Source organism: Schistocerca americana, chromosome 9, assembly GCF_021461395.2.
Source record: "Schistocerca americana isolate TAMUIC-IGC-003095 chromosome 9, iqSchAmer2.1, whole genome shotgun sequence".
NCBI lineage: Eukaryota > Metazoa > Arthropoda > Insecta > Orthoptera > Acrididae > Schistocerca > Schistocerca americana.
In genome coordinates, this window is record NC_060127.1 from 201,847,022 (window position 1) to 201,991,200 (window position 144,179).

A 144,179-nucleotide genomic window follows, 5' to 3' on the forward strand; every position below is an offset into this window, starting at 1 on the left:
GTTTATGGTAAAGGGAAAGTTAATTCAGGTATAAATAACAACAGTAAATAACTTTATGCATACGCAAAACTTCAGCATATTAGATAATTACGTCGGTAAAAAGTGCAGTCATTAGGTTTACTACTTTGCAATTGGTTATTGGTGAAATGCGCGGACTGAAGCGGGAGAGTGTTGTTTTGCGATTGGCTGTTGAGTAAACAGACCAATGGAAGAGCAGTATTCTTCGCGCGCCTTTCTCTGCTGGTAGAGAAGACAGAGAATTCTGGAGAGGAGTAGCCGGCCGGGGTGGCCGGGCGGTTCTAGGCGCTACAGCCTGGAACTGCGCGACCGCTACGGTCGCAGGTTCGAATCCTGCCTCGGGCATGGATGTCTGTGATGTCCTTAGGTTGCTTAGGTTTAAGTAGTTCTAAGTTCTAGGGGACTGATGACCTTAGAAGTTAAGTCCCATTGCGCTCAGAGCCAATCTAGAGAGTAGTCAGAAGCCTAGCCATGAAAGAGATCGGACATGTGTAGTAGTAGTTCCGATGGAAATGACAAGTTGCCGGATCTAGCAGTGTTTCATACATCAAAAGTGTTGGGAAGCGACGGCATAATTATTGCAATGTGTGTGTAGAAATTTCGGAATTTTTAAGTGAATTTTGTGACGAGAAAAGACGTATATTGCGCGTGGCGTATTCAGCAGGTCGGTGGCTAAGAACTGTGACTGCATTAGGTACCGACAGACTTAATATTTGGCGAGCATTCTCAATCAAAAACAATCAGTATTTTTGTAACTATTACGTTTTCGGGAAATGCAACAACATAAACTTGCTAACGTGAGTGAAAGGGATTGCGAGTGACTGTGTTAAGACTAGCACGGGCTTGGCAGTGATACTTGTTCACCTAAGTTTCAGAATATATTAATTGAGGACAAAACTTCTAACCTTTCATTTCGTGTGAAAATTTTCTCCCGAAACGTAGATTAGTGACTTTAATTGCAGCCTGGTTCACGTCGAAGCACAGTAGGTTTCACTCGGCTTCCCTACTGATGATCTGCTGAGACAATGCTCACAGGTAGGTGCAGGTCCGTCGTAAAGGGACGGAAAGAACCGCGCCGCCGCAACGTATCTCTGTATTTGAATAGGCATGCCTATACCAGTTTCTCTGGCGCTTCAGTGTACTTTTAAACGCGCTGTAGAGCTGACCTGGTTGTGGGCGGCGGCGCCTTCCCGCGCCGCGGCGGCGACGCCTGGACGCGCTTGGAGGGCCGCAGCGGCGGGGGCGGCGTCTCGGAGGAAGTGTCGGTGGCGACGCTGCGGCAGCTGACCACCGGCGCCGCCTCCAGCGCGCCGCGCACCGCCTCCAGCTGCCGCCTGGCGTCCTCCAGACGCCGAGCAGCCCCCTCCGCCTCGGGGGGCGGCGTCGGAGGCGACGGGGGCGGGACCGGAGCCCGCGGGGGCGAGAGGGCGCGCACCGCCTCCAGGTCGGCCAGCTGCCGCCGCTGCGCCCGCAGCGCCACCTCGGCCTGTTGCAGGGCCGCCGCCGACAGGCAGCGCGGGGGCGGCGGGGGCGGCCTCGTCTCCTGCGGCACGCCACAGAGCCGCCAGTCACTCCAGTGCGCTCCACATTCGCTACGAAATAGGATGTCAAATCAAACACCTTTCAGCCGTCAATTTTCAATCTTATTTTATTTGGCAACCAGTTTCAGCCTTTTACTACGCCATCTTCAGGCTCATGACCGATGCGTTGGAAGAATCTACCTCGGTTGTGATCAAAACAGGGGCCAGCAATACTGGTATTAGTAGATATTTGCTACAGTGATCACTTCAGCCATCATCTACCGACCGTTGGCCCCTTTTTTGATCGCCGGCCGGAGTGGCTGAGCGGTTCTAGGCCCTTCAGTTTGGAACCGCGCGACCGCTACGGCCGCAGGTTCGAATCCTGCCTCGGGCATGGATGTGTGTGATGTCCTCAGAAGTTAAGTCTCATAGTGCTCAGAGCCATTTGAACCATTTGTTTTGATCACGACCGAAGTAGATTCTTCCTACACGTCAGTCAGGAGCCTGAAGATGGCCTTAGTACAAGGCTGAAACTGGTTGCCAAATAAAATAAGGGTGAAAATTGACGGCTGAGAGATGTTTAATGTGACATCCTCTGTCGAACAGCCGAGTCCCGCAACCATCCTTAATAAGACGGAAATACAGAGACTTGCAACGAATGGCTTAAGTCGCAACGTAAGGCTCTCACCATACCATGCGATTTACTCTGATAGATAACATTCGAATAATACTAGCAAAGGAAATTGCAAAGTTACAAGAAGCGATAAACGATATGGAAGATTAGCGTGTTGAAGAAGGATTCGAAATAAATGTGGCGAAAACAGAAATGATGGTAATCAGAAATAGAGAAAGAACACCTGCATCAGCCGAGATCTTCATACGGGAGGGAAAATTGAAAATCGTACTAGACTTCAAATACCTAGGGGTCACAATACAAACAACTGCAAAATGTTTCACAAAACATGTAACAGAGAAAGCAATGCAAGCAGTAATGGCAGTACATGAAATACAAAACATCAGATCGCTTAGCGTAGAGATACCAGTGGCACTGTTCAGAGCCAAAATCTTCCAAATACTGACGTACGGCATAGAAATTATCGGACCGCGTCTTATAGAGGAAAACATAACGATCTGCCGGCCGCTGTGACCGGGCGGTTCTAGGCGCTTCAGTCGGGAACCGCGCTGCTGCTACAGTCGCAGGTTCGAATCCTGCCTCGGGCATGGATGTGTGTGATGTCCTTAGCTTAGTTAGGTTTAAGTAGTTCTGAATCTAGGGGACTGATGACCTTAGACGTTAAGCCGGATAATGCTTAGACCCATTTCAACCTAACGATACTAGAAAGAGTGAAGGCGGACTATATAAAGAAAGCAGTAGGAGTGTCCAAAACAACACGATCCAGACTTGTGCACCTGCTGGCGCGGGAACCTTTCCTCACTGAAGACCTACGGACAAACCTGATGCTACGCATGAGCAGCGCTTTGGAAAGTCTACTTAAAACAATGAAGGAAAAAAGGGAAGACGTACCTCCAGAATTTTACAGCACAGGCTCCATGACTGACCGAACATGGACAAACGACAACTTCCAAATGAGACACGTGACCATCACAACGGCAATCCCATGGTTTCCACCACCTTATTGGCAACGACACATCGTATCATGAACTAAATGCAATGTGTGAGTGTTAACTGTGTCATCAGATATGCAAACGTTACGATATAGAACCCTGTACCAAAAGGACACGGTCAACAAGTGACTGTGCAATTCACAGTATTGTCGCAGAAGAAGCTGAGTAGCAGAGTCACCGTGGTGTAGTGGTTATGATACTACACTGTTGCAGTGTCTCGATATACTGGCACCATTTTATGAAGTCCTCTGCTGTCGAAACCTCCTTCAGGAGTAGGGCTTGATACATGTCCTCAGGAACACCCTTCATGAGATGTGCAGCCTTATCTTCCTCCTTCATCCTAGGATCCACTATTTTACACACCTCCAAGACGTCTTGAATGAAGGATGCTGTAGTTTCTCCTGGACGCTGTGCCTGCACTTTAATTTATCTTCAGCCTGGCACTTCTGTCGTTTAGTGTCGCAAAAATACTTGCACAGTTCCGCCTGGAACACTTCTCCTCGTTGTTCTCATACCGTTGTTTGGCAGTGCCCTCCAAGTAGAAAAATACGTCAATCAAACACACGGTGTCATCCCATTTGTTAAATTTGGCTATACACTCGTATACTTTCAGCCACTTGTTTGGGTTTTGGCCATCGTCACCAGAGAACCGGGATGGATGCCTCATGTGGTGGCACACAGATTCTGTCACCGTAACTTCCTCTTCTTCTTCCGTCTCCAGTAGATTGCGATCGCGGGTTTCTCGCCACGTAAACGCCGGCTCTTTCGTGGCCTGATGGGAGCCAGTGTGTCGTCGATAACGTGCGCTGTCACAAGTTCCAGTACCCAGCGCCTCCACCAGAATAATGTCACGTAGAAGAAGGTGTATTTAGATGAATGACGAACACTAACTTCACTTAACGAAAGCTTATTCAGCACTTCCACGTACAAGAGCGCGGAGCGAACTGCCTCTGACCAGAATACATAATGTATATATACAGTTACAGAACATTCCAGCACAATTATTCTTGACGTTTTTGGATACTTCTAGAAAGTACTCGAATCGAATATAGAAATTAAAATTTTGCAGTTCAGGTGGGTTTTGAACTTACGACCCTCCATGCAACAGTCTAGTATGACAACCACTACAGCACAGTGACTGTGCTACTCACAAGACAACTTCCCCATCACATTCCCCTCAGATTTAGTTATAAGTTGGCACAGTGGATAGGCCTTGAAAAACTGAACAGAGATCAATCGAGAAAACAGGAAGAAGTTGTGTAGAACTATGAAAAAATAAGCAAAATATACAAAATGAGTAGTCCATGCGAAGATAGGTGGCAACATCAAGGATGATCTGAACTCAGGAGCGCCGTGGTCCCGTGGTTAGCGTGTGCAGCTGCGAAAGGGGACGTCCTTAATTCAAATCTCCCCTCAAGTGGAAAATTTTTCTTTATTTTCGCAAAGTTATGATCTGTCCATTCATTCATTGACGTCTCTGTCCACTGTAATAAGTTTAGTGTCTGTGTTTTGCGACCGCACCGCAAAACCGTGCGATTAGTAGACGAAAGGACGTGCCTCTCCAATGGGAACCGAAAACATTTGATCGCAAGGTCATAGGTCAACCGATTCCTCCACGGGAAAACACGTCTGATATATTCTATACGACACTGGTGACGGCATGTGCGTCACATGACAGGAATATGTTGTCGACCTACCTAACTTGTACACTTGGCGAATGGGTAAAAAGATTCTTCTACATTCCCCGACTTAGGTTTGCTTGTGGATGTGAGAATTACTCCCAAAAAAGTGATGAAAACATAAGAGTTTGTCACATAAACTGCAACAAATGAATCCAACAGTTTCACAGTCGCACAATTTTCCCTGTGCTCTGTCAAAACATGTCTTTAACGTTTTCAAATTTTGCCGTGTGTAGACCGTCAAATCCTGCCTGCATATGTCCAAGCAAATCTGAACATGTCCTGGAATTTTGGAGAGCGGTTTTGATTATGTGTGAGTGCCTGAACTTTGATAATTGTCTGAAAATAAAAAAATAAAGTTTTACGCTCGAAGGAAGACTTGAACCATGGACCTCTCTTTCCACAGCTGCTCACGCTAACCACGGGACCACGGCGCTCCTGATCTCATATTCATCCTTGATGTTGCCTATCTTCGCATGGGCTACTCAGTTTCTATATTTTGCTTATTTTTTTCATAGTTCCACACAACTTCTTCCTGTTTTCTCGATTGATCTGTGTTCAGTTTTTCAAGGCCTATCCACTGTGCCAACTTATAACTAAATCTCAGGGGGGTGCGATGGGGAGGTTCCCCTGTCAGTTTCTTCTGCGTCAATAGGTAAAATTTCTAGTTTCGTTTGTTATTATCATTGTACTTTGCATTTCTATGCCCATTTGGTTGCAATAAACTTATTATAAGAAGCTGACAGGTGGTGCCACACTTCAAACTGCAAGGCCAACAGCCAGTCACATTTACGTGACCAACGCCTATACTCGACGTCAACGTGCGATAAGCACTCAGAGACAGCAGGCGGCAGCGTTTGTTTTTTTTCCATTATTGATTTTCAATTCCCCCCGAAGGGGGCGAGCTGGCAGCAGCTTAGTACGCTGTTCTACAGCCAACAGACTTTTATTTTAAAAAGCGGGAGAAGAAAAGAAACAAGAAAAACAGGCGATAAAATGGTGACGTCAAATGTAAAATGGCGGAAAAATGCGGAAAGTTAAAATAGAAAGCAAAAGGGGTTGGCAACGTTAATAAAAGACACAGGAATCAGACAAGTAACATAGCACACACACAATTAAAAAACACGGCGACAGTCTGGTTTCTGTTCGCAAGAGATAAAAGGCACACTCAGTGACAGTATGATGGCCGTTCGCAAACTTCCCAAAAAACACAACACGGAATACCCACTGTAAAACACTCAATGTAGAACACTGCACGAAAGTGGCGGCACAAAGATGACACTCCCGAGCCAAAGACAGATGGGGGGGGGGGGGAAACTGGAGGAGGGGGAAGAACAAGGAGGGAGGATGCAAAAAAACGAAAAAGGGGGGGAGGAACCAAGGAGGGAGAGGACTAATAAAGGGGGAGAAGGGCAGACGCAAGAGGGCAGACGCAAGAGGGAATGAGAGGAGGCAGAGCAGGGAAATGTAAAAGGACTCGGGGGAGAGAAGGGGTCAAAGAGAGGGGAGGTGGGGAAGAAAGAGGATGGAAGGGGGGGAGAGGGAGCCTGGGAAAAGGACAGAGGAAAGGAGGGGGAGTGAGGATCAGAGTTGATAGGAGGGATAAATGGAGGGAGAGAGGACATGATCCGGGAGGGGGAGTTGATGGAAGCCACCTTGGGAAAGGAGATGTAGGGTGTAGAGATGGGGGGTAGGGGGGACAGCGGCAGCGCTAGCAGTAGAGGGTATATAAATGAGCTGGGGGACGCGGAAAACACTGCAGTCGTTGCCATAATGCGGTCACGGATCGATTATCTGCCATCTAAAACGGTCCGCAGCTCGTGGTCGTGCGGCAGCATTCTCGCTTCCCACGCCTTGGTTCCCGGGTTCGATTCCCGGCGGGGTCAGGGATTTTCTCTGTGGTGTCACCGCCAGACACCACACTTGCTAGGTGGTAGCTTTAAATCGGCCGCGGTCTATTAGTACATGTCGGACCCGCGTGTCGCCACTGTGTGATCGCAGACCGAGCGCCACCACAAGGCAGGTCTCGAGATACGGACGAGCACTCGCCCCAGTTGTACGGACGACGTAGCTAGCGATGTACACTGACGAAGCCTCGCTCATTTGCATAGTTAGAATAGCCTTCAGCTAAGTCAATGGCTACGACCTAGCAAGGCGCCATTAGTAACATTGCATGTATCTAAAGAGTCTCACTTGTATCGCCACAATCTCCAGATGTACCAAAAGGATGGATTAAAGTTAAGTATTCCAGAAGCTACGTACTTTTCTTTATAGCATTCATTACGTATCCTGTTTCAGACCTCACGCCCATCTGCGTGAGCGTAGTGCGTGCCTTTCGGCTTCCTCTCATTGTGTCTAGGCTGTCTTATCTAGACACAACATTCTCTGCCTCGTGATGACTGGGTGTTGTGTGATGTCCTTAGGTTAGTTAGGTTTAAGTAGTTCTAAGTTCTAGGCGACTGATGACCATAGATGTTAAGCCCCATAGTGCTCAGAGCCATTTGAACCATCTAAAAGGGCACCATTATTCGCTTTTCGGCGAAGGGTAGATGTTCGTAGTAATTGATTGAAAGTCATCGAGTAAAACAAAAGTGACTTCTGGCGTTCCGCAAGGTAGCGTTATAGGCGCTCTTCTGTTCCTCATCTATATAAACGGTTTAGGAGACAATCTGAGCAGCCTTCCAAGGTTGTTTGCATATGATACTGTCGTTTATCGACCAGTAGTCATCAGAGAATCACAACAAGTTGCAAAACCATTTAGAAAAAATACACGACTGGCCATTAAAATTGCTACACCACGAAGATGACGTGCTACAGACGCGAAATTTAACCGACAGTAAGAAGATGCTGTGATATGCAAATCATTAGCTTTTCAGAGCATTCACAAAAGGGGGCAGCGGTGGCGACACCTACAACGTGCTGACACGAGGAAAGTTTGCAACCGATTTCTCATACACAAACAGCAGTCGACCGGCGTTGCCTGGTGAAACGTTGTTGTGATACCTCGTGTAAGGAGGAGAAATGCGTACCACCACGTTTCCAACTTTGATAAAGGTCGGATTGTAGCCTATCACGATTGCGGTTTATTGTGTCGCGACATTGCTGCTCGCGTTGGTCGAGATCCAATGACTGTTAGCAGAATATGGAATCGGTGGGTTCAGCAGGGTAATACGGAACGCCGTTCTGGATCCCAACGGCCTCGTATCACTAGCAGTCGAGATGACAGGCATCTTATCCGCATGCCTATAACGGATCGTGCAGCCACGTCTCGATCCCTGAGTCAACAGATGGGGACGTGTGAAAGACAACAACCATCTGCAGGAACAGTTCGACGACGTTTCCAGCAGCATGGACTATCAGCTCGGAGACCATGGCTGCGGTTACCCTTGACGCTGCATCACAGACAGGAGCGCCGGCGATGGTGTACTCAACGACGAACCTGGGTGTACGAATGGCAAAACTTCATTTTTTCGAATGACTCCAGGTTCTGTTTACAGCATCGTGATGATCGCATCCGTGTTTGGCGACATCGAGGTGAACGCACATTGGAAGCGTGTATTCGTCGTCGCCATACTGGCGTATCACCCGGCGTGATGGTATGGGGTGCCATTGGTTACACGTGTCGGTCACCTCTTGTTCGCATTGACGGCACTTTGAACAGTGGACGTTTTATTTAAGATGTGTTACGACCCGTGGCTCTACCGTTCATTCGATCCCTGGCAAACCCTACATTTCAGCAGGATAATGCACGACCGCATGTTGTAGGTCCTGTACGGGCCTTTCTGGATACAGAAAATGTTCCACTGCTGCCCTGGCCAGCATGTTCTTCCGATCTCTCACCAATTGAAACCGTCTGGTCAATGGCGGCCGAGCAACTGGCTCATCACAATACAGCAGACACTACTCTTGATGAACTGTGGTATCGTGTTGAAGCTGCATGGGCCATCCAAGCTCTGTTTAACTCAATGCCCAGGCGTGTCAAGGCCAGAGGTGGTTGTTCTGGGTACCGATTTCTCAGGATCTATGCACCCAAATTGCGTGAAAATGTAATCACATGTCAGTTCTAGTACAATACATTTGTCCAATAAATACCCGTTTATCATCTCCATTTCTTCTTGGTGTAGCAATTTTAATGGCCAGTAGTGTATCTGTATGGTGGGAAGATTGCCAATTGACCGTAGGCAATGAAAAGTATGAGATCATCGACGTGAATGCTGAAAGGAATCAATTAAACTTCGTTTATACGATAAATCAATCAAATCTGAAGGCTGCAAATTCAAATAAATACCTACGAATGATGATTACGAACTAATTAAATTAGGACGAACACACAGAAAATGTTGTGGGGAAGGCAAATCAAAGACTGAGTTTCATTGGCAGAACACTTAGAAAATGTAACAGATGTACTAAAGAGACTGCCTACGTTACGCTTGTCCGTCCTCTTTTGGAGTACTGCTGCGTCGTGTGGGATCCTTACCAGACAGGATTAGCGGAGTACAAAGAAGAGCAGGACGTTTCGTATTACCGAGAAATAATGGAGAGAGTGTCACGTGCAAGACACAGTGTTTGTGGTGGACGTCATTAAAACAAAGGCGTTTTTCTTTGCGTCGGGATCTTCTCATGAAGTTTCAATCCTCAACTTTCTCCTCCGGATGCGAAAATATTCTGTTGACGCCGACCTGCATAGAGAGGTCATCATAATACAGTAAGGGAAAACAAAGCTCGCACGGAAAGATTCAAATGTTAATTTTTTCCGCGTGCTGTTCGACAGTGGAACTATTGTGAAGGTGGTTCAATGAACACTCTGCCAGGCACTTAAGGGGGGCAGGACGTCAAACGGGCCGACTTGTAGCAGGAGAGGCACCACAGGACATTTTAATTTCCACTGTCTATACTTTTACAAGTGAATTCATAAGACTTTGTCAGCATGACTAGGAAGGATTCAGGATTCACACTCGTAGCAGCGGAAGTTCAGAAACATAACAAAATAATTTTTTTTACATGTGAAATTTCATCTTTTTTTCAGTTACTATTGGCTGCATTTGTTGCTATAGGTACACTTTTCTTCATAAGTAAAGAGACTGTTCGATGAATTTTGCACAGCATACAAACCATACTTACAGGTGTCTGAAACTCTAGAATCTATTAAATTTATGAGAAAATGAATGAGCTGTTACGTTTTAAACTTTATGTTTAGAAAGTTTATAGTTAATTATCTCAATTTTTACCACAGTTTTTAATAGATTTGGTAAATTCTAGAGTTTCAGACACCTGTAAGTATGGTTTGTATGCTGTGCAAAATTCATCGAAGAATCTCTCTTATTTGCGAAGAAAAATATAACTATAGCAACAAATGCAGCCAACAGTAAGTGAAAAAATGATGAAATTTCATATCGAAAAAAAAATTATTTTGTTATGTTTTTGCACTTCCACTGCTATGAGTGTGAATCGTGAATCCTTCCTGGTCATGCTGACAAAGTTTTACGAATTTTTTTGTAAACGTATAGACAGTGGAAATTAAAATGTCCTGTGGTGCCTCTCCTGTTCCAAGTCGGCCCGTTTGACGTCCTGCCCCCCGTAAGTGTGATTCGCAGAGTACCCATGTAGGTGTAAATGTAGATGTGGAAGCATTTCCAAAACGGCTGAGTTTGTGAACTGTTCGAGTGCCGCTATCCAAAATCGGCGCCAAGGCAACTGTGGTTCACAACAGGTGACAGATGAAATGTTTCCGCAGTTGCGAATACGAGCAACCATCAGCTGTCTAATGGAATGTGCCGGACTGGGACTCAAACCCAGGGTTCCCGTCTACCGTGAGCGGTCACCTTACCATTAGGCTGTCCGAGCAAGACTCAGCGCTAGACCCAAACATCCTCATGTCGTCAAACTACATGTCCGTGAGTCGTGTTGGATAGACTAACGGTAAGGCGACCGCTCAAGATAGACGGAAAACCAGAGTTCGAGTCTCCGTCCGACAATTTTGGTACTCGTCGTTCCATTATACAGCTGACGATTCTCCATATTCTCAACTGTGAATACAGTTCACATCTTACACAATGGACGTAGCCGCTGCGGTGGCTGTTCCTTTACACATGCATGCATGTCCGATCGAACACTGCGCCGTAGTCCTGAACAACAAAGGCATTGCAATACTGTACAGATGACGGGGCTGAACGATGGCTGTGGCCTACGGGCGAACAGTCGTGCAACTGCAGAGCTGACTTCCCAGATAAAGCAAGAGGCTGCCAGCAGGGTCTCCCCAACGACCGTTCAGCAAACGTTTTTGTTTATGGGCCACCCCGACAGGCGACTGGTTCGTGCACTGACTGTTGTTCATCGGCGACGAAGGCTGCAATTTGCACGCCAGTGCCGCAAATGAACGTCCACCGAGTAGCGACACGTGACCTTCTCATATGAATCGTGTTTTAGGCTACATCGGACTCTGTAACAATCGTGTTAAGGGCCCAGGCCGCAGGAGGGAGCCTTATGGTCTGGGGAATGCTTTCGCGGAATTCCTTGGGCGATCTCGTCATTCAGGAAAGCACTATGGGCCAAAACGAGCATTAATTCGTCCTCGGGGACCGTGTCCACCACTATATGCAGTCTGTTTCTTCTTGGAATAATGGCATCTACCATCAGGACAACGCAACGTGTCACACAGCTTATAACGTTCGTGCGTTGTTCCCAGGTGAGTTTACGGTACTACCCTGGCCACCAAACTCCCCAGAGTTAAGCCGAGTCGAGAATGTGTGTGGCCAGCTGGTTCAGGCTGGTCACGGCCCTGGAGCCGGCGCCTTCCAGCACCTCACTGACCCTCTCCCTGCACGGCTCGCGGCGGTCTGCGCTTCAAAAGGCGGTCACCAGTGTGTGGAAGACCTCCGTCCGGGCCTCTCGCAGGGCCTCTGTGCTTCTCTGCCGGCTCCGCTACTGTTGTGTTGGCAGAAGAGCCAACACCGTATTACTACAGGAGGCCGAAATGCACGGGTCTTAGCTCATGCAGGCTGGCGTGAGGAGGGAAGAACTATACTGACGTGAGGTCTGGAACATGACAAGGAATTAGAATTCAGAAAGCGGACGTAATTAGTTTCATACTCAACTTTAATCAATAAATGATGAACGTCGCTCTTGACGGTACATGATTCACGATATTATCTGTTCAGAATACATTCTTGAATATAGTACTTATAGTAACTGAATATGGCGCCTTGCTAGGTCGTAGCAAATGACTTATCTGAAAGCTATGCTAAACTGTAGTCTCGGCAAATGAGAGCGTATTTTGTCAGTGAACCATCGCTAGCGAAGTCGACTGTACAACTGGGGCGAGTGCTAGGGAGTCTCTCTAGACCTGCCGTGTGGCGGCGCTCGGTCTGCAATCACTGATAGTGGTGACACGCGGATCCGACGTATACTAACGGACCGCGGCCGATTTGAAGGCTACCACCTAACAAGTGTGGTGTTCAAAAAATGGCTCTGAGCACTATGGGACTTAACATCTATAGTCATCAGTCCCCTAGAACTTAGAAGTACTTAAACCTAACTAACCTAAGGACAGCACACAACACCCAGTCATCACGAGGCAGAGAAAATCCCTGACCCTGCCGGGGATCGAACCCGGAAACCTGGGCGTGGGAAGCGAGAACGCTACCGCACGATGTGGTGTCTGGCGGTGACACCACAGCTACCTACTCTGTCGCGAGGACCCACCTCGGTGTCACTCTGGCTCTCATATGACTGTCGTCCACGTCTTGCCGGACCGCCCACTTTTAGCCGCTCTGCGGCAGACTTCTAAACTTGCCAGCACCCCACATCGGTGTTGGGCGGCAATGCCTCAACAGCAGATTTAGTTCTACCTTTTATTCGTGAGCTGGGGTTTTTAACGTACTATCTAAGGGAGGGATTTTAGCCTTCTCTCTGAGGTCGCCACCCTCCCTCCATTTTAACTCTGTCGCACTTCGCATTTGTTTGTCTTTGTGGTCGTCTTTTCCCTAGATGTGTTCACCTCGCCTTGTCTTTTTGGGATGGACATTTTAATGTGTTGCAGAGTGGTTGGCTCATCCTCTTTTATTATTGTGATCAGCCAGCCCAGACCATCTGGTCTCTGGTTTTAATACCTTCTACTTTTCCTTGTGGTGTATGTTTTCCCCATTTTTGTTCATTCCATTCGGTTTCTTTTTACGTGTGGTGTTGGATGTTTCTGTACCTCGAGCCTTGCTTGCGTCAGGGAAAAGGGACTGATGACCCTGTAGTTTGGTGCCTTTACACCCCGAACTAGCCAGCTGGTTACCGTAGATTTCAACTCGGTAGACGAGGACCGCTCACACCTCTAATAAAAGGCGTGAAGAGTCCACGTCTGTCGAGTAGTAGTCAGTGGAAACCAGTTGCATGAACGAGTCCCCTAGTCAGAAGGTGGTTATTCAGGCGTTCGACTGGTGCTCATGTAAACGTCACTGGGCAGTGTACTATACTCTATTAGAGTGTAGGAGATGAGGTACTGGCGGAACAAGACTGCGCCCAAACAAGCCATGAACCCCAACAGTACCAGTCTCGTAAACTGACATACGCCCAGGAGAGCGGTGTGCTGGCCACATGCCCCACCATATCTGCATCCCGTGACGTCTTTGGGCCCAGGATGACACGGCTGGCGGTCGCCACAGTTGGGCAGAAGAAAAGCTTGAGAAGAATCTGACATAGACTAATCAACTGGAGCCGGCCGTTGTGGCCGAGCCGTTGTAGGCGGTTCAGTCTGAAACCGCGTGACCGCTACGGTCGCAGGTTCGAATCCTGCCTCGGGTACGGATGTGTGTGATGTCCTTAGGTTAGTTAGGTTTAAGTAGTTCTAAGTTTTAGTGGACTGACGACCTCAGACGTTAAGTCCCATACTGCTCAGAGCCATTTGAACAATTTTTTAATCAACTGGAGAGCGACTATACGTTTTACATAAATTTTTATGCAACTGTCGTGATGACCAAAGTTTAGATTAGCGGCTTCGGCTATGGAATAACCGTCTTCAGAATCTACAATAGAATTAAAAGACGGAAGCATTACAGTCTACTTGATTAAGAGGTTAAAAAACGAAACAGAAATAATAATATAAACGTAATATACCTCTCATTATGCTGCAGTGTGGCAAGTCATAAAGATGTAGATATCTGAGCAGTTTGGAGGAATTTGAAATTGTCGGCAATAAGAGCCAGCAAGTAAGGTGGCAACGGCCTTTCACCTTACATGGGTCCATTTAACGTGACACTGTAAGTTTTGTTGGAGTAATACTCTAAATTACGGTGTAGGAAATCTATGTGGAAACGCGTCGGCACGCGAGAATTCAGCGATTTTATAATTATGAGATTTTGCGGAAAGGCAGTGCGCGAGACAGAGCTCGCCCACCTCCCCGGCTAGCCGCCGAAGGCCACAGCCTGACGGTATGAATGATGAACTGGGGAAGTTCTGTAATCCGTTTAGAGAGGCCACTGCGGCCGCCAGCCTCTGAGGGACGCGCGGCTGCAGGTGTTCACCAAAACAGAGCAGTGGATAGCTGGACGGGCTTTCCTGTGCTTGCTCTCGCCTGTGTCCCACTAATTTTACGCCTTCGAGTAATTCAAGTGGGGCAGGCCAGGAGTTCCGAATAACAAACTTTCTATGCAAGAATCTGTGTTCGCTACGACCGGGAATCTTGCCGGGAAAACCTCGAGTGGTCTCTTGGGAGAAAACTTCCAGTAAACGTGTTATTGGCCACAGCTGTGGTTCTTCCCAGCCGGCGAGGGCGGAGTTTACTTGTGAAATTTTGTAGAAATAAAAGAATTGTGGAAAAGAGTTCTATTCCCAGGCCGTACATTGGTCGGCACTGGCAAACTGGGTATTTTGAGAGCTTCTAGTGGTGTGATTCGATCGGTATCAGTTGATGTGAGAAAGCAAAGGTGAAGAGCGATCTTGCTGGACTCTCGGTAGAGGTCTTTCATTCTGGGCTCTCGTACCGAGAGGACGGAGGACGTCAGCCGCACCAGCTCATTGCTCACGGAAACATTGTTGCAATTGGAGAAGTTTACGGACAGCAGACTGTTGTTCGAGTATTGTAGGAGTGTACTTTCCGAGACGCAGCACGCCGACCGCACGGCCGCGCCGTCGCCGTCGGAGACCGCCGCTGCAGCAGGAACATTACCGTGAGATCGCTCCCGCTTCGGCCTGTGTTAGGAGTAACGTTCAATAGTTGGATCAATTACAATTTCTGTTTACACAGAGGTTTCACAGTACTTTGCAGTGTAGTGGTTCTTCTTATATAAATTATAAGAGATCGCGTTTTGGACCGATTTTAACACAGTTACTGCGAATGCCAGTTAGGAGGATAACTTGTAAATTGTTCATTGTGCTTTATTCGGCATTGATCTGAATGTTATAACAAAATTATTGAGATTCAGTACGGCCTTTACTTTCAGTAGTTGATCCTGAATTCACCTTTTTTGCTTTATTTTATTTTTGTGTACGTCTTTAGTGTCATTGAACACCCTAAGTGTTCGTGATCGTTCAAGTTTGGAAGTAAAAATAGGTGTGATTTATCGACAACACTACCACCGCAGATTAATTAGGGGTGATAGCGCCACATTTAAATCTAGCGTTATCCATTTTTGCGTACAGTTCCACTCCCAAGTTCTCTGTAAGTTGTTTGTCAGGGGGCGAAGACACGCAAAAACCAGAGACAAGCAACGGATGGGATGTTACAAGCATTCCGGTCGTGTCCTTAACGGGCAAAGTGATTTCAACCATTTATTCGGAAATTTTTGAAGAATTTAACTCCTCACGTTTGAGCTCCTAGTGTGAATTGTCAGAGAATGTCGTCGCAGGGTCGCAGAGGCCAACCTATACTGGCGCGCTGTATGAGGTCAGGGCGCAGGGGTCAGCGCGCCTCTCCCTCGAAGGACGCCCGCTACGCTGAACGGCACATCAAGCACTGCAGCCGAGATAGACCGGCACGGACCTGCGGCCAGCCCGCGCTAGCTACCGATGAACGCTGTACTTCACTGTCGTACCACCATCAATTATGCTATCTGCTTTATTTATTTCTTGAAACTTCCCTGTAATTCACTCTTTTCTGTCATTCCACGTCCGATTTCATTTTCATTTTTATTACTTATTTTCCTAACCGCAATACGAACTGGAATATGTGAAGCAGACTAATATACGAGGCGTGTGAGAAAAGTAATGAGACTGACTTTCCTATCTGGGAATTTTTTTTAAAGAACAATTCTGCCCCCTTGAAAGTAATTTCTTCCGGCAGCTATATACCGGCAGAATCGTTGTTCCCCGCCTTGGTGGCAGCGCTTAAGGACTTCAATTCATAGGACCTTTAACAGTCACAATGTCTTCATGTTCTAGATAATTCTAAAGTGGCGTCCTTTTAACAGATCTCTCAGTTTCGGGAAAAGAAAAAAGTTACAGGGACTCAGTTCAGGTGAGTGTAGTAGCTGTGGAACAACAGCTATACCTTTTCAGGTGAAAAATTCCGATGGCAGTGGCCGAATGACATGGGGCGTTGTCACGATTCAGCATCCTCTTGTCTGCAATGTCCGGCCTCACTCGATTCACCCTTTTCCTGGGCCTATCAAGGACATCTTAGTAAAACGCTTGATTAAGGAGGGTTTACTGTTTTTGACCCGAAAAAAGCATGTTCTTTGAGAATTTTTTTCTCGTGATGAGTTATAGATATCAAAGTCAAATTTGGTCAAAATGTTTATTGGTATTTCCTCTATAAACTGGAATTTTTCGAGTGGAAATGTCGAAGAGCAAAGGCAGAAGTGCCGTCGAAACGAAACAAAATTTCGATGTTGACCTCCACGCGCGGTATGTCACAGGTCAGCCGGCTCGTCTGAAATCAGAATCGAGTTCACGTTAGCGAAATCTGTAAGATTCTTTAGGACTTGTACCTCGATTAAGTTATTTAGACCATAGGAAACAAAATGGCAGCCATTTGAAAAAAATAGGTGTTTTTCATCGATTTTTCGACTTCGTCGGCCAAGTAAAAATATTTATAGTTGATGGATCGGAATAAAAGTGGTACAACTCCTAGACAATTTAGTTAACTTCGTCGGAAACAAAGAATCGTGCCAATCGGTTCAGTAGATTTGAAGTTACCATACCGCGCTAAAAAAAAAAAAAAAAAAAGTCATTTTGAGGAAAACGCGTTTGAAGTTTAGACTACATATAAATGCAATATTATGCAACGTACATTCAATCTGCTATTCCGGATCCATAAACTAATCCTTTCTCTTCCTCATAGAGGGCGTTCTGCTCGATCTGGGCCATCCTGCGCTGCTCCAGAGCCGCTCGTACGGCCGGTGACAAGCGGTTTTCGGCCGCTTGAATGCGGTGGTCGTCCGAATGCTTGGTGAACTGCGTCGAATAGAGTCCCAGGGTGACGTCCATCGTTGTCATAATCTTCAGAATTGCTGAATATCTTTCGTTGAAGCTGCTCACTGCCAGAAAAGTCGCAATCTCCACAGTCTTCGCACCAGAATGCAAATGCTTGGGGGCTAACTTCCAAACACAAGCGTTCAAACTTTCATTTCAATTTTGTGCGTTTCCTCCCAAGCACCGGTACAATAATTCGCCCTTCGAAAGAAAAAAACTGGTTTGTGAAAAAGGCCGATTTCAGGCAGGTGCATTTTTTTGTACAACCGCGAATAACAAACATTTCCGTTCCGTATTCGGAAAAACCGTTTCAGGGGTGGATTCTAAACACTTTTAAGGATCCAAAAATGCAATTTTAAAAAAGTCGATTTTCTGAACCGAAAGATAGTAAACTTCCCCTTAAGAGCACGCACACACACAACATTTCTTAATTTGAACGTCTCCGTGAGAGAGGTTCATCTTCAGCGTGTTCTCGGCCTTCCAAAACTGATATGTGTCAGCGAAAACTTATGCTCTTGATAAGAGCCTGTTTCAACTTTTCGAAGGTCCCACTAACGGATTCTCCAAGTCTGGCACAAAATTTGATGGCATAACCTTGCTCTAAATTCCACTGTTTCACTTTTATAACATACAACAAAAACACAACTTCACTGATGGCGCTCTCAAAAATCACATGACGGCTTTACGGAGCTGAATCTCGGACTGAGCATTTGGAAGGGATGAAGACACCGGTCTACACAAGGAGGACAACATAGGGTTGTCAGTCTCATTACGTTTCTTACACACCTCGTACATGTCCTCGAAGTTTCTTCCCTCTTACTACGGTATATTGATAAATTTCACTTATGGACCGTCTGACAGCAACTGAATAAAACACAATTTTAGTGCCATACGCGTTTCGCCTTTATTTTCTTCAAGGCATCATCAGTGGCCTGGAATATGTACATATGTTAGCTATTTTATTTACATTTTTGTCACTGTGCCTATAGGTTATAAACAGTTCTGGTGGTTGGTATTTCCTATTAAGTAGTAATGTTTTGAACTGTACTTACAGGTTGCGTAGAGAGTTTCTTACATATTACGCTCCTGTTGCATTTTTGGTGTTGTTCTTCTTCCTATGAGCGCCAATTTGCTGTTTTTCCACATTCCACAGCACTATGCACTGAACGTTTGTTTTTATGCAATGTTTTGGTTTCTGTTGTCGACTGTCAAATGTTTTTGCCAAAGATCGAATATTACTGCCAAACTTATGAGTGTAACTATTGAAGTATCTGTGGTCTGTTCGTGTATGCATTGTGTGTGCGTTTGTGTGTGTGTGAGTGTTTTTTGGTGTGGTATTAATTTAATTTAATTTTATTTTATAGTATTTATTTATTTATTTTTGTTTTTGTCCTGTGTATGTGTGTGTGTGTGTTTTGGTGTGATATATACTTTTTTGTGCTGTGTGTGTGTGTGTGTGTGTGTGTCTGTCTGTATTTTGGTGTTACATTGTTTGTTTGTTTTTTTTTCTTGGGTGGGGGGGCGGGGTCTGTGTGTGTGTGTGTGTGTGTGTGTGTGTGTGTGTGTGTGTGTGTGTCTGTCTGTATTTTGGTGTTATATATATATATATATATATATATATATATATATATATATATATATATATATAATATAAGTTATCATTTCCTTTATTAAGTGTAGTAGGGAGCCTGTGCTGATGTGTGTTTGTTCATTTATCACATGTTTGTTTTCTGCTATGGCTTTCTGGGTGTGGAAGTTTTCTTGCATTTGTATAAGATGTTTGTCATGGTTGCTTATTCTCATTATTTTCATTTCTTGTTACATGTTTGTAGGATGATGGTTGTAGTGTTTTAAATGCTCTGCAAATGTGGAATGGTTTCTTTCATACTTCCAACATCTGATATGTTCTTTGTATCTTGTTTCAAAATTCCTGCATGTCATGCATTCACACTTGAAAAAGAAAAAGAAAATCAAATAAATTTTCTTGACATTACAATTAAAAAACAAAATGGAAAACATACATTTAACATCTTTAGAAAACCAACAGCCACGGACACAATAATACATTCCACATCCAACCACCCCCAAAGCCAGAAACTTGCAGCACTAAGACACATGTTACATAGATTAAACAGAATCCCACTCAGCAAGAGAAACTATGAACAAGAAATGAACACGATCATACAAATAGCTAGGAACAACGGGTATGACACACATGTGGTACACAGGCTCAATCAAAAAATAAAAACACAAATAAAAAACAAACACAACAGTTCCACAATACAAAAGAACTCACAAGCTGAAAACTTACAAACACACTCAACAAACACACACAATGACAACACCACACAGAAAAGAACCAGATGGTACACCATGACCTACACGCATAAACTAACACACAGAGTTACAAACATCCTGAAGGGACAGGGCTTCAAAATAGCATATAAGCCTGGGCAAACCCTTCAATCACACCTAAGCCAGCCAGCTACCAAGAGAAACAAATTCCAACAATCAGGAATATACACTCCTGGAAATGGAAAAAAGAACACATTGACACCGGTGTGTCAGACCCACCATACTTGCTCCGGACACTGCGAGAGGGCTGTACAAGCAATGATCACACGCACGGCACAGCGGACACACCAGGAACCGCGGTGTTGGCCGTCGAATGGCGATAGCTGCGTAGCATTTGTGCACCGCCGCCGTCAGTGTCAGCCAGTTTGCCGTGGCATACGGAGTTCCATCGCAGTCTTTAACACTGGTAGCATGCCGCGACAGCGTGGACGTGAACCGTATGTGCAGCTGACGGACTTTGAGCGAGGGCGTATAGTGGGCATGCGGGAGGCCGGGTGGACGTACCGCCGAATTGCTCAACACGTGGGGCGTGAGGTCTCCACAGTACATCGATGTTGTCGCCAGTGGTCGGCGGAAGGTGCACGTGCCCGTCGACCTGGGACCGGACCGCAGCGACGCACGGATGCACGCCAAGACCGTAGGATCCTACGCAGTGCCGTAGGGGACCGCACCGCCACTTCCCAGCAAATTAGGGACACTGTTGCTCCTGGGGTATCGGCGAGGACCATTTGCAACCGTCTCCATGAAGATGGGCTACGGTCCCGCGCACCGTTAGGCCGTCTTCCGCTCACGCCCCAACATCGTGCAGCCCGCCTCCAGTGGTGTCGCGACAGGCGTGAATGGAGGGACGAATGGAGACGTGTCGTCTTCAGCGATGAGAGTCGCTTCTGCCTTGGTGCCAATGATGGTCGTATGCGTGTTTGGCGCCGTGCAGGTGAGCGCCACAATCAGGACTGCATACGACCGAGGCACACAGGACCAACACCCGGCTTCATGGTGTGGGGAGCGATCTCCTACACTGGCCGTACATCACTGGTGATCGTCGAGGGGACACTGAATAGTGCACGGTACATCCAAACCGTCATCGAACCCATCGTTCTACCATTCCTAGACCGGCAAGGGAACTTACTGTTCCAACAGGACAATGCACGTCCGCATGTATCCCGTGCCACCCAACGTGCTCTAGAAGTTGTAAGTCAACTACCCTGGCCAGCAAGATCTCCGGATCTGTCCCCCATTGAGCATGTTTGGGACTGGATGAAGCGTCGTCTCACGCGGTCTGCACGTCCAGCACGAACGCTGGTCCAACTGAGGCGCCAGGTGGAAATGGCATGGCAAGCCGTTCCACAGGACTACATCCAGCATCTCTACGATCGTCTCCATGGGAGAATAGCAGCCTGCATTGCTGCGAAAGGTGGATATACACTGTACTAGTGCCGACATTGTGCATGCTCTGTTGCCTGTGTGTATGTGCCTGTGGTTCTGTCAGTGTGATCATGTGATGTATCTGACCCCAGGAATGTGTCAATAAAGTTTCCCCTTCCTGGGACAATGAATTCACTGTGTTCTTATTTCAATTTCCAGGAGTGTATAAACTTGAATGTCAAAGTTGTGATGCAGTATACATAGGCATGATATGCAGGAATTTTCAAACAAGATACAGAGAACATATCAGATGTTGGAAGTATGAAACAAACCATTCCACATTTGCAGAGCATTTAAAACACATGGAACAAGAAATGAAAATAATGAGAATAAGCAGCCATGACAAACATCTTATACAAATGTAAGAAAACTTCCACATCCAGAAAGCCATAGCAGAAAACAAACATGTGATAAATGAACAAACACACATCAGCACAGGCTCCCTACTACACTTAATAAAGGAAATGATAACTTATATTATATATATATATATATATATATATATATATATATATATATATATATATATATAACACCAAAATACAGACAGACACACACACACACACACACACACACACATACACACAGACCCCGCCCCGCCCCCCCCCCCCAAAAAAAAAACAACATAACACCAAAATACAGACAGACACACACACACACACAGCACAAAAAGTATATATCACACCAAAACACACACACACACACATACACAGGACAAAAACAAAAATAAATAAATAAATACTATAAAATAAAATTAAATTAAATTAATACCACACCAAAAAACACTCACACACACACAAACGCACACACAAATGCATACACGAACAGACCACAGATACTTCAATAGTTACACTCATAAGTTTGGCAGTAATATTCGATCTTTGGCAAAAACATTTGACAGTCGACAACAGAAACCAAAACATTGCATAAAAACAAACGTTCAGTGCATAGTGCTGTGGAATGTGGAAAAACAGCAAATTGGCGCTCACAGGAAGAAGAACAACACCAAAAATGCAACAGGAGCGTAATATGTAAGAAACTCTCTACGCAACCTGTAAGTACAGTTCAAAACATTACTACTTAATAGGAAATACCAACCACCAGAACTGTTTATAACCTATAGGCACAGTGACAAAAATGTAAATAAAATAGCTAACATATGTACATATACCAGGCCACTGATGATGCCTTGCAGAAAATAAAGGCGAAACGCGTATGGCACTAAAATTGTGTTTTATTCAGTTGCTGTCAGACGGTCCATAAGTGAATTTTATCAATATACCGTAGTATTACGCGCAACTGAGGAGGACAGGACCACAAAAGTTGTTCTTCCCTCTTCTTCCTCTATAAATACCAATTAAAGTCATCACAATGTATGAACAACCACCCGGATTTAGAAGTCTGAAATGCCCTTCGGATTAATAATGACATTGGACCCACTCGCCTCGTCCGTGTTTTCTCTGAATCTGCCCTCCCTAAAGAGGGAGCCCTGATACACCACCACCGACACAGGGTCGAGTCTTCCAGATCCCATCCTCAGTCCTACCTCTGCCAGAACTGCCAACATTACAATGATCACCATACTGCAGATTGAAAAAATCCACCTACTTGTCCACACTGCAAAAATTCTCATTTTCTCAAACACTGGCCTGACCTAGCATCCCCTCCTATCCGCAGCACTTGCAACTCCCACCCTACGTAATCTGCGAAATGCAAAGGTAAGCCACAACCTGCCAAATCTGAGCTCACTGTCCCAATCCAGCCCACTGATAGCCACATTGATCCCAACAATTCCCTTCACCCAACTCCCACTGTTGAAGACATTATCAAACTCATGACAATCGTCATCCAAAACGTCCATCGAGTCTGACGTACACACACACACACACACACACACACACACACACACACACACACACACACACACACACACACATACCCAAAAATCTCCCTTGCTGCCTGCCCCATCTTCCATCCCGACACCCAAGCTACCTCCTCTACAACCAAGTCCACTCTGTCTGCAGCCGCCTCGATGCTCTTGTATAAACCTCCTCTAGACCTCACCCACACAAACCAATTTCATCCTTTATCATGGCGCGACAGTACTACAAACTACTCTACCACAACATCCACTCCCTCTTCATCATCCTTAAGTTCATCCTCAATGAAACGTTCCTCCAACCCTATCACACCATCCAAACCTCTCCTCCAAACAGATAACCTCCTTCCCCTGGCCAGAGGCTGAGATGCAGTTGGCTTCCACAAGAACATCCCTGTTCAGCTGAAACCTTCATACAATACTCCCATCGAAAACCTTATCCTTATCCTCTTCTTAATTCTAACCATTACGTGTGCCACCAAATATATCTAACCTAATCATCCCATCCCCTAAGTCTTCCTCAACCACACAAACCATACCTTTTCCATCTATATTAACGGCGTTGACCTCAACATCCATAGTAGCTCCCCCACAGAACTCCAGCGGTGACGTCAGTTTACCAGCTTCCAGCGAGGCGTCGTTTTCCCATCCCACACCACACCTGTCATGAAAGCAACACAACCCCAGATGTCGTTTTAGTATCTCAAAACCTCCTTGGATACCTCACTGCAGAAGTCCTCAGTCTGACTGGAAGAGGCGACCTTCCTGTACTCTTCCAACATCCCTTACACACAGCCTCATGCCCGTGGCCCCATCCCAATCTCTATCCAAGACTTACCAAGACCACTCCCGTGCCAACTGGAATGCTTACCAGGAACCCACAGAAACTACGACTGGAAGACATCCCCTAACCTTCCAGCAACATGCCGATATCTCCCACGCAGCATCCTTCCTGTAGCAGAACCTCTGAGATGCTATACCCATCCACATTCCTACCAAGACCGTGTACTGTCTCTGTCCCCCCCCCCTCCCCCCTCCCCCACAAGCCCTACCATTCTGCCGAGACTCCCATTCATGTACTGTTCCTTCTTGCAGGCTCAGGATTGGGATATATTCATACACCACCAGCAAATACGGAAACATGTCAGTAATTTATTAAATGTAAAAAAGGTGGGACAGACATGCACCAGTCTCAAAACTACATTCCCCATTAATTCTTCCAAGTACTGGAAAGCATTCCATCTTCTCATTGGCAATAACACCATACCTCACTACCAGCTTCTCCACAACAATTGTCCCTCAACTATCAACCTGAGCGAAGCTTCTCGTTTTGCATTCTATCTCACCAACATCTTCTCCATCCCTGATGCCCCTCATTTTGATTACTCATTTTTCCCCATCATCCATACCGCTGTCACATCCCTGGCTCCCATCTTCCAGTATTGGGACAACATACCATACACAAAATTAAATACACCAACCACAGCACATGACATAAAACAAGTAATCCATAAAAAACGCAACACTTCATCTAGTCATGACTGCATTACTTATCGACACCTTGAAGAATTCCCTGTCTCCTTTCTAGTCACCCTAGCAACCCTTTACACTGCTATCATCTCCACAGATTTCTATCCTCAACAATGAAAAACCTCCAAAATCCTACTTTTCATTAAACCGTACAAACCTCCTACTGATACGTTCTCCTACTGCCCCATCTGCCTCACCTCAGTGTTTAGCAAAGTCTCTGAGTCCATCGTCTCCCGACGCATCCATCAACAGCTGAACCAACACCACCTCCTTCCCATTAGCCAGTGTGACTTCCGCCTCCATTTCTCCTCTGATGACGAGCTCCTGCACCTCACACACCTCCTGCCCTACCAACGCAGCTCTCGTAAATCCGCTATTTTTGTCTCCCTCGACCTAACGACAGCCTTGAACCCCTAGAGCACTCTCGTTTCCTTTTCAGACTCCAGTACATGTTCTTCCCATTAACTATGTCCGCCTTATTGCATCCTTCCTCTCTGTCCACCCATCCTTTGTCACTATTAATAATACCAGCCCCCGCACCTTCCATCTCAGTACAGGAGTTCTCTAAGGCTTTGTCCTCTCTTCTTTCTTTTATCTCTTCTACAGTGCCGATAAGTCCAAACCAAACTTATCAGTTCATCTCTTTCAGTATGCTGATGACATCGTTTTTCTCATCCTCTACCATACACTCCAGAAATGCCAACGATCATTCCAAATTCATCTTAGTTAGTTTATTTCCTGGTATAACCAATGGCTTCTCAGCATGAACTCCTCCGAAACCCAGGCAATAATTATAGGATGAAGTACCTGCACCTTCTCTCTCCATGACTTCTGCCTTACGATTTATGATTGCAGTATCCTGTTAACTAATACGCTAAAATATCTTGGACTAATCTTCAACTGGCTACTAACCAGTGGCGTAGCGTGAGGGGAGACTTAGTCTGCCCTGTATTCGTGCCTAAAAAAGATGCAACAGTAATTCATAACAAAAATATAAACAACTTTCTACTAAGAGCACTGAATGTGCGAAGACATCAGTTTTGTAGTCCGCGTCGCCGCACTCTCTGAGTATTGGTGTGTCTGCCTGCTTGAGACTCGACTGCTCCCAGTCTCTGCCTCCCTTCCCTTACCTGGCTGTGTGCGCCTGCGCGCTTTAGTGGCTTTCTCGGCTCCCCTCCACTCTCCCTCCTCCACGAAGGCCGGTGCGCTGCACTTGCTAGCAGGTATCGAGACTAGTCTCTCCCGCTTCTATGCTGGCTTTTAACACGGAAGTGAACAGTCGCGCGGTTTGTGTTCATAGTCATTCTTGTGTGATTTTAGTGCATATTTTCATTGTGTCGCCAACATGAGTGAGCCAGCAGCTGAACACCTTATAGAATTTTTATTAAAAACGCCTTTTTCTACATTAACGTACGAAAAAAAGTGCCAATTGAAGGACAGATGACCTACTCCTACAGAATACTCAGTGTAGTCTTACGTGAAGCCAAACAGAGACGCGCTTTTCAGACAGCCTGGTACGAAAAGTATGCTTGGCTGACTGTGAATGCAGTCAATAACAGACTATATATTTATACATGTCTTCTGTTTGGTGCTGAAACAGAATGATGCAATGAGGGCATTTGTACAATAAAGAACTTTGACAGGGAAGCACAAAAGCATCAGATATCAAAACGTCACCTGCAGAACAAAGAATCATTTCAGTTTTTGGGCAAAAGTAGTACGGAGCGGACATTTACCACACTTTCCCCTTCGCCAGGTAGCTTGAGTAGCGATCCCTTAGGTAAGGGACGCCTTTCCTCGTACTTCTTCTGTCCGCTTTCAAACCGTCGTCTCCACATCTTACTCGATACAACCAGTACGTAAGGGACCTTCTTCTTCGACATCTTGTCGAAATACAGAGCTTCTTTTCCGAAATCGAAATATTTGTAACTTTTGGGAAACGACAGCAATACCGACGATTATGTCAGTATGTAATTAGGTCTGCCAAGTATAAATGTAGATTCCTCTGTCTGTAGGGTAGCTTCCTTTCACGCTTACTGATCGCGATAGAAACAGTCCATTGGCTGGGGAGCAACAAGAAAGGAACGTCGTAAAGAGAATGCGAATGTACGCTAGTGATTTCTTTCTGATCACTGCATTTGTGCCTACTTTAATTACTACAACTGCATGCCCAAAAGACAATAAGGAAAGAAGAAGTGGGACTGTGCATGTTTGAAAAGAAGAACGACATACTCAATATTAATTTACTCTCTAAAATCCGATATCCCTTGCGGCGAAATATTAGTTAATCAAGTGTAGCGGGACAATGTTCAAAAATGACTGAAAATACTTTCACTAAATAGAGATAAGAACATCTATGATTGACAAGTCATCTAAAGTCGACGTACAATTTTAAAATGTTAGAAATAAGGAAATGAAGTAATACAGAATGCTATGCTTGTAACGCACGTTGTTATTCTTCATTGTTTAGCTCTGGTATTTACAGGTCACAGAGAAAGCATCCTAGGTTTTGCAGGGAAAAGCCGTAATTGTAATGATCTGCACTACAACAGAAACAAGAAGCACAACTTAAGGAAAAATACTGTAATGTGTGTTTCAGCTCACAAGTGACATTGAAGCAGATAGTTTCTGTGACTTAGTATGGGCAGAGGTTATATTATTCCACAACCGGAATAAGTTAATGACTGACTCCTCTTACCGACCCCTGGTCGCAGATGAAACAGTTACTGAACAGTTCAAAGAAAACTTGAGTCTCATCACAAATAGGTACGCTACTCATACAATTACAGTTGGCAGTGACTTCAATCTACCTTCCGTATGTTGACAAAAATACATTTTCAGACCCTATTGTAGATAGAAAACAACTTCCGTAATTGTTCTAAATACTTTTTTTAAATTATTTTGTACAATTAGTTCACGAGACCATTGAAATTGTAAATGGTTACGAAAATACACTTGACCTCTTAGCCAAAAATAATCCTGAACATCACGACGGATACAGGGATTAGTGAACACACAGTCGAGCGAGGCTCAATTCCGTAACAAAGAAATTCACCAAAACCAAACGCGAAATATATCTATTTATAAAAGCAACCAAAAATTCGCTTGACGTCTTTCTAAGAGACAGTCTCCAATACTTCCAAACGATGTAAGTGCAGACCATACGTGGTTTCAGTTCAAAGAAATAGTATCAACAGCACTCGAGAGATTCATACCAAATAAATTAATAAGAGACGGCACTGATCCCCCATGTTACACAAAACACGACAGAAAGCTGCTGCAGGAGCACCGAAAAAGGCACTTATATTTTGGCGAACGCAAAATGTCCAAGATTGGCGAACTTTTACTGCGGCTCGAAATTTGGTGCGAATTTGAATGCGAGATGCATTTAATAGTTTCCACAACGAAAGTCTCTCTATAAATGTGGCGGAAAATCCGAAGAGATTCTGGTCCTGTGTTATGTAAACCAGCGGAAAGGCTCAGAAAAAACCTTTCCCGCGCGACAGCGATGAGGAGGAGGAGGGGGAGACAAGGGACCCAACCCTTCGGAGCAGGTGAAATCGTGGCAAATGTCCGGCGTGGCAAATGTCCGCACACCGAACTGAGCACGCCCTTTCTGAAGCCGCGCGTCTGACGGCAATAAAAAACAACAAACAAGTTGCATCCAGCAGGAGAGTATTGGCTCGTCTTATTCAGGCAATTGTCTTAATTGTCTTTCTTTGTAAACAAGAACCGGCCTTTCGCGGCCACCGAGAAGACGAATCCTCCAGCAACAAAGGATTGTTGCATTTACTAGCTGAAGGAGAACAGTTAATCCGAGACCATCTGTCATCATCGTCAACCTTTAAAGGAACTTCTCCAGATACACAGAATGATGTAATAGAAATGATAAGTCTGGCAGTTAATGAGAAAATAAAATCTGAAATTCAGAACTGCAATTTCATTTCGATTCAGGCTGATGAAACATTAGACGTGTCAAATGAGTATAATATTCAGGTACTGTATTGCAGACAAGATTGAGGAAATATTCGTTGGATTTTACGATGTTTCTGGAGGTAAAACTGCTGAAGGTTTGTCAAACATTATTCATTCAGTATTGAAAGAATGGAGTGTGGAAGGAAAAGTGGTTAGTCAAACATATGATGGCGCTTCAGTAATGACGGGCAGAGAAAACGGACAACAACAATTGGTGAAGCAGTTCTGTCCCTATGCGCTGTTTATTCATTGTTACGCACACCAACCGAATTTGGTACTGTTACATGCCTCCAAAATCATAACACAAGTACGCATGTTTGTAAGTGATCTTACTGCATTCTATTCGTTTCTCAGCAAATCATCAAAACCAACTGTATTGCTATCTGAGAAAGGATTTAAACTGCCACATGCAAGCAACACTCGCTGGAACTTTGTTCCAGGGCAGTTTCAACATCTAGTCATGTCTCAGGGCTATACAGTGTTTTTAATCATATATTTGATGATACAGGCTCTCAGTGGGAGCCGGAATCTCTGAGCTGTGCTGTGGGAACCAAACGACGGATGGATGATCCTACGTTTGTCTACTTGCTTTGCTTCTACCGAGGGTGCTTCGTTTATGTTGGTCATCTCTTTAATGTTCTTCAGTCAAAATCTGTCAGTATAACTGCTTGCCACGACGAAATAAGAACTGTTTTGAGAAACTTAAGACAATTAAGAACGGAGGCATTCGTTGTGAATGCATGAAATGCAGCTTGTGTTTGAATGGCAACTTATCATTCTGTGACAGTCAAAAGACATCTTTCAGGGCACTAACTTACGAGATACTAGATTTGCAAATTATCAGATGGAAAGAAGATTTCAAGACTTACCCCAAATTCAGTTTGTTGAACTTTTGAACGAAAAGTGTTTCCCGAACTATCAAAAAGAATTCCCAAAGTTGAAACTGCTTCAATTATTAGAACAGTACCCTTTTTTCAAACAAGAACAACTTGAAAATGAACTGTGTAACATATACGCTGATGAGAAAAAAGCACTTATCTCCAAGAATCCTCTTAAAGTACATTGTCAACAATGACTTTGACTCCTGCATTCGGTTTTGACCCTACCCGCAACTACAGCAAGCAGTGAACGAAGCATGAGTGCTCTTAAAAGAGTGAAGAGTTATTTAAGGAATTCAATGTCCAATATCCGGCTGTCGTGTTTCAGCACTTTAGCAATCGAAAAGACTACTTGGAAAGCTATCCAGTGATCAGATCTTTGTAGACCGAGTTACAGACTTATTCGTGGAAAGAAAAGACATGCGCATTGTATTTGTGTACAAGAAAATACAAGTGCTTCTTCTCTTGCTGCTGGAGTTCTACAAATTTGTCATCTTTTCTTGGACGAGTTATTATTATTATTAGTGGCGGTGGTAGAGGTAGTGGTGGTAGTAGTAGTTGTTGTTGTTTTATTTGATGCATATTGTTTCATTTGTTGAAATTATTGTTTATTGTACTGTTTTGTCTCCCTATAATAACTGCAGAGTCTCTCCAACCTTTACAACCACGCTACGCCACTGCTACTAACATGTAAAACTCACCTACTGAACATCCAACAGCAAGCCCACAATAGAATAAAACTACTGAAACTATTAACAGGCTGAACCTGGAGATAATACCCCTCCACTGTTCTCCACACCTACAAAATCCTAATCTGACCACTCTCTACCCTGTAAATGCTGCATCTTCTCCACTCCAACAAATTTCTACAAATTACTCCAAATAATCAAATTCCATGCACTCCACCTCGCTTTCCTCATCTGTTTACCTTCTCCCACATGGATACTCTGCCATCTCATCACATTCCCACATTTCTTCACCGACACTGAACACCTCTGGATCTCCCATACTATTTACAAACTATATTCCAATAACCCCATTGTCTCCCCTCTGATCACGAACTATGGTATGCTGCCACATTTTTACAAGCATGTCCCACAGTCTCTAAGCCTACCGACTCTCCATATCCGACCTGAACGCAGCTTCAACCAACTTCCTCTCCCAGACAATGAGACACGCTCCGATGTTTATCCATACTAACAACTACAGCTTTTCCCACCTAACTCCACTCCATATTAGAGCTCCCCCATCTTCCCCCCTCTCCATATCACTCCCACCTGTCCTCCCATGGCCCCGCCCTCCCACCAGACCTCTCCTTCCTTTTCGCCTTTCCCAATACCCACCTTACCTCCTACCCTCTTTCTACAGATACGACCTATAAATTTAAAACCAGCATCAGGCAAACGCTTAGTCTCTCTACAGCTTCTTCAACCAATGCAGCTACTTGAGCTGCTTAGTGAAAGTGCAGTGCTTCTTTTTAACGAACTTTGCAGTTTCATTTTCAGTTTTAAATGTCCATTTTTATCTTTACCTGTCAGAGTTTTCATTTCCTTTTAAACTTTCAGCCAAACCCATTCTGTACATGTGTAATCAGCTCTACATTGTATTTAAAAGTTCCTCAAATTTTTAATCCATAAATATCTTTGCTAGACTGTACCGCTGGCAGCCCACTCCCGCCCCCTACCCTCCTCCCTGATCATATGGGGCGGCGGGGGGGGGGAGGGGGGGGGGGCGGGAGGATGAAATAACAATAAAGAAAAAAATCATGAAATACGCAATGTTAGCATAAATTTTGTAAACAAATTTTACTGTACGAACAATTTGCTACAATGCGATCAGTGAGAAAATAATAGCACTTTATATTGTTAGATAGAGAAGTTTTGTGCTTATTTCCATACAACTTAGAACACTTTTAACTGTAACTCTAAATGAATCTTCTTTTAATTATTTTGTACAACTATCTGTACAATATGCATGCTTCAGCGACCTCTACGATTCAATTTGTATCCTATACAAACTGGTTGAAACATGCACGACAACCCTCACATGTGTTACTTCTACGTGTTAAGGATTTGTTGCAGTGCATCAGAATCAGAGGTATACCATGTTTATAATTTCTGTTTTGTTTTATTAATCTCTTAATGTAGCAGACAGTAATGTTTTCTTATCTTACTTCTACTGTAGATTCCGAGGACGAATATTGCATAGCGGAAACTGGTAAGCTTGCTCAAAAAACTTTGCGATCAAGACAGTTGAATAAAAAATAGTGAGAAGTAAATCTACGGGAGCGGTCATGAGTCGTGTCTGGGTAGCTCAGGCGGCAGAGCACTTGCCCGAAAGGCATAGGTCCCAGTTTAGAGTCCTTGGCTGGTAGGCAATTCTAATCTGCCAGGATGTTTCAGAAATGGCTCTAGACTGAATAGTTACTGGTGCGAATGTTGCAGCATGTAATATTGAGGTATGTTCAGACTTTCCCGACGAAAATGGGTGTGGACCCTTGCTGTCGATCTCGTATGTTAATAACCTAGCACACGATATTAATACTTATCTCTGACTTTTTGTAGATGACGCAGACATCTGCGATGAGACACTACCTGAAAAATGCTGAACATATATTAGGCCACATTTTTGTAAGATCTCGAAGTGGATCAAACAGTGGCGCTTTGCCGTAAATGTTCAGCAATGTAGAATTGTGCACTGCAAAAAAATCACAAAACCAAATATCCTAAGACCACACTATCAAAAGCACGATTGCAGTCAGTGAACTAATACAAATACGAAGGTGTCAAAATTTATAGGGATGTGGAATGGAATAATAACAAAGGCTCACTCATAGATAAAGCAGGTGGCAGACATCACCCCATTGACTGAACGTTGCAGCTGGTCTGCACGGATAGCGCTCACAAATCACTTGCGTAGCCCATCTTCGAATACTGCACAATTGTATGGCGCTCATACTAAATGGGACTAAGAGGATATATTGAACGTATATAAAATAAAGACAGCTCGAACGGTGTCACGTTACTCTGACTAACGAACACCTCGCGAATATGCAGAAAACCTGGTTTGGCGGATTTTTTGAGGTAGACTCCCAAGATCGAATAAACGCCGTCTTATAAATTTTCAGTGACCAGTAGGGTTGTAGTATCGTCCGAAGATCACGGTGCCACACCACAGTCGGCAATATGTATCAACGGCGTAGACATTAGCAATGTCTCACTCCAATCCATCAATGCCCTGACACAGAGGACAATACAGAGCCGATCATTGAAGCGCTTTGCTCCTCTTCGCAATCTGAGCTGAAGCAGTAAGCATCATCGAGTAGGATTAAAGTGTTATTCAAGACTCAGACGGAAATGTACTTTTGTAAATGTTGAACATTGTACTTCAAGAGAAGTGTTTGTGAACTAACGCATCACGTGCGTTAGTAGTCAATGACAGTTGCGAATTGTCAAGCACTCCTGTGCCAAATGGTTCTGTCAAGTTACGTAAACATTTTTATCATTCATGTAATAAAATGAATTAATATTTCACATTCGCAGTTGCAAATATGAGCTACCTTTAGCTGTATAATGAACCCCAGTTTCCCGCTTATCACGAGCGGCCGCCTTACCATTTGGCTATCCGTACACGACTCACGGCCAGAACCGAACTTCCATACGTCGTCAACCATGTGCCCAATACCTGTACTCGTATATCCATTACGTATATGCCCATTCCGGGGAGACATTTTACTTGAAAGCTGCTTGCCCGGTATCGACAGGTAAATACGATGCTGCAGTGCTTGCGTTATTCCGATTTATGATGCAAATTTGCTTCTGACTTGCATTCTGAATAATACAGGCACTGCAATATCGTAATTTTTCATATGTCATATTTCCAATGATCCAACTCCCAGAGTAATCAAAAAAGCCAGAGCTATGGGTGGACTATCGTAGTTTCATGGTCATAACAACGGGCTATTTAGTGAAGAAACTATAGGGAGCGTGGGAATGTCATGCTACCCACAAAGCAGCTTCAGGTTCTAGGAAGGGTAACTGCAATCGTTCTGACGTTGGCTCTGACTTCACATGTAGCAGCTCTCCTTCTGAAACTAAATTCTTCTCCTTTCCAAATGCAAAGCAACACGCAACTAGAAGAAAATCTGGGACCAAAACTGATGGTACGCAATGATTTCCTGCAAAACTTTCTCGCGTTTGTAGTCATCATTTCATCAATGGACAACTCCAGACTGTATAACAATTAGGTTCCTTGCGGAGTATGCTGAGCATTAGCTCCATACTTAACAATCATATACAACCGTTCGCTCCACGAAAGATCCGTACCCAAAGACTGGAAAGTTGCAAAGGTCACACCAATATTCAAGAAAGGTAGTAGGAGCAATTCACTAAATTACAGGCCCATATCTTTAACGTCGATATGCAGCAGGATTTTAGAACATATATTGTGTTCGAACATTATGAATTACCTCGAAGAAAACTGTCTATTAACACACAGTCAACCTGGGTTTAGAAAACATCGTTCCTGTGAAACACAACTAGCTCTTTAATCACATGAAGTGCTGAGTACTATTGACAAGGGATTTCAGATCGATTCCGGATTCCTGGATTTCCGTAAGGCTTTTGACACTATACCACACAAGCAGCGCGTAGTAAAATTGCGTGCTTATGGAATATTGTCTCAGTTGTGTGACTGGATTTGCGATTTTCTGTCAGAGAGGTCACAGTTCGTAGTAACTGACGGAAAGTCATCGAGTAAAACAGAAGTGATTTCTGGCATTCCCCAAGGTAATGTTACAGGCCGTTTGCTGTTTCTTATCTGTATAAACGATTTGGGAGACAATCTGAGCAGCCGTCTTCGGTTGTTTGCAGATGACGCTGTCGTTTATCGACTAATAAAGTCATCAGAAGATCAAAACAAACTGCAAAAGATTTAGAAAAAATATATTAATGGTGCGAAAAGTGGCAGCTGGCCCTAAATAACGAAAAGTGTGAGGTCATCCACATGAGTGCTAAAAGGAACTCGTTAAACTTCGGTTACACGACAAATCAGTCTAATCTAAAAGCCGTAAATTCAACTAAATACCTAGCTATTACAATTACGAACAACTTAAATTGGAAGGAACATGTAGAAAATGTTGTGGGGAAGGATAACCAAAGGCTGCGTTTTATTGGCAGGACACTTAGAAAATGTAACAGACCTACTAAGGAGACTGCCTACGCTACGCTTGTCTGTCCTCTTTTAGAATATTGCTGCGCGGCGTGGGATCCTTACCAGGTAGGACTGACGGACTAAACCGAAAAAGTTCAAAGAAAGGAAGTACGTTTTGTATTATCGCGAAATATGGGAGAGAGTGTCACAGAAATGATACAGAATTTGGGCTGGAAATCATTAAAAGAAAGGCGTTTTTCGTTGCGACGGAAGCTTCTCACGAAATTCCAATCACCAACTTTCTCCTCCGAATGCGGAAATATTTTGTTGACACCGGCCTACATAGGGCGGAACGAGTACAGAAATATAAATCCTTCTAATAGCATAAAAATATTCCCTTGTAGTTCAAGATGTTACTGCGAGGCGGAATTGCCAACTGTTTCACAAGTGAGTAGGATATAACCTTACCTTCACTTTCACATACTCCTCGTGACATATGACAAGAGGCACACTCAATTATCTCTTGTTTATTAAGACTGCTGATCCGTTGCTGAAAATTGAATAGACTGTGTGTGTTCTATAACCGTTTCGCCTTCGTAATACAAGCTGCAGTGAGAGCGGCCTAGATTCTCACATTGTTCCAAAACGGTTGTTTTAAAAAAATCTCTTTCACTATTAATGAAGCAGTAAAATGCAGCAATATGTTTACAGCGTCCGACAGGCTGCTTTACACTCACATTCGCCTCCGATTACCTTTCTGTTGCAGCTTTTCTGGAAAAAGTGAGATATTGCGCGTATAGCTTTTTAACGTTCTACAGATAACGTTCTCATCTTACACAATTACAACGAACGTATCTCCGCAATTTACTCTGCTTTTAATCGCAAAAGGAGACTACTTAACGCTAGTTTTTGTTAAAAACTTGTGGGACACTTCGTCCCCCAATATTTCCTTAACTTCAAAAACATGGTTACTGTTTCGAAGGTTTATGCCTTTCTTTATGTCGGAACATCTGAAATACGATGACTCGCATTTCACATTCTGGAAGCTTACATGAATTAGACTCGTTGTATCGAATGCCATAGGGTAGGTGGGTGTGAAGCCCCGCAGTTCTCAGCTTTTCTAATATTTTGGTAAATGAGGAGAAGATTTTCTCCTCGATTTCAAATTAAAGTCATAGTTTCGGTTGTTACCCATAATACCTCCAGATGCCAGCTCTGTACGATTAATTCTCAACGAGATATTTACAATTTAGCTAAAACAAAAATTGCGGGATTTTACCCCACAAAATAGAGAAAAGACCCTCTGTGGCGGTCTGTGCCACAATTGAGATAAAGGTCAATAAAATGGAAAAAAAAACCTTGAAATGGAGCTCTGTAGCACTGTTGTATTGCAGCCAAAAGTTAGCCAACACAGCACTGAACTGAAATGTCTTGTAAATTTGATTATAATGCTTAAAAGTACTTGCACAAAAACAGTGCTTTCTTCTCCACGAAAGGACGATTAGTAAGGTACAATTACAGAGACTAAGCAATCTAGGTCCCTAGTAAATAGCGTACTTTTTTAGCTCCTCTGATTCTTAGTTGATGTCCTAGGCTACTGTTCTTCTTCGGATACTTCCTCGCCAAAGAATAAGTCCATATCTGCAGGGTGACAATTATTAAACAATATGAAAGAAAATCGCCATAACTTCCGAACGGTTTACGTTAGGACGTTCAAACTGCACGGTTGGTCGCGGGGTATGACGAAAATTAGTACGCACATTGTTGTTTGGCTTAGTGATGAAGCTCACTTCCATTTGGATGGGTTCGTCAACAACTAAACTGGTGCGTTTGGGGGACTGAGAATCCGCATTTCGCGTCCGAGAAGTCTCTTCACCCTCAACAGGTGACTGTGTGGAGTGCGGTGTCCAGTCACGGAATAATGAATGGGGCATTCCTTGATGGTATGGCGACTACCGAACCGTATGTGAAGATTTTGAGAGATGATTTCATCCCCATTATCGAAAGCGACCCTCATTTCGACAAGATGTGGTTCATGCAAGACGGAGCTCGACCCCATCGAAGCAGGAGAGTGTTTGATGTCCTGGAGGAGCACTTGGGGAACCGCATTCTGGCTCTGGGACGCCCAGAGGCCACTGGCATGGGTCTCCATTGGCCGCCATATCCTCCGGATCTGAACACTTGCGAGTCCTTTTTATGGGGCCATGTTAAAGACGTCGGCAGCTCGTGGTCTCGCGGTAGCGTCCTCGCTTCCCGAGCACGGGCTCCCGGGTTCGATTCCCTGCGGGATCAGGGATTTTCAGCTGCCCCGAGGTGACTGGGTGTTGTTGTGTCGCCTTCATCATCATCATCATTCATCCCCATTACGGTCGGAGCAAGGCAACGGCAAACCACCTCCATTAGGGCCTTGCCAAGTACGATGGTGCGGGTCTCCGGCATCGTTCCTCTACACTCCGTCAAGAGCATGGGACTTCATTTCCATTCAATGTTAAAGACAAGGTATACAGCAATAACCCCAAAACCATTGTTGAGCTGAAAACAGCCATTCAGGAAGTCATCCACAGCATCGATGTCCTGACACTTCAGCGGGCCATGCAGAATTATTCGTCTGCGTCACATCATCGCCAATGACGGCAGGCATATCGAACACGTCATAACCTAAATCCGAATACCTGTAGTGACGATTACATATTGAATAAAGTGTGTGCCCCGTAGTTTGTAGCTAATTTGAGTTTTTTCTCATATAGTTCAGTAACTGTCACCCAGTATATCTGAGCTACTCTTATGGCGTGCTAAGTGTGGATCTGACTCCGGAAAAAAATCAACTGCCTGTTTGATCTGTTTTCTTCCTGTTTTGGCGTTGATATAACGAAATCTCCTTTCTTTGGTACGTCTTCCCTTCACAGTAGCCGGCCGGGGTGGCCGAGCGGTTCTAGGCGCTACAGTCTGGAGCCGCGCGACCGCTACGGTCGCAGGTTCGAATCCTGCCTCGGGCATGGATGTGTATGATGTCCTTAGGTTAATTATGTTTAAGTAGTTCTAAGTTCTAGGGGACTGATGATCTCACTTGTTAAGTCCCATAGTGCTCAGAGCCATTTGAACCCTTTCAGTAGCAATTTTTTCCTTTCCCATGCATCCTTCTTCCTTTCTTTCTTTCTTGGGTAACGATGTTGGAAGCACAGATTTCAATGCTTCGCTAGAAAGCTTTATTTTCGACAGCCGAATCATATCTTCAGGTGAAATAATCTCGCGCAGTGTGTACTGAATGTTATTTTTCGCGTGTTTTATCATTGAAGAATTGTCGTCGCTTTACTGGAACTGAGGGGATTTAGTCCAGAACACCTACAGGTATTTTGCAACATTTAGCCATTCTGTGATAAAAGCATCGTTGTTAATTTTGGAGACGAAACGGAACAATTATTTTATGCGAAAGTGAAGCTTAAATGGAGTAGTGTAAACGAGTAATTCACTGATCCCTCTTTTCAAACCATTCATCACAGAATGTTCAAGTAAAACATCATAAAAGTAGTAAGAAACAGACTTACTTCATTTCCTCACCTCTGCAGCGACCTACCGAGGAAATTTCATAGAACAATAAGTTATAACAAGACAAACCCAAAGTATTGCACAATCAGCTTAACGGCTCACGCATCCAAGTTGCTGACAAGTATGATATACAGAAGAATGGAAAAGAAAACTAAGGATATGTTAGATGAATATCAGTTTGACTTTCGAAAAGGTAAAGACACCAGAGAGCCAATTCTGACGTTGCGGTTGATAATGGAAGCAAGATTGAAGAAAAATCGAGACACGTTGATAGGATTTGTCGATCTATAAAAAGCGTTCGACAATGTAAAATCGTGCAAGATGTTCGAAATTCTGAGAAAAACAGGGGCAAGCTATAGGGAGAGACGAGTATTACACAACATGTGTAAGAGCCAAATGGGAATAATTAGAGTGGACGACGAAGAACGAAGCGCTCGGATTAAGTAGTCTGTCACCCCTACTGTTCAATCTGTACAGCATAGAAGCAATGATGAAAATAAAAGAAAGATTAAGGAGTGGAATTAAAATTCAGCGAGGGAGGCTATCAATGATACGTTTCGCTGATGACACTGTTATTTTGAGTGAAAGTGAAGAAGAATACATGATCTGTTGAATGGAATGGACAAGCTAATGAGTACAGAATAAGGATTGCGAGCAAATCGAAGAAAGACTAAAGTAATGAGAAGTAGTAGAAATGAGAACAACGAGAAACGTAACATCACGATTGATGGTCACGAAGTAGATGAAGTCGAGGAATTCTGCTACTTAGGCAGCAGAATAACCGATGACGGACGGAGCAAATAGGACTTCAAAACCAGACTAGCACTGGCAAAGAGGGAATTCCTGGCCAAGAGAAGTCTACTAGTGTGAAACATAGGCCTTAATTTGAGGAATAAATTTCTGAGAATGTACGTTTGCAGCACAGAATTGTATGCTTGTGAAACATGGCCTGTGGGAACACCGGAAGAGAAGAGAATCTAAGCATTTGAGATGTGGTGCTGCAGACGAATGCTGAAAATTAGGTGGGCTGGTAAGTATGTAATGAGAGGATTCTGTGCAGAATCGGAGAGCAAAGGAGTATGTGGAAGCCGGCCGGATTGGCCGTGCGGTTGTAGACGCTACAGTCTGGAACCGAGCGACCGCTACGGTCGCAGGTTCGAATCCTGCCTCGGGCATGGATGTGTGTGATGTCCTTAGTTAGGTTTAAGTAGTTCTAAGTTCTAGGAGACTGATGACCTCAGAAGTTAAGTCGCATAGTGCTCAGAGCCATTTTTGAATATGTGGAGAACACTGACAAGGAGAAGGTACGGGATGATAGCGCATCCGTTAAGACATGAGGGAAAGACTTCCATGCTACTACAGGGAGCTGTAGAGGGCAGAAACTATAGAAGAAGACGGAGATTAGAAAACATCCGGCAAATAATTGAAGACGTAGCCTGATGTTTTACTTGAACATTCTGTAATGAATGGTTTGAAAAGAAGGGTCAACGAATTACTCGTTGACACTACTGCATTTAAGCTGTGGTGCGGTAAGGTGAGAGACTGTAGGAAAACGCAAGCTCACTTAGGCAAAATTTCTAGTTGGTGTGATGAAAAGGAGCTAGCTCTAAATGTGGGAAAATGTAGGTTAGTACGGATGAGTAGGAAGAAAAAATCTGTAATGTTCTAATGCTGCATTACTAGTGTCCCGCTTGACACAGTGAAGTCATTTAAATATCTGGTCATAACGTTGCAAGGCGATATGAAATGGAACGCGTATGTGAGAAATGTGGTAGGGGAGGCGAATGGTCAACTGTGGTTATTGGGAGAATTTTGGGAAAGAGTGGTTCACCTGTAAAGGACACAGCATATAGAACGCTAATGCGACCTATTCGTGAGTACTGCTCGAGTAAATTGCTGCCCAACCCGTCCCAAAAAACATTTATGTGAATAGAAAACTACAGCGATTCTATCACACGTTCCTGTAACTCTCCGCCGCGCAGGATTAGCCGAGCGGTCTGAGGCGCTGCAGTCATGGACTGTGCGGCTGATCCCGGCGGAGGTTCGAGTCCTCCCTCGGGCATGGGTGTGTGTGTTTGTCCTTACGATAATTTAAGTTAAGTAGTGGGTAAGCTTAGGGACTGATGACCTTAGCAGTTAAGTCCCATAAGATTTTCGGAACTCTCCTCGAGATACCTTAGTCCCTGGTGAACACTCGCCTTCTAGGACCACATGCTGTGTTCTATTACTTAAGAAGTCTTCGAGCCTCTCACATACCTGTGAACTTATTCCACATACTCGTACCTTTGTTAACACCCTGCAGTGGGGCACCGTGCCAAACGCCTTCCAGAAATCTAGAAACACGGCATCTGCCTGTTGCCCTCCACTCACTCTGCACATCCACTTCACAGTGGCTAGTGAAATGTAGATGCACATGCAGATGCAGATCTAGAATCTAGATGCACCACCATTATTCGAAATCTTCACGACCTATCGCTGCTCTTGTGCTTAAAAATACGTCAGAAAAGTTAAAAACTTGGCCTGCGGACATTCTGATGACATTAAACATCAGGGTGGCCCGAAAAATAATGTCTCCAAATTTTTCCCGTGAAAACATTAAAAATTTCTTAAACAAAACAAACGTTATGAACAGTCTACATACTTACTTATTCTTGATGTCCACCTACTTACTTCTCAACATAGTCAACCTGGCGACGAGTACGCGGCTTCTAACGATGTACCAGTTTATTGACATCGTCATTGTAGACTCTTTGTTCTACATCTACATGTACATGATTGCTATGAAATTCATAATTAAGTACCTTCAAGCTATTTCTCTACCGTTTCAGTCTCTGACGGTGCGCAGGTAATACGAACACTGCGATCTTCCCGTGCGAACTTCGATTTCTGTTATTTTGTTACAAGGATCATTTTTCCATATTTAGATAGAAGCCAACAAAATATTTACACACACTGAGGACAAAGTTGGTGATTGAAATTTCATGATAAAATACTGTCGCAACGGAAAAGAGTTGTGTTTTAATGACTGCCATCCCAGTTCACATATCATATCCGTCGCACTCTCTCCACTATTTGGCGGCAGTAAAAAAACGCTGACCTTATATTGGCTTTTTCGATCTCCTCCACCAGTCCCGTGTGATACAGATCCCACGACGCACAGCAGCACTTCAGAAGAGGACGGAGAAACGTAGTGCAGGCAGTCTCTTTAGTAGGGCTATTGCATTTTTTAAGTGTTCCGGCTATCAACTGCAGTCTTTGGTTTGCCATCCCACAGCATTATCTATGCTATACTGGTGTCCAAAATTAAAGCAAGAAACGGAAATTTTGCAAGGCTGCGTTTATTTTGCCACAAAACAGTATAAACAGGTGGTGGTAAAGTTGAAACAACATAAAGGATACAGAACGTACACACTGCAACATACATGACAGCAGACGAAAAAGTTCTTCACTTTTTCCAACTTTACAGATTTGCACGCACATTGCGACAACTGGTTAATGCGCTCGCTGTGGGGAGGTGAACATCTCTGGCAGCAATACAGACCTGACAACGACGGACAGCGTCATTTGTGTCATGTTGGGGCAATAGTGCCCATTCGTCCTGCGGAGCTGCTCGCAAGCTTAGTGCATCGCAGACATGCTCTATGGGATTTAAATCGGGAGAGCGAGCAGGCCACGCCATGCGTGCAGTATGTTCGTTTCCAAGAAAACATCAACCTCTCGTTCTCTACGAGGTCGAGTACTATCGTCCATCATTGCGAAGTGTGGGTGCACAGCACCTCGTGACAAGCATACTTCAAGTCCCAAGACCTCCTCACGAACCTGACATCAGTTAAACATTTCCGATTCACCCACACGATTTCATGAAGGGCTATTCGAGTGGTCAACACAATGTCTGCCGACACCATTAGCGTTCCTCCTCGATGTCGGTCTTCTTCCGCAATGTTGGCGACTCCACTCCCGACGTTTTCTTCTCTGAAGACGCGTCAGAGGCACACATACAGCAGGTCTCCGACAATGTTGTTGTTGTTGTCGCGGTCTTCAGTCCTGAGACTGGTTTGATGCAGCTCTCCACGCTACTCTATCCTGTGGAAGCTTCTTCATCTCCCAGTACTTACTCCAATCTACATCCTTCTGAATCTGCTTAGTGTATTCATCTCTTGGTCTCCCTCTACTATTTTTACCCTCCACGCTGTCCTCCAATACTAAATTGGTGATATCTTGATGCCTCAGAACGTGTCCTACGAACCGATCCCTTCTTCTAGTCAAGTTGTGCCACAAATTCCTCTTCTCCCCAGTTCTATTCAACACCTCCTCATTTGTTATGTGATCTACCCATCTAATCTTCAGCATTCTTCGGTAGCAACACATTTCGAACGCTTCTATTCTCTTCGTGTCCAAACTATTTATCGTCCAAGTTTCACTTACATACATGGCCACACTCCATACAAATACTTTCAGAAACGACTTCCTGACACTTAAATCTATACTCGATATTAACAAATTTCTGTTCTTCAGAAACGCTTTCCTTGCCATTACCAGTCTACATTTTATCTCCTCTCTACTTCGACCATCATCAGTTATCTAAAGGCCATTCTGTCGAAGTCTCCTCCGGTACCGGGCGCCGCGGGTTTCGAATCCGCGCCAGGAGGCATGGAGTTCGATGACCACTAGAGGTCTCGGCTGCAGTCGCGCCGTAAGCCGTCACTGCGTGCGCTCCTGGTCCCGAGTCCAACGTGAGGGCGCCACTGTGGAGCACGTGGTCCCAGCCACCAATAGCGACACACCCTGTCGTGTATTTAGGCTACTGCCTCTCACTCAGTGAGGTTTGACCGTCACCTCACCTGGATCCCTCATCTCTGCTCCATCCAATCCAAAGCCCACAAACGCCTCCGACTCCTCAAACTCCTCTCTGGCCAGGCTTGGGGGTTGTACCCCTCTACCATCCTCCACACCTACAAATCCTTAACCCGTCCCATCCTCTGTTTTGCCAGTCCCGTCTGGATATCCGCCCTCCCCCACCCCTTCAGATCCTTGAGCGTCATGCACTCCGCCTCGCATTCCGTATACGCCTTCCGTCCCCCACGCAGATCCTCTATGACCTCATTCTTTCCCCCATCTGCTCCTATTCCTCGAACATATCCGCATACTCTCCACCTCCCGCCGCCTTGATCCCCCTCACCCCCTGGTTGCTCCTCTCATCTCCCATACCCACCCCCTGCCACGCCTTCACTGTTGTGTCCCCCATACCCTCCATCTCTACACCCTTCACCTCCTTTCCCAAGGTGGCTTCCATCAACTCCCCCTCCCCAATGATGCCCCCTCTCCCTCCATTTATCCCTCCTATCAACTCTGATTCTCACCCCCCCTCCTTTCCTCCATCCTTTTCCCAGGCTCCCTCTCCCCCCTTCCTTCCTCTTTTTTCCTCACCTACCCTCTCTCTGTCCCCCTTCTCTCCCCCGAGTCCTTTTGCATTCCCCTCCTCTGCCTTTTCCCATTCCCTCTCGCGTCTGCCCTGCCCCTCCCCCCCTTATACGTCCTCTACCTCCTTTGGTTGCCCCCCTTTCGTTTTTCCTCTCCTCCCTCCTTGTTTTTCGCCTCAACTGTCCAGGTCCATCCCCCCCCCCCCCCATCTGCCCTCTTTGTGCCGGCATTTTAGTGCAGTGTATACAGTGAGCGTTCAGTGTTGTGAGTCTTTTCTGAAGTGTTGCGAACGGACATCATACTGTCGCCATGTTTTTTAATTGTATGTCTACTATGTTACCTGTCTGCTTCCTGTGTATTTTATTAGCATTGCCAACCCTTTGGTTTATGTTTTAACTTTCCACACTTGAAACTTCCTGGCAGATTAAAACTGTGTGCCCGACCGAGACTCGTACTCGGGACAGTTTTAATCTGCCAGGAAGTTTCATATCAGCGCACACTCCGCTGCAGAGCGAAAATCTCATTTTTTCCACACTTTTCCGCCATTTTACAATTTAAGTCACTGTTTTATCGCCTGCTTTTTTTGTTTCTTATCTTCTTCTTACGTTTTAAAAAGTCTGTAGGCTGCAGAGCAGCGTTCTAAGCTGCTGCCAGCCCGCCCCCTTAGGGGGGAATCGAAATTCAATAAAGGAAAAAAAAACCTCAGTGAGGCAGTCTGGTATTCGTGCTGAGTCGGTTGATATCTCGCTGTTTACGTGGCGTGTGCTTACTTCCTGTTTACGAGTGGACGTTGTTTTGATTTCGTGAGGTTATCTCTTGTGACCTCGTTGCTTAATACTTTTTTGTTAGCGTCTTGCTCGCTTGTCTCTCGTCGTGCTTGCCCTTCCATTCCCGTTCGTTCGGTTGTTCGTTCGCGGGCCGCTCCCGTTTGGTGCCGCCGCGTTTTCGTTAGCGGCAACCCCGCGCCCGTTCCTGCCGCTGTTTCAGCACCTGCTTTACACCGCTTGCCTCGATGCACCACGGCCAGTGGACGGTGCGAGCTCAGACGCCAGCTGCTGTGCAGTACGCAGGTGGAACTGAAGCGCCCTTACAGCCCCTCTTTCTGGTGTCGCAAGTGGTCGGCTGACCTTCGGGATACAGTTTCGGTCTCCATAACCTGTCGCCACATACGAGAAACGACAGAACGATTCAGAATAAGCCATTAGGCCACACGAGTTTGCGACTGTCCTGCTTCCATTCTTCTTATGGCCCACCAGCACAGAGAGTCTGGTAGGCGTCTTCTTTGTGCCATATTGCACCATTTGTGACTGCGTATGCAGCGATTGTGGCTGTGGGACTACCGGCAAACACTACTCCTTTTGATAGGTGCCCTGACGTCATCACTGACGCGGTTTTCAGTTGACCGAACTGACACCGTCCATGCAGAATGCGATCATACGGATATCTGCTCACAGTTTGTATGATTACATCATTAATTAGATACAGGACGAGAAAATAGCGGTTTGTTGCTTTAATTTTGTACACCAGTGTATATCTCTCATGGGGAGATGCTTGATAAGCAGTAGTAAGACATAGGTAAACAAAAAGAAGGATTTATTTTCTTCTGGCGTAAGCTGTCGCCAGCAAACCAGTCGGGAAAGACGTAGCAGGAAGATCAACAGCAGGTGCTGTATCGAGCGCACCTATCACGAGAGAGGCCATAGACACACCCACAGGCAACACGCCGCCAACGCCCGCTCGACAGCACGTATTTAGGTCCCCGCCGCTGACCAGAGCGCCTCACTTACTCACCCAGGCTACGACAGGGCACAGCAACCAGATGGAGACTAGCAGCGAGACTAAAAGTTTGTAATAGTAAGATTACCCATATTGTGTGCAAGACAACTATTACGGATGAGCTTGTACCACAACACATGGACGCTATTAAAGTTAAGTAGCAGCTATCTGTTCATGTAAATAAAGAACTGTGTTAATCCATGTGGGCATTTCTGTTGTAGAAAGAGGATACTGTAAGTGCGCTGCTTCTGTGTTGGCACCGCTGTGTAGCGCTTTGCATTGGATCTATGACTGCGCTTTCTTTGTAAGAGACTCTGTGGCTGGTTGGACTCGTTGTTGGAAGTTAATCGCCAGTAGTGTCGGGCAGTTGGAAGTTAGTCGCCAGCACTGATGGAAGTACTGTTGGGCAGTTGGAGGTGAACAGCTAGCAGTGATGGATGTTACATGTGGGAAGTTAGCATTGATGGAGGGTAGAGGTCTGAAGTGTTGGCGTAGGATAACGATCTGGAAGTATCCGACTTGGAGACTGACAATTATTCACGATTATATATCTTTGTACTGGATGTTAGTGACGATTCATATTCGTGTTTGAACTGGATGTCACATTATTATGGTAAAAAATACATTATTTGGTTTGCAATAAAATCTTTCCTTTGCTAACCACTCGCCTATTAGGCTAGGTACTTAGAATCTTTTATTTAGCTGCCAGTACTGACGCTCGCTGTATTGCAGTAGTTCGTGTAATGAAGATTTTTGTGAGGTAAGCGCTTAATGAAATGTATAGGTTATTGTTAATAATTCTTTTTAGTCAGGGCCATTCTTTTGAATGAATCATTTGAAGTCAGGTTGCGATTTTTTTGAGCAGTCACATTGCGTTGTGCTAGAATATTGTAGGTCAGTGTTGACATGATAAGAAAAAGTAAAGAGAAAATAGCCTCACTACGTTCAGTTTTACACAGCTGTTTCAGAATCAAATAACGCAGAAGTTTCATCTTCACAGTCATTCTTCAATTTAAGTACAGAAACACTCACTTAAATAAAGAAGTTTCAATACTGGCATAGCATAATAACACCCTCTCCCTTGCTTCCTACGGTACAAGACTCTACATATTTAATAACAAAGGAACAACTCTTCTCAATAAAAGGCCGGCCGCTGTGGCTGAGCGGTTGTAGGCGCTTCAGGCCGGAACCGCGCTGCTGCTACGGTCACAGGATCGAATCCTGCCTCGGGCATGGATGTGTCTGACGTCCTTAGGTTGGTTAGGTTTAAGTAGCTCGGAGTCTAGGAGACTTATGACCTCAGATGTTAAGTCCCATAGTGCTTAGAGCCATTTAAAACATTTTTCTCAATAAAAATAATAGAACTTCTCAGACACCAACAGCCATACGCCTGGAAGACACAGTAAATAAACGTTGTGGAGTATGAAGACTATGCCACTGATAATCCATAACGAATGCTGCTGCTGCTGATGATGATGTTTGGTTTGTGGGGCACTCAACTGCGCGGTTATCAGCGACAGAGGTTGAGGGTTCAGCATAGATGGCTGACAAGTGTACTATGTGATAAAAACCATCCAGACATCCCCAGAAACTTACGTTTTCCGTATTAGTTGCATTGTGCTGCCACCTACTGCCAGGTACTCCATATCAGCGACCTCAGTAGTCATTAGACTTCGTGGGAGAGCAGAATGGGGTGTTACGCGCAACTCACGGACTTTGAATGTGTCAGGTGATTGGGTGTCACTTGTGTCATACATCTGTATGCGACATTTGCACACTCCTAAACGTCCATAGGTCCACTGTTCTCAATGTGATAGAGAAGTGGAAACGTGAAGGGGCACGTACAGCACAAAAGCGTACAGGCCCACCTCGTCTGTTGACTGACAGAGACTGCCGACAGTTGAAGAGGGTCGTAATGTGTATTAGGCAGATATCTATCCAGATCATCACACAGTAATTCCAAACTGCATCAGGATCCACTGCAAGTACTATGACAGTTAGGTGGGAGGTGAGAACACTTGGATTTCATGGTCGAGTGGCTCCTGTTAAGCCACACATCACGGCGGTAAATGCCAAACGACGCCTCGCTTGGTGTAAGGAGCGTAAACAATGGACGATTGAACAGTGGTTGGTTGGTTTTGGGGAAGGAGACCAGACAGCGTGGTCATCGGGCTCATCGGATTAGGGAAGAATGGGGAAGGAAATCGGCCGTGCCCTTTCAGAGGAACCATCCCGGGATTTGCCTGGAGTGATTTAGGGAAATCACGGAAAACCTAAATCAGGATGGCCGGACGCGGGATTGAACCGTCGTCCTCCCGAATGCAAGTCCAGTGTCTAACCACTGCGCCACCTCGCTCGGTTTGAACAGTGGAAAAATGTTGTGTGAAGCGAGGAATCACGGTACACAATGTACCTCACCGACCGACGTCGACACCCCTCCTCAGTGCGGCACTCCGTGAAGAATGGGCTGCCATTCACCAAGAAACCTTCCAGCACCCGATTGACCGCATGCCTGCGAGAGTGGAAGCTGTCATCAAGGCTAAGGGTGGCAGACACCATATTGATTCCAGCATTACCGATGGAGGGCGTCACGAACGTGTATGTCATTTTCAGCCAGGTGTCCGGATACTTTTGATCACACAGTGTACATCTCGAGATTTCGATGTAAAGTCATCCGCCCCGCTGCGGAGGCTTCCGAGCGGGCTCTGACTGATGGGCTGCTAAGAGCCGGCGCATGAATTGGCCCAGAGCCTCGGTGGAGCAAATTGCCGATGTGTCGGCTTGCACCGTCCTATATAGCTGGCCGCGGAGAAATTAGTGTCGATCCAGATCCGCACACGTCACACGGCGGAGGAAATAGATCCCTGGCACTGATGACCTCTGGTGGCGCTTGTCCTGCCGTCTGTCGTCCCCGTTGTGACGATGCAGCCTGAGGAGGCAACGCCTTGTCCTTATGCCATCCCGCGAAGCTTCAGTGCCCGAGGCGTTGCCTGTCGGTTTAGGCGAAAGTCGGGTACACGGTAATCTATGCGACCGCTCCAAGTTATTCGTAATTGTTAACATTTAGTATTTAGCTGAAGTCACAGGATTTAGATTCGTGTGATTTATCATGTAACCAAAACATAGAGCACTGCATTTAGCACTTACGTGGATCACTTCACACTTTTCGTTATATAGGGTCAACTGACACTTTACGCTCCATACAGATATCTTGTCCAAATGATTTTGTAATTGGTTTTGAACATCTGATGATTTTACCAGATATTAAGAGACAGAACTGTCTGCAAACGATCTAAGAGGGCTGCTCAGATTATCTCCTATACCTTTTATGTAGATTACGAACAGCAGAAGGCATGTAACACTTCCTTGGAATCGCCAGGTATTTGTGGTTTACTCGATAACCTTCCGTCAATTACTACGAACAGTGACCTTCCTGACGGAATATTGACCGAGCCACAACCTCACGTCTGCTTCACCGTCAAAGTGAAGCCCAATATGGCGTTCTTTAAGTTTTGGAAACAGATAACAATCGGATGGGGCCCAATCGGGACTGCACGGAAGATGACTGATGACAGTAAACCCGAGGCACCGGACTGTTGCAGATGTCGCAGCGCTGCCATTGTCCTGCTGAAGGAGGGAGCGCTCCATTTGAGGACGAACTCTTCGAACGCGAAGCTCAATTACAGGACGCGGTTGCTCACGCAGTGATACACGGGGTCTTCAAAAAGTTTCTCCGCAGTGCCGCATGATTGTTAGCCGCGCGTGCCGTATGATTTTTCGCCTGCGTCCCTTCAAGTGGACTCTCCCAGCATTCCACTGTTTCGTTTATCTCAGCCAGCGTCAGTAGTGCCGTTGGTGTCTGTCGTTACGTGGTGACGTGAACGTTTAAGTTTAGCGCCTTTGTTCGTTTGTTTCGTTTTTGTCACTGTTGAAATGCTAACCATTGAAGAACGTGTGTTTTTAGTCGAACAAGTGTTCAAAGCTGGCGGTAAATACACAGTTTCAGTTCGTCAAACATTTAATTCAGTTTTGCCGGAGACAACACTCCCACATCGCGATACTGTCCGAGATTTAATTAAAAATTTCGAAGTATGGGTTCAGTGACAAATGCACCCAGAAGTGGTCGTCCTAGCGTTTTGTCTGAGGATAAATTACTCGATATTTCCGATAAAATGTCCATGAGGCCGAACAGATCACTAAGAAAACTCGCCCAGGAGATCGATGTTAGTGTCGGAACGACCCACACAGCTGTAAGGAAAAAATGAGAACTTTTCCCACACAAAGTGATAGTCGTGCGAGAAATGAAAAATCGTGATCATGGTCAGAGACTGCATTATTGTCAATGTTTCAAAAATTACGTTCATAAAAATGGAAGGGATATTCTTAAAGAAACGTTTTTCACTGATGAGGCGTGGTTTCATTTATCCGGGTACATGAACTCGCAAAATTCTCGAATGTGGAGTACTGCAAATCAATTGTGTATTCATAAGGAACCACTTCATTCTGTGAAAATAGGAGTTTGGATAGCAATTTCTAGACATCGGATTGTCGGCCCCATATTTTTCAACGAAACAGTAAACGCACAACGATACTGCCGAGACATTCTGTACCCATTCATAGGAGAGCTTGTGTTAAGTGAAATACTGAAAGGTTATTTTCAACAAGATGGTGCAACCGCGCATACAGCTCGCGTTTCAATGTCACTGCTTGCTGATGTTTTTAGTGATCGCATACTTTCACAGGGATTTTGGCCTCCACGATCGCCTGACCTAACACCACCTGACTTTTTCTTCTGGGGTGCAGCGAAAGCAACTGTCTATAAAAGCCGTCCAAAATCCATCGATGAATTGAAAACTGCAATGTCCACTTTCACTGCTTCTGTCACAGAAGAAATGCTACAGCTTGTGTTTGGAGACATGATTAGACGAATTGAATTGTGTATTCAACAACACGGGGGACACTTTCAACATTTAATTAAACATTTAATACGAAAATTCGTAAGTAAAAATGAATATTCAATAAATTAATAACTTGAGTTTCATTTCGGTATACTCACTGCGGCATACGGCACGCGCGGCTAACAGTCATACGGCGCTGCGGAGAGACTTTCTGAACACCCCGTAGTTACACATCGCCATGTTACACGATATAGTCGGAGACCTCAGCGGGAGAGGGTTGCAACTTGTGTCATCGAAGCGGGGAAGTCGACCGAGTAACAGGCATGACGTGCAATACCTCAACTGATATTGAGAACACAATAAAAAATTCGGAGGCCCCATTTTTCAGCATCCCATTGTACACTATCTAATCAGAAATACCTCGACACACATTAGCGGACAGCAGTGAGGGTGCGTCCGTCCTTTGCCTTTATGACGGCTTCAGTTCAGTTGGGAACACCTACAGTAAGGTGTCTGAAGCCCGCCCTGTTAGCCGTGGGGTCTAGCGCACGGCTTTCCGGATTGGGAAGGTGCGCCTGGTCCCCGGCACGAATCCGCCCGGCGGACTTGTATCGAGGTCCCGTGAGCCGGCCAGTCTGTGGATGGTTTTTAGGCGGTTTCCCATCTGCCTCGGCGAATTCGGACTGGTTCCCCTTATTCCGCCTCAGCTACACTATGTCGGCGATTGCTGCGCAAACAAGTTCTCCACGTACGCGTACGCCACCATTACTCTACCACGCAAACATAGGGGTTACACTCGTCTGGTGTGAGACGTTCCCTGGGGGAGGGGGGGTCCACCGGGGGCCAAACCGCACAGTAACGCTGAAAGAATGGTTCGGTGCCGGGCGGTGGAGGGGTGAAGTGGATTGCGTGGGGTTGAGGACCACTGCGACTGCGGAAGGGCGGAGCCTCTCCGTCGTTTCTCGGCCCCCGGTTAACGTACAATACAATATAAGGTGTCTGAATGTCTATGGAGGATTAGAAGCCCGCTCTTCTCCAGAGCTGAAACCAGAGAACGTAGTGATGTTGGACGATGGGGTTTCGAGCGAAGTCGACGTTCTACACTACTGGCCATTAAAATTGCTACACCACAAAGATGGCGTGCTACAGACACGAAATTTAACCCACAGGAAGAAGATGCTGTGACATGCAAATGATTAGCTTTTCAGGGCATTCACAGAAGGTTGGCGTCGGTGGCGACACCTACAACATGCTGACATGAGGAAAGTTTCCAACCGATTTCTCTTACACGAACAGCAGTTGACCGGCGTTGCCTGGTGAAACGTTGTTGTGATGCCTAGTGTAAGGAGCAGAAATGCGTACCATCACCTTTCCAACTTTGATAAAGGTCGGATTGTAGCCTATCGCGATTGCGGTTTATCGTATCGCCACATTGCTGCTCGCGTTGGTCGAGATCCAATGACTGTTAGCACAATATGGTATCGGTGGGTTCAGGAGGGTAATACGGAACGCCGTGCTGGATCCCAACGGCGTCGAATCACTAGCAGTCGAGATGACAGGAATCTTATCCGCATGGCTGTAACGGATCGTGCAGCCACATCTCGATCACTGAGTCAACACATGGGGACGTTTTAAAGACAACAACCATCTGCACGAATAGTTCGACGACGTTTGCAGCAGCAGGGACAATCAGCTCGGAGACCACGGCTGCGGTTACCCTTGACGCTTCATCACAGACAGGAACGCCTGCGATGGTGTACTCGACGACGAACCTGGGTGCACGAATGGCAAAACGTTATTTTTTCGGATGAATCCAGCTTCAGTTTACAGCATCATGATAGTCGCACCCGTGTTTGGCGACATCGCGGTAAACGCACATTAGAAGCGTGTATTCGTCATCACTCAGCGTGATGGTATGGGATGCCATTGGTTACACGTCTGGGTCACCTCTTGTTCGCATTGACGGCACTTTGAACAGTGGACGTTACATTTCATATGTGTTACGACCCGTGGCTCTACCCTTCATTCGATCCCTGCGAAACCCTACATTTCAACAGGATAATGCAAGACCGCATGTTGCAGGTCCTGTACAGGCCTTTCTGGATACAGAAAATGTTCGACTGCTGCCCTGGCCAGCACATTCTCCAGATCTCTCACCAACTGAAAACGTCTGGTCAATGGTGGCCGAGCAACTGGCTCGTCACAATACGCCAGTCACTACTGTTCATGAACTGTGGTATCGTGTTGAAGCTGCATGGGCAGTTGTACCTGTACACGCCATCCAAGCTCTGCTTGACTCAACGCCCAGGCGTATCAAGACCGTTATTACGGCCAGAGGTGGTTGTTCTGAGTACTGATTTCTCAGGATCTATGCACCCAAGTTGCGTGTAAATGTAATCATATGTCAGTTATAGTATAATATATTTGTCCTTTGAATAGCCGTTCATCGTCTGCATTTCTTATTGGTGTAGCAATTTTAATGGCCAGTAGTGTAACTCATCTCAAAGGTGTTCCATTGGATACAGGATCGAACTCTGGCTACACCAGTCCATTTCAGGAACGTTATTGTCCAGAAATCATTGTCTCACAGATGCTGCTTTATAACACAGTGCATTGTTGTGCTGAAACAGTCATCGAATCTGAACTGTTCAGGTGTAGGCAGTAAACAATACTGTAAAACGCATTCACAACCTTTCGCTTTACGTGTTTTCTGACGCACAATAATGGTCGCAGGTAATGTTCTCCAGACATCCGCCAAACCCAAAACCCTTCCATCGGATTCCTAGAGCGCATCATTCCAGATCACTCGTTTCCAGTCATCAACTGTCCAGTGATGTCGCTCCCTACATCACATGAAGCGTTGATTATCATTGATTTCAGAAATTTATAGGTTACTGTGTTAGCTGGGCAGCTGATAGCACTTTGGAACTCAAGAGTGATCCATTTTGTCGATCTCATGTTATTTCTTACGGCAACCTTCCGCAATTCTCTGTGATCCTGTCCGTGAGTAAATGGTGGCTACCTGCTCTTTGTTTAGCTGTGGTTGTTTCTTTGCGTTTCCATTATGCAATCACAACACCACGTGTCTGCTTGTTTTAAAATTTGAAATGTGCCATTGCACAAAATTTTAATATTTTAAACATGGAAGCAGTTCAGCAACGGTGCACGTAGAAACTTGATAGCATTGGGAAATAACAACCAATCAGTTGCAGCATTAATGGTTTATTAATCTTCTACCATGGTTTCGACAAAACCAAATTTGTCTTCTTCAGAAGGAATATGGACCTACTGAACAAATTATTACAAAATAGTTTCAAATGTCAACCACAGAAGGGAACCAGATTTGATAAGCATTAATTTCCAAAAATTTTTAGAAGAGTATACTCACTCACAGAATCACATTTTGACATAAACTGATGTTGAAGCTATAAGGCTCCTCCCTAGTACAATGTGCATGAAACCCCCAAATATCAACAGCTAAAATACGCCCCCAGCGGCTCACGGTTCTTTAGTGAGTTTGTGCGTGGTGCACACGGGATCCTGAGCTATTGCAGACCATTCTTCCTTCCCGGGCTGCATTCCCTTCCCTGTACTTTGTCCCCACCTTCCCATCTCTCAGTATTCCTACTTATATCAATCTGGCTATCCACCTGGTTTTCCGTTTTTCTCGTGGCATTGTTCCCCTTGCTTCTCTTTCTCATTTTCCCTTTCTGACTTTTTTGGTCCCCCTTTGGATCTTCTCGCCATAGTGTGTGTCATTTCTGGAAGAACTCCCCCCCTTGCATCTACAGCGTGGATTTTTCTACCTCCGCCCCTCTCCCCCCTTCCCCTCCTCCTTTCCGCTGTAGCGTCTCTCTGTCCTGCTTCGTCACCAGCATGTGTAGCCAGTCCATGTGGTGCTGCTGTTATGTACTCATCTTCCTGAGCTCCCTAACAGGACAGGGATCACACTTCTGATACCTGAGCTTGCCTGACCATGTATGCCTAGGAGTGGCTGCTTGTCATCCTGGAGCATCAGAAGTCCCAGCAACGCCTGCTGTGCCTTGGTGTTGCTGACCCCCTGATCACAGTGGGTTGTGGTGGAAAGACCAGCGAGGTAACTTGGCCATTGGGAGGCGGGAAGGGAACGAGGGAATCTATGGGAAGTGGCCACTATTGCAGAGGTCGTGTGGTGATCAGTGAATGGGAGGAGAAAAAGGAGGAGAAGTGAGCGAAAGATCAATGGCAGAGAAAGTACCATATGTGGCACTCAAATAAGTAGGATAACCATCATAAAGAAGGCACTGGTCGTGGTCCAAAAGAAATTAATCAGTTAGGAGCCCCGACTAGAAGAAAAGGCACTGTCCCACAAAGGGTGGTGGTCATTAAAATCCTCAAGGAGGAGGAAGGGGGGGGGGGGGGGGGAAGTTGGTGTAAGTGACGTGCCAGGAGGGAGATAGAGATTGCAAGCTGTGCATGCACAGTCCAAGTGGATCCAGACAGCAAACTGCTTCCAATCTGATACGAACGTGGATCCAAGTACTAACAACATCCGTATGGACCAACGTGCGAACGCCACCAGAACCTCTCAGAGATCCGAACTGGTTCCAACAGAAAGCACAGAAACCATAAAGGGTCAGTGATTACGCATCAGTAAAATGAGATTCCTGGAGAGTGACAAAAGCTGTCGAATTAAAGGCAAGAAGGGATTGAAAACTCTGGCAGGTGACGATAGTATCCATTATAATTCTTTTGAATAAGCAGGGCGTGGGCATCCAACTGGGAGGCGAATGGGCTGGAACCCATTACACTGCCAGGTCTCTCTCTGTCACCAATGATGATAGGCTGACATTCATAAATGAAAGGTCATACTAAGATTGTGAGGGGGGAGATGGCACTTTCAGGTTCACCAGAGGTGCCTTGTTCAAAGCTTTTGTTTCCTCTTCTTCTCTTTCATAGATCCAGGAGGGCAGTTCACGGTGGAAACAAGGCTTCTGAAAGATTCGGAACAGTAGAAGAGTGGGGTTCAGAGACAGTTTGTCCTGTTACCAAGAAATGGTAGCAAGCAGGCCTCCACACTTCTCCAGCTGGGGGGGGGGGGGGGGGAGGGAGGGAGGAGCGGCACATGGAGGGTAAGGCTTGGAAACTACAGGTGTAAGGAAGAGGGAGGAGGGGGAAGTGACATACTAAAGGCAAAGGAAGAACTGATCAACACAGGGTGAAGTCGGTCATATTTCTGACAAGCCTCAGTGTGAGATAAAATCACATCAGTGTGCTAGGAATGCTTTGTCTCCTCTCTAGTTCCTACTATCCCTTCGTCACAGGTGTGACATACACTCTACCCTCTGCAAGTTTGTCAGTGGCAGTCTTTCACTCCAGGCCTTGCCCTTCCAGGTGGCCTTTGTACAGATCCATCAGTTCTCGTGGAACACCTCATAACCCATTTTACGACGGCAATAGCGTCAGCCCCCTATCCAGCTGCTTTCGTTCTCCAGAAACAGTGGGCTTAAGCCCCCACTTATGTTTTACCTCCTGTCAGGCGGAATCTGACAATGAACCTTTTACTGAATGGGAGTTTCTTCGGCACTCTCTTCTTCCCATGGTTCAGCCCCTGGCCATGATCTTATCCATAACCAATTGCTTCTACACTTCAGTCCTCCACAATGACGATATCTCATCCAGGTGTTTAACAGTATTTGGCTCCAAGTCATTTTCCCCTCTCAATGGAGAGATAATATGGTGGTTATTGTCCTTAAACCCAGCAAGGATCCATCATCCCTTGATAGTTACTGTCCCCCGCAGGTTACTAGAATGCATGGTGGCTTAGCAAGTCAACTGGGTCGTTGTATCATGGAACCTTTTACCTCCTTACCAGTGCAGCTTTTGGGAGGGATGGTCTCCAATTGATCACTTGCTTCGATTGGAAACCACAACTGGGCAGCCCTTTTCTCAGTCCTGCTATTTTGCCACCATTTTCCTTGATCTTTGTAAGGCCCACGACGCAAAAATGGTTCAAATGGCTCTGAGTACTATGCGACTTAAATTCTAAGGTCATCAGTCACCTAGAACTTAGAACTAATTATACCTAACTAACCTAAGGACATCACACACATCCATGCCCGAGGCAGGATTCGAACCTGCGACCGTAGCGGGCGCTCGGTTCCAGACTGTAGCGCCTGGAACCACACAGCCACTCCGGCCGGCCCCACGACGCAATCTGGCGCCATCACATCCTCCTTACGTTCGATGAATAGGATTCTTGGGCCCCCTACCAATTCTTATTCACTGTTTCCTGTCCCACAGGTCGTTCAGAGTTAAGGATGGCACCATTCTCAGCTCTCTTCAGACCCAGGAGAATGCATTCCATAGGGCTCCATATTACATGTCCTCCTTTTTCTCATTGATATTAATGGACCTGTGGCTTCTGACAGACCGCCAGTCACCCCTGCTCTGTATGTGGCTGATTTCTGTACTTGAGATACCTCCCACTCAGTGGCCTCTGCTCAACAACAGCTCCAGGCTGCCATCAGGTGCACTTCCATATATACATTCTTGCACACTTTTCAGTTCTCTCCCCTTACGTCTAGGGTGGCGCATTTCTGTCGCCATACTACTGTCCGCAGCTCTACCTCAACACCAAACACCTGTGGCCCCTCAGTTCTGTTTCTTGGGTCTTCTTTTTGAGAGAAAGCTAACTTGGTTGTCCCATACCCATTTCTAATGGTTAGCTGTTTTCACAAACTCAATGTCCTTTGCTTCCTTGAGCTCACATCTTGGGGTGTAGATTGTTCAACCTTCTCCACCTTTATCAGGCATTAGTTCTGTCCTATCTAGACTATTGTTGTCATGTTTATGGATCAGATGCCTCTCCCACGCTGCTCCTCGTGGACCTGGTTCATCATCATGGTATCCATATAGCCACTGGTGCCTTTTGCATGAGCCCTATCGGCAGTCTTCTGGTTGACCCTAGGATCCCTCCCCTTTCAGTTCAGTCATCCACGCTCCTGGTATCCTATGCCATCACTATGAGCTCTTCCCCTGTTCACCACTCTTAATCTATTCTTTTCGCAGCCCTTGACCACTGCCTGCCCACTGCTGAACCTTGTGTGTGTTTACTGGTTGGATATGCCTCACTTCTCTCCACCATGATTTCCATCTCCCCTCCTCCTCCTCTTTGCCAGGTTTTCTGTTGACCACCCACTTGGATTGTTCCTCAGCCTCAGATCAGATTCAGAGGGATCTCTTCCGAATCCAAAAGTCTCCATCACTCTGCTAGTGTTCCATTGTTTGTTCTGAATGTTCTTACGGGAGTTTCGGGATGCTTTTCTTTTTTACAAAAGTGGCTCTAAATGCGCTGATCGTGTGGGATGTGCCTTCACATCTTTTGGCAGAAGACACCATGTCTTGCCCGCCAGGTGTGGGGTGTTTATTGTGGACCTGATACCCACCTATCAGGCCCTCTGCTTTATTAAATAGTCTAACCTCACCAGTGTTTTGTTATTTATGGGTTAGAAGGGTGGCCTCCATGTTGTCACACGGTGTTTTTCCTGCCAACCCTTCGTCTCTGCCATTCACGACCTTCCTTGCTAATATTGGTGATGCTGCTTGTGTGGTTGATTCCTTTGGGTTCCTGGGCACATAGGTATCTAGGATAATGAACTTGTTGATAGCCTGCCTGGAGGTGGGGAGTGGGGGGGGGGGGGGGGGGGAGGAAGTGGCTTTATGTCAAATCCCTTTTTGCTCAATCATGGGTTGCCTCTTCTGAGGCTACACCATGTCTAATAAACTTCGTGTTTACAAGGAGACTCACACCATGCGGTATTCTTCCCTCCACCTCTCCCGATGGGAATCTTCCATCCTCTGTTGTCTTTGTCTTGGCCACAATAGGCTGACCCAATATTTCTTACTCAGCAATGAGCTGCCTCCCACGCTTTGTATTCGCGGTGCTCCCCTCATAGTAATCCATATTTTGGTAGATTGCCCCCAACTTTTGCCCCTTCACCCTAAATATGCCATCCCACCTTCCTTGTCTCGGCTTTTAGTGGACGCCCCTCACATGGTTAGGTCTGTCCTCGGTTTTCTTCGCAAAAGTGGTTTGTTCAAAAATGTTCAAATGTATGTGAAATCTTATGGGACTTAACCGTTCAGGTCACCAGTCTCTAAGCTTACACAATACTTAACCTAAATTATCCTAAGGACAAACACACACACCCATGCCCGAGGGAGGACTCGAACCTCCGCCGGGACCAGCCGCACAGTCCATGACAAAAGTGGGTTGTCCTCACAGGTTTAAGTCATTGAATCTTCCTCTGGAATTGAAGCCCCTCGGTTACCGTTAGCTTCGGTTATGAAGGCCTAGGACTTGCCTTCACACTGGTCGGGTTCTTCCCGCCTTTTCCCTATGTTTTGTATGGTCTTTCGTGCAGTTTTGTTTCCCCCTTCCTTGTCTCTTCTTCCCCTGGTGTTTTCACTGTTGCGTAGTGATCGAGATATGGTATGGCGATCAGGACAGGCCGGTGGCGGTCCTGGTGTCCCTCTGTGTGTAGCGCTTCTGGAGCACCCCTGCTCTCCCCGTTTCCCCCTCCTGTTCTTTCATCTTCCTTCTGTCCTGACGTTTCTTTTACCTCTTTGTTTGGCCGTTTGCCCTTCCCCTTGACTAAATCTGCGGTTTTTGTTGTTCGTCCCTTTATTTCTACCATCTTCGAGCAAGGGACTGGTGGTCTCACTGTCTGATCCACTCCCACAATCAACGAAGCAACCAACAGTTCAAACAAATAATTGATGGTAGTAGCCCAATACTGTAGGACTTGGCCGTAAAACTTTTTTAATGAAACACATTGGCTCTAGCAGACATTTATATGGCGCAAACAAGGCTAACAGCTAAAATTAAAAGGGGGAGGGGAGGGGGTAGGGTGAGGGAAAGAGAGACGCATTAAAGACATATGGCAAGTAAAGAGCAAGCTGAGTCAGGTAAACAGTGCTAATTTATGCATACGCATGCATCAAGCAGTACAAGAAGAACTTGTAAATAAATATGGGAACATACCAAGAATTCTAAATAAATATGGGAACATGCCAAGAAAAAGTACCGTATTTTATGGACTATAAGACGCACCTTAATTTTAAGCAGGTTTTTAAGAAAATAAGATACTTAACATTTTTCTTATTAGATTGCAGAGCCATGCTAAAAAATTCTTAGTTAATAAAACAGAATTGATCCCTAAAATCCTTGAAAATCGTCATCTGGACTTTCTTCTTCTTCTTTTTCTTATTCCTTTCTCATACATAGTTTAAAATTTTATTCATCGAGGTCTCAACTGTGAAGTAAGTCCTCCCGGAATAACAGAAAGCTCTTTATTTCCCTGTCTCAGTTCCTCTTTAACAGAATTTTTCAAATGACATCTATAATGATCTAGCACAAGAAGAGAACTCTTCTTCAGTAAAGCACCTTTCCTTCCCTCCCACACGCTGTTAATTCACAATTTCATAACAACCCCATCCATCCAACCCCTCTCATGTACGTAAACAACAACGCCTGGCATCATTTCAGAAGTTTTCGGCATTGTTTTGCGCTTGAGAATAATCATTGGATTAAGCTTAATATCGTCACCACAACATGAAAGGACAACAGTGCAGTGCATTTTTTTCATGTGGACTTGTTTTTATAGTTACAGTTTTAGCATCTTTCATGCCAACAGTTCTGTTACTCGGCACATCAAGCGTCGGAGGAGTTTCGTCCATGTTTGCTATTTGGCTTTGCTCTGCACTGGTTTTCTTTCAATGTTGAATAATAAAGTGATGGAAAGATAATATTTTCTCTTCATATTCTTGTAGCATTTACTGAGATATTTTGGTTTTGGTTCGCATTGCTACTTACATGACGGTTCACAAACCTGTAGCACCAACCAACTTCACCATTAATATCTGTTAAGTTCCATTCTAGCGCTGACTTATGAGTGTGTAACTGAATCATTTTTGCGTTGATTCCAGTCCCATTTCGACGGTGTTCTTTAATCCATTTCAATACGTCATCTTCTAGTTTTGGCCATTTTGCATTCAGTCCTCTATTTGCACATTTAGTCTTCCTATTTTTTACAGTTTTTCTTCACTAGCTCGCCAACCACGAATGGTTTTTCTGATGGCGGGGGCCCAAAGTACCGCTCAGCTGCTCTGGTTCCATGTTCTTCTGCATACGCTGTTAGTTTCAATTTATAGCCCACATCATTTGAGTATCTTTCCAAGTGGCAAGAAATTCATTTATGGGTTAATCCGGTAAGGTGTGACAAGCCTGAGATGAGCACAGCATTAGGTGGCAAAATACAGCACGGTCAGAACTGAAGGGCTCAACAGCGGAGTCAGGGGAATTGATACGTCTTCTAAGACATCCGTCTGTTCTCAGTGCCGAAGTGATGGTCCTACAAGTGGTGAATCCGACAAAGCTCCAGTAGCTGACTTAGTAGTCGTGTATCATTCGGGGAAACACAACACAACCTTAGTTGTACTAGGGTGGACTGTGCAAATAAACTTTCAATGAGCATAATTGTCCATTCTGGTGTGGACAAATAAATGCATTTTGATCGGACGAGAGAACAGACTATTGCAAAAAATCTGTTAGCAGCACGAAGTGGAAGTGATTTCACAGATGTGCTTCATGATCCAGACAAGTGTAGCATCTTTTTCTCTGTGACTTCGGATGCATCGAGTTACAAGAATAGGAAACTGTTTCCTGAAGCGCTCAAGCACTTTGAATTAGATCCTGTCAGTCAGAAGAGCATTCAAAATAATCTTGTTGAATTCTACGATACCTTTCACTCTTGCATTGTAAAACATGTAAACATTTCTAACAATGGTACAATTCAGTCCTTGCTCCCAATGTCCTTAAGGATACTTTTTAATTTTAATGGTTTTCAGAACATGCTTACTCATGATCAGCTGGACATAAACGAACACAACCGACGTCATGAATTTTTATTTTGAAAAATATAATAAGCACAAAAATTTCCATTGACTGTAGCACAGTGAAAAAGTGGGTATCAGTGTTGATTGAGACAGAGGTCAAAGGTGTTAAAGCCCCATACATAAACAAGATTCTTCAATTTCGTTTCATTAAACTGGCATGTAATGCTCAAACAGAAAGAATTTTTCTTTGATAAACAGTACATGGTTTGATGATAGGAACCGTTGTGAAGTAGATTTAATGAAAGCTGAGTAACAAATGAGTATTAATTTCGGTTACCCATGTGAAGCATTTGATAAATTTGTAGAGAATGATAGCAAACTTCAGGGTGCCAAAAATGTAAGCAAATGTAGTTTTAAGTAAAAAAAAATTTGTAAACCTTCGGTTTGTAATTGTTATTACCAAATTTTTTGGTTTGTTGTCAAAATAAATTGTTTTAAGATTTAATAAAATCTGCATAGGGCTATTATTTTGTCGGTCGAAGTCTCCCTTATTTTGATAAAAAATGTTGGTAACTCTAGGGCGGGAGGAAGGGGTATACGAAATATGCGAAATAACAAATAGGGAAAGTAGGAGTGAATGATGAAGCAGACTATGTAAACAATTAAAATCTGAGGAAAGTAAAGCAGGTACATAGTGAAATGTTAGAATAGTCAATAAAAACAAAAATGCGTAAAACCGATCTGAGCAGTACGTACATAATGTGAAAGAACAAGATACTTAAAAAGGATATAAGCAGATTTAAATACGGTGAAAGAGGGTGTAGGGGCGGGGGAGGGGAAGAGGGGCACCAATGGCATGTATTAAATCTGAAATATAAAAAGAGGGAGACAGTAGCTACACATGAAAAAGTACGCTATATGAAATTACAAAACTAAAAGTAGACTTCATAAATAGAAACAGAATCCTGATGAAAACAAACATCACGCGAGCGATAAACTTGGCTACGCGGCCAGAAGTAGCGGCTTGAAGCCTTGGAGGAAATGTCTACTTCAAAATATTTCCGTTTTTTTCGCAAAGTGTTTCAAAATTTCAAGTGCCCCCCATAAATCTAATCTCCACCGTTTTACCTCTTTGTGCAGAATTATGGTATCCTCTAAATTCCTCGCAGAATGATCAGAAATAAGTAATTCTTCTGCAAGGACTTTAGAGGACGGCGATGCTGGGCGTCGCATAAAAGATGTGACGAGCAGTATTTGTTTGGGTTGACTCCCACTACACATTGCAAAATAGAAACTGTAAATCCCAATCCTACGGTTATCCAGAAAGTAAGCTCCAATTGGTCGCTAAATGGAAACCACAGTGAAAATCAGAAACATTTTACACTCCTGGAAATGGAAAAAAGAACACATTGACACCGGTGTGTCAGACCCACCATACTTGCTCCGGACACTGCGAGAGGGCTGTACAAGCAATGATCACACGCACGGCACAGCGGACACACCAGGAACCGCGGTGTTGGCCGTCGAATGGCGCTAGCTGCGCAGCATTTGTGCACCGCCGCCGTCAGTGTCAGCCAGTTTGCCGTGGCATACGGAGCTCCATCGCAGTCTTTAACACTGGTAGCATGCCGCGACAGCGTGGACGTGAACCGTATGTGCAGTTGACGGACTTTGAGCGAGGGCGTATAGTGGGCATGCGGGAGGCCGGGTGGACGTACCGCCGAATTGCTCAACACGTGGGGCGTGAGGTCTCCACAGTACATCGATGTTGTCGCCAGTGGTCGGCGGAAGGTGCACGTGCCCGTCGACCAGGGACCGGACCGCAGCGACGCACGGATGCACGCCAAGACCGTAGGATCCTACGCAGTGCCGTAGGGGACCGCACCGCCACTTCCCAGCAAATTAGGGACACTGTTGCTCCTGGGGTATCGGCGAGGACCATTCGCAACCGTCTCCATGAAGCTGGGCTACGGTCCCGCACACCGTTAGGCCGTCTTCCGCTCACGCCCCAACATCGTGCAGCCCGCCTCCAGTGGTGTCGCGACAGGCGTGAATGGACGGACGAATGGAGACGTGTCGTCTTCAGCGATGAGAGTCGCTTCTGCCTTGGTGCCAATGATGGTCGTATGCGTGTTTGGCGCCGTGCAGGTGAGCGCCACAATCAGGACTGCATACGACCGAGGCACACAGGGCCAACACCCGGCATCATGGTGTGGGGAGGGATCTCCTACACTGGCCGTACAACACTGGTGATCGTCGAGGGGACACTGAATAGTGCACGGTACATCCAAACCGTCATCGAACCCATCGTTCTACCATTCCTAGACCGGCAAGGGAACTTGCTGTTCCAACAGGACAATGCACGTCCGCATGTATCCCGTGCCACACAACGTGCTCTAGAAGGTGTAAGTCAACTACCCTGGCCAGCAAGATCTCCGGATCTGTCCCCCATTGAGCATGTTTGGGACTGGATGAAGCGTCGTCTCACGCGGTCTGCACGTCCAGCACGAACGCTGGTCCAACTGAGGCGCCAGGTGGAAATGGCATGGCAAGCCGTTCCACAGGACTACATCCAGCATCTCTACGATCGTCTCCATGGGAGAATAGCAGCCTGCATTGCTGCGAAAGGTGGATATACACTGTACCAGTGCCGACATTGTGCATGCTCTGTTGCCTGTGTCTATGTGCCTGTGGTTCTGTCAGTGTGATCATGTGATGTATCTGACCCCAGGAATGTGTCAACAAAGTTTCCCCTTCCTGGGACAATGAATTCACGGTGTTCTTATTTCAATTTCCAGGAGTGTATTTGCAAGAGTTAGCTACACTTCCCAGATACTTCTCTACATCGTCGCCGCTCCGACTTAGACATTTGTCGGAGCGTTACACCAAATTTCCATCGTCACAGAAGGCTGCCGCCTGTGCTTTCCGATAATTCTCTACGCTGGTCTATAGCGCGTAGCCTGCGCCCAAGTGTTGTCTTCGTATCCAGCGTTTCATGTGAACAGAGATGATACTCAGGACGAGCCAATTAGGGCTGTGTTGTGGGTGATCCAACACTTCCCATAGAAAAGGCTGCAGGAGCGTCTTCACTGCCCCTGCAGAGTGCGGCTGAGAATTGCCGTGAAGAAGGAAGTGCGTGGCAGTTGTGTTAGGTGGGCTGCATTCATTAAGGCGAAGCATCTCAGCGGGCCCTCCTACTTGGCGGGAGACACCGTTGTTCTAGGCACCTTTACTCACTCACAGTGCGCTCACAACTGAAAGAGCGTGTTGATCGATCGACGGTCATACTAGAGACGCATCTGTGCAAAGCTTCATCGGGTTTTCACTGTGGTGCCCATTTCGCAACCGATCGGTACCTACTTTCTGGACAACCCTCGTATCTGCCGAAACTTTGTAGAAAATGCGCCTCGCGGCTCTTAGGAGGAACGAAAGTAGCAGAATGGGCTGTGGAGTTTTATTGGTGTGTGTGAAATAAAAGTAAGGTACTCACGTTTGGCAGCTGGAAGGTGACATGGCGGCAGCTAGGACACGCCTGGGCAGCGCTGGAACAAAGAACACGTTCTTAGGGCTCTGCTAGAGCTGGGACATCATCAGGAAATTCTGTCAACGCAACGTCCTTATCTCAAAATTCACGGTGTAATTTCTAAACGACATACTGAAGTTACCGATACAAGGATTAACGACCAACGTGACCCTATTGTTGCATGTTTTTCACGTACTGTCGTTGATTGAATTCACGGGACCCCACACCTCAAGGTTATGCTGAACCACACAGCTGTACTGTCTCTAAAGTAGCATAGCTTGCAAGGAGACAAAGTGTTACCAACACAGTGTCCACAGGCGTGAAGTCAAAAAACTATTCAAGCATTGCCAGATAGTTTAGATAACGTGAAAGACTATATTGCTGCTGATTAATTTATCTCTTACATAGATCAGGCCGATCATTATGACCACAAGCCTACTATCGATAGGCGATAGCAGCATCACCTGACGAGGAATGGCTGTTAGTCAGACACACTCACAGTGCATGTAGCATCAGTAAGCGTGCTGTCTGTGTGTAGAATGGGGAAGACGCACGATCTATCTGTATTTGACCAATGCCAGATTGTGATGGCCCGGAAGCGAGGCAAGGGCATTTCGCAAATTGCACGACTTGTTGGGCGTTCGAAGAGTGTTGTGGGAGTGACTTCAACACAAGGTGTAACTACATCCAGACGTCGTGGGGTTGGGCGGCCACTTCTCATTACAGGAGTCGGGCGTGGTGGGCTGGTAAAACTGGACAGGCGGCGGACTGTGGTGGAACTATCATCAGACGTAAACGCTGGGCAGAGTACAAGTGAGTCTGAACGCACAATAAACCGAACACTCCTAAATATGAGCCTCGACAGCCGACGATGCAAACAATCATGTGCAAATGCTAACACGACGACATCAGCAACTATGACGGAAATGGGCACGTGACCATCGGCACTGGACGGTGGCGCAGTGGCAGAGCGTTGCATGGTCTCATGAAACCCAATACCTTCTTCATCATGCTGGTGAGATGGCGCTAATCCCTTGTTTTCCAGCAGAACAGCTCCCTGACACCAGTACTGCTGGACAGAGACAAGCTGGCGGCGGCTCCATTACGCTCTGGGGAACATCCGCATGGGCATTCATGGGTCCAGGAGAGCTCGTGAAAGGCACCTTGATGGCCAAGGAGCGTCGTCCACTGGTTGCAGACCACGTACGCTCCTTCATGACGATCATGTTTCCCGACGGCAGTGGCGTTTTTCAACAAGATAAAGCGCCATGTCATATGGCCAGGAGTGTGATATAGTGGCTTGAGAAACACAGTGGCGAATTCCAATTGATGTGCTGGCCCCAACTCGCCAGATTTGAACCAAACGAACATATCTGGGATGCGATTAACAATCCATCATAGCTCACAGCCCCACTCCCGGGAATTTGCGGGTATTAGGTGACTTGTGTGTGCAGCTGTGGTGTCAAGTACCTCCAGCGACCTAGCAATGCCTCACTGCTTCCATGCCACGACGAGTCGCAGCTGTTAACTGTGACAAAAGTGGAGATACCGGCTAATAGGTATGGGCTCTGGCTGATCAGATTACATAGGTGATCTTCCGGGTGATCAGTCTTATCTTGAACAGATACATGTGGTTAGGGTTTGGCCCTCTTATTGGACTTAAGGAAACGCTAGATGTGGAAGGATATGAATACAATTTACAGCATTGACTACTGTGTACAGTAGAGGAACAGTTCAGAGGCGACGATTGTTGATATCAGCTCGTCAATACACTGTGTCGTAAAGCAACATCTGCAAGGCAACGGTTTGTGGACAGTAACATTCCTGAAATGGACTAACCTGCCTGGAGTCCCGACCTGAACGTTTGCGACGAGTCAGGACGTCGACTTCGCCCCAGACTCCAGCGTCCAACATCACTACCTTCCCTCGACTCGGCTCTTGAGTTGAATGGGGCCGCCTTTCATCCACAGAGATTCCGTCGCCTCATTGAAAGTGTCCCCAGCAGAGTGCAGTCATAAAGGCGAAGAGGGTACACATTCCATATTAATGCTCACTAACACGTGTTTGGATACTTTTGACCTGTATAAACTCATTCTTCCTTTGTTCAGTAGGTGAAAGATACAGGACGGAAAATCACTACACCTGGTATGAAGCACCCTCCGCCATAAACTGTACACTGGCTTAAGAGCGTAGATGGAGAAGTAGGTACACTACAGAGCCAAGGAAACTCGTAAAATGGTTCAAATGGCTCTAAGCACTATGGGACTTAACATCTCAGGTCACCAGTTCCCTAAACTTAGAACTACTTAAACCTAACTAACCGAAGAACAGCACATACATCCATGCCCGAGGCAGGATTCGAACCTGCGACCGTAGCAGCAGCGCGGTTCCTGACTGAAGCGCCTAGAACCGCTCGGTCACAGCGGACGGCGATCAGGCATCCAGTTGCAGCATCATCACGCCCCTGAATACTTAGGAGTCAATGTCGGTAGAACTCTGACATTGAAAACCCACTGCAAGAACATTAAAATCTTCACTCGAAACAACCTAATTCGCAAACTAGCGGGGACACACTGAAGCTCACATCCACAAACTATTCGCTCTTCTGCAATGGCACTGTGCTTTTCTCCTGCCGAATATGCATCCCCAGTCTGGTATAGGTCATCTCATGCCAGACAAGTAGACACTGGTCTCAACGAAACCTGCAGGGGGATCACAGGTTGCTTACGACCTACCCCAACCGATAAGCTCTACTACCTGGCTGGAACACCGCCACCATGCACAGTGGCTGCCGATAACGAGAGACTGAAAGTGGAACAGAACAGTGCCCATCCACTGCACGGACATAATCCACCACAGCAACGGCTGAGATCGCAAAAGAGCTTCCAGAGGACATCCGAGAAGCTCACCGTCTCGCCAGAGATGGCAAGGGTGGAGTTACGGAAGAAGTCGACGCCTCACCTGCGCGGATGGGTGCCAGAACCTGAAGAACAGCCATCTGGACACAATGAAAGCTGGCTGGTGTGAAAATCTTTAAACAGATTACGACCATGAGTTGCACGATCCGGAGACAACCTGAGGATATGGGGCTTCTCAACAGAGGACACGTCCTGTGATTGTGGACAAGGACAAACCACAAGCCAAACACCTCAGTTCCCTTTGTACCCCACATGCTGCACGAAGAACGTTCTTCTGCAAGCCACTACAAGCGCTTTGGAGGTTGCAAAGTACTGACCACATGTAATATAAATACAATTTGTATCTATACTATGTGATAAAAAGTATCTGGACAGCTCCAAAAAATAAGTTCTTCATATTAGTTGCACTGTGCTGCCACCTACTGCCAGGTACTCCATATAAGAGACCTCAGTAGTCATTAGACATAGTGAGAAGCAGTATGGGGCGCTTCGAACGTGGTCAGGTGATTGGGTGTCACTTTTGTTCAAAAATGGTTCAAATGGCTCTGAGCACTATAGGACTTAACATCTGAGGTCATCAGTCCCCTAGAACTTAGAACTACTTAAACCTAACTAAAATAAGGACATAACACACAGCCATGCCCGAGGCAGGATTCGAACCTGCGACTGCAGCGATCTCGCGGTTCCAGACTGAAGCGCCTAGAACCGCTCGGCCACACCGGCCGGCGTCACTTTTGCCATACGTCTGTACGTGACATTTCCACACTGCTAAACATCCCTAGGACCACTATTTCCTATATGATAGTGGTGTGGAAACGTGAAGGGACACGTATACAACAAAAGCGCACTGCCCGAGCTCGTCTGTTGACTGACAGAGACCGCCGACAGCTGAAGAGGGTCGTAATGTGTAATAGGCAAACATCTATTCAGAACATCACATAGTAATTCCCAATTGCATCAGGATTCATTGCAATTACTAGGCCGGCCGTTGTGGCAGAGCGGTTCTAGGCGCTACAGTCTGGACAGCGTGACCGCTACGGTCGCAGGTTCGAATCCTGCCTCGGGCATGGATGTGTGTGATGTCCTTAGGTTGGTTAGGTTTACGTAGTTCCAACTCTAGGGGACTGAAGACCACAGATGTTACGTCCCATAGTGCTCAGAGCCATTTTGAACCGTCGGACTCAGGTGCATCATGTGAAAAGGCTTCTGAAGTGACTATGGCCCCACGACGGGAATTAGCAGACTTTTATGCGGAATCATAGTAGTAGCTAGACGCATGGGACATTCCTTTTGAGAAATCGTTAGGGAGCTCAATAGTCTGAGATCCATAGCGTCAAACGTGTGCCGAGAATTCCAAGTTTCAGGCACTACCTCTCCACACGAACAACACAGTTGCCGATCGCCTTCACTTAGCAACCGAGAGCAGCGGCTTTTCCGTAGAGTTGTCAATGCTAATAGACAAGCAACACTGCATGAAATAACCGGAGAGATCAATGTTGGGCGTATGACGAGCGTATCTGTTGGGTCAGTGCGGCGAAATTTGGCGTTAATGGGCTATGCCAACAGACAACCGACGCGAGTGTCTTTGTTAACAGCACATCGCTTACAGTTGGCTCGTGACCCAGGCGATTGGCAAACGGTGGCCTGGTCAGATGAGTCTCTATTACAGTTAGTAAAATCTGATGGTAGGGTTCGAGTTTGGTGCAGACCCCACAAAGCCATCGACCCAAATTGTCAACAAGGCACTGCGCAAGCTAGTGGTGGTTCCATGATGGAGTCAGCTGTGTTTTCATGCCGGCCGCTGTGGCCGAGCGGTACTAGGCGCTTCAGTCTGGAACCGCGCGACCGCTGCGGTCGCAGGTTCGAATCCTGCCTCGGGCATGGATGTGTGTGATGTCCTTACGTTAGTTAGGTTTAAGTAGTTCTAAGTCTAGGGGACTGATGACTTCAGATGTTAAGTCCCATAGTGCTCGGAGCCGATTCAGCCATTTTTAGCTCCACCTTAATGCATGACGACGTTGACTGCTGCAGCTGATGTCTCGATCTGGGCTGAGCTCTTCCACGCTAGATATTATACTGACCTGACAAGAGGAGGTCCGCAGAGGTGCAATCGACTTTTTGCAGCCACATATATGGTTTTGCAGGTTAAGAGCCAAGGTAGAACACATTGAGCCCGTTCACCCTGTTGGGCCCTCGTTTACGATCATAAACCCAAAAACAGTTTACCCTGCACCGCTGCAGCGTTAAATTAACATCAAACTATCGACTGCCGCCGTAGCGTGCTGGATAGCGTAACAAACTGGAACGTTGAATGTGACGAGCTTGATTCTCGTCACGTTCCTACAAATTTATTTTTAAATTTTATTTTTCTTCAGTTATTAACTTCAGATGTAATCTTTTTAAAATTTCCAATCCTTTGTCAAGTCATTTTAACCATTATTTTAAGTGTCTCATTTTTTTATCATATTGTCTTCCTGTCATTCTTTTTTCATTTGTAAACTTTGTCCAATGGTTTCAATGCTCTTTATTTATATATTGTAATATTTAACCACTTAAAAAATACCGATCGAAGGACTAAAAATTCGAAATAGTTATTAGTATACTTGATTGTCCAACAGTCACAAAAATTTGTTTTTCGTTGCGAGATTTTTGGGGGGTAATAATCACACAAACATTTAAAACACAAATTGCTCTCGCATAATGGACGAACTATAAAAGCTGTGTTTCTACATTCATATGGTTTCTTCATCAAATTCCTCCATTCTTTCGTCATGATATCTGCTGGTTGCTGGTTGATGAGTTTGCGCCGTCCAACATTTTAAATGCCGCACACTCACAAAACAAATGCGAGAGGAAAACGCAAAAAAATTAACAAAAAAGAACTGATTTGTGATTGGTAACTGCAAATCCACCAACAATTCTGAGCCCAAATGGAGAAATGAGAAGAAATCAGGAAGTTTATACAATCGTTCAAATTACTTAGCAAAGAATTAGAAAATTTAAAAACATTACATTAGAAGCAAATAACAGAAGAAAAATGAAACTTTAACAAATGGAAAATCATAGGAACAATACGGGATTCGACGCCGCTACCATCAGTGTTCCAGTCTGTTATGCTACCCATTACGCTAGTGTGGCAGTCGCAAAACTAATTTAATACTCTAGCGGAACAAGCTAAATTGTTTTTCGGCTTTTACTCGTAAACGACAGCCCACCAGGTGGAATGGCTTTAGGGTGTGTTACCTGGGTTCTTAACCTACACTGGTATTACTTAAACGTCGATAAACTATCGATTATTCGATATTAACTGCACTATACACCTATTGGTAGCCTGGTTTAACTATCGATAGTCCTATAGTTTATAATATAATTCTTTTTGAAGTGGCACCTGAAAAATTGTAGGTTCCTATTACCTCCATGGCGTTTGGAGTGCAGGGGGAAAGTAGATTGTATGGGGGTATTTAATCAACAACAAATATCATGGCGGCTTAGCCAGTCTAAGTTGTTTATAAAATGGTTCAAATGGCTCTGAGCACTATGCGACTTAACTTCTGAGGTCATTAGTCGCCTAGAACTTAGAACTAATTAAACCTAACGAACCTAAGGACATCACACACATACATGCCCGAGGCAGGATTCGAACCTGCGACCGTAGCGGTCGCTCAGCTCCAGACTGTAGCGCCTAGAACCGCACGGCCACTCCGGCCGGCTAAGTTGTTTATAAACTGTGTTGTTAACAGATTGGTCGCTGTGGTGGAGGGGTCATAAAAGAGGGAATTTTCTTGTCTGCCTTCCAGTGATGACAACTCACAGTCGTGCGCATCTCGTACCTACACACGTAAATAACATGGATTCGTGAATGTGCATTATACTGATTTTCATCTTCAAATGTATGATCTTGCTTACTTGTAGGAAGAAATACAAATACAAATAAGGCTGTTGTAACACACCGAAGTTAGTAAAGGAAAAAATGACATATTAAAGATTTGTCAAGTGTTTCTGATTGTACTGTATAATGCATTTTAAAATAAAGTGTTCTGGATTCCTAGATTAAACAGTATTGTTTGACTAAATCATTCCATGAAAGAGTGAAACCATTTAACACATTGACTGTTGATATGCTTGTGACATTATTAGATCCTAGGTTTAAAAAACTTGTTTCAGTAGATTTAAAGAGGCAGAGAACGCTGCACAAGTACTACTGAAAGAGTATGCTGCTATCATCGCATCAACTACATAAATAACACCTCAAACAGAAGCATCCATCAGCTGAGGCAATGCGTCTACTGATACGTCTAAAAACAGTTTGAAATCGTATGATCTACTTCTTTTGCCCAACCAGCAACAGCAGAATGTCGATGTTCGTTACACCAGTCAGTAATTCCATAATTGGCCTACATCAATATTTTGAAATACCTGTAATAGACAAGCATACTTGTGTATTAGAATACTGTGCAAAATCTAATACTATGTTGCGCGTAATGGCCAATAAATTTTCGTGGTGTCCAGTGACTTCAATTCCTGCAGTGAGGGTTTTCTACATGACAGTGTAAATAATTACTTAAAACACAACAGACGAAAGGAAAGAATTTAAACACCTTACGTGTATCTTTTAATGTTGTAATGTCTGAAATACTCCTCTGTGATACAGACAAGGGGGAGATTGAGCCAATAATTAAATCATGGAAGACTAAGGAGTCTCGTGGTAATGGTGGAGTGCCCAGCAGAATATTAAAGTACCGTGCTGCACATGTTACCCTGTATTTAGCCACGTCTGTAGTTTATCCTTTAAGAATTGTCAATTTCCTGAACGATCAAAGTACTCAGTAGTAAAGCCGCTTTATAAAAAGGGAGAAAGGGATAATGTAGACAATTTTAGACCTATTTCTATGCCATCAGTGTTTCCTAAGTTATTGAAAAGGCTCTGAATGTAAGGATAATTGATCATTTTATACCACACAATTTGCAATCAAATATACAATTCGGCTTTAGAAGTCATTTAACAACTGAAAATTCTATACTCTCTCTTCTCTGTGAGGTACTAGATGGCTTAAACAAAAGGTTTCGAGCGACAGGGCGTGTGATTGTGTTGATCACAAAATATTGCTCCAGAAGTTGGACCATTATGGAATACGGGCAGCAGCTCACTGTTTGTTTACCAGTTAGATTAGCAACCGACAGTAAAAGGTCATTATTCAGTGTTGATAATGGCTGTGATGTGGGGTCTGAGTGAGGCATGGGGAAATGGGGGAGGGTGGGGGGTGCCCCAGGGATCAGTGTTGGGGCCACTCCTGTTCCTTATTTATATAAATGATATGCCCTCTAGTACTACAGATAAGTCTAAAATATTTCTGTTTGCTGATGACACTAGCTTGGAAGAAAAAGATGTTGTGTGCAACATTGGCTCGGTTTCAAATAGTACAGTTCATGACATAAGTTCATGGCTGTAGGAAATAAACTAACGCAAAGTCACAGTAAGATTCAGTTTTTACAGTTCATAACACACAATTCAATAAAACCCGACGTTTTAATTTCAAATAATGGGCATATGATTAGTGAAACTGGACAGTTGAAATTTCTTGATGTTCAGAGAGATAGTAAACCGTCGTGGAAAGCCCACGTTCAGGATCTTGTTGATAAACTTAGTGCGTCATTTTTACTGTTCCAACGATATCTGAAGTGAGTGATCGTTCGACACGAAAATTAGTCTACTTCGCCTATTTTCATTCACTTATATCGTATGGTATTATATTTTTGCGTAACTCTTCCCATTCTAAAAGGTTATTTCCGGCAATAAGTGGTGTCAGTTGGCAAACCTCTTGTTGACCCCTGTTGACGAGTCTGGGTATTTTGACATTGGCCTCTATATATACATATTCTTTACTGTCGTTCCTTGTTAACGATATCAGCTTATTCCCAAGAATTTGCAGCTTTCACTCAGTTAATACTCGGCAGAAATGCGATCTACCTTTGTATTGCAGTTCCTTACTCTCGTGCAGAAAGGTGTGCATTATATTGCTGCATCCATGTTCAATTAGCTAGCACTTCAATTCAATAATCTTGGCAGTAAGGCAGGCGCTTTCAAATCGAAAATAAAGAGTTTCCTCATGGGTCACCCCTTCTGTTCTGTCGAGCAATTCCGTTGCAAAATTAAGCTGATTCTTGTTGTTGTGTTGATTGCTTTTACTTAAAGTTATGGCTTGACTTTTTTCGGGTTCATAGAGATTTTATTTTTATCTGTTATTATATGTTGTAATTTCACGTAGTGACACGTTCCATGACCTTGGAGCTTTGCTCCTCAATTTGGTCCTACGGAACTTGACGTGTAAATAAATAAATAAATGAAAACAACCGACTACAAGACGAGAATTTAAATACCTTATTTTTTATAAATCAAAATTTGCATATTTTGTATTATTGGATAGCTGGCCAGTGTGGCCGAGCGGTTCTAGGGGCTTCAGTCTGGAACCGCGCGCCGCTACGGTCGCAGGTTGAATCTCGCTTCGGGCATGGAAGTATGTGATGTCCTTATTTAGGTTTAAGTGGTTCTAAGTTCTAGGGGACTGATGACCTCAGATGTTAAGTGCCATAGTGCTCAGAGCCATTTGAATCTTATTATTGTATTTTAAGCAATAAAAATTCTTAGAAAGCTGTTTTTCATTTGAAATACTTGCCCAGAACGATCGATAGTTAATCGACACGTCGATGGATTTTAAAGTTATTATCGATAATATCGGATGTGACAACTGTCGATGTTTAAGTAACACTAACCTACAAAACCATATAGCTGGTTGCAGAAGGTCCATTACATCACTGGAATCCTCTCTTCGTCAGTGTGAGGGCGCTGCGATTCCTCGCTAATGTCTGTAGCGTCGATTGGTCGTGCCGACTCTGGTGTGGCCGCGCAGTTTCTGGACAGTGTCAAGAGATCGATACACTAGAATTTGGCGCTGAACAGGGTCGTACGGTGATTCCAACGCGGTTAACTTCTATTTTATCCATACTGGATGAGAGGTCGTGGTTGTGAATGTCAATGTTAAAAAATATATAGGCTCACCCACTTGTTTATAGTGTAAAACACTAAGATTGACGCGTTTCGGAAGTCAAGCTTCCATCAGCAGAATAATAAAAAGTAAAAGAACCTGTTAAAACTCGCCAAAATGGAACATGCACCAGGCACAATAAAATTCATAATAAAATTAAACTTCATTTTCAGCAACTGGCAGGATACCATCATTTGATGAGGTCCTTGGAAGATGTATACGTTATCTGTTAGTATAGACATGCCTGTGACCTCCTTGTTTACTTGCGCGTGAGCTCACTCGCGTTTCAGTGTCGTGTTTGGCTACGTGGTGTGTGGTGTCAACGAAGACGCACGGGCGGCTTACGACGATAGAGGAGAGAGAGAGCCATGTGGTTAGATGTTGAACACCATAGGCGATACCTACATCTACATCTACATGACTACTGTGCAATTCACATTTAAGTGCTTGGCAGAGGGTTCATCGAACCACAATCATACCATCTCTCTACCATTCCACTCCCGAAAAGCGCGCGGGAAAAACGAACACGGAAACCTTTCTGTTCGAGCTCTGATTTCTCTTATTTTATTTTGATGATCATTCCTACCTATGTCGGTTTGGCTCAACAAAATATTTTCGCATTCGGAAGAGAAAGTTGGTGACTGAAATTTCGTAAATAGATCTCGCGGCGACGAAAAACGTCTTTGCTTTAATGACTTCCATCCCAACTCGCGTATAATATCTGCCACACTCTCTCTCCTATTACGTGATAATACAAAACGAGCTGCCCTTTTTTGCACCCTTTCGATGTCCTCCGTCAATCCCACCTGGTAAGGATCCCACACCGCGCAGCAATATTCTAACAGAGGACGAACGAGTGTAGTGTAAGCTGTCGCTTTAGTGGACTTGTTGCATTTTCTAAGTGTCCTGCCAATGAAACGCAACCTTTGGCTCGCCATCCCCACAATAATATCTATATGGTCTTTCCAACTGAAGTTGTTCGTAATTTTAAGACCCAGGTACTTAGTTGAATTGACAGCCTTGAGAATTGTACTATTTATCGAGTAATCGAATTCCAACGGATTTCTTTTGGAACTCATGTGGCTCACCTCACACTTTTCGTTATTTAGCGTCAACTGCCACCTGCCACACCACACAGCAATCTTTTCGAAATCGCTTTGCAACTGATACTGGTTTTCGGATGACCCTACTAGAGTTTTTTTATATTTTGACGACTATGTGAAGAGGCACCTTGGAAGACACGGCTGCAACAAGAGAAGTAGCCACGATGTTTTCATTTTATTATGAATTTTATTGTGCCTGGTGCATGTTCCATTTTAGCGAGTTTTAACAGGTTCTTTTACTTTTTATTATTCTGCTGATGGAAGCTTGACTTCCGAAACGCGTCAATCTTAGTGTTTTACACTATAAACAAGCGGTCGAGCCGATACATTTTTTAACATTGCGGTTACCTTTTAATGGAGGTTGGTGCACTCGGCCCTCGACTTGGCAGCGTCGGCTCTACTGAATGGTGCCAACATTACCAGACATTTGGCGGTGACATTTTCGAAGCGAAGCGGCGCGCGCGAGCCGCGAATAGCCACTGCGGTCGATCTATATCGGTGCGGCCTGCCGGGGACTTGAACCGCGGCCCCGCGCCGCGCTATTCCGGGAGTTTATAGCGTGCGGCGCTGGCCGGCTGCCCGGCGCGGGGTGTGAACCCGGGCTATTCGCGCGCGCACCGCGCCCGGAATAGCAGCGGCCGGCCGCTATTCCCGGCGGGTCTTCCTGTTTGGCGGCAGCCGCTGGCCGGGTCGGGGCCCAAGGGCGGCCGCGCGGGGAGCCGCGGCAGCCACGGCCGCCTTGGCAGCGGGCGGGCCGCGGCCGTGCAGCGCCGCACCAGACTGAGTCACGCGCGCGGACTGCAGCAACTCGCACTCCGCGGTAAATGCCAATACACACCGCGCAACACAACTAAAGCACCACTTGTTTCGAAACCCCGTACGAGGCTACTTCCCTATGTTAAAAATATGGTTGTTATTCTGATTCATTACAACATTTCCGGAAAGCTCTTGACACCGTTCCTCACAAGCGACTTCTAATCAAGCTGCGGGCCTATGGGGTATCGTCTCAGACTGGATTCGTGATTTCCTGTCAGGAAGGTCACAGTTCGTAGTAATAGACGGCAAATCGTCGAGTAAAACTGAAGTGATATCAGGTGTTCCCCAGGGAAGCGTCCTGGGACCTCTGCTGTTCCTGATCTATGTAAATGACCTGGGTGACAATCTGAGCAGTTCTCTTAGGTTGTTCGCAGATGATGCTGTAATTTACCGACTAGTAAGACCAGTACCAGTTGCAAAGCGATTTAGAAAAGATTGCTGTATGGTGCGGCAGGTGGCAGTTGACGCTAAATAACGAAAAGTGTGAGGTGATCCACATGAGTTCCAAAAGAAATCCGTTGGAATTCGATTACTCGATAAATAGTACAATTCTCAAGACTGTCAATTCAACTAAGTACCTGGGTGTAAAAATTACGAACAACTTCAGTTGGAAAGACCACATAGATAATATTGTAGCGAAGGCGAGCCAAAGGTTGCGTTTCATTGGCAGGACACTTAGAAGATGCAACAAGTCCACTAAAGAGACAGCTTACACTACACTCGTTCGTCCTCTGTTAGAATATTGCTGCGCGGTGTGGGATCCATACCAGGTGGAATTGACGGAGGACATCGAAAGGGTGCAAAAAAGGGCAGCTCGTTTCGTATTATCACATAATAGGGGAGAGAGTGTGGCAGATATGATACGCGAGTTGGGATGGAACTTACTAAAGCAAAGACGTTTTTCGTCGCGGTAAGACAGGCTTGTAGCCTCTCCCCAATGTTATTCAAATGGTTCAAATGGCTCTGAGCACTATGGGACTCAACAGCTGAGGTCATAAGTCCCCTAGAACTTAGAACTACTTAAACCGAACTAACCTAAGGACATCACACACATCCATGCCCGAGGCAGGACTCGAACCTGCGACCGTAGCGGTCGCGCGGTTCCAGACTGTAGCGCCAGAACCGCTCGGCCACCAGCGGCCGGCCCCAATGTTATTCAATCGGTACATTGAGCAAGCAGTAAAGGAAACAAAAGAAAAATTCGGAGTAGGTATTAAAATCCATGGAGAAGAAATAAAAACTTTGAAGTTCACCGATGACATTGTAATTCTGTCAGAGACAGCAAAGGACTTGGAAGAGCAATTGAACGGAATGAAGAGTGTCTTGAAAGAAGGATATAAGATGAACATCAACAAAAGCAAAACGAGGATAATGGAATGTAGTCGAATTAAGTCGGGTGATGCTGAGGGAATTAGATTAGGAAATGAGACACTTAAAGTAGTAAAGGAGTTCTGCTATTTAGGGAGCAAAATAACTGATGATGGTCGAAGTAGAGAGGATATAAAATGTAGACTGGCAATGGCAAGGAAAACTTTTCTGGGCCGGCCGAAGTGGCCGTGCGGTTAAAGGCGCTGCAGTCTGGAACCGCAAGACCGCTACGGTCGCAGGTTCGAATCCTGCCTCGGGCATGGATGTTTGTGATGTCCTTAGGTTAGTTAGGTTTAACTAGTTCTAAGTTCTAGGGGACTAATGACCTCAGCAGTTGAGTCCCATAGTGCTCAGAGCCATTTGAACCATTTTGAAAACTTTTCTGAAGAAGAGAAATTTGTTAACATCGAGTATAGATTTAAGTGTCACGAAGTTATTTCTGAAAGCATTTGTATGGAGTGTAGCCATGTATGGAAGTGAAACATGGACGATAAATAGTTTAGACAAGAAGAGAATAGGAGCTTTCGAAATGTGGTGCTACAAAGAATGCTGAACATTAGATGGGTAGATCACGTAACTAATGAGGAGGTACTGAATAGAATTGGGGAGGAGTTTGTGACACAACTTGACAAGAAGAAGGGACCGGTTACTCGGCCACCATTGACCAGACGTTTTCAGTTGGTGAGAGATCTCGAGAATGTGTTGGCCAGGGCAGTTTTCTGTATCCAGAAATGCCCGTACAGGACCTGCAACATGTGGTTGTGCAATATCCTGCTGAAATGTAGGGTCTCGCAGGGATCGAATGAAGGATTGAGCCACGGGTCGTAACACATCTGAAATGTAACGTCCACTGTTCAAAGTGTCGTCAATGCGAACAAGCGGTGACCGAGACGTGTAACCAATGACAACCCATACTATGAGGCCGGGTGATACGCCGGTATGACGGTGACGATTACACGCTTCCAACGTGCGTTCACCGCGATGTCGCCAAACACGGATGCGACCATCACGATGCTGTAAGCTGACGCTGGATTCATTCGAAAAAATTGCCATTCGTGCACCCAGGTTCGTCGTCGAGTACACCATCGCAGGCGCTCCTGTCTGTGATGCAGCGTCAAGGGTAACCGCAGCCATGGTCTCCGAGCTGATAATCCATGCTGCTGCAAACGTCGTCGAACTGTTCGTGCAGATGGTTGTTGTCTTGCAAACGTCCCCATCTGTTGACTCAGGGATCGAGACGTGGCTCCACGATGCGTTATAGCGATGCGGATAAGATGCCTGTCATCTCGTCTGCTAGTGATACGAGGCCGTTGGGATCCAGCACGGCGTTCCGTATTACCCTCCTGAACCCACCGATTCCATATTCTGCGAACAGTCATTGGATCTCGACCAACGCGAACAGCAATGTCGCGATACGATAAACCGCAATCGCGATAGGCTATAATCCGACCTTTATCGAAGTCGGAAACGTGATGGTACGCATTCCTCCTTCTTACACGAGGCATCACAACAACGGTTCACCAGGCAACGCCGGTCAACTGCTGTTTGTGTATGAGAAATCGGTTGGAAACTTTCCACATGTCAGCACGTTGTAGGTGTCGCCACCGGCGCCAACCTTGTGTGAATGCTCTGAAAAGCTAATCATTTGCATATCACAGCTTCTTCTTCCCGTCGGTTAAATTTCGCGTCTGTAGCACTTCATCTTCGTGGTGTACCGATTTTAATGGCCAGTAGTGTATCTGGGCCATGAGTCTCTGCCTCCAAAGGGTGTGGCGCGGCTGTGGACCACGGGAACTCACCACGATCCGCCTTGCCTCACCCGACTGCCCGGAGTTCATGGAGACCACGTGGACAGCTTGTTGCCGACGGCGTGATGCCTACGAGTCTGGCCTGTCTCGGCGGTGCGCTGTGCAAAGCCTGCCCCCCCGCAAGGCCTTGAAGGAAGGTACTGGCGTGGCGGCGGCGAACTCAGGAATTCCATTTCACCATTCTCCGGGAATGTACTATGGTGCCGTATTTACCAGAGCGCCAGGCGATGGTGAATCGTCCCAAAGCACAGCTCACGTCTCTCTCTCGCCGCCACCTTGAAGGAGCTACGGTCAGGGCGCGCACACACGATGGGTTAGCTCAGGAGCCTCCTTCTACCTACCATGCCTTAGCTGAAGGACGCCACCGTCGGACGATTTCAATTACTGTTCTTAACGACCGATGATGGGCGGCGTTTTGATACCCAAGGACATACAGGGTAAGGCCTCCATTTTATGCTGTACTATGAAGAACGTCACCACCCTGACAACATTATGGCGGTCTCCAGACTCTCCTTTGGCTCGGGTCCCGTGGATGCGACGATGGATCTGCTTGCTAACGTCGCAGTGGATGAAGTCCACGATGCTGTCCAGGCGGGTTCTACAAACACTCCGCCCTGCCCTGACGGCCTCCCACTCAAGTTTTACCGGACACCTCGTCCCCTTCTGTCGCCAGTGTGAACGCAGATCGGTCACATTCTTACGCCACTTTTCGTGCCACTTCCAGACGGTTTCCTCGACGGTTTCCTCATTCCAATCCACAAGCCTCGTACTACCTCACGTATATGCGATTACAGCCCCTTGATGGTAGTCAGCAGACACACAAATATCTTACGATTAAGCTTATCCACTGCGTATATTTTAGAACCCTGAGTGTTAATCGAATGATCAGAGAGAATGAAGAAATACTAGGCCCTAAATAATGAACAACGCACAAAGAAATCATTGATCCAGCGTACCCCAAAGAGGTTGAAACGAAAGAAGAAGATGAGGAATCTACATTAATTAGTCAACATACTACGACGACAGCCCACTGCGAGATGGAATGACACCTGATGGCGTTTCAGAACTTGACGCAGTAAGGAAAATACACGTAAAAAAAAAAGAAAAATACGACACATTGCGAACGAATTATTCGAATATGACGGAAACCGTGTAGATGTGATGTACATACACTGCTGGCCATTAAAATTGCTACACCACGAAGATGACGTGCTACAGACGCGAAATTTAACCGACAGGAAGAAGATGCTGTGATATGCAAATGATTAGCTTTTCAGAGGATTCACAGAAGGTTGGCGCCGGTGGCGACACCAACAACGTGCTGACATGAGGAAAGTTTCCAACCGATTCCTCATACACAAACAGCAGTTGACCGGCGTTGCCTGGTAAAACGTTGTTGTGATGCCTCGTGTGAGGAGGAGGAATGCGTACCATCACGTTTCCGACTTTGATAAAGGTCGGATTGTAGCCTATCCCGATTGCGGTTTATCGTATCGCGACGTTGCTGCTCGCGTTGGCCGAGATCCAATGACTGTTACCAGAAACTGGAATCTTTGGGTTCACGAGGGTAATACGGAACGCCGTGCTGGATCCCAACGGCTCCGTATCACTAGCAGTCGAGATGACAGGCATCTTATCCGCATCGCTGTAACGGATCGTGCAGCCACGTCTCGATCCCTGAGCCAACAGATGGGGACGTTTGCAAGACAACAACCATCTGCACGAACAGTTCGACGACTTTTGCAGCAGCATGGACTATCAGCTCGGAGACCATGGCTGCGGTTACCCTTGACGCTGCATCACAGACAGGAGCGCCTGCGATGGTGTACTCAACGATGAACCTGGGTGCACGAATGGCAAAACGTCATTTTTTCGGATGAATGCAGGTTCTGTTTACAGCATCATGATGGTCGCATCAGTGTTTGGCGACATCGCGGTGAACGCACATTGGAAGCGTGTATTCGTCATCGCCATACTGGCGTATCAGCCGGCGTGATAGCATGGGGTGCCATTGGTTACACGTCTCGATCACGTCTTGTTCGCATTGACGGCACTTTGAACAGTCGACGTTACATTTCAGATGTCTTACGTCTCGTGGCCTTACCCTTCATTCGATCCCTGCGAAACCCTACATTTCGGCAGGATAATGCACGACCGCATGTTGCAGGTCCTGTACGGGCCTTTCTGGATACGGAAAATGTTCGACGGCTGCCGTGGGCAGCACATTCTCGAGATCTCTCACCAACTGAAACCGTCTGGTCAATGGTGGCCAAGCAACTGGCTCGTCACAATACGCCAGTCACTACTCTTGATGCCCGCATCTCGTGGTCGTGCGGTAGCGTTCTCGCTTCCCACGCCCGGGTTCCCGGGTTCGATTCCCGGCGGGGTCAGGGATTTTCCCTTCCTCGTGATGGCTGGGTGTTGTGTGATGTCCTTAGGTTAGTTAGGTTTAAGTAGTTCTAAGTTCTAGGGGACTGATGACCATAGATGTTAAGTCCCATAGTGCTCAGAGCCATTTGAACCATTTTTTGAACTACTCTTGATGAACTGTGGTATCGTGCGGAAGGTGCATGGGCAGCTGTACTTGTACACACCATCCAAGGTCTGTTTGACTCAATGCCCAGGCGTATCAAGTTCGTTATTACGGCCAGAGGTGGTTGTTCGGGGTACTGATTTCTCAGTATCTATGCACCCAAATTCCGTGAAAATGTAATCACATGTCAGTTCTAGTACAATACGTTTGTCCAATGAATACTCGTTTATCATCTGCATTTCTTCTTGGTGTAGCAATTTTAATGACCAGTAGTGCAAATATATAAAACTGCAACGAGTCACTTTCTTGAATAGTTATTTATTATTCCATGAAGCTGTTTTCGAATCTTTCCAGGTTCATCTTCAGATAGTTTTCTGGAAGATACATCACTACTTCTAGTATAATGCTGCGTGCTGGCTTGCAACAGTATGGGCGGTTTTTCTCATTAGTGTCCTGCTTGTTTCCAAATGGTTGAAATGGCTCTGAGCACTTTGGGACTTAACATCAGTCCGCTAGAACTTAGAACTACTTAAACCTAACTAACCTAAGGACATCACTCACATCCATGCCCGAGGCAGGATTCGAATCTACGACCGTAGCAGTCGCGCAGTTCCGGACTGAAGCGTCTAGAATCGCTCGGCCACACCAGCCGGCTGCCTGTTTCCATTTTGATCGCCAGTTGCTACATCACTTCACACTTTTACACAATCTGTATTCATTTATACTGTGGCAGCGAAACTGCCAGCATCCAGTATGTGATTTTCAACTGTTGCTTGAGATCTTTACCTACTGTTGGCCGCGCGGGTTAAACGGACGGCTCGGTACGTTGTCTCCTCCAATCAAACTTCCTTGCGAGGTGCCAATAACATCCGCACTGCCCTCCGTCGCTATCAGAACTTAATAACTCTTGCTGACGCTCGTCGAATGCCTGTAATTTCGACAGCTCTTAACCAGGCGTGCGATCGGCCTGGTCACGACCACGTGGAAGGGATGCTCCGCGCTACGGAGTACCCTGATGTTACCGTCGACGTCGTAACGCGTCTCCTGGGAATTTCCAAGAATGATTGCCTATCGGGATCGCTGGGTCCAGACGATACATATCGAACGTGCGATTGTGAATCGATCATGCGACTCTCGTGGCGGACGTTATGATCAATTATTTGTGATTGTCATTTTTATCTGTTTTCCGTTGTTCCTTTGGTTGCTCTAAATTACATACGTCCAGGAATTATTAGTGAGTCGCTACAGCAACCCAGACGATTTAAGTCGGTAGCGAGTGGGAAGTCTGGAGTTCTTGACGTTTGTTCAAATGGTTCAAATGGCTCTAAGCACTATGGAACTTAACATCCGAGGTCATCAGCCCCCTAGACTTAGAACTATTTCAACCTAACTTAACGTAAGGACATCACTCACATCCATGCCCGAGGCAGCATCCGATAGTGGCAATGAGACTGCCGCCTTGCTGCGCCCTCCTCCTAGCGACGCAGGTATAGCGCAGCTGACGCTGCTTGCTGTGAGAACTGCTTAGAGTAACATTCTGTCGGTACGAAAATTCATACTGTCTACGATTCTAAATAACCCATATTAGTTATAATTCGATTTTGTTCAAATTTTTTGGATAGGGTGGATAGCAATGTGCGGCTGTTTGCTGATGATGCTGTGGTGTACGGGAAGGTGTCGTCGTTGAGTGACTGTAGGAGGATACAAGATGACTTGGACAGGATTTGTGATTGGTGTAAAGAGCGGCAGCTAACTCTAAATATAGATAAATGTAAATTAATGCAGATGAATAGGAAAAAGAATCTCGTAATGTCTGAATATTCCATTAGTAGTGTAGCGCTTGACACAGTCACGTCGATTAAATGTTTGGGTGTAACACTGCAGAGCGATATCAAGTGGGACAAGCATGTAATGGCAGTTGTGGGGAAGGCGGATAGTCGTCTTCGGTTCATTGGTAGAATTTTCGGAAGATGTGGTTCAACTGTAAAGGAGACCGCTTATAAAACACTAATACGACCTATTCTTGAGTACTGCTCGAGCGTTTGGGATCCCTGTCAGGTCGGATTGAGGGAGGACATAGAAGCAATTCAGAGGCGGGCTGCTAGATTTTTTACTGGTAGGTTTGATCATCACGCGAGTGTTACGGAAATGCTTCAGAAACTAGGGTGGGAGTCTCTGGTGGAGAAGAGGCGTTCTTTTCGTTAACCGCTACTGAGGAAATTTAGAGAACCAGCATTTGAGGCTGACTGCAGTACAATTTTACTGCCGCCAACTTATATTTCGCGGAAAGACCACAAAGATAAGATAAGAGAGATTAGGCTGGTACTGAGGCATATAGGCAGTCATTTTTCCCTCGTTCTGTTTTGGAGTGGAACAGGGAGAGAAGATGCTAGTTGTGGTACGAGGCACCCTCCGCCACGCACCGTATGGTGGATTGCGGAGTACTTATGTAGATGTGGTTCACGGATATTAAAGTTTTTATTTAGGCATACCTCAGACAGAACAACATAACCAGCATATGGTCAGGAAAGGGAATGTTCGTTTTAATAGAACTACCGTAGGAATTCTACGCGCGTCCATTTTTGTGCACGAACTGTGTGGTTTGCGAGCGAAATAAATCCGACAAGAGCCGCTGGAGGAAGGTGAGCGCCGAGAGCGTGAAATCACGTAAAGCAGCTGGTGCCGCCTGTCTCGTGACGTGCGACGTACGGCTGTAACGTGGCTCGCCGCGTGTGCCGACGGCACGGGGGCCGCTTCCAGGTCTCCCGTTCGGAGGCCGTACAGTCCCGCGTCGGTGTGCCAGTCACGCACAGCCGCCGTCAGCCACCCTACTGCCGCACCAGCTGGAAGACACCGTTTCGTGAAACGTCGTGTCCTGCTGCGTGAAGACGCCCCCAACTGCGTGCTCCACGTCCTCGTCACGAACCTTCGAGGCCGTTTTTAAAAGGGACCGGCGGCGCTGCAGTCGCACGGTGAGAGGTCACGGGAGTGGGGAGGGCGCTAGGGTGCGCCCCACTTGGGTTAGCGCAGCCTCCGTCTTACGACATTTGGAAATTTGTGGTAAGGTCTTATGGGGCCAAACTGCTGAGGTCACGCACTACTTAATCCAACTTACGCTAGGGACAACACACACCCATGCCTGAGGGAGGACTCGAATCTCCGACGGGGGACAGCCTTACGACATTTGTGATGTAGAGACATGGCGTTATCGTGAAGCGGCAACACCCTTTACCGCAATTTTCCCGATCGTTTAGGACTTCGCGCACCGTTTCGAAATGGCGGTTTACGACAGACATGCTGCGGACAGTTATCACTATATCACCAGGGCATTTCTAAGAGTAAACATACAATGGCTCGCAGTCCTTGAATAGAACATTTATTTAGAAAACGTCAGTTACATCTTATTAACGGAATTATTTGTTTTTTTTTTTTTTTTTTTCTTCGACATAATCACCCCCGTTATCCAAACATTCGTTACGTCGGTGCACAATCTTTTGTATCCCACAGTCATAGAAGGTTGCTGCCTGTTGTCAGAACCACATTTCAACTTCATCTTTGATCTCTTCATCGCCGTGCAATGCTTTTCCACCAAGATGTGACTTCAGGTAACGGAAGACATGGAAGTCGGTGGGCGCAAGGTCCGGGCTGTATGGCGGATGGTCCAATACGTCCCATTTGAATTGCTTGCGTAGTGCTTTGGTTACGAGCGCTGTGTGAGGCCGAGCGTCGTCACGAAGCAAGCGGACTCCACTTGTCAGCATACCCCTGCGTTTGTTTTGAATTGCCCTTCGAATACGTTTCAAAGTCCAGCAATATGCAGCAGTATTAATTGTCGCTCCAGGAGGCATAAATTCCAACAGAAGAATGCCTTGTCTGTCCCAAAAAACAGAAGCCACGATTTTCTTCGCTGAAATCGACGTTTTGCATTTATTGGCTTTTGATGAATTCGCGTGGCGCCATTGCATTGTTTGTTGCTTGGATTCAGGTGTATGGTGATAAACGTATCGTCACCTGTCACAATGTGATCAAGGAAACTCATCACCTGCTTCAGTATAGCGTGTGAGGAAGTCGAATGCAAAGCCCATCCTTTTCTTTTTGTGTTCTTCGGTTAACAGTTTTGGATCCCAGCGCGCACACGATTTCCTGTACCCTAACTTGACAGTCACAACGTCATAAAGAGTTGTCATTGACATGTCCGGTATGATCTGAAGCAATTCTTTCAATGTGAGACGTCTATTCGCACGAATTGCTTCCTCCGTTCTCCGAAGGAGGGCATCAGCGATCACAGATGGCCGACCTGTTCTTCGTTCGTCATGAGCATCGGTCCTACCTTCAGAGAAATGACGACACCATTTCGTTACATTTTGTCGATTCATAATGTTCCCATAAACAGAAACAATTTCTTTGTGAGTATCAGCTGGTCGCTGACCTTTAGCATGAAGAAAACGTATGACGGAGCGCATTTCGCATTTGGCGGGATTCTGAATCGGCGCAGCCATTTTAAACACGACCCACTCCAACCAGAAGCAACATTCAACTGCCGAACGACCGCGAGGAGAAAGCTAACTGTTCAAGGTTAACACCAGTGTTGCCAACTTGCTCGCCAAAGCTCTTCTGTTCCTCTGGCGTACGGCGTATCTTTACTTTCCGAAATACCATCGTGCTTTGCCCAGAGCTTGTCCACTTACAACGCAGTTTCTGCTCCTTGCAGAAGTTGATGTTCTGAACAAGAGGCTGGACGCGGCCGGCATGGAAGCAGATGATGAACACTCTGGTCTTCTGCACAGACACACTGAATATCATCTCGATCAGTGTCGCCCCAAAGTGCCAAATTAACCATTGACCTGCCGATTCCAGATCTCAGTCTATTCAAATACTTCCACTTCTCGTCATGGCCAGGAGGTAAAGTTTCTGAAACTCTATCGAAGGCAGAAGGCAGGTCGTGATCCTACGTAGTTGCAACCCAGCTTCTTCATCAGTAGTTCCGAGTGCCATCGCTGTCCTAAGGGAACCTCCTCGGCTTGGGTGGCTGCGGGTGCGGTTCTCGCCCATACAGAGCATGCGTTCTCCCCCCTGCTCCACTGTCTTTCCTTCCTCATTCGCAGCTGTTGCTCTTCGAAAACGAGGCGCTGCTTTTCCAGCGAGGTGGTAAAGTTAAGTCACCTTTTCCCCAGCAACGGATACAGGTATCGAGTCGACATTTATGTCAAATACTAAGGTCTAAGGTCTCTCGGCGGTAGAAATGTGGGGCGGACAAATGACCAGTGGGCAGGGCATTTATAAATCGCCATTTGCCTGGGAATTTGCTCCAAACAATTTTAGAAGCCCAAAATCTTGCCATTTATCAAAAAAAAGGTACTTTATAAACTTTTTACTGCTGAAATGTATAATTTACCAATTAAAAAAAGGAATGGCACGATACTCCCATTATTAAAAGTTAGTAATTGTTGACGCTCAAACCTACGTAAGTCATTCATTGCCTTTTTTACTAAGAGCGAAAGGAAAGGAGAAGCATGGTTTTTTGGTACCATTGCCCCTTGCTGTATCAAGGAAGGCCGCGTGTTTTGACCGCCGGTTATCATTTATAATGAGCTTTATCTTTTAACCACTTTTACTCTTCACTCTCTCTCTCTCTCTCTCTCTCTCTCTCTCTCTCTCACGCACACACATACACACACACACACACACACACGCGCGCACACACACACACACACACACACACACACACACAGTCACACACAGCTGTGTGATGATAGCCAGTAAAAAAATTGTCCTCAGTTCATCGCTTTATGATGTAACTAACTTTATAATGCGTCTGAAATCTCTCAATATTATTGAAGAAATGTTGTTGTTGTTGTGGTCTTCAGTCCTGAGACTGGTTTAATGCAGCTCTCCATGCTACTCTATCCTGTGCAAGCTTCTTCATCTTCCGGTACCTACTGCAACCTACATCCTTTTGAATCTGCTTAGTGTATTCATCTCTTGGTCTCCCTCTACGATTTTTACCCTCCATGCTGCCCTCCAATGCTAAATTTGTGATCCCTTGATGCCTCAAAACATGTCCTACCAACCGATCCCTTCTTCTAGTCAAGTTGTGCCACAAACTTCTCTTCTCCCCAATCCTATTCAATACCTCCTCATTAGTTACGTGATCTACCCACCTTATCTTCAGCATTCTTCTGTAGCACATTTCAAAAGCTTCTATTCTCTTCTTGTCCAAACTATTTATCGTCCATGTTTCACTTCCATACATGGCTACACTCCATACAAATACTTTCAGAACCGACTTCCTGACACTTAAATCTATACTCGATGTTAACAAATTTTTCTTCTTCAGAAACGCCTTCCTTGCCGTTGCCAGTCTACATTTTATATCCTCTCTACTTCGACCATCATCAGTTATTTTGCTCCCCAAATAGCAAAACTCCTTTACTACGTTAAGTGCCTCATTTTCTAATCTAATTCCCTCAGCATCACCCGATTAATTCGACTACATTCCATTATCCTCGTTTTGCTTTTGTTCATGTTCATCTTATATCCTCCTTTCAAGACACTGTCCATTCCGTTCAATTGCTCTTCCAAGTCCTTTGCTGTCTCTGACGTTTTTATTTCTTCTCCATGAATTTTAACACCTATTCCGAATTTTTCTTTTGTTTCCTTTACTGCTTGCTCAATATACAGATTGAATAACATTGGGGATAGGCTACAACCCTGTCTCACTCCCTTCCCAACCACTGCTTCCCTTTCAGGCCCCTCGACTCTTATAACTGCCATCTGGTTTCTGTCCAAATTGTAAATAGCCTTTCGCTCTCTGTATTTTACCCCTGCCACCTTCAGAATTTGAAAGAGAGTATTCTAGTTAACATTGTCAAACGCTTTCTCTAAGTCTACAAATGCTAGAAACGTAGGTTTGCCTTTTCTTAATCTTTCTTGTAAGATAAGTCGTAAGGTTAGTATTGCCTCACGTGTTCCAGCATTTGTACGGAATCCAAACTGATCTTCCCCGAGGTCGGCTTCTATCAGTTTTTCCATTCGTCTGTAAAGAATTCGCGTTAGTATTTTGCAGCTGTGACTTATTAAACTGATAGTTCGGTAATTTTCACATCTGTCAACACCTGCATTCTTTGGGATTGGAATTATTATATTCTTCTTGAAGTCTGAGGGTATTTCGCCTGTCTCATACATCTTGCTCACCAGATGGTAGAGTTTTGTCATGACTGGCTCTCCCAAGGCCGTTAGTAGTTCTAATGGATTGTTGTCTACTCCTGGGGCATTGCTTCGACTCAGGTCTTTCAGTGCTCTGTCAAACTCTTCACCCAGTATCTTATCTCCCATTTTATCTTCATCTACATCCTTTTCCATTTCCATAATATTGTCTTCAAATACATCGCCCTTGTATAGACCCTCTATATACTCCTTCCACCTTTCTGCTTTCCTTTCCTTGCTTAGAACTGGGTTTCCATCTGAGCTCTTGATATTCATACAAGTGGTTCTCTTTTCTCCAAAGGTCTCTTTAATTTTCCTGTAGGCAGTATTTATCTTACCCCTAGTGAGATAACCCTCTACATCCTTACATTTGTCCTCTAGCCAGTCCTGCTTAGTAATTTTGCACTTCTTGTCGATCTCATTTTTGAGACGTTTGTATTCCTTTTTGCCTGCTTCATTTACAGCATTTTTATATTTTCTCCATTCATCAATTAAATTCAATATTTCTTCTGTTACCCAAGGAGTTTTACTAGCTCTTGTCTTTTTACCTACTTGATCCTCTGCTGCCTTCACTACTTCATCCCTCAGAGTTACCCATTCTTCTTCTTCTTCTTCTGTATTTCTTTCCCCCATTCCTGTCAATTGTTCCCTTATGCTCTCCCTGAAACTCTGGACAACCTCTGGTTTAGTCAGTTTATCCAGGTCCCGTCTCCTTAAATTCCCACCTCTTTGCAGTTTCTTCCGTTCTAATCTACAGTTCACAACCAATAGATTGTGGTCAGAGTCCACATCTGCCCCTGGAAATGTCTTAGAATTTAAAACCTGGTACCTAAATCTCTGTCTTACCATTATATAATCTATCTGAAACCTGTCAGTATCTCCAGGCTTCTTCCATGTATACAGCCTTCTTTTATGATTCTTGAACCAAGTGTTAGCTATGATTAAGTTGTGCTCTGTGCAAAATTCTACCAGGCGGCTTCCTCTTTCATTTCTTGCCCGCAATCCATATTCACCTACTACGTTTCCTTCTCTCCCTTTTCCTACTACCGAATTCCACTCACCCATGACTTAAATTTTCGTCTCCCTTCACTATCTGAATAATTTCTTTAATTTCATCATACATTTCTTCAATTTCTTCGTCATCTGCAGAGCTAGTTGGCATATAAACTTGTACTAGTGTAGTAGGCGTAGGCTTCGTGTCTATCTTGGCCACAATAATGCGTTCACTATGCTGTTTGTAGTAGCTTACCCGCACTCCTATTTTTTATTCATTATTAAAGCTACTCCTGCATTACCCCTATTTGATTTTGTATTTATAATCCTATATTCGCCTGACCAAAAGTCTTGTTCCTCCTGTCACCGAACTTCACTAATTCCCATTATATCTAACTTTAATCTATCCATTTCCCTTTTTAAATTTTCTAACTTACCTGCCCGATTAAGGGATCTGACATTCCACGCTCCGATCCGTAGAACGCCAGTTTTCTTTCTCCTGATAACGACGTGCTCTTGAGTAGTCCCCACCCGGAGATCCGAATGGGGGACTATTTTACCTCCGGAATATTTTACCCAAGAGGACGCCATCATCATTTAACCATGCAGTAAAGCCGCATGCCCTCGGGAAAAATTACGGCTGTAGTTTACCCTTGCTTTCAGCCGTTCGCAGTATCAGCACAGCAAGGCCGTTTTGGTTAGTGTTGCAAGGCCAGATCAGTCAATCATCCAGACTGTTGCCCCTGCAACTATTGAAAAGACTGCTGCCCCTCTTCAGGAACCACACGTTTGTCTGGCCTCTCAACAGATACCCCTCCGTTGTGGTTGCACCTACGGTACGGCTATCTGTATCGCTGAGGCACGCAAGCCTCCCCACCAACGGCAAGGTGCATGGTTCACGGGGGGGAGGGGGGGGGGAAGAACTGTTATTGTTAACAAAATTACTACTGACTGCATCAGAAATGTTCAAATGTCCGCGAGTTCTTAACGGACCAAACTGCAGAGGTCATCGGTCCCTAGACTTACACACTGCTTAAACCAAGAGACTGACTTATCCTAAGGACAACACACACACACCCATGCCCGAGGGAGGAGTCGAACCTCTGCCGGGAGTGGCCGCGCTCTCCGTGACACGGAGCCTCTAACCGTGCGGCCACTCTTCACGGCGAATGTATTAAACAGCTGGCGTGTCTTCCTTGATGTTACATACATTCTTCACTGTTAAACTGTTTTCAGCAAAAAAAAAAAAATGGTTCATTGTCAGTTGTAGCGACATTTGAGAAAGACTGAAGTCTTCTATTCTGCTTCTTTCTTTTTCTACTTCCATGTGACTCCACTGCTTTAGAGATAAAATTCACTTCACTAAAAATGTAAAAGGTTATGTTTACACTCCCATATATTTTCCCTGATAATTCTCAAGCAGCTTTTTCAGGTTTTTACCCATCCACTAAAGAAGCAGTGTTGCAAAACACTTTTCCAATACAAAATATCTACTTACGATTTTTTTCTGTAAGCGCCGCTTATTAGTAAATCCTTAAAATGGATAAATGCCCGGGCATTTTTTAATTTTGGGCATTTGCCCACGCATTTATCCTTGGTATTTGCCTCAGTTTACAAATATACAGGCAATTTATAGCCCTGCTTGGCGGCGTAAAAGAATGAGCGTCCTGAGTTAATGCAATCAAAACATACGCCCATTTACGTCACACATTTTCACAGGTGCGAACTCAATCATCAAAACCTATGGGTGAACTACGCTCAAGACCCAAATAAACTGGTGCAACTGCCTAATATCGTGTAGGGCCCCCGCGAGCACGCAGAAGTGCCGCAACACGACGTGGTATGAACACCACTAATGTCTGAAGTAGTGCTGGAGAGAACTGACACCGTGAATCGTGCAGGGCTGTCCATAAATCCGTAAGAGTACGAGAGGTGGAGATATCTCCTGAACAGCACCTTGCAAGGCATCCTAGATATGCTCAATAATGTTCATGTCTGGAGATTTTGGAGGCCAGCGGAAGTATTTAAACTCAAAAGCGTGTTCGTGGAGTCACTCTGTAGCAATTCTGGACGTGTATGGTGTCGCATTGTCCTGCTGGAATTGCCTCGCGGGGTAGCTGTGCGCTTTAGGCCGCCTTGTTACGGTTCGCGCGGCTGCTCCCGTTGGAATTTCGAGTCCTGCGTCGGGCATGGGTGTGTGTGTTGTCTTTTGCGCAAGTTAAATTAAGTAGTGTGTAAGCTCAGGGATCGATGACCTCTGCAGTTTCGCCCCGTAGGAACTTATCACAAATTTCCTGCTGGAATTGCCCAAGTCCGTCGAAATACACGATGGACAGGAATGGATGCAGGTGATCAGACAGGATGTTTACGTACGTGTCACCTGTCACAGCCGTATCTAGGCGTATGAGTGGTCTCATATCACTCCAACTGCACACGCTCCACACCATTACAGAGCCTCTACCAACTTGAACAGTCCCCTGCTGAGATGCAGGGTCCATGGATTCATAAGGTTGTCTTCATACCCGTACACGTCCATCTGCTCGATACAATTTGAAACGAGACTCGTCCGAGCAGGCAACATGTTTCCAGTCATCAACAGTCCAATGTCCGTGTTGACGGGCCCGAGTGAGGCGTAAAGCTTCCTGCCGTGTAGTGATCAAGGGTACACGAGTGGGCCTTCGGCTCAGAAATCCCATATCGCTGTTGTTTCGTTGAGTGGCCCACACGCTGACATTCATTGATGGCCCAGCATTGAAATGTATTTATTCATTCATTTACACGTCAAGTTCTGTAGAACCAAATTAAGGAGCAAATCTCGAAGGTCACAGAACGTGTCAGTACATGAAATTACAACATAAAAGTAATAACAGATAAAAATAAAATGTTTATGAACCCGAAAAAAGTCAGGCCATAGTTTTAAGTAAATGCAATCAACAACACTACAAGAATCAGCTTACTTTTTCAAATGTGCAGCAACTTGCGAAAGGGTTGCACTTCTGAAACGATTCTCTTCAGTCGTCGATGGTCCCGTTCTTGCAGGATCTTTTTCCGGCCACAGCAGTGTCGGAGATTTGCCGGATTTTACCGGATACGGTGCACTCGTGAAATGGTCGTACGGGAAAATCCCCACTTCATCGCTACCTCGGAGGTCCCGTGTCCCATCGATCGTGCGCTGTCTATAACGCCATGTTGAAACTGAATTGAATTTGATAAGCTGCCATTGTAGCAGCAGTAGGCGATCTAACAACTGCGCCAGACACTTGTCGCCCTATACAGGCGTTGCCTACCACAGCGCCGTATTCTGCCTGTTTGCACAACTCCGTATTTTAATGAGCATGCCTATAGCAGTTTCTTTGGCGCTTCAGTGTATCTCTATACCTGTCGGGCCTGTTCGTCTAGCCGGCACGGTAACTCAGCGTGTTCTGGCAGGCGTCTGAACACCCAGAATAACAATAATAATAATCTGAATGAAGTTCTACAGGTGGAATTTGAAAGATGCCATACGACCTCCGCACAGAATCACTGACGAAAAAATAGGACGAAGACAAGCCTATGTAATCCTCTGCCGCCACAATTACATCATCTCTCGAAGCTACCCATTCGCCTTCTATTGTATTGCTTTCCGCTGTTTCAGCCGAAGGTTGGCTAATGGTCCCTCTGAAACTTTCAACAACCTCTGGTTCTCTCAACTTATCCAGGGCCCATCTCCTTTAATTCGTACCTATTTGTAATTTCCTCAGTTTTGATTTGCAGTTCAACATCAATAAATTACGGTCAGAGTCCACATCTGCTCCTGAAAGTGTCTTGCACTTTAAAACCTGATTTTGAAGCATCTATCCTGCCATTATACAATTAATATTAAACCTCCCAGTGTTCCCACCTCTTTTCTACGTGTACAGTCATTTTTTATGAATCTTAAACAGTGGTTTAAGAATGAATAAATTATGCTTTGTGCTATATTCTACCACATTGCTTCTTCTTTCATTCCTTTCCCCAAGTCCATTTCTCCTAGTATTTTTCCCGCTCTTCCTTTCCCTCTCCCGACTATCGAATTCCAGTCACCAATCACAATTAAATTTTCGTATTCTTTAACTTTCTGAATAGCTGGCTAAATCTTATCGTACATTCTTTCACTATCTTCTTCATCTACATAGTTTTCATATAAACCTGTTCTACTGTTGTGCACGTTCGCTACGATGACGCAATCGTTATGTTTGTCGTAGTAGCTTACCCCCGCTCCCCTGACTGTCTAGAGTCATGGCTTTGAGGATATGTGAGAAAATTGCGAGTTGGATTTTACACGATCTATGTTTTCGTAATGCATGCTGGTTGGCATAGGGGAGGCCATACTGTTGGAGATACCTCTTTACATCTAAATTCACAACACGTTCTAGAATTATAGAACAGATGATCAACCATAGAGCACGGTTTTTTGTTGTATGTATTATGGCTGAAAAAGTGGCATAGTCAGTCGCAAATTCCGTTTAAATTCTTATAGTGATTGCATAGTATTTTGAGAATTTTAGACACCGACACTAATATCTATTTCACTCTTCTTTGCAATGGTACGAGAATTAAACCGAGCCATTACTCCTGAGTTTTTCTTTGTAAGGGACGTTTGTAAGGTTTTGCTCTGTTACTCTCAGTTTCACTCCCTGTCTCGACTGAGAGTGTTGATGTAATGCCACAGATCGAGACGCACATGTAAGAGAACGAGATACATTAGTCTACTAAACGCCACAGTATATTTCAGATTCTATAAGCACGTAAATGTGTAAGAACACGTTTGCTTCTCTAGTTACATTAATTATTATGCAACATGCTATATGAAAATTTTCTTAATATATCTTCATATAGCTCCGTAAAATGAAGTTTATAATTGTTTGTCACATAAACACATAACTTAATTTCGTCCAAGTTTATGATACATACAGGACTTGCCCACAAATGAAAGTGACAGACTGCATGCTCCAGACGGCCAAGCGTGTACAAAAATTAGCATTTTTGGCGGGCGAGGCGTAAGCCATTTATGTTGACGTAGGCTCCACACGGCGGTTGTTACAGCGGAAAGAGAACAGAACGATAGTGCTAAAGGAATGGGTTCGAGACGCTACGCGAAATATTTTTCTTTTATTTTCAGTTTCTACGTTACTTTGTAAACAAGCCGAGATAATGACAAGAAGAAGGGACAAGCCGATAGTGAAGTGTTTCCGACCCTCTTCTTATGTATTTGGAGCTGAGCCAGAACATTCACAGTTGATCTGTCACCCGACGTATCGCGTGTTAATTTACCTTTAATGTAACTCGGTCGCCTTTAATTATCTCCTTTATGTGGAGATCCTGCAAAGTAGCATCTACGAAGACCCGTGCTTAGTAAGGAAAAACGATATCTGTTCTAATTACGAAATGCGTCAATATTTCATCATTGACTATCTTGTGTTTCTTTCAGTAGGTGTACAGATGGCAGTTACTTCGTAACTTGGAGCAGATACAACTTAATTCAAACATGACATCCGACTCGAAGGCTGACAAGAATTAAGTGCCATTTCACTTTATAGCTTCCTTTATGCATTGCTGTATGCATCTTTGGAGAGGGCGTCTGCTCTTTCACAGTCAAGACACCGCCAATCCGCGACGTCAGAACATAAAAGCCCCCGCCCACAGCAGCAACCTTTCCACCTCAGAGGAGCACTTGCAACCTACGTCCCTGAGGATTACTCGAACACGCCCACAGCAGCAACCTTTCCACCTCAGAGGAGCACTTGCAACCTACGTCCCTTCCGATTACTCGAACCGCACACCTCGCCATTCAACTCTGCACAAACGTGAAACAAAACCACCGCGCACATTACCTGTTTCGTGACTTATTGCCTGCGATCATCTTTCCCTGTCACAAACAGGGCGTGGAAAATGTCGCTTGCCTCAACGGCATGTAACATTGCACTAGGGCATCTGTTAAGAGTCGGGGAATAACTCCCGTAGTACTAGAGGGAGCTGTAGAGGATATAAACTGTAGAGGAGTACATCCAGCAGCTTGCAAGTGCTACTCTGAGATGGAAAGGTTGGCACAGGAGAGAATTTCGTGGCGGCCGCAGCAAACCAGTCAGAAATCTGATGACTCGAATAAATTAAAACCTTATTTCAGGTGATTAAACCCTAAGTGTATGAGAATAACTTTCTTTTGGTAACTGACTCGTGGAAAGTACAAGGAAACCCACACGTACACGACAAGATTTTTCAAGATGAAGAATAATTCCCATCTTGCAGTATTGGAGTAACTCCCATCCCTCCCCCCCCCCCCACCCCCCGCCCTCAAATGCACACTGCTAATGCAACCCTACGATGTCTGTTTTTATCATCAGCTAAATGCTTTGACCACAAAGCTTCAAAACTACTCTTATCTTGTCGAGAGAAAGAAAAAGAAATCACATTCCCAAGTCTCCTCGACAATATTAGGTGAAATTATGCCTCACACGTGGTTTACTGACAAACGGTGCGACGGGAGAGAATCTTTTACGACTGTCAACCAAATCTGTTTTTTATTAGAACATTTAAAACATCCATGAGACTGAAAAATGCGACGTCTACAACGCGTGCAAGATGCCACAGAAATTGTTGCTTGCACAGTTTTTACAATGAATATTACCGCATCACGTACAAATCATTAACCTCGAAATTTATCTGTAATCCCAATTTTTCCTTTGCATATTGTAACACCTCGGTTCAGTTTACAGTGATAAAAGCTATAGAAAGAATAATTTAAAATTAAGAATAGAATTTTTAGAAGGGAAAATAGTGTAGAATCAGAGCTCGGTATTGCAGATCAAAATTATAGTATATCAGCAAGTAGTTTAACGTCTAAGTACAGCAAAGCCACGGAAGCTCCGCCATGGAGAAGGCAGTGACGTTACACTCTTGTGATGAAAAACCTATAAAAAGGCCTGATCGTCATTACTGGCGCCTTTTTTCCTTGATTGTTTCGTTAAAGGCCGGGGAACCCGTGTCAGTCAGCGAGACAATAATTAGATTGGACTTTATCGTGTTACGATTCACGATAAACTGTTAGAATATTACGGAGATTAAAAGTGATGTAGTGCACGATCTCTGACTGTTGTTAGCAACGGATTATTAAGGGGATTTTAGGACTTTAGTGCTAGATTGGAACTTTACGGACATATAGACGACAGAACCTCAAATTATCTGCTGATACGAGTGAATTCAGAGGTACCGGTATTCAGATATTAACGTGTGGGCTTTTGAAAGTGTCGTGTGCCGTTAGTTGCGAATCTGGACGAAGAGCGCGTGCATATCGGCATTTGCGGACTATTTAGATTCCTCCAGGCTAGGAACCTTTTAAATAGACCATCATCCATCACCATCTTAATCCTCGAATATAGAGTGAAAGTGAAATACAAGAGTGCTGTACTTATTTCATTTACCTAGTACTAACCAGTGAAGGTTTTACGGAACCAAAGCTATTGAGCAGTAAGTCAGCACCATCTAGCGGAAAGCGTTGGCATTAACTAACACGCTAACTGAAGTGAACGTTTACGTGTTTTACGGACTGCTTAATATGAACTACTGTGACTCTTTGACGTCCCCACTCCCTCCGAAAGGTGGCGTAGGCTGTCTTAATCATAAAAGGGGAGAGTTTTAACCGGGCAAATTACTAAATAAAAGCGATATTTACAAAACTCGCAGTAATAGCAAAACACAAGGCCCGCACCTCATCGGAGAGTCGTCGCTGTCACGTCGAGAAGTACAGCCGGGAAACCTACCGACGATACGTATCTACGAGCAGACGTCGACGTGGAGTACCTAAAAAGGGAACCACAAGAGAGTTGGGGATGCTTCAATATCCTTTTCATGCATTTTATGAAATACAGTACACGGAGCATTACCTCGGTTTATCTGTAGTAACGTACAAACAGAAGAACAAGAAGTCCGGCGCAGTGGCGCACTCCGCCTCGCCTCGCATCAACACTGTGCACTGCTGCAGCTCTGGCTGGACAGCCCGCTAACTAGAGTTGTCTTCTGCCGAACCTAGGGTTCGGTAGTTTAGGTACAGTACCCGAATGACGTGGCAGATCGTAAGATTATGGAGAATGTCGGCACCATTGGCAACGAAAGAAAATTAAATCAATGTGTGAGAGAGAAACTGGGACCCGACGACCTCTGTTTGTTTTTTGTTTTTCTGTTCGCTTGTTTTGCACGTAATTAGAATCGCACACCATTAGAGCGCAGTGGTTAGCACACTGGACTCATATTCGGGAGGACGACGGTTCAATCCCGCGTCCGGCCATACTGATTTAGGTTTTCCGTGATTTCCCTAGATCACTCCAGGCAAATGCCGGGATGGTTCCTTTGAAAGGGCACGGCCGACTTCCTTCCCCATCCTTCCCTAATCCGAGCTTGTGCGCCATCTCTAATGACCTCGTTGTCGACAGGACGTTAAACACCAATATCCTCCTCCTCCTCCATTACTGCTAGCCCAGGGTGTATTTTTTATCATTACAAAATATAAATCGAATTTTACAAAAATTGTTCAAATGGCTCTGAGCACTATGGGACTTAACATCTGAGCCGGCCGGAGTGGCCGAGCGGTTAAAGGCGCTACAGTCTGGAACCGCACGACCGCTACGGTCGCGGGTTCAAATCCTGCCTCGGGTGTGGATGTGTGTGATGTCCTTAGGTTAGTTAGGTTTAAGTAGTTCTAGGGGACTTATGACCACAGGAGTTGAGTCCCATAGTGCTCAGAGCCATTTGAACCAACTTAACATCTGAGGTCATCAATCCCCTAGACTTAGAACTACTTTAACCTAACTAACCTAAGGATATCACATACATCCGTGCCCGAGGCAGGATTCGAACCTGCGACCGTAGCAGCAGCGCGGTTCCGGACTGAAACGCATTTTACAACTAATAATTATTGGCTGATCGCGTAAATGCCGCGCTTCCCTCTGACCAAAACTATTACTTTTGATGCAATAACAGAGTACATGAAGAAACATAAAAAATCTATATAATTATTGTTGTTATTATGTACTAAACAGAACGTTCTCCATCAGGATTGAAGGCAAAAAGTTTCCTGTTACTATTGATAACAGGAAAGTTGTTTATGAGTATCAGAAACATGTTTTATGCAAGGTCGACAAAGTACTGAAGCGGTGTTTCATATCTACCTGTTTTACCGTTTTCTTAAATTTTACCTCCTTTTGTGGGAAATTGCATTTTAGAGCGCTATATGATTAAATCTGTATTATTTTTTTATTTGTTCTACAACATCCTTCTGGTTCGCGTTGCAGATTAGCAATTTTCGAATGAAACAATAATTAAACGTTAACAATTTCAATTTTGCTACAAACACTGTTTATTGTTAAACAACTGACAGGAGGATAACTATGTAGAACTGAAGAGTTCCGAAGGTTACGTAGCCCATCATACATCCTTACTCAGTTTCTAGACGGGTCACCACTTCCAGTTTCTGACCGCATACGCCAACAATGGAAACCCAGTTCTAAGCAAAGAAGGGAAAGCAGAAAGGTGGAAAGAGTATATAGAGGGCCTATACAAGAGCGATGTACTTGAGGACAATATTATGGAAATGGAAGAGGATGTAGATGAAGATAAAATGGGAGATATGATATTGCATGAAGAGTTTGACAGAGCACTGAAAGACCTGAACGAAGCAATGCCCCGGGAGTAGACAACATTCCATTAGAACTACTGACAACCTTGGGAGAGCCAGTCCTGACAAAACTCTACCATCTGGTGAGCAAGATGTATGAGACAGGCGAAATACCCTCAGACTTCAAGAAGATTATAATAATCCCAATCCCAAAGAAAGCAGATGTTGACAGTTGTGAAAATTACCGAACTATCAGTTTAATAAGTCACAGCTGCAAAATACTTACGCGAATTCTTTACAGACGAATGGAAAAACTGATAGAAGCCGACCTCGGGGAAGATCAGTTTGGATTCCGTAGAAATGTTGGAACACGTGAGGCAATACTGACCCTACGACTTATCTTAGAAGAAAGATTAAGGAAAGGCAAACCTACGTTTCTAGCATTTGTAGACGTAGAGAAAGCTTTTGACAATGTTGATTGGAATACTCTCTTTCAAATTCTCAAGGTAGCAGGGATAAAATACAGAGAGCGAAAGGCTATTTACAATTTGTACAGAAAGCAGATGGCAGTTATAAGAGTCGAGGGACATGAAAGGGAAGCAGTGGTTGGGAAGGGAGTGAGACAGGGTTGTAGCCTCTCCCCGATGTTATTCAATCTGTATATTGAGCAAGCAGTGAAGGAAACACAACAAAAACTCGGAGTAGGAATTAAAATCCATGGAGAAGAAATAAAAACTTTGAGGTTCGCCGATGACATTGTAATTCTGTCAGACACAGCAAAGGACTTGGAAGAGCAGTTGAACGGAATGGACAGTGTCTTGAAAGGTGGATATAAGATGAACATCAACAAAATCAAAACGAGGATAATGGAATGTAGTCGAATTATGTCGGCTGATGCTGAGTGAATTAGATTAGGAAATGAGACAGTTAAAGTAGTAAAGGAGTTTTGCTATTTGGGGAGCAAAATAACTGATGATGGTTGAAGTAGAGAGGATATAGAATGTAGACTGGCAATCACAAGAAAAGCGTTTCTGGAGAAGAGAAATTTGTTAACATCGAGTATAGATTTAAATGTCAGGAAGTCGTTTCTCAAAGTATTTGTATGGAGTGTAGCCATGTATGGAAGTGAAACGTGGACTATAAACAGTTTGGACAAGAAGAGAATAGAAGCCTTCGAAATGTGGTGCTACAGAAAAATGCTGAAGATTAGATGGGTTGCTCACATAACTAATGAGGAGGTATTGAATAGAATTGGGGAGAAGAGAAGTTTGTGGCACAACTTGACTGGAAGAAGGGATCGGTTGGTAGGACATGTTCTGAGACAGCGAGGGATCACCAATTTAGTATTGGAGGGCAGCGTGGAGGGTAAAAATCGCAGAGGGAGACCAAGAGATGAATACACTAAACAGATTCAGAAGGATGTAGGCTGCAGTAGGTACTGGGAAATGAAGAAGCTTGCACAGGATAGAGTAGCATGGAGAGCTGCATCACACCAGTCTCAAGACTGAAGACCACAACAACAACAACGCCAACAAAGCGATCGAAATGGGGTGACGCCTAATAGATATGCAACACACCCAACATACTGGCAACGTGGCTACGATTGTAACCGGCCAATGCAACCAGTAGAACTACTTAAGGGGGGTAGGACGTCAAACGGGCCGACTTGGAGCAGGAGAGGCACCACAGGACATTTTAATTTCCACTGTCTATACTTTTACAAATAAATTCATAAAACTTTGTCACCATGACCAGGAAGGATTCAGGATTCATACTCTTAGCAGCGGAAGCTCAAAAACGCAACTAAACAGATTTTTTTTTTACATGTGAAATTTCATGATTTTTTCACTTACTACTGGCTGCATTTGTTGCTATAGGTACAGTTTTCTTCCTAAGTAAGAGAGATTCTTCGATGACTTTTGCGCAGCATACAAACCATAGTTACAGGTGTATGAAACTCTAGAAGTTATTTAATTTATGAAAAAATGAATGAACTGTTACATTTTAAACTTCTTGTTTAGAAAAACTCTAGTTTTGTAGTTAATTATCTCAATTTTTCCACAGTTTTTTAATAGATTTGGAAAACTCTAGATGTTCGTACACCTGTAACTACTGCTTGTATGCTATGAAAAATTCGTCGAAGAATCTCTCTTACTTAGGAAGAAAAGTGTAACTATAGCAACAAATGCAGCCAGTAATAAGTGAAAAAATGATGAAACTTCAGATGTAAAAAAAAGGTATTCTGCTAAGTTTTCGAACTTCCACTGCGATGAGTGTGAGTCCTCAATCCTTCCTGGTCATGGTGACAAAGTTTTATGAATTTATTTGTAAAAGTATACGCAGTAGAAATTAAAATGTCCTGTGGTGTGTCTCCTGCTCCAAGTCGGCCCGTTTGACGTCCTACCCCCCTTAATATGATAGGCTACGGTAGTTTTACAACTCTAGCGCTAACATAAATGGCATATGCCCTCTCCGACCCGCGCGAAAAATTTTACTTTTTAATGTTTTGGCCACCTAGAGATCACACTTTCACTTCCGGCCAAGCCCTGCAGCTACCACAAATTTGGACGAAATCGGTGATGAGGCTTAGCGCGGTGGTTTTGTTAGTAATATAATCTGCGTGCTGCATCCTATGCTAGCTATGTAGTTTTGTTCTTATAATCGCTTTAGTAATGGTTAGGACGGGTTCCGTTTACGTATTGGGTTAAAGCTTCAATAAATCACCTGAAAAGTAAAAATACATAATTTTTTGCAAAAGTCAAATAAAGTTTTTATTTTTGCAGTCAGAGTGTAAAGTTAGACTGGACACTATGTGGCATGTCGACGTTTATTGCGCGTCGCCTTCATGGTGTCGTAATATCAATGCGTCCACATCGGAGCCTCCTTCCCAGCAGTTTAACACCGCTCGTACAGCGCACTGCACAGCGCAGGCCACCCCATCTCTCTCTGTACTGTTCCTCGCACGTGCAGAATACAGCCACAGGATGCCCTAAACACTCAGTGTCTGCCGATGCAGAAGACAAAACGGGATGGGGAGGGGGAGCTGGGATGGGGGTAGGCGCTGTATTGATCTGCTCGCTGGCGGTCCCCAATGCCTCTCACAACGACGGGCGGGGCTCTCGATGACGTCACACGCGGGACGTTTCAGGCCTGCCGCAGCGCCCGGAGCACGTGGGCAAGCGTCGGCCCTCACCAGGCAACACGTCACAAACTCTCCGCAATGCACACAAGAAGAGTAAAAAACAGACTTGAAAAAGTACCGTAGGCTACTGTAGACTATCAAAGTACGGTAGTTCCCCTAATAGTCTTGGTCAGGTAATATCGTAGCTGCATTGCCTGTATGTAAGGTGTGTTGCATATCTATCAGGCGTTACCTCATTTCGATCGCTTTGTTTGCGTATGCGACCAGTGTCTTACCAGATTCCCTTAGAAACCATAAGCGGAGAACCGCTTAGAGACTAAGTCAGGATGTATAAAGCGCCATATAACGTACAAAAAATTTTTATTCTACATGGTTAGTTATCCTCCTGTGGGTTACTAAAAAATAAATAGTGTTTATAGAAAAATTGAAATTGTCAGTGTTTAATTCGGTTTTTATTCGAAAATTGTTGAATTGTATCGTGAAACACAGGGATGAGGTAGCAAAAATAAAAGTACATATTTATCATATAGTGCTAGAAAACCAATTTCGCCAGAAAAGGTAAAATTTTAAAACAAAAGATGCAAAACATATCAAACACCACTTTAATCCTCAATCGAACTAATGTAAAACATGTTTCTGATATTCATGAACAACTTGTGCACTTATCAGCAATAACAGAAGCTCTTGCCTCAGGTCATGATGTAAACATGTTCTATTGATTACAATACAATAACAATAATTACATAGATTTTTCATATTTGTGGATACATGCAGTTACTACAGGGAAGTAATTGCTTTGATTACACAAAATCTCATATGTTACCCAATCAACTTATAAAGTGCAATTTATATTTTGTAAGCAGGTAAAATACACAATTGACTAACACCGAACAACGTGCGATTCTAATAACACGCCAGAAAAAGAAGAAGCCAAACAAAAAACAAAGAGAAGTCCTACGCTTCCAATTTCTCTCTCACACATTCATTTATGTTTCTTTCCCTACCAATGCTACCAGTGCTGCCTGTAATGATACAGTTTATTACGTCATCTATGTAGTCTATTGTACCAAAATTCACGAACTGCAAAGAAATGGAAATGATCGTATGGCATTGTTGGCCGGGAGACCCCATTCAGAGGACTTCGGCCGCCGTATTGCAAGTCCTTTTTCGGTGACGCCATATCGGCGACTTGCGAGTCAATGATGATGGACACGCAACATCCAGTCCCCTGCCGGGAACTGAACCCAGTTTTTTTAGAGCGCAACTCTAGTAAAAAAAAAAAAGGATCTAACAATATCTGCACTTTATTGTGTTACTCGGTGCGTGTTACCTCGGATAGATAGTCATCGATACATACAGAAGTAACTTCAGGCGTGCCCTAGTGAAATGTTTTGGGAGCCCTGCTGTTCAAACGAATGACTTGGCAGACAATATCAGTAGCGGCCTCAGACTTCTCACCCATGATGCAGTTAATTCAGAATAAGACAAGGAAGCGATTTCTCTCCGATTCATTTCAATTTTTGTGTTGATGGCGTGCTAAAGCAATGGGTTACACCGGTAAACGAAAGGAATTATTCTATGACATTACTATTTACCGATGGTTAAATAGTGATAGCTGATAGCGAGAACACATTCCGAAGAGCTGCTAATTTATTATTATTATAACGATTGTCCCCCTTTAGGAGAGCGATTGAACTTGAATTCATAATTTCATCTTCGGATGTTTTTCTTCTTTGCTCCCCAAAACCTCCTCGTCCTCTCAGAATGCTCCTTCTTCCGTTCCTCTGTCCATTTTTTACCAGGCTGACGCGATGTTCTTTCCCCAAACTTCATACTTGTGATTTTATGCCGGCACTCGGTGCGATCTTCGAGATTTTTTATGTTGATCTGCTGTAGATCCCTCTGGACTTCTTTCAGCCATTCTGTGCCACATTTACTCCTTGTTATAATATTGAATAATTTCTTTGCTGTTCTGGAGTCTTCCATCCTGTAGATGCGTGTATAAAATTTGGCTCGGCGCTTTCTGATTTCATCTGTTACTATGTTGATCTTTCTGTAGAGTTCGTTTTGTGGTCTCTTCATCCAAATGCCATTTTTGTTGATTGGACCGTAAATCTTCCTGAGAATTTTTCTTTCCTGCTTTTCTATTTCCTTAATTTTTGAATGACCATCAATTACCATTGTTTCAGCTGCATAGATTGCTTCTGGAAGAATCACTGTTGTATAGTGCCTTAATTTTGCGTCTGTCGAAATGCACTTCTTGTTGTAATGCGTCCATGTTAGCTTGTAGGCCTTCTGGAGCTTGGTGATTCTTTGTTCGTTGGCAATTCGGTTTAATCCTGAGGACTGTATAGTTTCACCGAGGTATTTAAAATGGCAGACTTGTGCAATTTTACCATATTTTGTTATTAAAGGGGATTCATTTTCTGGCTGCCTTTCCATATATTGGGTTTTTTCATAAGATGTCTGTAGTCCGGTTTTTTGCGAAATTTCGTGTAGTTTTTCCACTGCGTGAATCGCTTCTGTTCTGTTATTGGTGATAATTGCAATATCGTCAGCGAAAGCAAGGCACTTGACTTTAATTCGGTTCTCTTTCTTGATACCAATTTGGATACCCTTTACGTGAGGTTCCCATTCCCTGATTATCTTTTCTAGAACAATATTGAAAAGGATTGGGGATAGTCCGTCCACCTGTCGGACTCCAGATTTGATTTCGAAGGGTTCTGATACTTCGCCCATGAATTTCACTTTGGCCGTTGTTCCTGTAAGTGTCTGTTCTGTGATTTTTCGTGTCTTTCGGTCGATTCCAAATTCTTCCGTGATTTTAAACAGGGTTCCACGGTCCACTGAATCATATGCTTTCCTGAAGTCGATGAATGTAACTACTGTGTTTCTGCATTTCCTCATTTGTAATAATGTCTTTAAGCACCAGATCTGTTCCGCACATGAGCGTCCTTTTCTGAATCCGGCCTGGTATTCACCAATTAGTGTATCTGCTTGGGATTCTATCCTGTTTAAAAGCACTTTGGAAAGGATTTTGTAAGCGACTGGGAGCAGGGAAATTCCTGTGTAATTGTTCATGTCTGTCTTGCCCTTTTTGTGTAGCGGGTGAATTGGAGCGCATTTCCAGTCCTCTGGTATCTGCTCCGTTATCCATTTGTCTGACATTATACGGTGTAATTTCTGCATAAGTATAGGATCGTTTAGTTTCCAGAACTCAGCAATGATCCCATCTTCTCCTGGTGCTTTGTTATTTTTCAACTGCTTGACTATCTCCATAATTTCTTCAAGATCCGGGGCATGTGAGTCTGGGTATGTGAATACTGGAGAAGAGAAGACAAGTTTTCTTGGGGTGGTTCGCAGTTGAGGAGGGAACTGAAATATTGGGCTAAGATTTTGTAGTTATTTTTCGTGTTGGTTTCCAACGAGCCATTGGGTTTCTTGAAGCACAAGCTAGGCGCTTGGTATCCCTGTAAGTATTCTCCGAAAGTCTTATAAAAATTCTCCCAGTTTTCTTCAGTTTTGTGACTGCTAAATTTTTTTCATGGAGTTATTCGGCTGTCGACTGCCTCATCACAGGTTGCATTCCACCAGTGATGTTTCCTGTTGCGAGGGGGTTGTCCTAATTTGAGGGCTTCCTGAATTTTCTCTGTTAGTTTCTTCCAGTCTGTTGATTTTTCCTGATTAATTTGCATGATGATTTTTTTCTTTGTTGAGTTGCAGATATTCCGGATCTGGTTTGGTACTTTTGGGTGGCCTTTTTAGCATTCTGTTGGGTTGGAATTTTGTTTTTATTTGGAGAAGATGATGATCTGATTCAAAGACACCTTTGCGGGTTCTGATGTTTTGAATTTCTTTTATGTTTTCTTTGGAAATTGCGACATGGTCTGTTTGGTATTCACCCTGTCTAAGACTGGGTGATCTCCATGTGGTTAACTTATGTGCAGGTTTTTGAAACTGGGTACTTATTATTTTAAGTCCAAAGTTTCTGCAGAAGTCGATTAGTTTTTCACCATTCTTTTTGGTTCGTTTGTGTTTGGTGTGGGGTCCAGTGGTATCTCTGAATTTTTTTTCCTTCCCTAATTGTGCGTTAAAATCGCCTACTAAGATTTTCACATGGTGCCTAGATACTTTATTTGTTGTTTCTTCTAGTGTTTCCCAGAAATTGTCCACTGTTTCAGGGTAGATTTTATTGTGGTGATTTGTGGGGGCGTGCACATTGATCAGAGTGTATGCTTTATTTGCTGATTTTACTGATAACAGGGAGACTCTTTCATTGGGAGACGTGAAGTCAATAACTGAGTACGGAAGTGTGTACGGCGAATCCTGTTCCGAAAAGTGGTAGTTTGTCTCTTACTTTTATGGCAGGTTTGCCCTTGTAGATCCTGTAATTCTCTGTGTTAAAGTGTGTCCTTCATCTGTGAATCTTGTCTCTTGCAGTGCAGTGATTTTCAGGTTAAATTTTCCCATTGCGATGGTAAGCTGCTTTAATTTGCCTGTTTTAGTGAGGGTGTTCACATTAATTGTACCAATAAAATTTTTACGTTTCGTTTTGACAGTGTGAGGAGTTGTTGAGAAGCTCCGATTCTTCTCCGCATGGTGTCCCTGATCCCCCAGAATCCGATGATCAGGTGAATCCAGTCAATCGACTGGTGCCTGGGGTAGTCACTCTGTGGTCGTCTTTTCCATCATGCGTTCAAGTTGAATTTTAGTTTTTGTGGTGATCTCTGTTGAGACCACAGGTGTACGATTCGATTTTTGAGTTCGAGAAGATTTTGTGCAGCCGCCTCAACTAGCGGAACAGACGCTGACCACTGGCCGCCAGATGCTCCTAATATTTTATTTATTTAATTTGTTTCACGTCTTCCCGCACTGAGCAACTATCAACTCGGAAGTGTATTCTGCTACCATCACGACTTCAGCGTGTTCGTTGCCATACAATCTAAATGAACTTCTGCATGAAAACAATCTACGCACCCAAGAGGAGCTCACGAAACTACATTGGACTGTTCTTACTCATCGACCCTACAGCCCAGATCTCGCACCTTCCATCTACTCGACCCCACGAATGATCTACTCCAAAAGAGTCAGTACGTGCGGAGGTTACTGATGCGGCAAGACTCCGAGGTCGACCAGCAGAGTTGTGCCAGGCGGGCACGCAGGCACCCCCGTCGCACTGAACGGAGATCATGTTTAAAAACAGGGTTTTGAAGCCAAAAGAGTGAGCAACAGCAAGGTGTATTTGGAATCCCGAAAACAAGAAGCCTGACTTCAGAAAAAAAGTGTTGTATTACATATCGATAGCCTCTCGCACACTACTGGCCATTAAAATTGCTACATCAAGAAAAAATGCAGATCATAAATGGGTATTCATTGGACAAATATATTTTACTAGAACTGACATGTGATTACATTTTCACGCAATTTGGGTGCACAGATCCTGAGATATCAGTACCCAGAACAACCACCTCTGGCCGTAATAACGGCCTTGATACGCCTGGGCATTAAGTCAGAGCTTGCATGGCGTATATAGGTACAGCTGCCCATGCAGCTTCAACACTATACAACAGTTCATCAAGAGTAGTGACTGGCGTATTGTGACGAGCCAGTTGCTCGGCCACCATTGACCAGACGTTTCCAATTGGTGAGAGATCTGGAGAATGTGCTGGCGAGGGCAGCAGTCGAACATTTTCCGTATCCAGAAAGGCCCGTAGAGGACCTGCAACATGTGGTCGTGCATTATCCTCCTGAAATGTAGGGGTTCGCAGGGATCGAATGAAGGGTCACGGGTCGTAACACATCTGAAATTTAACGTACCGTTCAAAGTGCCGTCAATGCGAACAAGAGGTGACCGAGACGTGCAACCAATGGCAGCCCATACTATCAGGCCGGGTGACACGCCAGTATGGCGATGACGAATGCACGCTTCCAATGTGCGTTCACCGCGATGTCGCCAAACACTGATGCGACCATCATGATGCTGTAAACAGAACCTGGGTTCATGCGAAAAAATGACGTTTTGCCATTCGTGCACCCAGGTTCGTCGTTAAGTACACCATCGCAGGCGCTCCTGTCTGTGATGCAGCGTCAAGGGTAACCGCAGCCGTGGTCTCCGAGCTGATAGTCCATGCTGCTGCAAAAGTCGCCGAACTCTTCGTGCAAATGGTTGTTGTCTTGCAAACGTTCCCATCTGTTGACTCAGGGATAGAGACGTGGCTGCACGATCCGTTACAGCCATGCGGATAAGATGCCTGTCATCTCGACTGCTAGTGATACGATGCCGTTGGGATCCAGCACGGCGTTCCGTATTACCCTCCTGAACTCACCGATTCCATATCCTGCCAACAGTCGTTGGATCTCGACCAACGCGAGCAGCAATGTCGCGATACGATAAACCGCAATCGCGATAGGCTACAATCCGACCTTTATCAAAGTCGGAAACGTGATGGTACGCATTTCTCCTCCTTAGACGAGGCATCGCAACAACGTTTCACCAGGGAACGCCGGTCAACTGCTGTTTGTGTATGAGAAATCGGTTGGAAACGTTGCTCATGTCAGCACGTTGTAGGTGTCGCCACTGGCGCCAACCTTGTGTGAATGTTTTGAAAAGCTAATGATTTGTATATCACAGCATGTTCTTCCCGTCGGTTAAATTTCGCGTCTGTAGCTCGTCATCTTCGTGGTGTAGCAATTTTAATGCCCAGTAGTGTATATTCTCTGAAAGTCGACGTGAGGCTTTTAATGTACCGCCCCCCTCCCCCCGTCCCCTCCCCCGTCCCCGGGTCCCCTTAATGCGATTTGGTGTGATTTTGATGCCCCCCATTTTGAGCTCACACAGTTAATGGTCGTCCTGGGATGCTATGAAGCAGATGGTTGGGACGTTTTGGCTCATCACTGTACCGCCGGCTAATGCACGTGACTCGTGCCGACGCCCGCCTGCGCGATGCGCGGTGCGCATTCCCGGGAGCTCGGGCAGACCGCCGCCGTCACTTGTTAACCGCAGAGCAAGGCCGTGACCGACAGACGGCGTGTGACGTCACGGCAGCGGCCCGGCCGCCGCATCGATTCGAACCCGTGACCCGCGAGCCGGGAGTGGGGCGACGCGGGTCGACGGCCCGACAGCGGCGGCTGGCTGCGGACGTGGCGGATCAATAGCGGTGGACGGCGCCGCGGAAAGGGGGGGGGGGGGGGGGTGGTCGGCAGAGCACAGCGCACCTCAAGGCCGCACAGGGGAAGTCCCGCCGGAGAGGGGAAGTCCCGCGCGGAGTGCAGGCCCCTTTACAGTCGTCGCCCGCGCGAGACCGCGCGTGAGGCTGTGTCCGCCGCGCGGTCTCAGCACAACGCTTCGCAACCTGTGCAAATCACAACGACCGAGTGGTTTACTTCATATTTGACTGATAGCCGCTTTTACACTGAAAGTTTTCTAGACTGCAGTCTAGGGGGACCAGCACCACAAAAATTTAAAATTAAAAAAAAATGTCTTCTCTTGGAGTCCAATCATATTCTAAAAATGGGTGTGCGTATACAGGGTGTTTTCCTAACAGCGTGCTAAAATTTAACACGGCATAGAGGGTGCTCCACTAAACAGTTTGAGGTACAGAACCTGCAGTCGGAGATACCAACCAGCTTAAGGAGGTGTTGTTGTTGTTGTTGTTGTTGTGGTCTTCAGTCCTGAGACTGGTTTGATGCAGCTCTCCATGCTACTCTATCCTGTGCAAGCTTCTTCATCTCCCAGTGCCTACTAAAACCTACATCCTTCTGAATCTGCTTAGTGTATTCATCTCTTGGTCTCCCTCTACGATTTTTACCCTCCACGCTGCCCTCCAGTACTAAATTGGTGATCCCTTGATGCCTCAGAACATGTCCTACCAACCGATCCCTTCTTCTAGTCAAGTTGTGCCACAAACTTCTCTTCTCCCCAATCCTATTCAATACCTCCTCATTAGTTATGTGATCTACCCATTTAATCTTCAGCATTCTTCTGTAGCACCACATTTCGAAAGCTTCTATTCTCTTCTTGTCTAAACTATTTATCGTCCATGTTTCACTTCCATACATGGCCACAATCCATACAAATACTTTCAGAAACGACTTCCTGACACTTAAATCTATACACATTATTAACTAATTCCTCTTCTTCAGAAACGCTTTCCTTGCCATTGCCAGTCTACATTTTATACCCTCTCTACTTCGACCATCATCAGTTATTTTACTCCATAAATAGCAAAACTCCTTTACTACTTTAAGTGTCTCATTTCCTAATCTAATTCCCTCAGCGTCACCCGACTTAATTCGACTACATTCCATTATCCTCGTTTTGCTTTTGTTGATATTCATCTTATATCCTCCAGAAACTGTCCATTCCGTTCAACTGCTCTTCCAAGTCCTTTGCTGTCTCTGACAGAATTACAATGTTATCGGCGAACCTCAAAGTTTTTATTTCTTCTCCATGGATTTTAATTCCTACTCCGAGTTTTTCTTTTGTTTCCTTTACTGCTTGCTAAATAGACAGATTGAATAGCATCGGGGAGAGGCTGCAACCCCGTCTCACTCCCTTTCCAACCACTGCTTCCCTTTCATGTCGCTCAACTCTTCTAACTGCCATCTCGTTTCTGTACAAATTGTAAATAGCCTTTCGCTCCCTCTTTTTTACCCTTGCCACCTTTAGAATTTGAAAGACAGTATTCCAGTCAACATTGTCAAAAGCTTTCTCTAAGTCTACAAATGCTAGAAACGTAGGTTTGCCTTTCCTTAATCTTTCTTCTAAGGTAAGTCGTAAGGTCAGTATTGCCTCACGTGTTCCAACATTTCTACGGAATCCAAACTGATCTTCCCCGGGATCGGCTTCTACCAGTTTTTCGATTCGTCTGTAAAGAATTCATGTTAGTATTTTACAGCTGTGACTGATTAAACTGATAGTTCGGTAATTTTCACATCTGTCAACACCTGCTTTCTTTGGGATTGGAATTATTATGTTCTTAAGGAGGTAATAGCAATAAAATCACATTACTCTGTACTTGTTTATTTATAGTAGTTATAGTTAACTGCAAATACCATCAGTGCGACAATGAACGTACCGTTTGGTCTCTATCGTATAAAATACCATCAACCTCAGTCAAGTATGACATCGGTGAACAAGATTTTGATGCACCGTGGCAAATATCCATGGTGTTTTTCGAATCACATCACAGGCAGCTACAATTCCGGCAGCTGATTCCATTTCCGTATCCACTGGGGTCTCGTACGGGAGTAACTTTACATATCCCCACAGCAAATAATCGAGGGTATTCAATTCAGGTGACCTCGCAGACCACGTGACAAGAGCCCCCCTTCCAGTCCAGCGACCAGGAAACGAAGCATTGAGACGGTTGCGGACATCCACACATCGTCATGTTGCATCCACATCTTCTCACGAACGGCCAAGGCTACGTTCCCCAACAATTCAGGTAGAACTCTTTGTACGAATCTCAAGTACAGGTGGCCATTCAGACAGCCATGTAGAAGATATGGTCCAATGGGAGAGTCGCCTACAAGGCAAAGTAATCGTACGTTTGAACCTGACATGGGAGTTCTTTTCTTTAAAGCAGTGTTTTTTAACCTTTTCGAATTCGCGACTCCTTTCCAAGTAAAAATATTATGGCGAGCCCCTGAACCATAATAAAAGTATGTCAACGATTTCAAAGGCAACGTATTTAATTTTCCTTCTATTGATACTATACTGATCTAGAAACCAAGTACAATGTGCAAAGAGGTGGCAGTACTCTGCTGGCAGAGACATAATCATATTCTTTGCCGCGGTAGAAGCGGTCAGCGGGGGCGTAGTCGAGGTGCGCGTTTTCGGTCACTGCAGGCAGTTGTCCGTGTACCTCGGCAAGTACGGAGGTGATTATTGTCTTTGCGCTTCGCTCCGAGCGAGGATAAAACGGACAACTTCCTTTTCTCCTGGGACCGCGGCCCCCTGAGCAAGGCTTTGCGACCCAGAGGTTGGAAAACACTGCTTTGAAGACTCGACAGTTTACTGGTGAGCACTAAGAGCTGTGGACAAGGATATTTCAAAAACTGAACTTGGTCAAAGACAGGGTCCATACCTCTATGTTAGAAGACAGACTCAACATTTTCCTTTCGTCCAGTGCGGTACTGATTGAGATATTTTTGGACAACTAATTTACAAAGACGTTTTGAGTAGCTTCACTAGTAACAAATGTAAGTGGGGCATAAAATAATTGAAAACTTCCATTTTACCGTTAATTATTGGTGAAAGTACTGTATCCGAATTGAATATCGCTAAGTAGTGTTTGGTCAATACTTTCCTACTGTCATCGTCTATTTTCCTAAGAAACATGTTTGTTTATAATGGCAATATGTAATTTTTAGCCGGCCGAAGTGGCCGTGCGGTTAAAGGCGCTGCAGTCTGGAACCGCAAGACCGCTACGGTCGCAGGTTCGAATCCTGCCTCGGGCATGGATGTGTGTGATGTCCTTAGGTTAGTTAGGTTTAAGTAGTTCTAAGTTCTAGGCGACTGATGACCTCAGATGTTAAGTCCCATAGTGCTCAGAGCCATTTGAACCATTTTTTTTTTTTTGTAATTTTTAGAATTAAAAATGCTGTATTTTGCAATATCACTGATCTCAACTATTTATTCTGTATTTGAACAAAGGAAGTTATTCAAAGCCGTATTAATAAATTGTATTCAATCCCTGAATGATTAAGATTCTTTTCGTTCCCTAACAGCATCTGTTTGTTACACCATAAACTGATACAATTAAATAGCAAAGCTTAAATGATGCGTTGCAGCCTTTCAATTTGAGAATTGCTCTAAAATGTCATTTATACGTGTTAGTGTTCGTAAAATTATTTCTAAGTGGTGTATAGATCCTAAAATCGGCGCTGGATCTCGCAACGAATCTACTCGTGGTTTCAGGGATGTTAAGGTCCACAAACAATTGCCTCACGGGTACAGCTTTACGACACGCTGCAATGTCACGCTGACGCAAATAACCTCGATTCCTGCTCTATCGTGCGCCACGGTAGCTGAGTGCTCAGCGTGACGGATTGCCGTCCTACGAGCCGGGGTTCGATTCCCGGATGGGTCGGGGATTTTCTGCGCTCAGGGACTGGGTGTTGTGTTGTCTTCATCATCATTTCATCGCCATCCGACGTGCAGATCGCCCAGTGTGGCGTCGAATGTAATAAGAGCTGCACCGAGGCGGACGGACCTGCCCCGTTAGGGGCCTCCTGGCCAATGGCGCCAGACGCTCATTTCCATTTCCAGTACACAGCAGTGTGAAGTACTTCCATATTAACCGCTTTATTGCCCGCAATAAGAGGGCGACATCGTAACCACGAGAAACATGCAGAAGTGCCACAATACGAGGTGGCATGGATTAGACAAATGTCTGATGTAGTGCTGCAGAGATTTGGCACTTTGAATTCTGCAGCGCTCTCCATAAATCCGTAACAGTACGAGGACGTGGAGATCTCTTCTGAACAGCACGTTGCAAGACATCACAGATACGCTTAATAAAGTTCATGTCTAGGGTGTTTGGTGGCCAGCGGAAGTCTTGGAAGAGTGTTCCTGGAGCCACTCTGCAACCATTTAGGACGTGTGGGCTGTCGCATTGTCCGGCTGGAACTGCACAAGTCCGTCGGAATGCACAATGTAGACGAATGGATGCTGGTGATGAGGCAGGGTGCTTACGTGTCACCTGTGAGAGTCGTATCTGCACGTCTCAGGGGTCCCATACCACTCCAACTGCACACACCTGACACCATTACAGAGCCTCCACCAGCTTGAACAGTCCCCAGCTGACATGCAGAGTCCATGGATTCATAAGGATGTCTCTATACCCGTACACGTCCATCCGCTCGATACAGTTTGAAACAAGATTCGTCCGACTAGGTGTTGACGGGCCCAGGCGAAGCGTAAGGCTTGGTGTCGCGCAGTGATCAAGGGTACACAAGGGGGCCTTCGGGTCCGAAAGCCCATATCGATTATGTTTCGTTGACTGGTTCGCTGGCCCAGCAATTTCCGCAAGGGTAGTACTTCTGTCACATTGAACGATTCAATAGTCGTTGGCCCCGCTCTTGCAAGATATTTTTCCGGCCGCAGCGATCTCGGAGATTGGATGTTTTACCGAATTCCTGATATTCACTATACACTCGTGAAATGATCGTACGGGAAAAATCTCAATTTCGTCGCTACCTCGGAGATGCTGTGTCCCATCGCTCGTGCGCCGATTGTAGCGGCCATTGTGGCAGCATTAACGGATCTAGCAACTGCGCCACACATTTGTTGTCTTATATAGGCGTTGCCGAACACAGTGCCGTATTCTGCCTGATTACATATCTCTGGTTCAAATGGCTCTGAGCACTATGGGACTTAGCTTCTGAGGTCATCAGTCCCCTAGAACTTAGAACTACTTAAACCTAACTAATCTTAGGACATCACAAACTTCCACGCCCGAGGCAGGATCCGAACCTGCGATCGTAAGGGTCGCGCGGTTCCAGACTGTAGCGCCTAGAACCGCTCGGCCACTTCGGCCGGCTTCAAAGTAGTCACCAGCATTGTGTATAACCCGTTGCCAGCGATGTGGAAGTCGTAGGATACTCTTAGCAGTGCAGTTGTATTGACAGTTCGAGCGGCGCGGTCTATTGCTCGAAGAACTTGTAGTAGTTCTGAAGCGAATGCCGTAAAATGTTTCCTTCAGCTTAGAAATCGAGTTGAACTTACGAGTGCTCTAGTCAGGGGAGTGCAGTGGGTGGTACAGCACTTAGCAGCCCCATCAGTAAAACAAATCAGTAACAGCTTGCACTGTACGTGCTTAAACGTTGTCCTACAAAATGATGGTCAGGTTCCGCAGAAAGTGTCATCACTTCTGTCTCTATGCTGTTCATTTTTGGAACACAACCTACGACCAGCTGTACGAGCTGTAGATAAATAGTTGCCACTATTAAAGTTCCAAACCTCGTACAATGCAGTTATTAACATTCGTTAAATCTGTACAACACCACCTACATAAAAAATATTCGTTAGTCTAAGGATGAATAATTCTAAACTGACAAAAGTGACACACTAACGGTTTTGCGTCTTCAGCCGTAACATCAGATACTTAACACATTAACTGAGTGGTAAAGTTGATAAATAGTTGCGACTATTAAAGTTCCAAACCTCGTATAAAGCAGTTATTAACATTCGTTAAAGTGCAGTGAAAGTGCTGCACTCAATATGACAAAAAATATGGATCACGCAGCAGTGGCCAGAAGACTGGAAAAGATCAGTATTCATCCCCATTCCAAAGAAGAGAAGTTCTAAAGAATGCTCAGATTACCAAACAATCGCACTTATTTCACAGGCTAGCAAAGCCATGTTGAAAATCTTACAAAATAGACTTCGCCAATATCTAGATCGAGAGGTACCAGAAGAACAAGCTGGATTTAGGAAAGGAAGAGGAACTAGAGAGCAAATTGCTAACATTCGGTGGATTATGGAAAAAGCGAGAGAATTCCAGAAAGATGTGTATCTCTGCTTTATTGACTACGCCAAAGCCTTTGACTGCGTCGATCACAACAAATTATGGAACGTACTGAAAAACATGGGTGTACCAGATCACCTCATTCATCTGATACGGAGTTTATACCTTGACCAAGAAGCCACGGTGAGAACTATGTATGGAACAACGAAATGGATAAAGATTCAGAAAGGAGTCCGGCAAGGCTGCATACTGTCACCGTACTTATCCAATCTGTATGCAGAATATGTTATGAGGAATGCGAGGCTAGATGAAGGAGAAACAGGAATTAAAATAGCTGGAATAAATGTAAACAACCTCAGGTACACCGATGATACGATACTGTTGGCAGAAAGTGAAGAAGAATTGAGAACACTCTTGCTGAAGGTGAAAGACGAAAGTGAAAAGGCCGGTCTTATGCTGAATGTGAAGAAAACGAAAATTATGGCAACTACACCTACCAATCCGTGGGATATAGCAGGAGAAACCATGGAGGCAGTGACCACATTCAGTTATCTCGGTTCCCAGATCTCTGCTGATGGCGACTGCAGCCATGAAATCCGGAGACGCCTGTTGCTCGGTAGACAGGCGATGTCAAACCTTGACAAGGTTATAAGGTCCAGAGATATAACACTAGCAACAAAGATCCGTATTGTGAGTGCTATGGTCTTTCCAGTTGTGATGTATGGATGTGAGACCTGGACCATTAGAAAGGCTGAACGGCGAAGAATTGACTCCTTCGAATTGTGGTGTTGGAGGAAACTTCTTAGAGTTCCATGGACTGCAAAGAGAACCAACAGATCAATATTGGAGGAAATTAAACCAGATTTCTCCCTGGAAGGTCTAATGCTAAAACAGAAGCTGACCTACTTCGGGCACACAATGCGAAGGCATGCCTCGCTGGAAAAAACATTAATGCTGGGGAAGATTGAAGGAACTAGAAGAGGAGGACGTCAGAGGATGAGATGGACCGATGGCATCACAGAAGCAATGTGTTCCAACCTGTAAGGTCTACGGGAGAAAGTGCAAGACAGGAAAAACTGGCGTGATTTGGCTCATGGGGCCACGAAGAGTCGGAACCGACTAAACGAATAGAGAGAGAGGGAAAGTAATCAGACTTCTGAAGTTATTTCCTAGACAGTAGTCCGATTCTTTAAGAAATCAGTGATGAAGGAGGGGGTTACTGGTCATTCACTAAAAGCCACTCACGGTGATAAACGAAATTCTCTAAAGAAACCAGAAGAGCAACAGAGCCAGTGGTAGCCGCCTCTTCACGAGAGCCCAGCCGCTTTCAGACCTCCTCCGTGTTTGTTGACACTGGAGGGTGCAGCCCGCCGCGGCTTTACGTAGCGGCGAGTGGGGGCGTGAAGGCCGGCCCGCCTGGCCGCCGCCCCCAGGACTCGCCGGCGCGCCGGGTCGATACGAGCGGCCGGGCCGACGCCAGCTGCCTCCGGGGATGGATTCCCGCCCCCAGCAACAGCCGCAGGCCGGGGGCAGCGGCTCAAGGTCGCCCCAACTCCGCCGTACCCGCTAACCCTCGTCTCTCGAACCTTCCTAAGCCTAACTGTTACCGCCACATTCCCGACAGATGAACGAATTAATACGAACATTGGCAGAGCCATCCAGTGCACAGTACTCAGGATGTGATCAACACTACGGTGAATAAAGTCGTGGGACACCTTGTGCTTCCGTCCGCCTGGCTTACTACAGCAGCACGACGTGGCACGGACTGGATGAGTCGCTGGAAATCCACTGCACAGACACTGAGACACGCTGCCTTTACAGCCGTCCACAACTGCGAAGGTTTCGCCGGTGCAGGACTTTGTGCACGAGCTGCCCTCTTGATTTTGTCCCAATAATATTCGATGGGATTCGTGTCGGGCAACATGCGTGGCCAAATCATTCGTTCGTATTTTCGAGAATGTTCTTCAAACTAATCGCGAGCAACTGTGGTCCAGTTTGTTGTTTGGGAACATGAAGTCCCAGAAGCCGAACGTAACCATTTCCGCAAGGGTACCCAGCCCATTGTATGCAAACACAGACCACATCTACATCTACATCTACATACATACTCCGCAATCCACCATACGGTGCTTGGCGGAGGGTGCCTCGTACCACAACTAGCATCTTCTCTCCCTGTTCCACTCCCAAACAGAACGAGGGAAAAATGACTGCCTATATGCCTCTGTACGAGCCCTAATCTCTCTTATCTTATCTTTGTGGTCTTTCCGCGAAATATAAGTTGGCGGCAGTAATATTGAACTGCAGTCAGCCTCAAATGCTGGTTCTCTACATTTCCTCAGTAGCGATTCACGAAGAGAACGCCTCCTTTCCTCCAGAGACTCCCACCCGAGTTCCTGAGGCATTTCCGTAACACTCGCGTGATGATCAAACCTCCCAGTAACAAATCTAGCAGCCCGCCTTTGAATTGCTTTTATGTCCTCCCTCAATCCGACCTGACAGGGATCCCAAACGCTCGAGCAGTACTCAAAAATAGGTCGTATTAGTCTTTTATAAGCGGTCTCCTTTACAGATGAACCACATCTTCCCAAAATTCTACCAATGAACCGAAGACGACTATCCGCCTTCCCCACAACTGCCATTACATGCTTGTCCCACTTCATATCGGTCTGCAAGGTTACGCCCAAACATTTAATCGACGTGACTGTGTCAAGCGCTACACTACTAATGGACTATTCAAACATTACGGGATTCTTTTTCCTATTCATCTGCATTAATTTACATTTATCTATATTTAGAGTTAGCTGCCATTCTTTACACCAATCACAAATCCTGTCCAACTCATCTTGTATCCTCCTACAGTCACTCAACGACGACACCTTCCCGTACACCACAGCATCATCAGCAAACAGCCGCACATTGCTATCCACCCTATCCAAAAGATCATTTATGTAGATAGAAAACAACAGCGGACCTATCCCATTTACCTGGGGCACTCCAGATGATACCCTCACCTCCGATGAACACTCAGCATCGAGGACAACGTACTGGGTTCTATTAGTTAAGAAGTCTTCGAGCCACTCACATTCTTGGGAACCAATCCCATATGCATTATGGAACCGCTACCACCTTCCACAGCGCCATGTCGACGACCTGGATGCCTGACTCCGTGGAGTCTGCGCCACGCTCTGCTCGTACCAACTCAGACTGGGACTCGTCTGACCACGCCGCGGTTTTCCCATCGTCTGTGGTCCAAGTGATGCGGCAGGAGCCCAGGAGAGCCGCGGCAGGCGATGTCGCGCTGTTAGCAAAGCCACTCGCGTCGGTCGTCTGCAGCCGTATCCCATTAACGACACATTCAGCAGCAATGCCCTAACGGATACCTTCACCGTACATCCGACACTGATTTCTACGGTTATCTCACGCACTGTTGTTTGTCTGTTACAGCGCACTGCACCCGCGTTCGGGAGAACGACGGCTCTATGCCGCGTCCGACCATCCGACCGTCCATGACTTCCCTAAATCGCTCCAGGCAAATCCCGGCATGGTTCCTTTGAAAGGGAACGGCCGACTTCCTCAGTCCGATGAGGCCGATGACCTCGCTGTTTGGTCCCTTCCCCCAAACAACCCAAACCAGCTTGTCTGTTAGCACTGTCAACGCCACGCAAACGCCATTGGTCTCCGTCATTAATTAAGGCCGTCGACAAACGGGTTGTCCATGGTGAGAGGTAATGGCTGAAATTCGATATCCCCGGCACACTCTTGATACGGTCGATCTCTAATCGTTTTCCGAAATGGACTGTCCCAAGCGTGTGGCTCCAGCTACCATTCCGCGTTCAAAGTCTTTTGAATTCCCGTCGTGCGGCCACAACCAAGTCGGACAGCTTTTCACACGAATCACCCGAGTACAAATCACAGCTCCGCCAATGCACCGCCCTTTTATACACTGTGTGTTCGTGGCGCCCTCCATCTGTAATGCTGGAATTCAATATGGTGTCGGCCCACCCTTAGCCTTGATGACAGATTCCACTCTCGCCTGCATGCGTTCAGTCAGGTGCTGGAAGGTTTCTTGGGGAAATGGCAGCCCATTGTTTCCGGAGTGCTGCACTGACGAGAGGTATCGATGTCGGTCGGTGAAGCCTGGCGCGAAGTCGGCGTTCCAAAACATCCCATACGTGTTCTATGGGATTCAGGTCAGGCCTATGTGCAGGCCAGTCCATCACAGGGGTGTTGTTGTCGTACAACCACTCTGCCACATGTCGTGCATTATGAACAAGTGCTTGATCGTGTTTAAAGATGCAATCGCCGTCCACGAATTGCTCTTGAACAGTGGGAAGCAACAAGGTGCTTAAAACATCAATGTAAGCCTATGCTGTGATAGTGCCACACGAAACAACGAGGGGTGCAAGCCCCCTCCACGAAAAACACGACCACACCATGACACCACCGCCTACGAATTTTACTGTTGGCACTACACACGCTGGCAGATGACGTTCGCCGGGCATTAGCCACACCCACACGCTGCCATCGGAACGCCACATTGTGTACCGTGATTCGCCACTCCGCACATCGTTTTTCCACTGATCAATCGTCCAATATTTACGCTCCTTACACCAAAGGAGGCGTCGTTTAGCATTTACCGGCGTGATGTGTGGCTTATGAGCAGCTGCTCGACCATTAAATCCAAGTTTTGTCACCTCCCGCTTAACTGTCATAGTACTTGCAGTAGATCCTGATTCAGTTTGGAATTCCTGTGTGATGGTGGGGATAGATGTCTGCCTTTACACATTATGACCCTCTGCAACTATCGGCGGTCTCCGTCAATCAACAGACGAGTTCCGCCTGTATGCTTTTGTGCTGTACGCGTCCCTTCACGTTTCCACTTCACTATCACATCGGAAACAATGCACCTAGGGATGTTTAGGAGTGTGAAAATCTCGAGTACAGATGTATGACACAAGCGACACCCAATCACCTCGCCGGCCGCGGTGGTCTAGCGGTTCTAGGCGCTTCAGTCCGGAACCGCGCAGCTGCTACGGTCGCAGGTTCAAATCCTGCCTCGGGCATGGATGTGTGTGATGTCCTTAGGTTTAAGTAGTTCTAAGTCTAGGGGACTGATGACCACAGATGTTAAGTCCCATAGTGCTCAGAGCCATTTGAACCCAATCACCTCACCACGTTCGAAGTCTGTGAGTTCCGCAGAGCGCCCCATTTTGCTCTCTCACGGTGCCTAATGACTACCGAGGTCGCTCATATGGAGTACCTGGCAGTTGGTGGCAGCACAATGCACCTATTATGAAGAACGTATGTTTTTGGGGGCTTCCGGATACTATCGATCACATAGCGTACGTCGTGTACGCGATACAACCGCCATCTCTATACGTGTATATCGCTGTCCAACGTATTTTGTCACTTCAGTGTGACAGAGGTGCTGAGGAGGGATAGTGGAGTTTGTAATGGTACTTGAATTACGTAACCATTACGGCACATCACCTCAACCTCTCGATACCAGCAATATTCTACTGCATTTCTGTAAAATAGTTAACATATTTCTGTGACAGCATTCAGATTCGATTTCATTAATATAGAGGTACTTCAATACATCGATATGTATATATTGCAAATGATATTATTTTTATGTGTATTCTTTCTTTTGTCACTATGATCTTTGACGTACTTGTAACTCTGATTTTTTGGGCGCGTAAGCGGTTATTAGAGAGTCAAGCTTTGGTCGTCATGTTAAAAAGACGCAAATTGTAGTCAGTTTATGAAATATGAACTTTAACAGTGAGGAGGATATTTTCAAGTGTGTTTTATATCGTGAAGTGATGTTTTGGAACGAGTTACGATATACTGCAACAAAAGTAATAAAAAAGGAAGTGTAACTTAAATTCTGAGTGATGATTACTTTTTTACATCACCATTGTCCTAACTTGCAAAAGTTTAATCTTCAAGAATGGTTTATGAAACACATCTGTAAAACTTTAGAATATCGCGGAATAACACCTAGGCCTCTTTGCATCTGAGCTCGGAATCATCACTACCTAGATTTTCGACGATTGAGCCACGAGTTCACAACGAGACCAGCGTGGGAAACACGAAAAGATGAGTGCCTAGTTTATCCATTATTTCATGAAATGACTTTATGAACTGTGCTCTAATGACACCTGCCACATAATAGAACTTTGTTGTTGCCCCAAAATGCAATATTTAGCAGCGTGAGCAACACTACAATCGTAATTAATTTTTGACCTTTGTTGTGGTAGGGTTGTTAGACGTTCTTGGAAAATGTTTCTTACAGGATTAAGTGTCTGCTAGTGAAATGTTTCCTTCTCTAGAGGTAAAAGTTTAAAGAAAAAACTTCTGCGTACAGCGGGAAATAGACTGTTTTTCAAAATTAATATACAGGTTGTAAGGTTTTGTAGTACGTATTGCATTCACTTTACAATTATATAAAATACACCAAATCAAAGAGCAACACCAACAGTTTTTCATACAATTATTCGGTGAACACCGATCACACATTGAGTCGATACGCGAGTTGTTTCGAAACGTTGATCAATGTGTCAGCTGTAGCTGTTGCAATAATACTGTTTCTAGAGTTGGACAGATGAGCTGGCACCGGAGCCAGATACACATGATCCTATATGAATCCCCAAAGATAAAAATCACAGGGTGTCACGTCGTGTACGCCTCTTCCAGTTAAGCCACGGGGCGTAGTAGTACCACAGCAACAGTTGCTCCACCGAAAAAGAAACCCCATCACCTTTCTGCGGGGATACGGCACATTCAATTTAGGGCAGTCTCGTTGCAGCTGTATCATCTCCGAGGTATTTGCTGACCACCAGATGCGCACATTATGTGTTTAACACATCCACTGACGTGAAATGTCAATTCATCACTGAAGACGACACGATCCAGAAAATCTTCGTTGTCATGCAGCAACATTTCGTTTCCCAAGGTGGCACGCAAACCGTAGTCTGTAGGTATCAGAACTTGTAACAACTGCAAACGATAAGGACGTAGTTGTAAGCGTCTCCTTGAAAATCTCCACACAGACTCCACTGGAGCTGCCAATTCATGACCAGCCTTCCGAAATGATTTCTTGGGGCTACCTACGGCAGACTCCCACTCGTTCAGCACGTTGCTTAGTCACTCTAGGTCGTTTCATACTCTTCCCTTTGCTCGCAGTTGTACGAACAAAACTGTTTGAGTTGCTATTTCATTTTGTGTATTATTTACAATCCCAAGTTGAACGTGATAAATGCTACAAAGCCTTAAAACCCGTATATTCAGTTTGAAACTCCATGTATTGCTGATAGGTTTTCCGATTCAGGTGTCTATAACCGGACGTGTAATAACTGACCATGCTATTACACTGGTCAGGCAGAGCATCTGTTAGGAAAGAGAGGAGTGGATACACGTAATTCTACGTATCGCGAACACTTACTGACTGCTAGCCACACCCAGAAAAATTTGGAAGACATAGTTACTTTACAGACAGCAGTGAAAGGGCGCGAGTTGTCCCGTCGGGAAGAACCGGAGACCTTTAAACATCTAGAGCTCAAGAACGAAAATTTACTATATGATTAACCGCATCTTGCTTGCAGACAATTTTTCGGATACTTCAAACCTACACTGTGCAAAAAGACTTTATACAGTTGCCGGCAGCCTTTGCAAGTTGCTCATTTGCATACGTGTTCGTATCCCATGTTTCATATTTTGTGAAGACATTGATTTTACCCGCTCTCGTTACAATATGCATTTCATTACACAACGACCCATGCACAAATCTCTTTCATTCTCATGTACGTTTATCAAAGCGTGAGTTGTTGTTGTTGTTGTTGTTGTGGTCTTCAGTCCTGAGACTGGTTTGATGCAGCTCTCAATGCCACTCTATCCTGTGCAAGCTTCTTCATCTCCCAGTACGTACTGCAGCCTACATCCTTCTGAATCTCTTGGTCTCCCTCTACGATTTTTACCCTCCACGCTGTCCTCCAATAATAAATTGGTGATCCCTTGATACCTCAGATCATGTCCTAACAACCGAACCCTTCTTCTAGTCAAGTTGTGCCACATACTCCTCTTCTCCCCAATCCTATTCAGTACCTCCTCATTAGTTATGTGATCTACCCATCTAATCTTCAGCATTCTTCTGTAGCACATTTCAAAAGCTTCTATTCTCTTCTTATCGAAACTATTTATCGTCCATGTTTCACTTCCATACATGGCTACACTCCATACAAATACTTTCAGAAACGACTTCCTGACACTTAAATCTATGCTCGATGTTAACAAATTTCTCTTCTTCAGAAACGCTTTCCTTGCCATTGCCAGTCTACATTTTATATCCTCTCTACTTCGACCATCATCAGTTATTTTGCTCCCCAAATAGCAAAACTCCTTTACTACTTTAAATGTCTCATTTCCTAATCTAATTCCCTCAGCATCACCAGACTTGCTTTTGTTGGTGTTCAAGACACTGTCCATTCCGTTCAACTGCTCTTCCAAGCCCTTTGCTGTCTGACAGAATTACAATGTCATCGGCGCACCTTAAAGTTTTTATTTCTTCTCCATGGATTTTAATACCTACTCCGAATTTTTCTTTTGTTTCTTTTTGTGACTACACATTAACACTATTACCGTTCGTATGATAATGGACCGATACTCGAACTCGGGAGCTTTTCCTTTCGCGGGCAAGTGCTCTACCATCTGAGCTACCCAAGCGCGACCCACGCCCCGCCCTCACAGCTTCAGTTCTGCCAGCACCTCGTCTCCTACCTCCCAAACTTCACAGAAGCTCTCGCTCCGGCACACAGTTTTAATCTGCCAGGAAGTTTCATATCAGCGCACACTCCGCTGCAGAGTGAAAATCTCATTCTCGAATGTACTTGTGGTCTCATAACGGTTTTAATGTAAGTTTGCATATTTTACTTTACAACAGCGTGCTTTAACATTCGTTATTTCTCATTGTTACATTTCTTAGTTTTGTAGCAACCTCAACTTATTTTCACACACAAAGGAATTACAGACATCGGCTGCGAATCGACATTGATTTAAACCCGGCTCTCCTGCTTATTAAGCAGATTCCATCCGGACAGAGTGGTCATCGCAACTGAGCAAACTACCCAAGGACTCCTCTCTTCAGACCCAAATTCTCAACTTATCCACACGCAAGTGACGTAGTGCCCCTTCCCTATTATCCTCATTACCCGCGACGTTTCGCCGATTCCCGTAATAGTTCGAGTGTGGAGTGCATCCGCACTGAAGTGACGTGTTCGAAAGAACAGACACCACAAATATAATTAAGGCGGGGCGATCAATTGGTCGCTCTCCTGGAGATGACACCAGGCGGAATGCGATAATGGAGAAGGGGCGCTACGCCAGTAGAATGTGGATGAGTTGAGAATTTAGGTCTGACGGGAGACGGGCTAGCATAGTCCGTGCAGTTGCAATGACCTCTGCGCCCAGATTCCTAGGTGGCCTGAATATCTCCCTAGTACGCATAAATTGACAACATACTCCATTGACTTAAGTAATGCCAGTAGCAACTAGTGTCATTCGTTCCTTTCGGTCTTAATTCGTAGTGGCTGCGGGATCCAGATTGTGCCTGCTCTTTCAGACATGTCCGAGCGAAGAGACACCACGTACACTGAAGTGCCAAGGACACTGGTATAGGCAGGCGTATTAGTAACCAGACAGAATACGGCGCTGCGGTCGGCAACGCCTATATAAGACAACAAGTGTGGGGCGCAGTTGTTACTTCGGTTACTGCTGCTACAACGGCCGGTTGTCAAGATTTAAATCAGTTCAAACGACAAACGTGGATCGGCCTCCCGGCAGCTGATCTCCGATCGGTGTTGCGCCGTCGGGTCTTTGGGATGTGGGGAGACAAATGGCGCACTCTGTCTGCACCCAACAAGCTGCGGCGAGTGGAGGAGGCGACGACTGTGTGGGGTTCCTCCATGCGGGCCCCTCGAAGGACTCTGTTGTTCTCTGTAGGCTCCGCATTGGTCACGCTTGGCCGACGCGTGGTCATCTGCTGCGTCGAGAGGACCCCCCTAGTTGTCGCTGTGGTGCAAACATGACGGTGGCCCATATGTTGTTGGAATGTCCTCTTTTAACCGCTCTCAGGCGAACTTTTAATCTCCAGGGTGATTTATCATTTCTTTTAAGTGACAATGTCTCTGTGGTAGATCGGGTGTTAAGTTTTATTCGCGCAAGCGGCTTTTATAGGTCCATTTAATTTTATTGCATCACCCTCTTTTGAGCTGTATCTTTTAATTCGTTTTGTGTTGTAATTCGATTCTACCCTGATCTTTTAGGCTGGAGGTTTTAACGTCTTGCAGAGTGGCTGGCTCATCCTTTTATTTTCGTGATCAGCCAGCCACCATCGTCTGCTGTACAGTTTTAATTCTTTCTGCCTTTCTTCTCTACGTTGTTTTTTGTTGCTGCGCTCCATTTTCCATGTTGCCTTAGCATTGACCTGGGGGCTTTTCGTCTCCCGGAATTTTTGTTTTTTAGTGCTTAGCATGACTGTGGAAGGTTTTAACATGCTCTGTATATTTATGAAACAAGGGACCGATGACCTTTGTAGTTTGGTCCCTTTAATTTGTAAACCAACCAAACACACGCGCGATGGGACACAGCAGCTTCGAGGTAGCGATGAAGTGGAGATTTTCTCGTACGACCTCTTCACGAGTGTACCGTAAATATTACAAATCCGGTAAAACAATAAATCTTCTACACCGCTGTGGCCGGAAAAAGATCCTGCAAGAACGGGACCAACGACGCCTGAAGACAATCGTTCAACGTGACAGAAGTGCAACCCTTTCGCAAATTGCTGCAGATTTCAATGCTGGGCCATCAACAAGTGTCAGCGCGCGAACCATTCAACGAAACATCATCGATATGGGCTTTCCGAGCCGAAGGCTCACTCGTGTACACTTGATGACTGCACGACACAGAGCTTTACGCTTCGCCTGGGAGCGACAGCATCGACGTTGGACTGCTGATGACTGGGAACACGTTGCCTGGTCGGACAAGTCTTGTTTCAAATTGTATCGAGCGGATGGACGTGTACAGGTATGGAGACAGACTCATAAATCCATGGACACTGGATGTCAGCAGGGGACTGTTCATGCTGGTGGAGGCTCTATAATGGTGTGAGGGATGTGCAGTTGAGTGATATGGGACCCCTGATACATCTAGATACGACTCTGACATGTGACACGTACGTAAGCATCCTGTCGGATCACCTGCATTCTTCCATGTCCATTTTGCATTCCGAAGGAATTGGGAAATTCCAGCAGGATAATGCGACACCCCACACGTGAAGAACTGCTACAGAGTGGCTCCATGAACACTCTTCTGAGTTTAAACACTTCCACTGGCCGCCAATCTCCCCAGACATGAACATTATTGAGCATATTTAGGATGCCTTGCAACGTGCTGTTCAGAAGAAATCTCCATCTCCTCGTATTCTTACGGATTTATGGACAGCCCCGTAGGATTCATGGTGTCAATTCCGTCCAGCACTACTTCAGACATTAGTCGTGACCATGCCACGTCGCGTTTCGGCACTTCTGCGTGCTCGCAAGGGCCCTACACGATATTAGGCATGTGTGCCAGTTTGTATGGGTCTTCAGTGTACAAATGCATTTCCACTTATCGGCCGTTTATGCCGCAAGCGCTGTCGGCTCACTTGCCACGTACCTTGTTTTCCTGGTGTTCACCCTCTCCGTTTCCTGTCGGTGGCGTCCAGCTCACAACATGACGTTATCATTTTATCTGATTGCTTTTATTTCTGGATTTTAACTATTCTTATCTGACAAGCCCTGATCATAGGGGCCAGCATACGTAATAATGAATATATTGATGTGCGCTGACAGCATATTTTCATTGGACAAATATCAGATCGCTTCTTATTTCGTGTGTTTCCAATGTGAAATTTTGGTAACTTCTAGTTTTATTCCTTTGGAGATGTTTTATGATATATGTAATATTTCTACCCCTCTGTGGGGTCTTCTCTCTCCATGACGCATAATTCTGGACAACATGTTTCTGAGTTTGTACTTGCTGTTACGTTGCCTTCAGTTACATGTAAATCTGAAGAAGACGGGTTTACGTCCTTCGATACCATGGTCAAAGGTTGAAGAAAACCAGCTTTTGATGCAACTGGTTGGATGCTTTGTATCCATTTATTGACCTCTAACAGTTACTGAAGCGCAGCCATGTTCAAAAGATACACTACCGGCCATTAAAAGTGCTACACCACGAAGATGACGTGCTACAAACGCTAAATTTAACCGACATGAAGAAGATGCTGCGATATGCAAATGATTAGCTTTTCAGAGCATTCACACAAGGTTGGCGCCGGTGGCGACACCTACAACGTGCTGACATGAGGAAAGTTTCCAACCGATTCCTCATACACAAACAGAAGTTAACCGGCGTTGCCTGGTGAAACGCTGTTGTGATGCCTCGAGTAAGGAGGAGAAATGCGTACCATCACGTTTCCGACTTTGATAAAGGTCGGATTGTAGCCTATCGCGATTGCAGTTTATCGTATCGCGACATTGCTCCTCGCGTTGGTCTAGATCCAATGACTGTTAGCAGAATATGGAATCGGTGGGTTCAGGAGGGTAATACGGAACGCCGTGCTGGATCCCAACGGCCTCGTATCACTGTCGAGATGACAGGCATCTTATCCGCATGGCTGAAACGGATCGTGCAGCCACGTCTCCATCCCTGAGTCAACAGATGGGGACGTTTGCAAGACAACAACCATCAGCACAGTTCGACGACGTTTGCAGCAACATGGACTATCAGCTCGGAGACCGTGGCTGCGGTTACCCTTGACGCTGCATCACAGACAGGGGCGCCTGCGGTGGTGTACTCAACGACGAACCTGGGTGCACGAACGGCAAAACGTCATTTTTTTGGATGAATCCAAGTTCTGCTTACAGCATCGTGATGGTCGCATCCGTGTTTATCGACATCGTGGTGAACGCACATTGGAAGCGTGTTTTCGTAATCGCCATACTGGCGTATCGCCCGGCGTGATGGTACGGGGTGCCATTGGTTACACGTCTCGGTCACCTGTTGCTCGCATTGACGCCACTTTGAACAGTAGACGTTACATTTCAGATGTGTTATGACCCCGATTCGATTCCTGGGAAACCCTACATTTCAGCAGGATAATGCACGACCACATGTTGCAGGTCCTGTACGGGCCTTTCTGGATACAGAAAATGTTCGACTGCTACTCTGGCCAGCACATTCTCCAGATATCTCACCAATTGAAAACATCTGGTCAATGGTGGCCGAGCAACTGGCTCGTCACAATACGCCAGTCACTACTCTTGATGAACTGTGGTATCGTGATGAAGCTGCATGGGCAGCTGTACCTGTACATGCCATCCGAGCTCTGTTTGACTCAATGCCCAGGCGTATCAAGGCCGTTATTACGGCCAGAGGTGGTTGTTCTGGGTACTGATTTCTCAGGATCTATGCACCAAAATTGCGTGAAAATATAATCACATGTCAGTTCTAGTGTAATATATTTGTCCAATGAATACCCGTTTATGTGCTGCTTTTCTTCCTGGTGTAGCAGTTTTATTGGCCAGTAGTGTATATACAGAGACGGAAAAAATCGCAACACCAGGAAATAATTAACGCAGGGTAATGAAATTACGTTTCTCTAGGGAAGATATTTAAGTGATCAACACTGCAAGACCACAGGTTATTGTAAGTGCGAGACAATCATTGCAATTGTGACATGCTGGTACGTTAATAACCGGTGTAACAGCCTGAAAGTAGAATGAAAGCATGCAAACCTGCATGTATTGTGTTGTACAGGTGCCGGACAACAATTTGTGGGATGGAGTGCCATGTCTGTTGCACTTGGCCGGTCAGTACAGGGACGATTAGTGCCGGTTGTGAATGACGCTGGAGTCATCGTCCAATGGTGTCTCGTATGTGCCCAGCAGGAGGCAGATCTTGTGATCGGGCAGGCCGCGACAGCACGACGACTCTCTGCAGTGCACGCTTGGTTATAACAGCGGTATGTGGGCGAGCGTTATCCCGTTGGAAAGCACGCCCTGGAGTGCTGTTCCTGTATGGCAGCACTACAGGTCGAATCACCAGACCGATGTACAAGGGATAGCCACGAGAGTGCTCCAGCTGTCATACGAAATCTCACTCCAGTGTCTCCAGCACGCAGACAGGTTGGTTGCAGGGTCTCAAATGGCCTGCTTCTGACCACCACACGGCCATCATTGGCACCGAGGCAGAGCCAGCTGCCATTAGAAGACACAGCAGGTCACCACGCTGTCCTCCAATGAGCTCTCGCTTGACACCACAGACGTCCCAAATCGTGCTGGTTTGGGGTCAGTGAATTGCACACCACGGTGTCTGTTTTGGAGCTGTCCTTGAAGTAACCGAGGATTAGCCGAGCTGTCTAAGGCGCTGCAGTCATGGACTGTGTGGCTGGTCCCGGCGGAGGTTCGAGTCCTCCCTTAGGCATGGGTGTGTGTGTTTGTCCTTAGGATTATTTAGGTTAAGTAGTGTGTAAGCTCAGGGGTTGATGACCTTAGCAGTTAAGTCCCACAGGATTTCACACCCATTTGAATATTTTTTGAAGTAACCAATCTGTCACAGTTCGTTGTGTCGCTGTGGTGCCAACTACTGTTCAAATGCTACTGCAGTTGCAGTACGATGCGCCAGAGCCACACGCCGAACACGACGGTCTTCCCTCTCGGTGGTGCCTCGTAGCCGTCGGGAGTCATGCCTCCTTGCGACCGTACATTCCCGCGACCACCGCTGCCGGCAGTCATGTACAGCGGCTACATTCCGAATGAACATCCAGCTTGTCGTAGTCCTATTACACGGCCCCACTCAAGCTCGTCTTTGTCGCCTTAAAGGCTTTCTTCACGAACATCAACTCACTATTACCATGCTCAAAGGTAACTAACGCTCACTACCATTACACAGTGTATTTAAGGGGGGGGGGGGGGGGGGTAGGACGTCAAACGGGCCGACTTGGAGCAGGAGAGGCATCACAGGACAGTTTAATTTCCACTGTCTATACTTTCACAAGTGAATTCATAAAATTTTGTCAGCATGACCAGGAAGGATTCGGGTTTCACACTCGTAGCAGCGGAAGTTCAAAACACAACAAAATAATTTTTTTTACATGCGAAATTTCATCATTTTGTCACTTACTATTGGCTGCATTTTTTGCTACAGGTACACTTTTCTTCACAAGTAAGAGAGACTGTTCGATGAATTTTGCATACAAACCATACTTACAGGTGTCTGAAACTCTAGAATCTATTTATTTTATGAAAAAATTAATAAGCTGTTACGTTTTAACTTTATGTTTAGAAAAAAATCAAATTTTGTAGTTAATTATCTCAATTTTTACCACTGTTTTTAATAGATTTGGAAAATTCTAGAGTTTCATACACCTGTAAGTATGGTTTGTATGCTGTGCAAAATTCATCAAAGAATCTCTCTTACTTGTGAAAAATCATGTACCTATTGCAACAAATGCAGCCAACAGTAAGTGAAAAAATGATGAAATTTCATATTTAAATAAATTTTATTTTGTTATGTTTCTGCACTTTCATTGCTATGAGTGTAAATCCTGAATCCTTCCTGGTCATGCTGACAAAGTTTTATGAATTTATTTGTAAAAGTATAGACAGTAGAAAATAAACTGTCCTGTGGTGTCTCTGCTCTTCCAAGTCGGCCCGTTTGACGTCCTACCCCCCTTAAACAGAATCTGACTTGCATCCTCCCCATAGTAGCGCCTATCTTATGCGACTGCCATGAAATTCGAATAGACATCATCTTTCAGAAGTAGACACTGCATATAGCCTATTTTCCTTCTAATTTGCATTAGAATATCGGGTAAAAATTAGGATTAAGTCGGTCAAAACCTTCGAAATTTTCGATAACAACGTTTTCCTTTTATTATATATATATATATATATATATATATATATATATATATATATATATATATATTTGACAAATAGGCCTCTAGAGAACCGTGTCTATTTGCGTTATACGTTATGTCTAAATTTCAACTCAACTTGATCACCTACTTGTAGAGTTTTGCAGGCACAAGCTACGCAGGTTTTATTTGTGTGCATAAAGCTGACAAGGTACGATACGGAACGGGGAAAGAAGAAGATTTACCGCACAACTTGATTAACAGAAGGAATCGGTTGGTAGGACACATCCGAACAGAGATGGCGAGGGCGACTTCTTAAGTAATAGAACCCAGTGCGTTGTCGTCGATGGTGAGTGTTCATCGGAGGTGAGGGTATCATCTGGAGTGCCCCAGGCAAGTGTGGTAGGTCCACTGTTGTTTTCTATCTGCATAAATGATCTTCTGGATAGGGTGGATAGCAATGTGTGGCTGTTTGCTGATGATGCTGTGGTGTGCGGGAAGGTGTCTTTGAGTGACTGTAGGAGGATACAAGATGACTTGGACAGGATTTGTGATTGGTCTAAAGAATGGCAGCTAACTCTAAATATAAATAAATGTAAATTAATGCAGATGAATAGGAAAAAGAATCCCGTAATGTTTGAATACTCCATTAGTAGTGTAGCGCTTGACACAGTCACGTCGATTAAATATTTGGGCGTAACATTGCAGAGCGATATGAAGTGGGACAAGCATGAAATGGCAGTTGTGGGGAAGGCGGATAGTCGTCTTCGGTTCATTGGTACAATTTTCGGAATATGTGGTTCATCTGTAAAGAAGATCGCTTATAAAAGACTAATACGACCTATTCTTGAGTACTGCTCGAGCGTTTGGGATCCCTGTCAGGTCGGATTGAGGGAGGACATAGAAGCAATTCAGAGGCGGGCTGCTAGATTTCTTACTGGTAGGTTTGATCATCAAGCGAGTGTTACGGAAATGCTTCAGGAACTCGGGTGGCTTCAGGAACTCGGGTGGGATTCTCTACGGGAAAGGAGGCGTTCTTTTCGTGAATCGCTACTGAGGAAATTTAGAGAACCGACATTTGAGTTTACTGCCGTCAACTTATATTGCGCGGAAAGACCACAAAGATAAGAGAGATTAGGGCTCGTACAGAGGCATATAGGCAGTCATTTTCCCCTCGTTCTGTTTGGGAGTGGAACAGGGAGAGAAGATGCTACTTGTGGTACGGGATACCCTCCGCCACGCACCGTATGGTGGATTGCGGAGTATGTATGTAAATGTAGATGTATGGTGCACACGACAGACTGACGCGCACAGCGGTATAAAATAAGTGTTCCGACCAAAGTCCACAACCAGAACAACTACAATACGCGGGTGTAGTTGTAACAGACTGAGCTGTGACGGTGAAGATGCAGCTCTCGGCCGTGACTGCAGCGGGACACGCCCATTGGCAGCAGTCGTTCTATCACACAACGGCTGGGGCGCTGGCAGAGTCGTATTGATTGGCCCCTGCAGGCACGCTGCCCGCAATCCTTCTCGCCACGTTGGGCTGCCGGAATTTTGGCTCCGGTGTCTCACGGCTTTCTAGGCGATCAACTGGAAATGTCAGAATCGTTTCTGTTTTCAAATTTGTGTGGACGCTGCTTCACATTAAAATGGGAGCCAAAGCACTATAAGTATTAGAAAACAGTCTGTCGCACAAATCACATTTATTGGCGAACGTTTACAGTCTAGAGGCAGATCATCATCAGAGTCGATGTGTGGGGAGGGATCCACGGAGTAGGACCTGCAGAAGTCTCCAGATGCTGTCAACCGCTGGAGAAGCAACGATGTGGTGTGGTTAAACAACGGAGGCTCCGCTCTCTAGCCGTCTTCACACGCTACTTGTGACAAACAGAATGAATGGTTACATTACGGTATGTTAATAATTTTTATTTTTGACAGTGTAATTCCAGCTGAATGAAACACAGTTTTCTTGCCATACACGTTTCGCCTGTATTCTTTAAGGCATCTTCTGTGGCCAGGAATATGTACATCTCTTAGTTTACATTTTTGGACGAAGTATACGAGGTTATAAACAGTTCTAGTGGTTGGCTTTTCTATCATGTAGCATTAATTTCAATTCAATTTAGCACTGTTCTTCTTCTTATAACCGCCATTTGAAATTTTGTTTAGCAAACTTCACAGTACTAGGAACTGAACACTTGTTTTGATTTCATGCAGCAATTATAAGAAGAAGAGGAGCGTCAAAAATTGAACAAGAACGGAACATGTAGAACAACACCCACGGGATCTGTTTTAAATCATTACTATATCACAGAAAAGCCAACCACCAGAACTGTTTAAAACCTATATATACATCGTCCAAAATGTAAACTAAACACTATAAAGGAAAATATATACACATTGCAGGCCACTGAAGACGCCTTAAAAAACAAAGGCGAAACGCGTATGGCACGAAATTTGTGTTACACTCAGTTGTAATGAGAAGGCCAATAAGTAAAAATTATCAACATACCGTAATATTACACGCGACTGAGAACGACAGGACTACAAAAGTTGAAGAACGAATTCCTATTTCTTAATAGCTTATTAAAACACTTTATTATTAACTTAAAAATACTATCTTCTTATAGTATAGCTGTAAGATTAACCGCTATTATATTTGTGATGCAAAGAATTAAAACCTAAAACAACCTTCAGTAAAAAGCCGATAACTCACACTGCTCTCACGAAGTTCGTTGTAAATAATCCATTACAGTTCAAAAGCAACAATAATGTACATAATTACAGTACCACATGGGAAAATGACAGTGTTACATTGTCTTCAGCACAAAAAGGGATGCACAATACTGCAACAAAAATTTTTGATCACTTACCCAGTGATATAAATTCTCTGACAGACAGTAAAATAAAACTGAAAACCAACCGAGAAAGTTCCTCGTTGACGACTGCTTCTGTTCCATAGAAGAACTTCTATTACTGTAATGTGCAAAAGGTAGTGGATAGGAATTACTAACTCACATCTGTATATCTTTTTTCATATATACGAAATTTGAAATGTTGATAATGTAACCACGTGCACAAATTAATTTGCAATGTGAATCTAAAATGACTCGTTCCACATTATTACGATCTATCGTGCAAAATGATCCATGAAACATATAAGTAGCAGCTAAAAAGCGGGAGAGGATGTATGTATAAGATGACAGTGGTTACATGTTCTGTACATAAAGAAGCACTCGGTGGGAAATTTGCAGGCATGGAGCATGTGAAGAAACTGATGGTAGGAGTAATAAAATTTCTGAAGTCCATTAGCACTTGCAACAAGTTTCAATGGAACTGAACGAGGAGTATGGAGACTTTACATATTACTGCAGAGTACGTTGGTTAGGTGAAGGGGCATACCTGGAATGATTCTTCAATTTAAAATCCGCTATTCTTGAATTTATGAAGGAAAAAAGAGAACAGGGCCGAAAATTAGAACATTCGGAATGGACTGCAGACCTCGAATTTTATAAGACTTGACTGCACATTGCCCACAGTAAGATATGGGAAGGTGTTAAACAAGTTATTTCTGATTCGATTAGGATGCACTAGAAAAGAAAATCGAATTGTGGCAGAGACAAATTCTGACAAACTTAGTGCCATTCCCTAAGCTCACTGCCGTTAAAGAAAACGCAAGGATTGAACAGCTAATTCTAATCTTGAAAGAATTACAAGGACAGATTTCTAAAAGGGTGTGAGGACAATTATAATCACATATCTATCTTCGAGGTGTTTTCGAGACCGTTTGCCGTTTCAGCTAAAAGTGCCCTGTTCATGTTCATATGTAACAGATTGGTCTGCAGTGTAATTCCCTTTTTAAAGACAAATCCTTTTACGTCAAAATTTTCCACGACGTCTAAATTGTTTTCTTCGGGTGGAATTTCCACGTCTCCATAATGAGGTTGCGGAAGTCTACAAAACTTTGATCAACATATGTGTGTGAAAGGCCTTTTTTGGATTATGAAAGTAAATAAGTCACGAATACGTGGCAATAAGTATGCGAAAATCTGTCAAATTGTCTGTGTCTGTCCATATGCCAACAGTCTGTACCAGATAAAAAATACACTTTCTCTCCCGGTGCCAAAAATGATTAAATACTACCGAAAATGTGTTTTGCCTGTGATCCGTGTTGTTGAGAAATGTGACACGTAAAACCGCAAGTGGCATGGAGTGCGACTACATTGCCATCTACCATGGTGTGCACTTTGCAGTTCCCTCCTCCTCAGGCTCTGACAGCATGGCGAGGTGGTGGGAGAAGCGTGCAGCCAGAATGAGTCCCGTGGCACGGCTGGTAAGCTAAATTTTTGACTGCCCCTTGCCTAGAGTGACAGATTGTTGTCTGTAACTCTGTAACTACCACTTTTTTAGTAACTTGTTAATAACGTCTGATTCTTTTCAAGTGTTAGTGTAGCTTATGATTGTCTACAGTTATGGGCTCTAGCCATTGATTTCTGATGGCTGTTCTCAGTCATGTGGAAATTCCTGGCTGTAATATATGAATACTTTACTGATAACCTGTGGGTGTTGTAACACCGGACCACCTTCTCTGTCTCTTACTTAATGAGTTTACACCTCCCTGCAATTTGGGGGAAATTCAGCTGTATTATGCACTGAACACTGAGACCAGAAATCACAATTAATTTTCCCACAGACAGGGCACAAGATGGATACACTCTCCTCTCTTCACTCAACTCTTTCACGACCGCTGGGACGATAGCCGTCCGTTGTGGCCGAGCGGTTCTAGGCGCTTCAGTCCGGAATCGCGCTGCTGCTACGGTCGCAGGTTCGAATCCTGCCTCGGGCCTGGATGTGTGTGATGTCCTTAGGTTAGTTAGGTTATGAAACGTCCCCTTTCAACAATTATACATGACTGTGCTTAAACTGACACACAATTTTTTTTTTTTTTTAGCGCAACGCAATCTGACTTTCAGAAATCCCTACAAAAGAATGGCCCTTACTAACATTAACCTGTACCTTTCACAAATCACTTACCTCACAAAAATCTTCGTTACTCAAGCTACTGCAATACAGCGAGCGCCACTACTGCCAGCTAAATGAAAGATTCAAACTACGGAAGGCACTAACTACTGATAGGCATAGTTAGCAAATGAAAGATTTTAATAGAGAACAAACAATGTATTTACCTTAATAGTCATAATATATATATCAGTTCATGACAAATTTCAAAACTCCGCCATCTCTCTCCCCACATCCACCACTGCTGGCGGCTCACCTCCAACTGCACAACGCTACGCGCTGTTAACATCCAGCTGCCCAACACTACAATGGCGGACAACAATGCAAACTAGCCACAGACTGCACACAAGGTGTAAGTAGATCTAAGTCTAGGGGACTGATGACCTCAGATGTTAAGTCCTACAGTGCTCAGAGCCATTTGAACCATTTTTGAACTCGTACGATGGATTGAGAAGACAACTGTCGGAAATTACAAGACATACAGATGGTTCAGGACTGACTGATAGAGTTGTTGGATGACCTGAGGAATATCATATCAAATTCTGTCCAATTGGCGCGTTAGGTCATCAAATACAGACCTGAAGTGGCACCCCAGCCTATCCCTCCTGGACGTTGGGCCTTATGGTGGGCGATAGTGAGTTTGGTGTCCCACTGCTGTCCAGAGAAATCCATACGTGCCTTTGTTGGTCATCAGGACTCATCGAAGTGGAACTCATCACCGAAGACATTGCCACTCCAGTCAATGAGATTCCAGCAATGGCTCTCTGGTCAGCAATGGGTTTCGAACCTGACCGGCGCCTGCCATGTGATCTGACAACCGAGAGTGTTGGTCTGGGGTTCCACCCTTTTCACAGTAGGACCCCTTCGGTTGTTGTCCGTGGCGCCCTTACGGCACAGCAGTAGGCCAAGAATCTCCTATGTCGCGTTTTGCTGCCCTTCGTGGCGAGACATCCTGGGCTTGTGTGTCAGGTGGTGAGATTTCTACAGCTTGTCTTCGTGCTTGTCGGACCGTGCTGGCCAGCAAGATTGACGGGTGTCTCCCCAGGTGAGAACATTTGGAGCATTATAGGCAGAGCCCTCCAACCAGCTCTGGATTTTAACGATGTAATGCATCAATTGGAGAGAATCTGGCGCGATATCCATCAGAAGGAACTTTCAATCAATGCCAAGCCGAATAACTCGTTGCATAATGGCCAGAGGTGGACCAAAGCGTTATTGACTTGATCAATTTGCGAAGCCCTTGCTCTTGAATAAATCGTGCAATTTTTTTGAAACTGTAATCATTTGTGTTCACATATCTTAATCTCACCAAGCCAGTCTATTGTTTTCAACATATGATCCATAAATAATATGAACACAAAATAAGCAGTCTCGCATATGCGGATCACTTAGTTGTGGTGGCAGATTCGATTGAAAGTTTGCAAAGTAATATTTCAGAGCTGGATCAGAAATGTAAGGACTATGGTATGAAGATTAGCATCTCAAAAACGAAAGTAATGTCAGTGGGAAAGAGATATAAACGGATTGAGTGCCAAATAGGAGGAACAAAGTTAGAACAGGTTTCAAGTACTTAGGACGCATATTCTCACAGGATGGCAACATAGTGAAAGAACTGGAATCGAGGTGTAGCAGAGCTAATGCAGTGAGCGCTCAGCTACGATCTACTCTCTTCTGCAAAAGGAATTCGGTACCAAGACTAGGGTATCTGTGCACCGTTCAGTCTTTCGACCAACTTTGTTGTATGGGAGCGAAAGCTGTGTGGATTCAGGTTACCTTATCAATAAGATTGAGGTTACGGATATGAAAGTAGCTAGGATGATTGGAGGTACTAGTAGATGGGAACAATGGCAGGAGGGTGTCCACAATGAGGAAATCAAAGAAAAACTGGGAATGAATTCTATAGATGTAGCAGTCAGGGCGAACAGGCTTAGATGGTGGGGTCATGTTACACGCATGGCAGAAGCAAGGTTACCCAGAGACTCATGGGTTCAGCAGTAGAGGGTAGGAGGAGTCGGGGCAGGCCAAGGAGAAGGTACCTGGATTCGGTTGAGAATGATTTTGAAGTAATAGGCTTAACATCAGAAGAGGCAGCAATGTTACCACTGAATAGGGGATCATGGAGGAATTTTATAAGCTGGACTATGCCCCAGACTGAACGCTGAAAGGCATAATCAGTCTTAAATGATGATGATGATGATGTAATCATTTGTTTGTCTGCACATAAACATCACATCTACCGAATTCCGTATTCCGTCCCATTTGTATACTTTCTTTGTGGTGCGGCGTTTTTTTGTCCTGAGTACTTGTGTCGGCTGTTTATGCTCGGGACACTGCAGGTGTTGCGCCGGCGTGACGTAGCTGAGGCGCGGGCGAGGTTGTGACCGAGACGCGGCGCCAGCCAATCGATGCAGGGCTGTTGGCAAACAAAGGCTGCGTGCAACAGCAGCGGCGGGCGGCCGCCATTGGCTGGCGGTGACGTCACGCGCCACAGGGCGGGTCCGAGCACGGAGCCTCGCGGAGCGCGCGCTTCCGATCTGGGGACGCAGCCAGCGCGCCGCGCTCGATAACACTGGAGAGCAGGGCTGCCCGTGTGACAGCTCAGGGCCAAGGATGTTCCAGTCGCCGCTTCTGCTCTGTACAAATAGCTAGTCGCTAATTTCTGTTAATCGAAAGTTTGACATGGAAATAAACACTGCGCGATGTAGTGTTCCGCGTTGTACGTCAGCTCATTCGAGTCTCCTACCCACGGAACAATACCGACCCTACGACTTGTCTTAGAAGCTAGATTAACGAAAGGCAAACCTACGGTTCTAGCGTTTGTAGCATTTAGAGGAAGCTTTTGTCAATGTTGACTAGAATACTCTCTTTCAAATTCTGAAGGTGGCAGGGGTAAAATACAGGGAGCGAAAGGCTATTTATAAATTGGACAGAAACCAGATGGCAGTTATAAGAGTCGAGGGACATGAAAGGGAAGCAGTGGTTGGGAAGGGAGTAAGACAGGGTTGTAGCCTCTCCCCGATGTTATTCAATCTGTATGTTGAGCAAGCAGTAAAGGAAACAAAAGAAAAATTCGGAGTAGGTATTAAAATCCATGGAGAAGAAATAAAAACTTTGAGGTTCTCCGATGACATTGTAATTCTGTCAGAGAAAGCAAAGGACTTGGAAGAGCAGTTGAACGGAATGGACAGTGTCTTGAAAGGAGGATATAAGATGAACATCAACAAAAGCAAAACGAGGATAATGGAATGTAGTCGAATTAAGTCGGGTGATGCTGAGGGAATTAGATTAGGAAATGAGACACTTAAAGTAGTAAAGGAGTTTTGCTATTGGGGGAGCAAAATAACTGATGATGGTCGAAGTAGAGAGGATACAAAATGTAGACCGGCAACGGCAAGGAAAGCGTTTCTGAAGAAGAGAAATTTGTTAACATCGAGTATAGATTTAAGCGTCAGGGAGTCATTTCTGAAAGTATTTGTATGGAGTGTATGGAAGTGAAACATGGACGATAAATAGTTTGTACAAGAAGAGAATAGAAGCTTTCGAAATGTGGTGCTACAGAAGAATGCTGAAGATTAGATGGGTAGATCATATAACTAATGAGGAGGTATTGAATAGGATTGGGGAGAAGAGAAGTTTGTGGCACATCTTGACTAGAAGAAGGGACCGGTTGGTAGGACATGTTCTGAGGCATCAAGGGATCACCAATTTAGTACTGGAGGGCAGCGTGGAGGGTAAAAATCGTAGAGGGAGAGCAAGAGATGGATACACTAAACAGATTCAGGAGGATGTAGGTTGCAGTAGGTACTGGGAGATGAAGAAGCTTGCACAGGATAGAGTAGCATGGAGAGCTGCATCAAACCAGTCTCAGGACTGAACACCACAACAACAACAACCCACGGAACATAAATCGCGATTTGTAAATCTACCGTAGGCTTCCGTAAATAGAATACGGTAGATTTCCTAATTGCTTCGATCAGTTGAAATCGTAACCGCATTACCTGTATGTTAGGTGTGTTGCGTACCTATCGGGCGTTACCTGAATTCGATGGCTTTGTACACATGTGCATCCAGGGTCTTACTAGATTCCCCTAGGAAGCAGAAGAGTGTGAACCTTCTGGAAACCGAGTTAGAATATATACAAGGCCAGTAACCTACCAAATATTTTTGTTCCATACAGTTATCTCCTGTCTGATATTTTAAAAATAATAGTATTTATAGCAAAATCGAAATTGTCAATGTTTATTCGAAGACTGTTGATTTTACGACGTTGAACCGACGAAACTTATAGGAAAATAAAAAACAATACCCAGCACTCGGTAAACGCAATTTCCTCATACAAAAAAGGCATAACTAAAAAAAATACGAAACAAAAACATATCAAACATTGCTTCAATAGTTGATTGAGCTTATATAAAACATGCTCCTGATATTCATAAACAGCTTACGCACTTAGGAATAATAACAGGAAACTCTTGTCTTTGATCACGATGAACAACATTCTACTGAGTACAAAATAACAAGAAATATATACGCCTTTTATGTTTGTGCATGTAAACTGCACTTTCACCAAAAGCAAATGCTTTGGTTACACAAAAGCTCAGAATTTAACCAATCAACCAATTACTATTACTTAAAAATGCAATTTATGTTTTGTAAGGATATAAGATAATCAATAGCCCAACATTGAACGATGTGCAGTTGTGCATAACAACTAAAGAGGCAAACGAAAGAAAAATTGGCATTGACTCTAAATACTGAAAAGTGTGAGGTCACCCACATGAGTGCTAAAAGGAATGCGTTAAACTTCGGTTACACGATACATCAGACAAATCTAAAGGCTGTAAATTCAACTAAATACCTAGGACTTACAATTACGGACAACATAAATTGGAAGGGACAGATAGAAAATGTTGTGGGGAACGCTAACCAAAGACTGCGTTTTATCAGCAGAACACTTAGAAAATGTAACAGATCTACTAAAGAGACTGCCTACACTACGCTTGTCCGTCCTCTTTTACAACACTTCTGCGCGGTGTGGGATCCTTACCAGACAGGATTGACGGAGTACATCGAAGAAGTTCAAAGAAGGGTAGCACGCGAAATAGGAGAGTGTCACTGAAATGATGCAGGATTTGAAGTGGGCATCATTAATGCGTTTTTTCGTTGCCGAGGGATGTTTCACGAAATTAAAATCACCAACTTTCTCCTCCGAATGCGAAAATATTTTGTTGACGCCGAGCTACATAGCGACAAACGATTACCATGATAAAATAAGGGAAATCAGATCTCGCGCGGCAAGATATAGATGTTCGTTCTTTCCGCGAGCTATACGAGATTGAAACAACAGAATTGTGAAAGTGGTTCGATTAACCCTTTGCCAGACACTGAAATGTGATTTGCAGAGTATCCACGTAGATGTAGAAAGAGCAATCGTCGGCTCCCAATTTCTCTCTCACACATTCACTTACACTGAGGTGGCACAAGCCACGAGACAGCGATGTGCACACAAAAAAATGGTTCAAATGGCTCTGAGCACTATGGGACTCAACTTCTGAGGTCATTAGTCCCCTAGAACTTAGAACTAGTTAAACCTAACTAACCTAAGGACATCACACACATCCATGCCCGAGGCAGGATTCGAACCTGCGACCGTAGCGATGTGCACACACATAGAGGGCCGTGACATCTGCTGCACAAGGCGTAAAAGAGCGACGCACTGGTGGGGCTGTCATTTGTACTCAGGTTGTTCACGTGGAAAGGTCTCCGTCGTGATTATGGCTGCATGATGGAAATTAACCACGTGGAACGGTAGTTGACGTTCAACACACAGCACATTCCATTTCGGAAATCGTTAGGGAAATCCCAGTTACGGAATTAATGTTGGGAGCATTCGTGTTATATCCATGAGTACCGACCATTCCAAGATGCTCAACAAACTCCAGCGGCAGACGTTGCAATAGAGCCATTGTGCGTCACGTTGAAGTTTACTACTGAAATTTCCAGAGCGTTCTGTTCCGGGAAGAGCTGAATAATGTAATACTTCCTCCCACATACATCTCGTGAAATGGCCACGACGGGAGATATTAGATAAATTAGAGCTAATAGACAAGATTACCCACAATCACTGTTCCCACGCACCATTCGCGAGTCGATCTGGGAAGGGAGGATTAGTTAGCGCTACGAGAAATCACATGTCGTCACGTGTCTTGCGGAGTACTGACGTAAATCTAGAGGTGAATGAGTAAAAAATACGTACTTTTCAGTTCATACTTCGTAAAACGCATGTTAGACAGTTTACTAACTGTTGTATATGTGTAAACCTGACAACGTATTGAATGATACAGAAAGTAAATAGCAATGTACGTTATACATTGAGGTGACAAGTCACGGGACAGCGATATGTACACGTGCAAGTGGCGGTAGTTTTGCCTACACAAGGTATAAAACAGCAGTGCACTGGCCGAGCTATGATTTGTACTTGTCGTGTCTAGGAATCCTGCATACTCGATTCGCTAGACAAACAATCAAACAATTCCTAGTAATGAGTTTTATTATTTATAAGTACAAATACTTAACTATTATTTCTGAATCCTGGTAGTCCTTTGAACATGATCGTTCAAAATGCAAGTACACACACAGATGTGTCGCAAGCAAAGGAACGACATACAAAATAATCAGTCTTCTTCAGAACAGAC

At 45.0% G+C, this 144,179-nt stretch overlaps 1 protein-coding gene across 1 annotated transcript; it reads right to left on the reverse strand.

The window, feature by feature from the left end:
• Positions 1 to 1,162: 1,162 nt before the first annotated feature.
• LOC124550820 (potassium/sodium hyperpolarization-activated cyclic nucleotide-gated channel 2-like) lies at positions 1,163 to 118,162 on the reverse strand. The gene is made up of 3 exons (XM_047125546.1): positions 117,921 to 118,162; positions 14,812 to 15,019; positions 1,163 to 1,561 (listed from the first exon to the last, which is right to left on the reverse strand). Exons 1-3 carry the CDS (start codon positions 118,160 to 118,162, stop codon positions 1,163 to 1,165), a joined length of 849 nt encoding a protein of 282 aa, XP_046981502.1.
• Positions 118,163 to 144,179: the final 26,017 nt, after the last annotated feature.

Excerpts from the sequence above, each read along its gene's own strand:
- LOC124550820 (XM_047125546.1), bottom strand. The coding sequence starts at position 118,162 with ATGGCTCTGCCAATGTTCGTATTAATTCGTTCATCTGTCGGGAATGTG. Across the intron at positions 15,020-117,920 it reads GTCCTGGGGGCGGCGGCCAG|GCCGAAGCGGGAGCGATCTC; the intron begins GCGGGCCGGCCT and ends CTCCTAACACAG. Across the intron at positions 1,562-14,811 it reads TGACGTCCTCCGTCCTCTCG|GAGACGAGGCCGCCCCCGCC; the intron begins GTACGAGAGCCC and ends GGCGTGCCGCAG.